We start from the raw sequence: 144179 nt of genomic DNA on the forward strand, positions 1-144179 counted from the left end.
ATCTCCCCACTCGCCTCCCCCGCAACGCCTGCAATCCAGTCCCCCAGGTGAGTCTGGGAGCCGTTGCTTCTGTCAAGCAACATCAGCCATACTGGTGCTTTCTGAATTCTTAAGTATTCTGAAGAATTCTCCCAGAAACCTAATATCTGGCACATGGAAACTCAATTTAGCTCTAATGCATTTAGAACTTTATACACAAAGTTATTGTTTCTTCTTAAATGTACTATCATTTGACAAGGATTTTTGTTGTGATGTCAATGAACCATGGCAAATTCATTTATTTATGACAAAGAAGTTTTTATAGTTTTCAAATGTTTTCTATACTATTAGAAGATATCATGTGCTTGAGGGGACAGATGGAGCAGGGTGTAAATTAAAAAATATACAAATAACAAAAAATATATGAAAAAGACATTATCTTGTGTTATGAAACAACATCTCCCAGTTCCTATTATATGTTCTCTTTCTTTTAATGAAAGTATTTTTTTATTTTTCAAGCAAAAAATGAAAAACCAAGTGCTGGTTTTCACCAAGCCTATGTTTTGAGCTGTACCATTTCAGACTGCAAATGAATCTGTGGCCATTTCCACACGGCTTACCTTGTTCTGGAAAACAGTGAAATCTCGCACGAAATCTTGCGAGAAGACACTGTTATCGTGTCTTCTTGCGCGATAACAGCATCTTCTCATGCGATTTCACGCGATAACAGTGTCTTCTCGTGTGATTTCGTGCGAGATTTCGCTGTTTTCTGGAACAAGGTAAGCCGCGTGGAAACGGCCTCTGTGTATAGGAATCTTTTTCATGAGAAAGGGAAGCTAGGATCCTGTTAACAGCTAGTAGAAAGCGGTGACTGTCCAGAATCTTCCCCATTCTCTCTTCCCCTGAAGCCATTCCCAATCCTGGGAAAGTTTAGTAAAGAGACATATGTGTACTAACCACCACACTGGTCGGGAGCCTGTAGTGGGGAGAGGGAAGGTAACAAGATCACCATTTTTGCCTCTTACTGAAGAGAAGCTCTGCTCAGGGAATAAAAGAATGAATTTATCCCCTTCCCTCTCCTCACTTCAACAGCCTGACCAGTGCAACTATCAGTACATGCAAGTCCTTTGACTCTGGGAATAAATATTCCCAGGATCAGAAATGGATCCAAGAGGGAGGGGAGGATGGAGAACTTCCTGCAGTCTTTGTGTCCACAGAATGCAGCATCCAACCATATTATTACAGCTAAACTCCCACTTGTAGGCAGAAATGGTCCACAGATTTATCACAATGTATGATTTTGCTATAAAGATAATTCCAGGGAAATGATTCACTTTGTTTAAAAAAGTAAAGGGGAAAAGAATTAACTCCTCCTTTCCCAACAGTGCAGTCCCAGTCTAAACCAGACCTCGCCCCATGGATCCAAAGTGAGGAGGTATGGGGTCCTAATCTGTCCTGTTCTAGCTGTTTTACAGCTTATTGGTTTGTTGCTGGCTTAAGGGTGAACTTGCCTTCTTGCCAATATCCCTGCAGATGGCATCTGTATCCATGGCTCCTGTTTGCCACAGGCATGCCTTTCCCCAGAGTGAAACCTGGGGTGGGTGATGGCCAGGTACTTTCTTGGCTCTCCAGCTTTTTTCATCACACCTTCCAGTAGCAGTGATTGAGTTTATTTTCTTGTGGCCTGAGTTGCAAGTGGTCAGTGAGGCAATGTTGACAAATAACTGCTGGGTTATGTGCTGCTATTACAGCAGAAGTCTGAGGCAGTAGAATAGGAATCTGAGGTAATTTCTACTACTCCCCTCCCATAAGATTTACACCATCATCTTTGTTGCACAACAAAAGGAATAATTTTTTAAAACCTTCCAGAGAAGGGCTAAATACTTACTGCATTGGTGGATAAAGCAAGGAGTACAAATTACAATTATTTACAGTAGGGGATAGCAGAACTCTGCTTCTGAACAGTTACAATTTCTCACACACCCCAGCTTTATTGAAATGACAGACTGTTTCTGCCAGAGAGAGAGAGAGCGAGAGCGAGAGCGAGAGCGAGAGAGTGAGATCTCGTCTCTTGGGATATTTCTCTTAGACTCCTCACAAAGCACTAACTCACTATTTCCTAAGGTAACATGAGATACCCACTGATGAAGAATGCTGTGGCTCTCAAAAGCTTATGCTGCAATAAAGTTGGTTAGTCTTAAAGGTGCTACTGGACTCTTATTTTGCTACTACAGACTAACATGGCTAACTCCTCTGGATCTATGGGATACCTACTCTATTCCTGCCTTGCTATCCAGCCCCTGAGCCCTGTGTACCTAGATATCTGAGTTCTTTATTGGGCGAAGCTTAACTATCTAACTAATCTCTTGGTAGTTTCTCCCAATTTTTGTCACTTCCCCAAGCCCTATCTGAGGCAAACCCTCACTTTCCCTCTTCCTCTCTCCCAGAAGTTCCATTATCTTTCATTGACTGATGTTGCTGAGTATTTGCATACCTTCCCTGTAAGCCAGGATTTGCTGTGAGGCCTAGAAGGCAGAAGTTGCTAAGAATGCTTTCAGCGAATGTGCAGTTGTATGTTCTCACTTGGCTGCTTCAAGATCTGCTCCTCCTTTGCCTGTCAAAAGGTTGATGCTCCTTAGCTCCACCCCCCACACCCAATTTCTTCTGTGGGACAGGTCTTGGGTGCTCTGTCAAACTTGTCTCTGCCAAGTGATCTGTGGGAGCATATAGTGCTGTGGCCAGAGTGGCTATGGTTCCTTTCCCATGGCCACACCTAGCAAAAAGGTAGGAAAGGACTGAAATCTGTATCTTCAGAACTCTCTGTCATGAGTTCACTTCTGGGAGCCCAAGTGCTCTTAACACCGTTCTCCTTACAGTGGAGGATGTGCGTGCTGTGTGTTTCCTTTATTCCCTCCCTTATTGTATTTTCTGATTGGATACTACCAGGCTGGCCTTCAGGGTGTCAGCAAACACTGGTGAACTGCTTCTTTTTTGACCAAAAAAAAAAGTTACAACTCTGACAATACAACACAATCCATACAATAATCATTAAACGATCCATTCTTTCTCTATATAACATAACATAGGTTGCCAGAATACATCTTTATAGCTTACATTTTTAGATTGGTGTTAAAGCTGTCAATGTTAACATGTTCATAATATCGCAGTTCAGGGAGAGGGGGTCGATACTGCAAGACATGTATTAGAAGACATAAGTTCTGCTGCAGCTGTGAGTTGCACTGTACAATTTATGTCCACTCAGTAAACTGCTGTGGCAAAATTAATGCTTATTCATATAAGCTGAGAACTGCAGGACAGATAGAGCTTAGCAGATGTATGTCACCTGTGCACTGGGCAGCAATAATAGTGTTGGACAAACAAGATCTATAAGTCATACTTTCTAACCCTTTAATAATTTTGTTGCCATCCTATATATTCAGATCAATTTATCTCTTTTCTTCTTTGGGGATTTTAGGAAACTAGATCTCTGCAGTCTGATTTTCGCTTGACATTTTATACTCAAGTGCAGTGTTGTGCAACGGTGAAGGTCATGTGCATTTACTTACTTTTTCTGGCTGTCTTCCACCTTAATATATGCACAGGTATATCCTTTATACTGGGCGAGTCACATGTACATTTTGCATTTAGATATATCTACCTGAGTACTAAAGGGAAGTGATATTGAACCCTGAAAAAGTCAAGGAACCTTCGCCTCTGCCGATCCAAGTAGCCAAGACGGAGTGTATGATTCTGCACTGTGCATTGGGGTGTATGTGTGTGTGTTGGGCAATGCTGGCCCCCACATTTCTATACCATATCAGTCTCTTGTGAGAATCTTCTTTCAATGCTTTTCCTGGACAGGAAAATGAACTTTTCTCTAATCTTTTGTAAGGCAGATAGTGCAAAAGATTTCTTGCTAGAATTCCTTTCTTGAACAGTTTTGGCTGTTTGCTTATTACTAGCTACTGGACATGCCTGACATATGGGTCGGGGGCTTGAGAGAAACAATTGGCAATCAGAATGTGGTTCGCAGATACAAATCTGAGTTTTTGCAGCTGGCTGTGGGGCTCAAAAGCATATGTTGTTTCCTTTGGGAGGAACTTGTTTTGGCTGACTGGTTCACATAAAAATATTAAGTCTTTTTAGATATTCTTGGTAGCTTTCCTGTGTTTTCTCAAACTTGAAACAGCCCATCTTTCCCACTTTTTTCATGTGGTAGTGAGTGATTCATGACTCAAGAGCAGAGCTTTGACAACTTTTATGAAAGATTCAATGAAATTTAACAGCAGTTGTCATCAGAGGCAGCAGAGAAACTATTCTGAGTTTGGAGACTGCTAAAAACTTTGTTGGGGGGTGGGAGGAAATCAAAGGCTTTTGAGTGGCTATGGGCTATGTAATTCCAATGGTTTGATAATTGCACATTAATTTTGTGTTCCTGAGAACTGATGTTTTTTCTTTGCTCTGTTTCATCGCTTTAACTCTTTGTTTTGGATCCACTCAGGGATTTCTGTGACAGACAGGTGGACTATTGAGTCTCCAGCTCGATCTTGTTAATAAGTTCTAAAGCAGGCTAGAGACTTTTGTTTCATAACAACCTAAACTTCAGATTGGTGTAAGAGGAACTGGAAGAAAATCTTCAACAATGGGTAGTTTAGCACAGAGACTGTTTTGCTTTTCTCTTCCACTGCAGACAGATCCAGGGCTATTGTTTATTTCTCTTAGCAAATGTGTACCTGCTGCAGGGAGCCATAGCTAGTTCTGATTACCTGATATGTGTACCTGCATAATGTGTCTGAGAGTGCTGTTAAAAATTATATTACCAAAATCGAAGAAAGAAGAGAATTTCATCACAGCAAGTCAGGCTGCTGAACATTCATTGTTGCTAAGCTAATTTGCCAGTCTCCAGGTGGGGCTTCAAGTTATCCAAAATGCAGAGATCAGTTTCCCTGGAGAAAGTGGCTGTTTTGGAGGGGGAAGGGGAAGGTGCTCTATGTTATCAGATCTCTGTTGATCTCTCACCTCTCCTCAAACTTCATCTTCTTCATTATCCACCCCCAAATCTTCAGAAATTTCCCAGTCTCAAGTTCTGGGAGATCTACAGTGCCCACTGGGAGATTGGTAACCCTGTGACTCGCTCAGGCGCAGCTGCTTGCTACTGTTCAACAGCAGCTACCCCAGGAAAGCCAATGTGATTTAGTGGCTGGAGTTGCAAACTATGATCTCAGAGACTCAAATCCCCACTTTGCTCTGGAAACTTACTGAGTGACCTTGGGCCAGTCACACATTCTCAGACCAATCTACCTCATAGGGCAGTTATGATGGTAAAATGGAGGAGAGAATTATATAAGCTGCTTTGGATCTGTAGTGTGGAGAAAGGTCGGGTATAAATGAAGCAAATAAATACTAAATACAGCGGAAGATGGGAGGCAGATAAAAAGTAAGTTGGTGGGTGGGAAGGAGAGAGGAAGCAAGGAAAGGTGAAGATGTGGGGGTTGCTCAGGGATGCCCCCCCCCACTGCTCACTTGATTGGTGAGGAGAAACAGAGGGGAGACAGGCTGGAATGCAGGACACCAGTTTTGGACCAATTTTTACTGAATCAGCCTGGCACTACGGATCACTTCCAGGTTACATCAGAAATGATGTAATCACCTGGGGATATAGGTTTGCACACACAGGAGAGTCCCTGAGGCCCCCTTGCCCCCCTCCCTATGCTTTACCATGGGGGGGCAGGCAAACCTGGGGGTGCCAGGAGGAACAAAAGAGGAAATAGTGTGGGGAAGGGTAGTTTAGGTGGATACCCATGTTGGTCTGCAATAGAACTGCAGGATTTTAGTGCAGTGGCACCTTAGAAACCAACCAGATTTCCAGAGTGTTTTTGAGAGTCAGAGCTGGTGTCTGAAGAAGGGAGCTCTGACTAGCTTCCCCAGATATAGGCTTCCGGGGGAGGGAAGGAGGGAAAGCCGGAGACAGGACAGCAGATGGGTAGGTTGGCTGGTAGGTGGGAATGAGAGAAGGAAGCAGAAAAAGGGGAGCGGCTATGGGGGTTGCTAGAGAAGGGAAAGAGGATGTAGTGGGGGAAGGGAAAATGAAATCCCCTGCCCCTGCGGGAAGCTGGGAACCCTAATCCTTATCCCTGATCAAAATCCAGTGGTTCTCTTAAAGAAACTTTCCCAACTGCCTACTCAAAGGATTATATAATATTGTCAAACTTGGTGTTGCTCTCAATTTTCCTCTCTCAAGTCAATTAACAGTGATCTGAAAAATGAGTGAAATGTAATTTATAGAATGAACAGCTTGAAAAACGTGCACATGGTGCTCAGATTTATTTCTGCAGCAATTTTATACTTGACAAATTCTGCACAACCAGAATCTAAAATTAAATGATTCCAGACTCCATCTGCAGTTGTATTCCCTAGACACCTTGGATCTCTTTTATATCAAGTAGACCACAGATGAGGAAATACACCTTGTTGGTCTGTGCCAGATGTCAATGTTAGATTAAAAATTCATTAAAAAAAACATTATTCTCTGAACAGGTTTCTTTTTTATGGAGCACACAGAAACTGAAGAAGTTATTTTCCAGCTTTTTCCATCTTTTACATAAAAGATGTATGCAGCATAAGAAGGAAAATCAATTCGTTTACATTAACGATAGATCAAACTAAGCTGCAGAATCTTTATTGTTGTAAATTCTTTGTAAATATATATGTGAACATTATAAATAGGGGACGAGGAGTCTCTAACAGTATTTATATTACAAGTAAAAAATGTTGAAATGTGGATGGCAGTGGAGTCCTGGTGAGAGACTTTAGGAATGCGTAATACTTGATCACATTCTTTCACTTTCTTCAAGTTTGTTAAGGGAATCCGAGTTTATATATGTATGCAAAAGTGATTTTTACCATCAGTGTAACAATACATTCCTTTAGAACCACATTAATCCACTGTAGGCCAGCAGAACTTGTGACCCAGAAAAATGAACATGGTACAGCATAGGGTTGCCAATCTCCAGATGGGTTCTGGAGCTCTCCTAGAATAACAAGGGATCTTCAGACTACAGAGATCAGTTCCCCTGGAGCAAATGGCTGCTTTAGAGGATGGAAATATATTGTGCTGAGGTCCCTCCCTTCTCCAAACTTTGTCCTCCCCAGGCTCTACCTCCAAATCTCCAGGAACTTCTCAACCTGGAGTTGGCAAGCCTGGGGATCTCCTGGAATTACAATTGAACTTCAGACTATAGGGATCAGTTCTCTTGAAGAAAATGGCTGCTTGAAGGATGGACTCTATTGCATTACATCCCTGCTGAGCCACCCCTCCCCCTCCATCCTGCCCAAGATACATCTCCAAGTCTCCAGGCATTTTCCAAGGTGGAGCTGGCAACCCTAGTCTGCCTGTTGCCTACTAGTGGGCTTTCCTACTAGTTGCTTGACAATCCTCCCCTTTTTTTGCAATCCCAGGTTAGTAGCAGGTTCATCATGCCCTGGTGGGGACTATGTATAGCCAACTGACTGTTTAGCTTCCTTGATAACAAGTTTCACATTGCTCTTCTCTGAATCATTTATTTATTTTTAAAAAATCATTTTAACAATGACAAGGATTTATCTGACTCATCTATTCCATGCAAAGTCTAAAACAGCATAACAAACCATGCAGTTCTTACTTGCTCTTATCTCCCATTCATTGAAGTTGCAGGGACTCCACAGACCAAGGCTGATTTGGGCAAATCAAAGAGAAGCTGTAGACAGAACTTCCATCTGCTTTGGATTTATTTCTCATGTAAGAAGCATGTCCCAGTAAAGATAAATGCAATGAAGTGCAGCAAAACACACCTTCAGTCATCATCCCAAACACACCAAACAATCTGTTATCTACAGCTGAGCTCTGTGCTGAGCCGTATATTTATTTATTTATTTATTTATTTATTTATTTATTTATTTATTTATTTATTTATTTATTTATTTATTTATTTTATTACATTTCTAGATGGCCCTCCCCATCAGATAGGCTCAGGGCGGTGTAACAACAGACAGGCTCAGGGCGGTATATGCTCCAGTCCCTCTGACAGAGATTCACAACTGTGTGATCTACAACAGAGATTTCTGGAATTATAATGCCCACAAGGTGTAATAAGAAAACAGACCAACAAAGCCAGAATGATACCAAGAGATGACCTGCTACAAGAGAAGCCCCCACAAAACAACAACAGAACACCAGCCGTAGTCACAGTTTCCAGCTCAAACCAGTTCAACGCATAATTAATGACCTGCAATCTATGCTGGACAATGATACTACTCTCTCACAGACATTGGGAGGCAACTTTTTTCTTGCCCACAAGCAGCTCCCTCCCAACCTTAAACAATTACTCACTCACTACAATGCACTTTTCAACATGGACATGAAGCCTGGCACCAGGGCCTGCAGTAACCCAAGATGCCAACTCTGTCCCCTTATTTATTCCAAGAAAACAATTACTGGACCTAACAACACCAGCTATACCATTTCAGGCTCAGTCACTTGTCCATCATTCAATGTTACACATGCCATCAATTGTCAGCAATGCCCTTCAGCTCTCTATATTGGAAAAACAGGTCAGTCCCTTTGCAAAAGAATGAATGGACATAAATCTGATATTAAAAAAACTCAACATTCAAAAACCAGTGGGAGAACATTTTAATTTCTCAAGACATTCTGTCTCTGATTTAAGATCAGCAGCTCACAAGTAGAGAAACTGCAAAGGAAAATTAAAATGCAAGATTGCTGAAGTTGAGTTTATTTGCAAATTTGGAACAATGCCCCCCCCCACCCTGGTTTGAATTGGGACATAGAATTTTTCTCACATTACAGATACTAATTTTCTGCATTTTGCACCCCTGCTCTATCAAGCTAATTACATATATTACAGCTAGCTTCCTGACACTCTAATTTACAATACCCCTCCCATTGCCTGGATTATAAAGACTCCTTCCTTTTCCCACTCCTTGTATCTGATGAGGGGAGCTTTGACACTTGAAAACTCATACCTTGGAAATCTAGTTGGTCTTTAAGGTGCTATTGTATCCAAATCTTACTGTTTGTGAAATCAAAAAGAGTCCAGTAGCACCTTTAAGACTAACCAACTTTATAGTAGCATAAGCTTTCGAGAATCATAGTTCTCTTCGTCAGATGCATGGAGGGCAAGAAGAAACTGGTCAGATATATAGGTGGAGAGGGGAGGGAGGAGTAGATGCAAACAGTAGCTTCTGATATGGAGATCAGTTTGCTTCTGTTAAGGAAGTCAGTTACTTCTGATAACTATTCAATCCCAGCTTGACTGAGTCAAATTTACTTATGAATTCCAATTCAGAAGCTTCCCGTTGGATTTTGTTTTTGAAAGGTTTCTGTTGAACTACAGTGACCTTTAAGTCCTTGATGGAATGTCCTGGTAGATTGAAGTGTTTGTGGTGGCTGTTCATTGTGGGTTAGGGCTTCCAACCTGTTCACAGGAACCAAATGACTGGAGTGTAGCCATTACTTTTAAATGGAGCAAGGAAATAATATGAATCCAAATGCATATTGTAAAATAGATTACAATAATAAATATATAGGTCAACTAAGCTTATGCTTACCTTAGTGGGAGTTTTGGGGGATGAAACCGTGACATCACTTCTGGTTGTGTAACTGGTAGTGATGGAATACATTACCAAGATGCTCTAGCAACCCCCCAAATGTCTATAGTGAAATCATCAAAAGTTTGGGGATTACTTGAGTGTCCTGGCAATGCATGACATCACTTGTGGTTGCATGACCAAAAGTGACACAGAATGGCACTCCTTCCCACTTATTTTTTCCTGATCCTGCACCGGGCAGCCGCAGGCATCCAGAGATGGGATGGAGGAGGTCTCCCACGATAGTGGGAAACCTGGTTCCTCTAGTTTACCTACACATAGGGGTAACAAGGCATGGGTGGGATCCTCACCAATGGCTCCTGTTGCCCACAAGCACTCCACTAGCTGGTGGGAGGAAAAAAATTAAAAAATCACTGTTGGGCAATGGTGATATAATTTCCAGGGAAAACCCAGAAGTGACTCTCTATGAATCTTCTCTAGGAATCTCCAAAAACTCTATGGTTTTACCACAGAATTCCCAGTGATTCCTAGAGAGTGTGATGGTACTTTGGGGTTTCCCCCATTATATCATTGCCTAATGGCCCCCCTTCCCCCCATCTCTTGTCAGTTGCCTTGCCATGCCATGCCTACCTCCACATTGTTGCCCCTAGAAGAAACTCAGAGTTCATATTTAAAGGTTTATCGAAAAAAGGTAACCTCTAGAGCTGTCGATCAGGAACTAAGAATGTGTTTTTGTGGTTTGTACATTTGATCTATAAAATAGATTACAATAATAAATATATATCACTTAAAAGGCTGCTCTTGTTTAATTGCAGTTACCATGATGTAGTGATCATGAGGGAGTGAAGAGACCTCGCAAAGAATTAGGTGGTCTCTGTAAACGGTTAAAGTTGTTTGGAGTTTTATATATTAAATCCATCACCTAGGTTTGTACCAAGATGGTAACTGCAAACAAAGGCAGAATGTAGACTACTGGGTAAATGGATTTATAGTGTTACTGGCCAGTCTGGTGGGAGACTTCTGTGGACTCTATCTTCCAAAGATTTTTTTAAGGACAGCTCCACCCTACACAGAAAGCATGACTGTAAAGTCAGGGTTATGATGAAGTTAGAAAGGGATAAACGATAATTTCCTTGCTGAATATAATGATGCTAAGAAGCTAGACCTTCCAACACTTATGAAGTGCTGATGTTAAGAATGGTCTGCATTTCCTACTACTTCTGAATGTAAACATTAAAATATGCTTCTTAAATAGAATAGGGTACAAGGTCTTCTAAATAATCACCATGGCGATTGTGATGGTGGGTAACTTTGAAGTATGGTGCTATTTAATCTTCCCAGATAGATGCAGGCCCAAGCACTGGAGTGGGATAGGGAAACAGATACACTTCAGTGACACACGAATTTCCAGCCTAAAGTACAGGTTTATGAACATAATTGGCTATAGAAATACTTCATGACTCATAAGAATGTATGTATTTAGGGTTGCCGACTCTGGCTTGGGAAATTCCTGGAGACTTGAGGATGATGCACCAGGGAAGTGATTTTACATATGAGTCAAGATCAGCTCCTCCAACTCCTCCCCTTCCTCTGACGTCACTTCCACCTGCCAAAAATCCAAATTTTAAATTTAAATTCCACCTTACATCATTTGTAAGCTTCTGTATGCATGTCTTCTGTATGTCACACTAACTTTTTTATCTTAAATATTTGTGCTGGCAGTTATCCAGATATGTTCCACTCATCCTTTATTTAACCTCTCAAAATCCTCTTCACGTTTTTCTCAGTGTTAAGGAGAAAAATTCACTCTTAAGGAGGATGCCAGCTAACAACACTCCCACCCCTCTCTCAATCCTCAATTGGTATCTGGCCTTTAATGTAACTACAGGTGACAGTCAATTTTTCTTATTCCTTGAATTATACCTACAGCCCCCACCCATTCCTCTTAGATTCTATGGAATATCAATGCAGCCTGCTCATCAAAGCTGCCATTTTCTCCAGGGGACCTGTTTTCTGTAGCCTGAGTATCAGTTGTAATTCCAGAACTGTGAACCTAGGCAGATCATGAGAGTAAGGGCACGAAGGGTTACATCAGTGCTTAGTTCTTGTGGCCCCTTCTTACATGCCCAGGGTAAGGCTGATTGCCACCTTGGGGTCAGGCAACAATTTCCCCCAGGCCAGTTTGGCTAGGGATCCTGATGGTGTTTTGCCATCTTCTGGGCATGGAGCAGGAGTCACTAGGGGTGTGGAGAGGGGAGATAGTTGTGAATTTCCTGCATTGCGCAGGGGGTTGATGACCCTAGAGGTACCTTCAACCCTATGATTCTATGATTCTATGAACTGCAAGGTCCATCTGATATTTGGTAATCATAGTGTTGGATGTGGTGTTGGGATTTTTGCAAGTGTCCTACGTTCAGTCATGAAAGAGTTAAATTGTTATTCTGTTTGTTTAGTCAGATAGCTAGTTAGCATAGGACCACTTAGGCCTTGAGTAAATGTTCTCGCTATAGAAAAGGGAGTCTTTAGTCTTAATGAAGGAATCTAGGATTGTCTATTGGATGAACCAGTTTATTGGGGGCAATTTACTAGAAATACATTTCCCTGATGAGAAATCCTCCACCCTCTTGCTCTAGAAACACATTTCCCTGATGAGAAATCCTCCACCCTCTTGCTCTCAGATTGGTTGGGGGAAAAGATAAATACTTATACTGTGCTTGCATTTTTCCTTACTGGGACTTAAAGCAGCCTGATGGAAAGATGTAGAAATTGAACTGTATATGTACCCAGAACTAAAGCCCTGATCCAGGTCATCCCTCTCCACTGCTTTTTCAGGTCAAATTCCTATCAAGGATGTCTGTAGTCACAGTTATTTGGGCCTGATGGGTTAGATCTAGCCAACTTTTTCATTGAATCTTGTCCAGTTGCTCTCCTTACCACAGCCCCATCTCACATGACTTCTGTCTATGTAGGTCCAATGATCCCCAACATAGTGGTTTTTTGGTGATCAATCCCTCATTCATTCCTTTTACACCAACTGAAAAGCTCTCTGAATCCATCCCTATATCTTTGCAACAAAGATTTGGGTGATGCAATTTTGTTTGATTTCTGCACTAGATGCTGTCCTGTGAACCCAACCTGCAAAAGTTTGCCTCCCAAGAGACTCTAACCTCCCAAGAGAGCATCTCTGCATGGTAACGAGATTAGAAGGAGGGATTGGACTTGTCTTTGAAAAATGGGGATGCTGCTGCAAACCACCTCCAGTTCTCATATCCTCTAAAATTGATGTTGCATCAGATTATTTCAGTCAATATTTATTTTGCACATTTGCTTCTTCTCCCTCTCAGGTAGCGTGTTGTTTTATACTTAAATGAAGCTCTCTAGCCACTTGTTATATAACATTTCAAAATCAGTATTCCAGCCAGGTATTCAGGAACACTGAAATACAATTTTCTGAATTCTGACCGGCTAGGAATTTTCAAGTGCAGAAGTACTATCATAAGCATACAGATTACAGGCCTGTCTATTCCTTTTATCCTGCATCAAATGATACTGAGAAAATGGTGCAGGACTCTCAAAAAGCATATAGCAGAGGGAAAACCATGTCAAAAGGTTGCAATAGAAAGAGCTTGCCATTCTAATTCATTTTAAATGGAATACTGAATGGATTTTGCTTTCATATAGCCCTGCATCTATCCCCCAAAGAAATTCCTTACTCAAAGGCATGGCATACAATGCTTTTTCGTAGCACAGTCATTTTTTTTTTTTGCCAAGTGTGCTTATCTGTCTCAACATCCCTCCCCTGCCTCCCCCCTCTCTTCCTCCCAACTTTCCCCTCTTGCTGTCACCTCTCATGACTTGGGAGGTGGGCTTGACTTAATATTTATAGAAATGCAAAGTTAAAAAAAGATCCTTCACAGGATTTGCCAGTCATCAGCTTGCCTTGTAAAAGAAGCTATTGCTGGCGGGTGAGCAAACATGTAGCGGCACCTGCTCTCCTTTCCTGTCTACATCTCTTGGTCTTTAAAAGCTGGTAAAGGCAGCTGGGAGAAACCCAAAGGTGCTGCTTGCATCCCCAGAAGACTTCATTCTGTCTATGATAGGGTGCTTTTCATTGTGTTGCTCTTGCTTGACCTTTATGGGTTGGTTCAGGCAACAGGAAAATTGCAAAGTCAAATCAGCAGCACATATTAATGTTGCTTCTTGCATTACTGAAGTCTAAAGCCATGTTTACTGTTTCAAGAGGAGTGTAAAATTATGCAAATTGCTGAGCAGTGGGCATAATATACATTATGTCCAGGTTCACTGGCTAGAAGTGGAGCTGCAGTTTTTTAAAGCTGTGTGCAGTTTGAGGGATTCAATTTGCTTTTGTTAGGTTTCAGAAACGGAAGCCTGTAACTCCATCGGAAGCCACTGGCTCTCAACTGGCAATTCTGGAACTGTCTCAGTCACGTAGGTAGAGGGGTGGTGGTGTTCAACTGGAAGAGGAAATTTGTCACGTGGGTGAGGAGAGCCAAATTCTCTCTGTGCCAAATGCTTACCATCCCACAGCCTCTCTCCCCAGTCACGTTTTCCTTTGTGGTGGTCCTCCTGACACCTCATAGCCCAGTGTCGGAGTGCACCTCAAAAGAAGAACCCTCTGGGGAAAACAGTGCAGACAGATCAGGTGTGGATAAGAGGGTTCTGGCCACTTCACCTGTAGGCCCATTTTGCAGCTGAAATCAGATCCCCACCTGTTCTTTCTACATGACTGAGGCAGTTGAGTGTTTAAACAGATAGATCTTCAGCCATCATGATGGGGTTGGAGTGGGTTTACGAGGAAAGTTCCTGGTGGATTACTGCCCAGGATGGCTATGAGTAGCCAGAAGTAAGCTAAACCGAGTTCCAGTTACATTGGTATCATCACAAAGGCCTAAGGTTGACAGGCAGTGCCTGGCAACTGGTGGGAGGGCTATGGGTAGGGACATAAGTGCATTGTTGGTTGTGGCTAGACATGGGCATGATTGGAATCATGATGTGAACCCCCCACCCCGATAATGGCATTTGCGCCATCATGACTCAGCTAATCGGTTCTGTCCATGGTGACCGATCCAGCGTTTGGGGGGGGGGGCTTGATCAGGGGGGCATCGTGATCTAATCAGAGAGCCAGACACTCAGGCACCAATAAGCTATTCCCCTAGCAACAGAGCCAGGGGAATGCCTGAGCTGTGTTTGCCCTCCTTCTGTTACCCTAGAAAACGGAATGGAAGCCCAGCTTTCCTTGATTAGCAGGCTTCCTTCCAACCACGGAGCAGCAACCCAGGGGAGGGAGGGGGAAGGGGGTGTTCTGAAGCCATGGGCACAAAGGTTTTTGCTTTTTAAAAAAACGGGACTTTGTAGGAGGAATGGGTGTTTTTCTGTCACTCTCTGTTTTTAACCTGCGTTTAAAAGACTGTATTTTGTGGGAAAACCTCATTCACGGTTCTGTGTGTATGAAACATGTTGACGGGGTGTCTCTCTCTATTTGGAGAGGCAGGGATAGATCCCCCCCTCTGCTCTAAGTGTGCGTGTGAATCAGGGCTGGATCGATGGGAGGGGCAGGGGGGTAGTCTGCCCCCAGCACCACCAAAGAGGGGGCGCCGGGCACAGTTGCCAGCCCCAGGAGCGTGCCTGGGGAAAGTTGAATGGCGCGGGCGGCCTCCCAGCCCCCCGCGCTGCCTTTTGCCTTTCCCGCAGGACAAGGGGTGGCCGGCTTGCAGAAAAAGCAAAAGGCAGAGCAGGTGGCTGGGAGGCCGCCTGTGCCGTTTGTCTTTCCCCAGGACAAGGGATGTGCGGGCAAGCCAGCCGCCCCTTGTCCTGGGGAAAGGCAAAAGGCAGTGCAGGGGGCTGGGAGGCCGCCCGCGCTGTTTGTCTTTCCCCAGGACAAGGGGCGCGCGGGCAAGCCAGCCGCCCCTTGTCCTGGGGAAAGGCAAAAGGCAGCGCGTGTGGCTGGGAGGCCGCCTGTGCCGTTCATCTTTCCCCAGAACAAGGGGCGCGCGGGCAAGCTGGCCACCCCTTGTCCTAGGGAAAGGCAAAAGGCAGCGCGTGTGGGTGGGAGGCCGCCCGCGCTGTTTGTCTTTCCTCAGGACAAGGGGCGCGCAGGCAAGCCGGCCGCCCCTTGTCCTGGGGAAAGGCAAAAGGCAGCGCGGGAGGCTGGGAGGCTGCCCGTGCCGTTTGCCTTTCCCCAGGACAAGGGGCGTGTGGGCAAGCCGGCCGCCCCTTGTCTTGCGGGGCAGGTGAATGGTGTGGGCAGCCTCCGAGCCACTCACGCTGCCACCAGCTCTGCAGTGCACCGGGACAACTGGCTTGCTGCGTGGGCGGGGGGGCTGACCCAGGAGCGTGCACGCGCAGGAGCCCGACTACGGTTGCCCTGGGCGCTGGTAACCGTAGATCCGGCCCTGGTGTGAATGTCACCTCCCTGAGGGGAGGCGGCTCATTGCCAGGTTAAACTTTCCCCCCTCTGCTCTAAGCGTGTGTGTGAATGTCCCCTCCCTCCGTGAGGGGAGGCGGCTCATCGCCGCCTCCCCGTGCCCGCCGGGCCTGGCGGCCACTGCCACCAACCACCATTCCTATATCGCTGGAAACAGCGAGGCGCCTCCCGCTTTGGCCTCCCCGATTCCCGATTCCAGATCGGAAATGGGACTTGATTGGTTAGAATCGGTGACCTGGGTTTGGTGGCGGCCCGGATCCATGAATGGCTTGATCGGTATTTTTTTTGGATCATGCCCACCTCTAGTTGGGGCATCACATTAGTTCTGGTAAAAGACCCAGAAGTGATCTAGGTAGCTCTAGGAATCACTGGAAACTCTGTGGGATGTGTGAATGGGACCCCTATGAGCCACTTGGCTCAGACTAAGCCAGAGGTAATGATGCTGGATATAGGCCTCCTCATTGCTTCCTCCCATGAAACTGCCAGCTAGGCATATGGTAATAGACTGCAAGGAGCACTCCACTTGTATTTGACCAGTGATGATGTGGGAGGACGTGATGGGTAAACTCATACTTGTTATTGCCACTGGATGGTGCTGCTGAGCTGGGCTACTCTCCTTTCCTTGCTCCTGGATTATTTTAACTTTCCAGTTGGTCATGTCTGGGTTGGCTTTCAACAGTGATAAGCTATGCCAAGCAACTTTCCAGACACAAGGCTTAAAAAAATTTCTTGCATTACATACTCAAGCTTACAGTCTGCTAAACAAGGAGATATTTTATACCATTCATTTAGAATAGGTAGGAGGTTTACCATTGCTGTATCAAGACCAATTTCTCAGGGTAGAAAGAAACTTCATACGTTATGAAGATTTCTACAAGCAATGTAGTATACAGGGAAAATGCTTTTCTTTTAAAATTAAAATCTATCTTAAAAGTTATGGGTAGTTGTTATTATATAAGCATCACACAGATTCTTAACTATTTCAGACCAAGCACTTTTGTGTTTATTCTTCAACTTGAATTTCCAGATATTAAGGAGCAGGGAGTATACAGGAAGAATGGATAGTTCATTCAAATGTTAACAGATTTTACAATGCTAAAATGCATCTCTCTGAACATTTACTACCATGGCTGAAGAAAATCTTCACTACATTTTGAATGATGGTGTTTTAGCAGATTCACTAGTACTGCTATTCTCTGTGGACATGTCATGTTGTTATAGTTCCCAGCTGTCACACACAACTTTTCACTTTTGGCATTGGAGCATGGGACCAGGTGTTAGAACTACAAATCCCAATTGAAACCGACTGAAACTCAAAAGGAAATGCTGTGGCTAAACTTACAGGACTGCCAAAGAAACAGAGAAATAAGCAAGAATGTTGCAAAATATAGGTGTGCAAATCCTAAGCATGGATAGGTAGGCCTGCCCTGAGGGAAACCATAGGCTACCTAGACAGGTGAAACTATTCTCTAACCTAGAATGTTAATATAGTCGTTTAAGCTTCACAGGTCAAGATGCTCCTTGCTTCTAATCCAAGTCGCTCCTGTCACTTTAGGTGGTAGCTATAATATAAAAACAGAGGTCACAGGGAACTAGGGGTGTGCAAGCCAAAAAATTTCGGCTAAAGCCGAAAGCCGAAAGAAGAATCTCTTTCAAATAAGCCGAAAGCCGAAACGGCCAGCCATTTCTTACACAAAAATAACACAACTCAGTTAACATCAGAGAATCACCCCAAAATATTGCTGTCAAAAGCACTTTATTTCCTTAACTGCTTTAGGTTACACAGTAGGAAGGCACAACAGGGCATGAAAGCAGTGTACTACATAAAAATAACACAACTCACTTCACATCAGAGAATCACACAAACACAACTGCTGTCAAAAACGGTGAAGTGGGTTGTATTATTTTGTGTAGTACACTTCTATCATGCCCTTTGGTGCACCCCCCTGCTGTGTATCCTAAAGCTGTTCAAGAAATAAAGTGTTTTTGACAGGAATTGTGCTTTTGTGATTCTCTGATGTTAAGTGAGTTGTGTTATTTTTGTGTAAGATACTGCTGCCATGCCCTTTGGTGTGCCCCCCCCTGCTGTGTAACCTAAAGCTGTTCAAGAAATAAAGTGTTTTTGACAGGAATCGTGTTTTGTGATTCTCTGATGTTAAGTGAGTTGTGTTTTAATTTTTCTGTGTGGGGGACTGCTGGTGTAATGTGTCATAATGCTTTGCCTACTTGTACTTTGAAAGGGAGAAAATAATTTTTAAAAAACTTTATTTTGTGTTGTTCGTGTTTTATTCTTTGTTGTGCAGTTGGTTCCCATCATAGGGAACAATGGGGCTGGCTGGCCAGCCATCTCTGTAGGTGGTGGGGGAATTTGAGGGAGGGTGTCTGTGGTTCAGGTGCTCTTTCACAGGGACCAGCTGGCACTCAGAAGTGTGCCCACCATTGTGGCACCCCTGGGCTGTGCAGAATTGCCCAGGGAAAGAGAGTTTAGAAGTTCCCAGCATAGGGAACAAAGGGAGAGGGCTGGCCTTTGCCAGCCTGTTCCTGGGGTTATGGGTGTGGGGCAGGTGGGGGTGGATTTGGGTCTGTGAGGGGCTAATGTGGGGATTTGGGTCTGTGTGTGGCAGCTGGGGGGGAATTGGGTTTGTGTGGGGCTGTAAGGGGTGGACTTTAGGGGCTGAGAGGACCTACATGGGGAGGCCATGAAATGGCCCCCCCAAGTGGGAGCAGTCTGAGCCTTGGTGGGGGGTGGGAGGAAGGGTGGAAGAAGGGCCCCAGAGGGTTGGGGGGCATTTTGCATGCAAAATGCCACCCCTGGCAAGACAAGCCTCCCCCAGCTGTCAGTGGTAGAGATTAGAGCACCTACTTGGGGAGGCCATGAAATGGCCCCCCCCAAGTGGGAGCAGGCTGAGCCTTGGTGGGGGGTGGGAGGAAGGGTGGGAGAAGGGCCCCTGAGGGTAAGGGGGCATTTTGCATGCAAAATGCCACCCCTGGCAAAGGAAGCCTGCTTCTTCATTTTTCCCCATAGGAAATAATGAAGAAGATGAGCAGCAGCATGCTAACAATATGCTGCTCCTTCGCTTTCTTATGGGAGGATAGGGGGACCTGCTTTGGGGGGCCATAACTTGGCCCCCCAAAGTCCAATCGGTCTGAAACTTGGGGGCTTTTAGAGAGGGGTTAGAGGAAGGTCCCCACCAATTTTGGGCTGATTCGGTGGGAAAATGCCTCCCCCAGACGTCCGGGAAGACGGAGGCATTTTCCCATTGAAAAGCTGAAAGAAAGCCGAAAGAAGCCGAAACGTTTCGGCTTTTTTTCTTTTGGCTAGCCGAAACGTTTCGGCTTTCTCCTAAATGTTTCGGCTAACCCGAAAGAAGCCGAAACACTTTTGTTTCGGCTTTCTTTCGGCATTCAGAAAGCCGAAATGCACATCCCTACAGGGAACTCTAAAGTTAAAGTGCCACTGAAATGCCAGATGTGCGTATCAACTAATTGAATATTGGCTCAGCTTTCAGTCTTGTCGCTCTCCATATGCTTTTAATTTTTTTTCAAAAAGCAAACATTTTTATAAACTGCTTTAGGGACTAGGGAAGGAAAAGTTTCTTCATAACAGCACAGAGGCTATCCAGTCAGCACCGAACAATGCCAAATTATTGAGAATCAAAGTTCTGATTAATGGCAAATAGAGAGGACATTTGCTGGTAGATCTACCTTTATTTTTTTTTAAAAAAAGATTTTATTAATGCAATAATACATTCATAACATGATAAGAACAAGAACAAGGACAACTAAGGTGATGTGCAAAAGCCCTTAACAACCATACATCTAATAACTGTTTTCTCAAGAAAGGGTAGACTAAGAGCCAAAACACACGTTAAGAAATACCTAGGTTCAGCACGTGTTCTCTTACCTCAAGGTTTGCCGGGATCTGTAGGCGTCCTGGAAGCTTAAAGTAGGCGTCCTGGAAGCTTAAAGATCTGTAGGCGTCCTGGAAACTTAAAGTCCTGGAAGCTTAAAGGATCTGTAGGTGTCCTGGAAGCTTAAAGGCGTCCTGGAAGCTTAAAGCTTAAAATACAGGCGCCTGTATTTCCCTTCTCCTTTTTGCTGCTCTGTAAATGCTAAACTTTAAGCTTTCAGGACGCCTACAGATCCCGGCAAACCTTGAGGTAAGAGAACACGTGCTGAACCTAGGTATTTCTTAACGTGTGTTTTGGCTCTAAGGTCCATAAAGTAGGTATTCAAAGTGGTTCCTATGAATTATTTAAATAAATCTTGACCAAGAAGAATTATAAATCCAGATTAATAATCGTTTGGTATGGAAGCTTTGTTAATAACAGGTCATTACTTGACAGAAAGTCCAGAAATGGTTTCCATTTTGCATAGAAATTTGTTGTGCAGTGTGGCTTTTCCCTTTGTTGCAATCTATCGGTTATTTGTAGATCTACCTTTATAACAAGAGGAATCACCATCCATGCCTTTCAATCATGCTTGTGTGTATGTCTGCAATAGAACAAGGTTCACCAATGGGCTGGCTAGCATTGCTAGGTGTCCAATTTTGGCCTGGACAGTCCAGTATTTTGGTCCAGGAAAACAGTCCCCCAAATACTGGACACTTGACCCGAGCCTGGCCCCGCTCCCTTCCCTGTTGGTTGCCCAGGTTGCTTTAAAAGTTCACTCTCTATGGCAAATTTGTAAAATAATTGTGGATAAACTCTTCTTATAGAAGATTGCTGATGAGTGCTAAATGCTGACCTGCAGCAAAAGTATTTATTGTTTTTTGCTTGATGTAAGATACACTGTTTATTCTGCTCCTCTAAACACAACTTAGCACTACCCTGATCCAGGGCTGGCTCCAAAGGGGTCCTGTGGAGGTCTGCCCAATCTGGGCTACCCCTTCCCAATTTTTCGGTATTAATGAAAAAAATCTTGACCCTTTTTGTGAAATCACAGCATCCATATTACTTTCAATATAGCTACACAGAATGTGTATTTGCTATGAGGAACTTGGTACCCAGGAACAGCCCTGTCCTTCACCAATATGTATACAGGTGTAGAGAGTGGGTGTTATTGAAGAACATGATTCATAGTCTGGATCTGTGGACAGGATATTAAAATCCTGAAGGGCTCTGGGGAAAGCAGTGCTCCAAAGGCATGATCTCATTCTCCCTGCATGGGAAATGCAGTGGTTTGAAGCAAGTGGATCTTCCAGCCTCACTCTCTTCCCTGCCACTTCCACCTCTATTGTTATCTGCCTTTGTCTTAGTTAGCAGAATGGCATTTTGAGTAACTTTATTTGAAGTGGATTCCCATGCTGTCAGCAAATAAAGTGTTTGGCCCCTAAATTCAAACAACCCTGCAACTCGTATTTAGGTATGTTGTATTGTCCGGTCTGTAAATTGCCCTAAGGTTACTAGTGTTATCCTCCCAAGTTCCACTCATATTATCACATCAAACAACTGATTTTAGCAGAGCTATTTATCACTTACAAAATAAGTACCTTTGTCAGGGAAATGACATGTGTTTATTGTAGTGTATTGTTGTTTGTGCATTTGTAGCGATCTCATTGTCTGTCTATTTGTTAGTAATGAAGTCTCATTATTGTAATTAAGCACTAATGGTTTGCTATTCCCCAGAACTTTGGAAGGAATAAATCTTCCCTCCTGTCCTTGTCATGGTATTGGTTAGCATACCCACAGGACCCTGGTATATATAGGAAAAAGATTCCGACTTAACCTTAGTGGTACAGGTCTATATTTTGGAAGTGCTCCAAGAGATGTCTCTGGGGCCAGAGTATAAGATGTGTAGCCATCCAGGTAACATTCTGGGGATATATGGAAAAGCATGCTCATGGCAATGCTTTCCTCCGGTCCCAGCAGCCTCCTTTGCACTCTGCAGAAGAGCCTCTTGTGGTGGAGGAAGGCTCCTTGGACTGGAGGAGAATGCTGCCATGGGTGGGGTGGCAGGATGCAGCCCACTGTATTGTGATTAGACATGGGCATGAACAGCATTACGAACAGAAAAAAACCACAAACAGCCTAATCTGCTGTTCTCGAACAAGCTGTTCATGAGGCCCCATCCTAAAGGAACAGGTGGTCATTGCAAGCTTTGTTCATTGCCTTCGGCAGCTGTTCATCAAGCCAGACAGTCTGGCACCTGCTGCAATCAGTCCCCTTGGCAACCGGAGATAGGAAGGGACTGAACTGTCTGAACTCCTTCTGGCTTTCCTTCTGGCTTTAACTCTTCAAAGTACTTCCAGCAGAGAGTCCCGGTTTTGCCACTGTGAAGAGAAAATGACAGCCAACAGGGAGACCTGTGGATCATGCCTTTCCTGGGGTGCAGTCTCTCTGAAACTTGGGGGGTCTTCAGAGGACAGTGAGGACTATGTCCCCTGCAAATTTGGTGGGGATTGGACATTGGGAAGGTCACTTTTGTAACTCCTCAAACTAGCTGCCAGCAGACACTGCTGTTTTTGCCAGGATAGGGCCCTTTAAACTATCAACTGGCAGATGGCAGGGGGGAATCCGCCTGCCAGCTGATAGTTTAAAGGGATCTTTAAAGGGCTAGGTAAGTGGGTTTGAGGGGTGCTAAGGGGGGGGGGTTTGGGGGGGGTTCTGGCCTCCACGAACAATGAACAATGAACATGTCCAGGTACAGTTCATGTTCGTCCATGTTTGTTGTTCGTTGTTCGTGGATGGCAATGAACAATGAACAGGGTTTTTTCCCTGTTCGTGCCCATGTCTAGTTGTGATGTCCCCTGCTTTTCAACAATGACTGTTCATTTTAAAACATAGGTGTATTTGTCTGAAAATTACATCCCAGAGTGTCTAAAGCAAGGTTTATTTTTTATTTAATCAAAGTCAAATAAATAAAATTGCTGCCATTAAAAAAAAGAAGCATGTATTTAGTAGCTCCCAAAGGCCTAAACTTGATCCTTCCAGCATTCTGGCCGAAGAATACAAAGGTAGTGAGAGAATCAACAAGAAGCATGCATTTATCAATTTTAAAATAATTACATTTTGTAAATGTTAAGAAGACAAGATTATCTGGAAAAGTCAATAATGCTAGGAAAATTGGAAGGCAGTAGGAAAAGAGGAAGACCTAAAACAAGATAGCTTGACTCAATAAAAGAAGCCACGTCCTCCAGTTTGCAGGATCTGAGCAAGTCTGTTAATGATAGGACATTTTGGAGGTCTCTCATTCATAAGATTGCCATAGGACGGAGGCAATTTGATGGCACATAACACACACAAAGTACTGTTAAATCATTTTGAACCTATTAGATGACATATTTCCATTCTGTTCTGAAATTATTCCCCACACCCCTTCACTACAGATATCCAGGCAACAAGCCTAGCTGCAGTCCTCTACCCACAAGCCATCTCTCACCAGATTACTTGATTTGCCTGGTAGCACTCTGTAGCCCCCCACCAGATCACACCCCTGCTTCTCAGAAAATGAGCCCCAGGAGGTCTGGCAACTCTTAATACCTCTGGAGGGTACTATGATGTTATAACTGACTTCAGCAAGATTTTTATAGATATGTGCTGGATTATAAAGCATTTCCACAACCCGCTGAGCCGTTATCACACCAATGGTATCAACTTGTTCAGCTTCAACACAGTTATTTCCACTGGTAGACGCAAATAAATAACTCCTTAGAGAGAGTCCCATAGGAGTTGCATAGATTTTTGCCGTGAGACAGAGGAAATATTGCTGTGGGCATGAAGAACACAGAGAGTCACTTCTACCAGAAGTGAAAAAAGTCTAATAAAGTTTTGCAGACTGTGTTACAAGGCAAAAGATACAACAGAGTAATAAACTTTAAATTAAACCATGAGCTGCAGAGGTTACACCCAGAAGCAATTGAAGCTGAAGGGGAGGATGTTGCCCAGCAAATAAAGGTCTTGCACGCAATTCCCTTCCTGAATCTCATTTACTTCTTTAATAAATGTACTTAAATGAGCAAACAGAATGCACTCTTTTATAGTGTGATGTGCCAACTATAGGATGTATCCCCCCCATAACAAACAAAGCTTTACAAGAATGATTCCAGTAAATGACAGAAAGGTGCCATTTGTTTAGTTCCAAATGCATGAAGCAGTTTAATTCTACATTTCATTACTATGTTTTGGTTACTTGCTAAATTTAAAATTTGTTTGCTATCCAACTGTTACTATGTTTCAGAATATATTTGGGTATACATTAGGGTTGGCAGCCTCCAGGTACCAGAGAAGAGGTCTACACCAAGGATGGAGCAAAGAACAAAAAATGAAGGTGCAGTGGAAAAATGTTTTATTCATTTATTTCTTGTTTTATTTATTTATTGGGGCAATATAGCTGAATAAAACAACTCCTTTCCCACTGCACCATTCATTTTTTTTTATTTGCAATGTCCTGTTTGGGCCTGGAGATCTCCAGAAATTATAACTGATTACAGAGATTAGTTCCCTTGGAGAAATGGCTGTATTTGAGGGAGGACCCTGCTGAAGTTATCATAATCTGCTCCTAAATATTCAGAAATTTCCCAAGAAGTGGCAATTCTTCATACACTTGCAATCAAGGGTTGCCAAATGTGGGTTGGGAAATTCTTTGGATTTGGAGGTTAAGCCCAAGGAGGGGAGAGTTTGGGGAGAGGAGGGACCTCAGCAGGGTATAATTCCATAGAATCCATCCTCAAAACCAGATATTTTCTCCAGAGGAATTGATCTCTGTAGTCTAGATATCAATTGTGCTTCTGGGAGATCTCCAGTACTCACTTGGAGGTTAACAGCCCTAATGAATGACTGTCAAAGCTCAAACCTTCATGATCATATTAAGCATACAGTATCAATACTCAACACTAAAAAGCCTACATTAAAAACTAATCTTACAAATGCTCACACATAACCTGTGCAATATGTATCACTAAAGAAGGTGTGACAAGAGTCCACTAAGTTAGAGCAAGAGGGTGTCAGAGCAAGAGCCAGTTTGGTGTAGTGGTTAAGAACGCGGGACTCTAATCTGGAAATCTGGGTTTGATTCCCCATTCCTCCACTTGAAGCCAGCTAGGTGACCTTGGGCTAGTCACAGCTCTCTGAAGGTCTCTCAGCCCCGTCCACCACACAGGGTGTTTGTTGTGGGGATAATGATAATGTACTTTGTAAACTGCTCTGAGTGAGCATTAAGTTGTCCTGAAGGGCGGTATATAAATCAAATGTTGTTGTTGTTATAGGGTGAGATGGGGCAATATCTACCTTCTAAACATCGGGGTAGGCAATAATCCAAAAGGATGTTCCTAAGGAAAGGACATCAGGGGATGAAATAAACAATATTGTTACTATGTTAGCCTCCCTCCCCTCCAGGTTAACCCAATTTCCTGTTGCATTTGCAAGGGAAAAGACATATACTTAGCAAGCAGCTGCTGTATCACAGTGGTTAAGTGGTTTAACTGTGAATCAGAACTCTACTGGTTCGAATCACACTACTGCCGTGCAGGGCAATAGCAAGGATTGCCAGCACCCGGGGGCAGCTCCAGGGCTGTTGCTGCCCCTCTGAGCACCTGGACTGCGCAATGACATCACTGCATGTGTCATCATCACGCAGGGCATGCCGCTGTGAGGCAGCTGCCCCATTGGTGCAGCAGGCAGCCGGGGTGGCGCATGGGTGGCCTCCCAACCCTCCTGCTCAGTTGCCCTGTGTGTCACCCTGGCCGCCTGCTGCACATGGCTTGCAGCAGCTGCATCCGGCTGGGAGCATGTGCTGGTGGTGGTGGCAGCACGGGGCAACTGAGCAGTAAGGCTGGGAGGCTGCCCGCTAAGTTGCCCTGTGCTGCCACCACCAGCGCACATTCCAGGCTGGGCGCAGCCGCTGTGGGCCAGGCGCAGCTGTTGGTGCGACAGGTGGCTGGGGCAGTGTGCGGGCGGCCTCCTAGCCCTCCAGCTCAGCTGCCAGCACTGCCGTAGCCAGCTCTGCGGCGTGCACTCCTGGCTGGCAGCCATGCCCGGCACCCCCTCTTTGTCAGTGCTGGGGGTAGGCAACCCCCCTGCTCCCCTGTAGATTCGGCCCTGCTGCCATGAGCTCAGTAGGTGGCCTTGGGTAAGCCACTCCTCTCATCCCCAGCTCCCCAGCTGTATTGTGGGGATAATAATAACACTAACTTGTTCACTGCTCTGAGTGAGGCACTAATCTGTCTAGAAGAGTGGTATATAAGCGCAGTTGTTGTTGTTGTTGTTATCCAGCTGTCTGTCTTGCTTCTCTTTCAGTGTTTCAGGTGGTTGTCCATCTTTCTTTTTTTAAAGTGCAGCACCCAGAGAGTGGAAGAGAAATGTATTTAAAGAAAGTAAAGCCATTGCCGTAGCAATTATGGACTCTTCTAGAGAAACATTTGACTCTGTGGGGAAAAGTTGTGAATCAATATTTTTCTTTTAGCACATTGAGTATACAGTTTAATTTAAGCATTGACCCCTGTTAAATACAACTTCACACCCTCATTCAACCTAATAAGCCTGGAAATAGAATATAATTGTTTAGAAAGACACAAAAAGTCATGTTCTCCAAACTAATAATTACTAAATGGTAGGTTTGAGATCCTTTAGTGTAATTCATGCCATGGTAACCTTTTGGATAAGCTACATGGGGTTGCCTGTGAGGAAATATTCAGAAATGTAGCAGTCTTCCTGTTGTGGGCATTAATGAAGAATATATAACACCGGTTTTTACCCGGATGTTGTATTTGTCTTTTAGATATCAGGCACAATTAAAAGTGCTAGTAATTGCCTATAAACCTTGACTAGATGGGGCTCAGGATACATTTGGAGTGGTCCATTTCTCAGATAAACCCCTGGCACCTTGCCACTAGACATGTGCACGATCGGAATTATGGACTGAAAATTGCCCCGATTTTGGCGTTTGCGCCATCGGGACCGGGCTGATCGGTTCTGTCCATGGCTCCCGGTTCAGCGCTCGGGTGGGGCGCTCTATCAGGTCTCGATCGGATCGATCCGTTTACGTTCGGGATTGCAGTCTGCAGACAGTCTTGCACCAGCCATCTGTTCCCAAGGGAATGGAGCCCTGTGGAAATGGAGCCTGGGGAATGCTGGAGCTGTTTGCTCTCCTTCTGTCGCCCTGGAAACGCGAATGGAAGCCCAGCTTTCCTTGATCAGGAGGGCTTCCTTCCAACCACAGAGCAGCCAGAAAAGCGCGCGCCCATCTCGTCCATTTGGGAAAAGAGAGGGGAGGGCGGGGGAAGGGGGTGTCCTTCTGTAGCCATGGACACTCGAATCTCATCCCTGCAAAGCCTGAGAGGCAGCTCTTACGGCCAAACACAGCCCTCCTGCGTAGCAGACCCAGGTTTTATAAATAGCTATGTGCTGCGCAACAAAGTTTCACTTTCCGCTCACGGGTGGAGTGGGACAGAGGTGAGCTCTCGCTTGCCGCTTTTGGAGAGAGAAAGCGCAAGAGAGAGAGAGGGGGAGCTTTAGCTTTGGGCTTCAGCGGATAGGGAATTAGTGAATAGGGAGCTATCTCCTCTGGTTCCCCCCCCCGTGACAGTACCAGCACACTCCCATGGGGACAGACCCCCCCGCCCCCTGAGGGGAGGCACCTCGCTGCCGCCTCCACGGGCCTGCTGGGCCCAGCGGCCGCCATCTTCCTCACCCACCATTCCTTTAGCGCTGGAAACCGCGGGGTGCCCTCCCGCGTCGGCCATCCCGATTCCCGATTCCCAATTTTATATCGGAAACGGGACTTGATCGGTGAGGTTCGGGTACCTGGGTTTGGCGCCGCCGCGGAATCACGATCAGCTAAATGGAGATTATTTTTGGGATCATGCCTGTGTCTACTTGCCACAGTAAAATCTGCAGAGGAAAACGGCCTTTCCAAATTCTACAGGCCTTTCACTGTTGTGATGCCACATCTTTGAAATTTTTTCCCCAGGGAAATGTACCTACATATGTCTCCTTCAGTGCTAGGAGGCCTATAAATGTTTCTTTTTTAATGTCATTTTCGGGACCAATAGATTATGACGTTGTTCCTGTTCCAATGGTTTACAGATGTTGTTGGTATGTTTATGATTTTAAGTGCCGCTATTATTATTTGGCTGGTCATAATGGCATATTCTTTTGCATTGTTGTGGATTACTTTGAGTTCTCCTGAGTGGAAGGGCTATGGGAAGCTGTGAAGTAACCAGTTAATGAAAGTAGGTGCTGGTGTCATAAAAGCACAACGTGCTCTCTCAGGTGATTCTGGAGTCAAGGGGAAGAACTGTTAGATGGACTCCATTTTCTTGGTGAGCCTCCACAGATAGAAATATGGAAGCCATTGTGCTGTTGTGGAAGCCACAGGTCTGTTGTGCACCACACATGGCCTGTTGCAAAAAGCCATTATTTTGAACTACCTTGTGGAGGGTAGTGTCCACCAACCTCACAGGGTGTTTTGTTGTGGGGATAATAGTAGCATACTTTGTAAACCGCTCTGAGTGGGTGTTAAGTCATCCTGAAGGGTGGTATATAAATCGAATGTTATTATTATTATTGTTATTATTAAGTTTAGTATAGCAACTCACTCATCAGTCAGGATTATCTTTCATCTTATTGTAATTTTTCATATATCCTCCCATCCTTCATGTCCTTGCATGAAAGATTTTGAGGATGATGTGTCTTTTGGGGGCCAGGCACATTACTACCAAATCCTCAAATCATTGAACCTGTTCCCTCCAGACTGTATGTGAAGAAGACTTTTAATCTGAAAGCATTCTGTATAGCAGCTGCAATAGAAAAATGCAGCTTGAACAGAGAATGTCTTGGTCGTGTATTAAGATGGCAGAGTGATAACTTTGGTAGCTTAAGACGTACCAAAGCTCCTTATTATTTTATCACTCTGAATAATATTAAGACCCAATTCAAGGTTACATCAGCTCTGGAAGTAGGACAGTAGCATTAATGAAAATCCTATAGCTCTCTCTTTCTGTCCTGTCTGATTAAAGGTCTAGTGTTCTGTAACCTCAATGTACTAACCAAATCCTATCTTATGGGAAACAGCGCAGCTACCTTTTCAAAGCCACAGGGATGCAAACATCAGCCTGTTAATCTAATTATCTTGTGGAACCACTTTAGGCAGTGTGGTTAAAAAGAGAGGAACCAGCAGGAGTGGCAGTATGACTGCATTATTAAAACCAAATGCAGAAGGGTTGTCTCTGCTAGATTCATCAGCAACCCATTTTCCCCCCACAGCTCAATTATGAGTCAAATTTAGTGTCATTTCCCTAACTGCAGCATCAAAAGAAAGAAGATTCAGAAAGCATAAGGCATTTTCAACTTATTACAAAATGATTTTTCAGCTATCGCTAACAGGTGGATAATTGAATGACCTGAATCCCGAAATACAAACAACATCTAATTATTTAATAGGTATATACTGTCACTGTTACTCTTTCCCAATTATAACTGTTCCCCCACCCACCCTATCCATCCCATTATCCCTTTCTGGGTAGGCTAACCAAAGATACAAACCTCTAAATTATATTTTAAACTATATTTTTAACATTGAAATGAAATTGCACTTCTAGCTTCTTTCTGGTTTATGTTCTGTATATCTGTGCATTATATTGAAGTACACACCCACTTTTGTGCCATTAATCAAATGACTTAAAACAAAGAGATGCCCAGTGAATGGTAGAGATTATTAACTGCCCTGAGATTAGAAACCAATAGCTATTATGGAGGGCTGCTTTAGTAAAATTAACTGCAACTCTTGACATAGGGCATTAGCAGGGAGGATTTATTCCACAATGTCCTAAAATAAAGCCTGTACTAATAAATTAGAAACTTGCAGTTCCTTCCTAGCTTTTGAAGATATAGTTCTCAGACCTACATACCCACAGGTGTGAACACACACCCCTTCTTAATGAAGAGACGTGAATTGCATGGTGGCTGCTTTTTCTGTCAATTCATACAAAGACAAGAGCTAAAAATATTGCTAAAATCGCTGAAAGTAGGGAATCGGAATGATGCAATTTCATATTTAGGCGGGTTTCCCCCCCTTCAATTCATTATATTTATTTTTGCACTTATGCGTAACCTTTTGCTGATTATTATACCCTTTACAGTGCCATCTTAAGCAAAGTTATACACTTCAAAGTCCTCTGCAATCAATGGTCTTAGAATGATATAATTCTGTTTAGGATCGCAATGTAAGCCTGCAGTGAAATGTATTCGCTTCTCATGTACATGAAGCAGGAGAAGGGGCTTCTGAGTGCTTCTCCTGCAGGTGAAAGATTGCATGCTCCCCCAACCCAGCTGTTATCTTCCCAAGGAGATTACCAGCAAAGACTCTAAGTTTATGTAATTTCCATTAGATGGTTTACTTCTGTTACCCTCAGGTAGGAGAAACTAAAAAAGGAAATCTTTACCAGAATGTTTTATGAGATGCAACAAGGTGCACAAAATAGTAAAAAATGAAGAGAACCAAAAAACAGAATGTGAGAACTAAAAAGAAACAGATAATGAGAACTAAAAAAAAAGAGTGTGAGCAATTATATCAAAAATTAAGCAAGATAAAAGAAAAAAGAATAAAAAGAGCCCTTGTGACTTAGCATAGAAAAGAATATTCAAGATTCAATACGCAGCAGTCTCATAATATAATGACAAAACCCTAAGTCTATAAAAGGAACCAGAGTAGTGGTACTCAGCCCACAGCAAGCCATATTAGCAATTACCATCAACCAAAAGAGCCACATAACTACTGCACACTCTGTATACCACCTCAACAAACACACACGTACAATAATATAAGACATAATTGTTAATATTAAATATAAAACTATAGACTTTTTAGTTACCAGAGTTCCTCTGAGCATGTAAAGTTTTCTCTCCCCACCACTTTCGAACCTGTGCACCTTTTACTTCCCTCTCCATCAGCTTGCTTTCTCCTTGGCATGGAGCTCACAGCTCAAGCGACAGCAAGATGGCCAAGGCTACTCTGCCTCATGCCAAGGGAGAGAGAGAAGAGTGCTTAGGCTTCCAACTGCAGGAACCTGCTCTGAGCCAACCAACGGCATTGTGAAGAATATCTTTGCAAGAAACCTGTGCACCCTTTAGATCCTACTCAAAGAAAATGAAATGATATGGGAGCAGATAGGAGACTAAAGAATAGAACAAAAAGAAGTAGCAGCATGGCTAAAGAATGTGAAATATGATATGAAAAAACTTTGGGAAAAGGGAAGCAAAAACTGGCTGAAGAATGGAAATAGCGGTCTGAAAGAAGAAAAGAAACAGAATCAATATTAGAGACCAAACATAATGAAGAAAATTATGTTTAAAATTCAACCAGTAATATGAATTGGAATGCTCTCTCTCTCTCTCTTTGTGTGTATAAATGCTAAAGAATCTAGGAGAAAAAATGTGAACCACCATGGATATTAATATTACCAACCATAACAGTTGAAATAGAAGAGTGGGGGGGGGGGGTAAGTGAGGTTTTAAGGGAGAAAGGTAATGTGGCCAGAACCAGTTACAAAGGGCAATCTGTCAGCAGCGTTTGATACAGTTGTAGGATCTTTTGACTCACCGCCTCGCCAATGTGGGGATACAAGGGACTGCCTTACAGTGGCTTGTCTCTTTTCTCCATGGTTGGGGACAGAGGGTGGCGCTTGGGGAGAAATTGTCATCTCGCCACCCACTGGTGTGCGGGGTCCTGCAGGGGTCTCCCCATTATTATTCAACGTTTATATGCACCCCCTTGCCCAGCTGGTGTGAAGCTTCGGACTTGGGTGCCATCAGTATGCAGATGACTCCCAGTTATACCTGATGATGGACAGCCGGCCCGACTCAGCCCCAGATGCCCTGGAACATATGTTTGCAGCTGTGACTGGTTGGTTGAGACAGAGTCAGCTGAAGCTGAACCCAACAAAGATGGAGGTCCTGTACTTGAACCGGGGGGACTAGGTTCGGGACTCCAGCTCCCAGCCCTCAATGGGGCACAGCTTGTGCCAGTTCTGAGGGTCAAGAGCCTGGGGGTGATCCTAGATGGAGGTACAGGTCGCAGCAGTTGTTAGGTCCTCTTTTTTCCATCTGCGGCAGACCAAGCAACTTGTCCCTTACCTGTCAACCTGTGACTTAAGTACAGTGATCCAGGTAAGGGTCATCTCGAGGTTGGACTACTGTAACTCGCTCTACGCAGGACTGCCCTTGAGCCTGAGCCGGAGACTACAGCTGGCGCAAAATGCAGCGGCGCATTATTACGAAAATGCCAAGTAAAGTGCATATAACACCGATACTACGCGAGCTGGATTGGTTGCCAGTGGAGTACTGGATCAGATTCAAGGTTCTGGTATTGACCTATAAGGCCCTATGCGGACTGGGGCCAGCATATCTGTGGGACCGTCTCTCCCTATATTTCCCTGGAGGACTCTCTGACTGGGAGAAAAACAGCTATTAGTGGTCCCAGGTCCCAAGGAGGCCTGCCTGACCATGATGAAATCCAGGGCTTTCTCCGTCCTGGCTCCTACCTGGTGGAATGCTCTGTCTACTGAGACCAGGGCCCGGCGGGATTTATTGTCTTTCCGCCGGGCCTGCAAGACAGAGTTGTTCCGCCAGGCTCATGGCTAAGGTTGGGCCTCCACTGGCCTGTGGGGGAGGGGGAGAAAATGTAACCCCCCTGTGAAAAACTGTCCATCACAGTATGCATGCAAAATATTATAAGTCTTCCTGATGTTGCCGCCTCACAATACAAAATGTCACTGTTTTAAATGGTGTTTTAATATTTATACAGATGTAATGTTTTAAATTGTTTTTAAATGTTGTTAGCCACCCTGAGCCCGCTTGCAAGGAGGGTGGGATAGAAATATGAAATAAATAAATAAATAAATAAAAAATAAATTACCGCTGTCTGTAGGTTACAAGGACCAAAAGCATGTATTTCAAAACTAGAAAATAAGTAGGAAAGAGTGAAAAGAAGGGATTTGGAACTGGTAAGAACATGAGAAGAGAACACTCATCTCACCATGATATCCTGCAAGATAAGTGGAGTGGAAAAAGGCCAGGGAAACCGTTTGCTTCAAAAGAGTCAAGTCCCTCAGAAAGATTCCCCATAGGGAATAATGGACTCCAAAAATGATGGAATTCTGGGGAAAAAAACCCTCAACCTGAATACCAACATGGTATCAGGGACCTGAATAACCCAGAATACAAGTATTTGTGCCCTTCCTAATATCCATTTCTTTCCAAGTGCACATCCCTATAGAGGAACATCAGTAAGGGGATGTGGCACAATAAAAAAATCTACTCACTCCTGCTCTGCGCCTGAACAAAGAGGGAAAGAAGTAATACAAGGAGAGGGAATTGTTCTGCAGTTAACAAATCAGCCATTCTACACAGTCTTTCTTTCTCAATCTTTTTTTCTGATTGCTTTCAAGAAATCTGGCATTTCTCCACTTGACACCACTACCACTTCTTCCTTCTGTTTCCTGGCCTTTTCCCATGCCACCCATCTTGCAGGACATCATGGTGAGATGAGTGTTCTCTTCTCATGTTCTTACTGGTTCAAAGTCCCTTCTTTTCATTCAGAATCGCAGCAGAATCACAGGTCAATGTTGCAAGCTCATACAACCAATGTCAAATCAGAGAACCCAACCCAACTAAAGCAAGGGATACTGTTGCAAGTCCAACGCATCAATGTCAAACCAGAAAAACCAAGCCTACCAGCTTACACAAAGGACACTGTTTCAAGACCAAGAGAACCAATTTTAAATCAGAGAATCCAAGTCAAACCAACCTGGCAAGCCAATACCAGGACCTGGCAAGAAAACGTTGACATAGACACACCATGAAATTAAAAAAAAAAGACCTGGGAGCCTTAAAATGCTGGCCCTGAATATTTCCATATATTCCTGAATATTTTCAGAATTTTGGGAGACTCTGAAACATCTTGAATATCATCTGGACACCTAAATATATCCATAAAATACCAATAAAGTATTTTTTAGATAAATAGTTGGACTGGAAATATCTGAACACACATTCCTAGTCTCCTGCCTTTCAGGAACAAGGGAAGTAAGGGCTGCAGTGGGAAGAGGGAAATCAGCAAGTATCCCTCCCACAAACTCTTACCAGTTCATGATGGTTTGGATCCAGCAGTTCTAGAAAAGCAGCAAAGTTTAAAACCATGTTGGCCAATTGAGGCTATTGGTCCATGTGACAGTCACTCTGATTATCAAAGGGCATTCCTCAGTTATGTGTGCCAGTTCTCAGCAGTTTTCACTGGGAGACAGAACCCAGGGGTTAACCTCTGGCAGAGTGTGTTTTTCCACTGAGCTCCAGCTCCACAGAGGCCCTCTTTTGGTACTGGGTTATACAGCTGGGGCAAGGGAAATGGAAGGGAGACAAGTCAGGGGGCTGGCTCCTGGGAAACCTCAAAGGGTCCATTATAGGTCCTCCTGTCTGCTCTGGTAGTTGTATGGTTTTGCTGTAGGCAGGGTTTTTTTTTCTGGGGAAAGAGGTGGTGGAACTGAGGACCGCATAATGATGTCACTTTGGGTCACTTTGGGTCACTTTGGGGGGGAGTTTTTTAAAGTTTAAATCACCCTTGGCAAAAATGGTCACATGGCTGGTGGCCCCACCCCCTGATCTCCAGACGGGGGAGTTTAGATTGCCCTCCATGCTGTGGCGCAGAGGGCAATCTAAACTCCCCTCTGTCTGGAGATCAGGGGGTGGGGCCACCAGCCCTGTGACCATTTTCAAGAGGTTCCGGAACTCCGTTCCACCACGTTCCAGCTGAAAAAAAGCCCTGGCTGTAGGGAACAAAGAGGCCTGTGGTTTCAGATCCTGCTCTCTTTTTCTGTCTGAAGGTACTATTGATAGCAGAAGTCTCAAAAATTAAACTGTGTCTTTTGTACATGATATGCACTTTTCCTTGGGATGGCTCAGTCCCATCTTATGTTTCCCTCTGCACTGCCCTTTCCCACTGAACTACAGCAGAGCCCACACTGCTGCACCCTGTGAGTTTGCTGTTGATGCTTCTGCTCTTCTTTGCACACATAGGCCACACTCCTTCTGCTGCAAAACGTTGGTTCCCCTTCCTGAGATACAAAACTATTGTATATGGTGTGATCAGGAGTTGTTTGCATGGAAACATCACTCTCACAGCAGGACTCGCACCTTTCTCCCAGTACAGCTTGCAGTTCTTTGTGCAGACCTGTGCAAGGAAAGGCACTGTGGTCTTGTTCTGGCTGCCTGGTCCTGTGTTGTGTTTGGAGTGTGCGTCTAGTGGATTAAATGACACCACAGGGTGCCACCATTAATTGCCTGCAGCCTTCTTAGTATGTGAAACTGGGCTTGCAGGAGGAAAACTAAGTTTCTGTGGTTATTGGTTTTATGGTTGCTTTGGGCCGTTTTCACGCTGCTTACCAGCCACGGAACATCACACTGAGCTCCTGAAATGACAGCATCTTGTAGGAATAGGGTGGGTTGCTCAGGATAAGCAGGGTTAATAAGCAAACACCCTGAAGCATCTTAGCAATGGGGAGTATGTATCCAGACCAGGCCATCACATGCCGGGTGGTTGGGTGGTGCTGTGAATGAGTACCCTGGGTGCTGAGTAGTATCTCTTGAGCTTGGTAGGTGCCTTGTGACCTGTCAGGAGAGGCAGATGAAGCTGGGCACCTCTTGGCACAGGAGGCTGGGCAGACTATGATAAACAAGGCAGGCAAGTTTGGAGCCAGGGTGGACTTGCCAGGCGGGCATCCAAGGAGGATGCCTAGTGCAGCCTGCCCTCAAAAGAGTCAGCTTATGGTATGAGCATTGATGGAGATCAGCAGTTAAAGTTGAAGTTTAATAAAGAATCTAGTAGAACCCACATAATCGGTGTGTCTTTATTGCCTTGGGTCATATTTGGGGTGCTGGGGCAAGTGCTGTGCCACTGGTGGAAGGGACACCAGCAGAAGAGCACCTTCGGATCCACCTTTGTAACTGGGGAAAGAAATGTAGCATTGCACCAGCACGCTGGTGCCACTTCCAGGAAAAACTGGAAGTGAACTTAAATTCCACATTTTTATAGCTTTCTTTCCTTGAGGTTCAAGACTTGTAGGGAGATGAAAGAGAGAAAGATGTGCACGTGTGTTTAGATCTGTGAAATGATCTTTTTGCTGTTGAAGTACTGGAATGCAGGAATTATCTCCAAAGCCTCCTTCAGGATAAATAGTCATAGACAGCTGTAAAAGGCATCCTATACACTCACCCACCCATCTTCTCCGAACATTTGTTAGTGTGTTACAGAGTTATGTTTCCTTGTTTTCTTTGCAATGTGCAAATCCATATTATAAAATGTACAGTAGGGGGCAGTTGAGTTTCATGTTTACAGCTAAGCCACATCCCTAAGTATAATAACATTCACTCTGGACTCTCTTTTTCTAGCAGTGACATGCTAAAAGGCCACATTTTGTTTCTCTTCAAACTAGATATCAATAATATTTAAAAAATCACTGATTTTTTTAAAAGCAAGAGTTCAAAGGGGAAATATCTACAGGGCTCAGACTATTGAAAAGCTATATTCAGTTCAGAAAGGAAGCACAGAGCTGCTTTACTTTTTTCTTTATAGAGAGGTGGGCTGGAGCAATTTTTAAAAATGACTCTTCTTTTACATTTGCAAAATCTTGCCATAATTCATGGATAGTTGTGAAATTCTGCTGAATGCTTAAAATCTCTCAATTGTCCAACAAAAAGCCCTGCTGTATATGACATTTTCCCCTAAATGGCTATTGGAAAAAAGTGTAGATCCATCTACACCACCTTGCATGAACGCTGCCTACCCATTTAACCCCCTGTGCATCTGCTGCAAGATCACTATGTACTGCAGCTTCTCAGCATGCATGAATGTGGTAAAATACACACTTGTACAACTTATGCACAAAAGAGCATACATGAGTATGTACTTTTGCTTTCCTTAATTTAAATAAGGAAAATGATAGTGTATGCAGAGGTTCAAAGTTGTGAGATAAGAAAATAACTGAAACCAGGTTCATTCACCAGTAATACCAGTCTTGATGCTGGCAAAGGAAAGAGAGCCCTGAGGGATGTGGACATTATCGAAGGCACTGTATTGTTGGAAGAGGAGGATTCAGCGCTGTCCCTTTTCTCAAGTTTCAGAGGGGGGAAAACCAAAGAGTTAGAAAGATAGAGAGGTCAGGGCACTCTGTTTACTGCTCTGACTGTTCTCTGATATATATATATTGCTATTCTCAGAATTTCCCCCTCCTGATTTCCTCCCTCTCACTTCTTCTCTTCCTGGCATTGTTCCAGGTAGCATCTCTCTCCTTCTTGTCCCTCCATCTTGGCAGCATGCATGCAGGCCTTGTCCTGTCATCCATGACCATCCTTGGACAAAATAGGTGGTTAGATCTATCTCTCCTCATTTCCTATCAGAGTATGGAGTTCCTACAATAAAGAACTCTTATTTCCTTTCTAAATATAAAGCAAGTGTTTTAATTTATCATTTTCTCTCCTGCACACACCAGCCAGCAGAACAAGCCCACAACCACCTATATTCACAGTTCCTATGCCAAATGAAAGACTCTGCTAACAGCCCATACAGGGAATTCTTTAATTAGGTTTTTGGGGCCTATATAATGATTTATTTATCATGTATTCCCTGACTCTCAATGTATGGTGAGAGAGATGTTACTATGGCCCTCCCTTAATAAGCCCTAAAGGCCTCTTGCACTTTCTATTTCTGCTTAGGGGCTAATGTTTCATCCCACTCCTCTTACACTGCAGTCTCCCCCTTTTAGACCATTTGTGGACACATTCCTGGGAGGGTGGCACCCATTAGATAATTTCTTCCAGTCACAGCTGGATCCCATAGTTGTCTAAATGAACATGGGGAAGCAGGAGGTTCTCTCACTTCTGACTTCAAGGACTGCAAATAGGGATGCCAAGCCTCCCATCAGTGCTTCAGGTGCTGATAGGAAGAAATGGAGCATGTGCTGTCACACTGGTGTTCCGGTAAACCTGGGAGTGATGGTGTGGATGCTCTAGAATTTTTAAAAAACTCCATGGTAAAAGTTTTGTAAATTCTTGAGTGTCTAATGATGTCACTTCTGATTTTTACCAGAAGTGATAGCGTTCCAGCATGCCACTGGCACATCAAAACCTCCCCCCCCATTTCCTCCAAGGGGCTGTTGGCTGCAGCCTGGCAACCCTAACTGTGAAGTTCATTCAGATGCTGGTTCTCACTGAGAGGCTGTACAGTACACATGGGGCTAATATTATTGAGTGTATATTCCCTGCACATAGAAAAAATAACATGTCAAAAAGAAAGCTAGGCCCGAGGCCTTTTTGCTGACATATTGTTTTCTTGAGAGTAGGTGACAGCTTTGTGGGAGTATCCATCAGAGCTTTAAGATGGTGTGTGTGTGTGTGTGTGTGTGAGAGAGAGAGAGAGAGAGAGAGAGAGAGAGAAGAAACAGCAGTCAGGATTTAGAACTCCATTTTCTGCTTTCATATTTGTAAATAAAAAATATGAAGACATTACAAGACTCTATGCTATACAAAATCAAAAAGAGTCCAGTAGCACCTTTAAGACTAACCAATTTTATTTTATTGTAGCATAAGCTTTCGAGAATCAAGTTCTCTTCATCAGATGCCTGATCCGAACTGACTCCTGGTCTACCACTGGGGAAACTGGGGGCACACATGATGTCCGCATAGAATATACAATAAAAGTGAATGAATGAATGAATTGAATTTATTTCGGTTCACAACCAGCTTTAAACTAGTAAAGTAAGACATTCCCTTATTTGGTAAATATTATACAAGTTATACAATAAAAGTGACTGCTTTATGAAAGCAGAAGTTAAAGAGCTGCCTCTGAAAACAGCTGGCAAGCCACACTGTTCAACAGGCATTGTCTTGTGAAATGCAAAAAGAACCAGGACAAAAACAAGGAACACGGAGCAGAATGTAACTGAAATGAACAAAGTGAGACAAACCAGTTTTGGACACAGGCATCGAAATTTCAGGGAACTGGATGTTGCACAGAACATGGCCTCCTTTCCCCCAGAAGCCTCAGTTTTTTTATTTGAAATTTTTGCCATGTCAACGGCTTTCTGTCAAGCATTTTAGTGCTGAGGGACTGAAGGAGCTGCATGAAGATTAAAATCTTTGCACCACTAAGAATAGGGCTACCAGATGGGTTTTTTTTTAAAAAAATACTGGATACATGTGATAAAAATTTGTTTACCAGCACACACGCATGATAAAAAAAGAAAAATGCCTTGTGCATAGTTTTGCTGCCTTAAAGTACTTAACAGAAGTAAAGTGCTTGCAGTCAACAGGGGTGCACAAAAGATAAAAATGTAAGGCAGGCACCCTGTTTACATACCATCCTCCAGGGGATTTGCTGCCTCCAAACTCTCCAGACATTTTTCCACCATGACCCCGTAAGATCTCTTTTTCACTTTTCTTTAGAAGATTCAATCCTGCCACCATCTACCCTCACAGTCAGCTGGAACCAGCATGGGAAACCAATTATTAGCTAGGGAAGTTTCTCTCTTTCCAGCTTTCTTCAATCAGTCCAATAGGATTTCTCCAGGAGTGTCCTGCCTGGCTGCTGAGTAGTGTATTTGATTCTTTTGGACCTTTCCGGCTGCTATGGAAAACAAGTAAATGGGGGTGTCACTATTTTGGCAATCCACAGGGGAAAGAAAGTGCATGCATGGAGCTTGGCCAGAGTGGCTGCAAGTTTACTAAATTAGAAAATACTGGACATTTACATGTTCAGTATTTTCTCATTTTTTTTTACTGGACAGAAGGGGAAAATACTGGACTGTCCAGTTCAAAACTGGACACCTGACAATACTAACAGACCCTCTTTAATAGGTCAGCAAGCCAGACCAGGCGCCACCTAACTGCTGGATACAGCCAGCCAACATCCCCATAAACTGGGCCTTTGACTACCGTAATTGTTTTGCTTACAAAACCCTCTGAGGTTGGGCATTATTCATATGTAAGCGGAAGGAAAAAAGAAAAAGGAAAACTGAAGCCTCAAAATGCAAAGCATACAATGAGCACACAATGAAACCACTGAAACAGAAATATATCAAAAGTGTGAATATAATAAATATCAAAAATGGTGTGTACAATTTGACGTTCAATTAGTATATACATAAACTACAACCATACCAATAAATACAGGTCCAATGAACACCAAGGTGCTCACAGGCACCAAAAGGGGTAATACCAGTATAAGGGTGCACGCAGGCACTTCCTCACAAGTAAACCAAAAAATACAATGACAGAAACAGTATCAGGGTGCACGCAGGCACTCACATAAGTAAGAGCCAGTAAGGGTGGTTGGAAGGAAACCACCCCAAAACAGAAGCGGCTATAACGTCCAAAAGTAAGTGCAGTATGAAGAATGCAGAGGATGATGGAAAACAGATGTCCGGCGTGCAGTCAGACTTCATATGCCACGCCTACGGGATTTGCCAGCATATAAGATCTCACCCCATTTCGTGAATACTTCACTTCTTCAACAGGCACATATTTCTTGTATACAATGTTGCAACCAAACCAATCTCAAAAGTCTGCCTCAATGAAAACGCTCATAATGGTTTTAATGCGGACCCTATGCATTCTTCATACTGCGCTTACTTTTGGACGTTATAGCCGCTTCTGTTTTTGGGTGGTTTCCTTCCAACCACCCTTACTGGCTTTTATTTATGTGAGTGCCTGCGTGCACCCTGATACTGTTTCTGTCATTGTATTTTTTGGTTTACTTGTGAGGAAGTGCCTGCGTGCACCCTTATATTGGTATTACCCCTTTTGGTGCCTGTGAGCACCTTGGTGTTCATTTGACCTGTATTTATTGGTATGGTTGTAGTTTATGTATATACAATTTGACGTTCAATTAGTACACACCATTTTTGATATTTATTATATTCACACTTTTGATATATTTCTGTTTCAGTGGTTTCATTGTGTGCTCTTTGTATGCTTTTTATTTTGAGGCTTCGGTTTTCCTTTTTCTTTTTTCCTTCCGCTTGCGTTTGTGCTGGGGCTGCCCCTCCTTTGTTTCCGCATTATTCATATGTAGACAGGGAACAGAAGCTGCGTGGGACAGGCTTGCTCAAGAACATACAGGGCCAAAGCATGTAAGTAAATCCAGGGCCAAAGCATGATTTGAAATAACATCTTTCCACGCTCAGGGGAACCCATTTGTTTCAGAACTGGGTTACAGGAATTTAATGGTATAAATCCCATCTTGTAGATTTTACCAAATATTGCTTTCTCATTTAAGAAGCCAACCCAAATTGCTACATTTTTTTTTCTAATCTGGAGAAAATGCATTTTCTCCACACACCAGCCCCAATCAATCCAAATCGGCCAGAGCAAGAAATCTGTTCTCCAAGTCTTTGGTCTCAACAGGGCAATAAAACATAACTGTACTAACAGCAGAAACAAAATACTTGCTTTTAGCACAGGATGATTTCCTTGGAGTCCTCACCTGGCTGTGCACTGTGTTACTATTATGAGCACGATAACAAGGCCCCTGTGTAATAATGGGCTCTGTGTATGAACTTCCCACGCACTCACTTCCCAAAAGAAATATTGCCAGCAACTGAGGCTTACATTTCACTGGAGGGGAGTCAACCTGTGTCTAAACCGTACCACTTACCAAACACAAATTCCCCAGAGTATTCTGGAATCCAGTAGAATCCATGAAGCTTCATGGGCAGATCATTTTAATCAGGCCTCCTTTACAGTGGGATGTCAGAAGTCAGACGTTCAGTACAAAAGATTAAGCTAATTGTGTGACTTCTTTCAGGAGTTGGGCCCATCACAATCTGACCAAAGCAGTCAAAGTAATTTTAAAATCCTAGGTGGCTCTGGAGAGTTATCCCCTCTACGAATGTTGACGTGCCCCAGAACAATCAATTTAGGTGTCTCCAGTACCATGTCCAAGATCACCTCACCAACTCAGGCAGAAACTGTTGGGGTAACTAGATGGCTAGTAAACAAGCAGTATTTCTAATCTATCCTTAGTCCCCAAAATAAAGGAGCGTACAATCAGTATCAGTAATAGTTTGCATGAAGAGACTGCTGAAGTTGAAGGACTTTTAGAGGATAATAGTCACCCCTCCTTCCTGGCCATGTGTGGAGGGTCGGTTGAGGACTGCATAACCAGATGAAATTAGTTGAGTAAGACACCATGCCATTTCCTTCCAACCACGTGTCAATTTTCTCTTCCATTAATAACCTGGTTAGGAATGCAGGGTTGTGCCTCACCATTCTAGTACTGCAGAATATTAATGACGTGGAGGACATAGGCCCATTCGCCTTCATGGTGGACATTTGAGTAAGAATTTTTCCGACCCTCTCCTATTCATCCTCTTGCTGGAGTTCAAAAATGCGAGCTACTCCCCTTGGGGCCAGACAGAGTTATTTTGCCTCACATATAAGGGAAGTTTTAAAGCAGTTAGTAAGGCGCTTTCCACTTGGCTGGAAAGTTCCCTGACCAAACTGTATGTGTGGTGGTGAGAGAGAGGCCAGTCAGTCAACTGGCTAAAGAGAGAACCTACTAGGGATCATAACAAGGATGGTCTGGGCAGAAGAGGGAAAAAAAGAGAGAACTGAAGACCAAACTGCCTTCTTCAGCCAGGCACATAGCCATGAGGCCCTTCAAAATAGTTGTCATGCCCTGGACTCTTCCGAAACTATTTGGCTTATCACAAAGATAGGGTGCTGTCACATCTTGGCCTCTCTGTAATTTGAACACTGCTTCACGGTTTTATTTAACTTTACCTGAAACTTTAGCATTCATGTTTATCATAACTTAAGGACCGCCCTATCCCATATGAACCTACCAGTCCATTCTGGTCATATTTGGATGCCTTGCTTCTGGCTCCACCCTCCCTCTGAGGCTAGATGGGTGGCAACCTGAGAAAGGGTCTTCTTGTTCATGGTGCCCAAACTTTAGAACTTCCTCTCCAGGGAGATTGTCTCTCTCTCTCTCTCTCTATTGTTGTCCTCTGCCAGCAGGTGAAGACTTTTCTGTTTTGTTTGGCATACTCCCCTATTACAGTTATTGGCTCTCCTATCTGGTTTTGGTGTTGTATGTGTTAGAAAAAGGGACTGGCAATGTCTCTGACGCAGACCTTGAAGACTACAAACAAACAAACAAAAAAAGGAAGACAAGAACCATAGAGTTGGACAGATAGATAGGCTAGTATCAGTCCCTTCCTGCCTACTCTACTATCACTCACTTTCACTCTTCCCTGCATGCATCAGGAGAAGCAGCATGGTATCTCCTCCTGGAACAAAATGAAGCAGATGGCCTGTTACCAATCTGAAGCCATCCTAGTTAGCTAGATTTGACTTTTTCTCTCCACTGTACTTAAGTTAATGTACTTCTATAAATAAATAGACCATTATTGGTTCTTTAACTCAAGGGAGAGGCTCTGTGTGTGCAATCTGCAAGATAGTGTGGTAAATACTAGTTTAGGCCACAGTGCTGCGCTGAAGCTCAGGAGGAGTGCTGTGTTAATAAGGAAGGGCTGTCTGACTGGTCCAGTCATCCTTAACTAAACCCAACAGTATGTTTGTGTGCTTATATATTTTGACTGAATTAATTTATATCTATTTTATTTTGAATGTTGTATATACATTATTTTAAATACAAATATAATTTCTGCAGTACTAATTTTCCCTCCCTGCCATACATGCATGTTGCTGATGCCCTTTAGGTACTATATAAGGGTTTTTACAAATTAAGATAAAAGGGCTTTCCTGACAAATCACAATATGTTTTAAAAATTTTATATACTATTACTATCCCTTTTATGTCACCTCAAGTCTCAAAGAATTCTATTTACACTGGAATTTGTGAAATGAAATGTGAGCAAAAATCTACAGTTTTAAGCCATGCACTCTTTTATGTAGGCTGCCAAATAAATGCACACTAAAATAATGTAATAGAACAAAAGGGAATAAATGTTTCAGTTGTTCCAAGATAACAAGGAACCCAGATTAAACAGCTTTTGTTTTTAATTTTATGTTTGTGAGTTTTGAACAATACTCTCCTTGGTTACCTTAACTTAATGGACGTTTATTAATTAAGAGTTGGAGATATATCAACCACATGCAATTTTAACAGAAGTAGAAAATAAAAAGTTGTGTTTGCACTGCCCTTTTAAAGAAAGTTTATCAGAAAAGAAAGCTGACACTTGAAATGCTAAGTACAGCATTAAAACTAATACAGTTAATACTCCTGTGTTGTGGTTGGTTTTTGTTTTTTTACTATCAAAAGGGAAAAAAGACCTCGGCAAGGACTGGGATACAGCACTGGTTTGACAGCTGCCTGGGCATATTTATTCTCAGAAATCCTGTTATTTTCCTTTCCCACTTTCACCTCCCATAGCTTTTTACCTTCTGTGAGTGCAGTGACAGGAATTTCACCAAAACATTATTTAACATTTTGCTACAGCGGATGCGTCATTACCAGAGTTTTCTGCTTGATAAGAGTTCCGTGTCATTAGAAGGTCAGCAGTATGGTCCTTCACAAGGGAAGTTGTAGTAGAATTATACTGATTACTCCAACTGGGGCAGACCAACAGACACAAGGGATTCCATCACAGGTTCTGCACGGATACAGTACCTGAGTGCACAGTGATCCGCATGAGGACCTGTTCCCTTCCACCTCCATCGCACGTTGCATACCCACAAGCACTTGGCGGGGGGCACATGGGACAGCAGGGTACCTACCTCCTGTACATGTGTGCCCCCATGCTCCTCTGTCATGCCAGAAAATGATGTAATTTTCTGGCATGACATAAGAGTCATGGTGCATGCTGAAGTTGAGCTGTGTGAAAATTGCCATATTGGAGGCAGTTGTCATTGACCTCCGCATCAGCAGACACCACAACTCATCTGTTGCATTGGAGAATGAATGCTATGGAGGAGTCACATTGCACGCTGAAGCTGAGTTCAGTAAAAACTGCCTCCAAAGGGGCAGTTTTCACAGAGCGTGGCTTCAGTGCACCCTCTGGCTTCTCCGTGGCTGGTGTCATGGGAGAATGCAGTAGCATATGCAAGTGCTTACCTCCCCCTCCCCTGCTGGCCAGATAAGTGGGGCTGGGGGTGGCAGATGAAGGTGGGGGGGGGGGGATGGAAAGCCTATGCAACATGCTAGGCTGCTAGAGTAAAGCTTGCCAGTCACCCTGCCCCAGAAGTCTCTGTAACTAATATGAAACAGTTTGTCTATATAATCAAAGCACCAGGGTGTTGCCAGCCAGCCAGAAGGATCAGTGGGGATGCAGTGTTGAAAGATTGACAAGATGCTCCAAAGTCTGACAGTTTCAATAGCCTAGCCAGTTAGCCAAATGACATATATATGGTTTTCTCCACTCCTTTAGATTGGCTCTTGAAACATCACATGACCAGGTGAGGAAACAAGCTCCTCCCAGATTCCTGCTGGAATTAAACCGAGAGTGGGGGTGGGGTGGGCACAAGTTATCAAATAATCTCTAAAAACAGATCCAAACGCTATTATCTTTTGTTCTGACCATTGCTGGAGGAGTGAGGGGGACTGAATCCCATGACTTTTATCATTTTGTCCATAAGATATTTTAGATACCAGATACATTTATGCTTTTATTTCTTTGTCTTTATGCATTTTGTCTAAGTTAGCGGCCATTTTCACACACGCACATAACCCTCAGGAAAATCGCGCAAAATTTACAGCATGAAGCGTCTTCCTAGCGTGATTTCCCAGCACGATCCCCTTTAATGGCATGATGATGTCAGAAAATGCGCCATTAAAGGAGATCATGCTGGGAAATTGTGCTAGGAAGACGCTTCATGCCGTGAGTTTTGCGTGATTTTCCAGAGGGTTAGGACGTGTAAAAATGACCATTGTTGACTTATTCCACCACCTTCATTTAGTATTTTTTGTATCCAAATACACTTCTTTGGTTTTATTTGGTATAAGTTGTTGCTACAGTTTTTACAGAACTCTTTGCACAAGCATTGTAGACATCTCAACTTTGCTACCTCAACGAAGCAAGTTCAGTGGAACTCATATCGATATGAATAAGTAGATAGATGTTGCTGTCTATACCGGTTTGATGCAAAGCATCCCATGACTAATTGCACCAGAAGCCCCTCCCCCACTAGTTTTTGGGAGTTCCCAGTTCCTTTTGCCCTACAACCTGAACTGAGGCCTGCCATTTCCGTAGACAGAGGCAACTCATGGACCCAGAACTCAGGGTTAAAGACCTGAACCAAACCATTTCCCCTCCCCCAGATGCACTTCTCAAGTGTAACAGCTTGGAATGTGAATGTGTGGGCTGTTTATCAATGGCTTGAGATCAGAGCTACCTGTGGGAGTTATGGCCCAGGAACTTTACCACACTTTATGACTCCCTGGCCCAGTATGTCTCCAAGAAACCCAGACAGAAAAGGAAGAATGAAGGGGCCTTAATTTCCTTATCAATAAGTGTCCAAAGTTCCACTATGCACTAAACCTAGTAAGAATCCTAAGAGGCAGATCCTAGCCTCCGGGTGATGCAGGCCAATCTGAAGGAGGAAGGGCAAGAAGCATGGGAAACTGGGCATAAGAGGGTTGCGCTCTTCTCCTGGGACACCCAGCTGAAGCTGATACTTCGCTTACTCCTCTGCACCACGGCATCTGGGATAGCCCTAGCTCATGAATGGGTGTCTGAGTAAAATACAGGCCACTCTCTTGCTTTCTCTCTCTCTTTCTCCCCGCCCCCCATTCTCTCTTGTGTAGTTCATTTTTAAAAATTTATTGACTTTATTACTACCCTGCCTTTCTCACCAATGGGGACTCAAACAGCTTACATCATTCTCCTCTCCTCCATTTTATCCTCACAACTCTGTGAGGTAGGTTAGGCTGAAAGTGTGTAACTGGCCCAAGGTCACCCAGCAAGCTTCCATGGTAGAGCGGGGATTCAAACCTGGGTATCCCAGATCCTAATCTGATACTCTAACCACTACTCAGTGCTGGCTCCCCTTCCAAGTATACTGCAGTAATAATAATAATAACAACAACAAATAACATTTGATTTGTGTACCACCCTTCAGGATGACTTAACACCCACTCAGAGTGGTTTACAAAGTATGTCATTATTATCCCTACAACAAACACCCTGTGAGGTGGGTGGGGCTGAGAGAGCTCTGAGAGAGCTGTGACTGACTCAAGGTCAACGAGGTGGCTTCAAGTGTAGGAGTTGGGAATCAAATCCGGTTCTCCAGATTACAGTCCCACGCTCTTAACCACTACACCAAACTGGTTTTCATGGGTAAGTGTGAGCATGATGATTTTGGAGTTTTGCAACAAACCAGCATCTTTCTGCTGCTCCTAGCTTGAGACCTGATCACCTCCTAACTTGTACAGTAAGCAGAGCAACTTGGGTTAGCTGAGTGGCCCCTTTAGGGTCACCCCAGCTTCCTATATCCTTATGCAGTCCCCCCGCCTCTACTCAGTCAAAAATTCAAACAGTGCTCCTTGATGGAACAGAGTGAGGCAGGATGGATGGGAATATGGGAGGCACTCATGTTCCCAATCTTAGCATGTTGTTTGTCTGAATACTGCCGGGGAGAGGGAAAACATAGTTCTTTCATGCCCTGGGAATCCCACCACATGAGGGTGCTGCCCCTGCAGTGGACTGAACTGAGCCCGTTTTATTCATTTACTTAGAGCTGGCTTATATGTTTGAAATATAATTATCCACATTCCTCCCGAGGCAGCTGCAAGTAACAAGCAAAATTAAAACCAGCAGTTATAAAAAACCCCAATCAAATAAGGAAATGAGAACGGCACAAAAAGGGGACAATAATATCAGCAATCTTAGAAATCAAGCATTTAGAACATTTTAAAAATGCTTTCTAAAAAAATCTTTTAAAAACCCAGTAGCCTTCTACTAAAATAAATTAGGCTACTTACAATTATCAAGAGATTTTAAACAATAATTTCATGAATATAGAACAGATGACCTTGCTTTGTAGCTCGCTTCCAACTCATAACCAATATCTTGTTCCAGATCTCCAGACAGCATGAAATGTAATGCTTCCTGGCCCTGATGATGGAGATTTACCTAATAGTGCCAGGAATCTCATCTCAGGGGCATCACGGGTAAGAAACATATTATTGGATAACAGGTGACCATTCCTTAAAATATCTGAATGAGGAAATACTACTGCTTTTTGCTGTAAGTATTATTGGTCATCTACCTCCTTTTGAGCCATTTAACCCATAACAAAGATGTGGATCTGTCAGGTATTGCCAACTGTTAACCTTGGAGTCATTCTCCTCTTCCATTCCTGCACTGAAAACAAGCTGCAACAAATATTATGAAAGGAAGCAAGCAAGCAAGCAAGCAAGCAAGCAAGCAAAAACCAACCAACCAACCAAACAAGCAAGCAAGCAAACAAACAAACAGAGCATCTAAAGGCCAACTAGACTTGCAGGAAAAAAATATTTCCCATTGTATGGTATTAATCAGGAAAACAAATTATGAATCTATACTAGTAATTGACACTAGCATGTGTCTTACCACACCGTTAAGTATGAAGTCTTCCTCCAGCTTAAATAGGCTTCCGCTAATTTACGTGGCACTTCCTTCAATGGAACAACTGCTTAGATTGGAGGAAGGCTCCTTAGCTTAGAGGAATGTCTGAGTGGGAGTAAGTGGGCAAATACCTTCCTCAGTTTGAATGCACAAAGGATAGGGTATTTACTTTGTTGCTAGATAATAAAGCTGGCTGGGCTACTGTCATTTAAACCAGCCAGTTGGGAAGCATGCATGGAATTTTACTGTCCTCCTGAAAATGGGGTAGGTATCTCCTTCTGCTTCCCTAGGCAAACTGCACCCCTGAAAATTGTAGCACAAAAAGAGAAAAAGATTCTGAAATTGCAGGAGAAATCTGCCTTTTAGATATATTGTAGTTATAAAAATGCCCCATTTATATAATGTCCACCCTTTAAAAAACATGGCAGAAGTAGAAATGAAAATTCCAGTTCTGTCCGGCATGAAAAGGGAAGTAATTGATAGTTATTATCATGACTTTCAGCAAATAACTCACCACTGATCGACTAAAACTATATATTTTGTGATTCATTCCACAATATTGGAGGGTTTTTTTTAAAAAAACAACAAAACAGTGCAGTCTTTGAGGTACCCTTGAAAACCACAGATTGAAGGAGATGGAGAGCTTCTAACTATTTTCCATGGCACTATTTTCCCACCAAAATTCACTACCCTCTGAGCTATTTTAACTCCTGGGGAGAAGATAAAAGTAAGGTGAGTAGTTCTGACCTTAAGAGGGCTGATAAAGGACTCGGTTTCGTTTTCCCGGCCATGTCGGACGCTCCTCTCTGCAGGTCCGGGAGGAAGCGCCCGAGCAGCCTGACCGGGCGGTTGACCTGCGAGGGTTAACCTCCAGGTCTCCCAGTGAGGGGGTCAGGGTCCGGAGTGCGTTGGGAAGAGCCCCCTGAAGTCGATGCAGGGGGTAAATTGCCCGTTTGCTCCTATGGAGGCCGGCAGACTTGCGCAGCACATCGCGTGCTGCCGGGCCATGGAGAATGGCAAAAAGCAGATTTAAGGTGAAAACCTGTAAGTAGCGAATCCCTTCTGTCGTTTCAAGTGTATGCGAAGGATTGGTGGGAGTTGAAGCTAAGAAGGTTTGGATATCTTCCCCTTCATTGAGTCTCGGAACTTAGTTGGCGGATTTCCCCCCCCCCCCCTAAGATGGCGATGAAAAAGCAGAGCCCGGCTCTGGGCAAATCTGTTTCGGCTGCCTTGCAGGGGAAAGGAGAGTCTCTTGAAGAGCTGGTTAAGCGGTCGGTCGTTGAAGCTATAAAGCCCTTTGTTGATAAGCTGAATGAAATCGGTCAGAGGGTTGGTTCAATTGAGAGCGAAGTGAAAACCATTAAGGAAGCAGCCTCGGGGACAGAGCAGTCTGCTCGGGAAAACGCAGAACTCATGAAGGCAACAAATAAAGAAGTAAAGCTTTTGGAGAATCAACTGATAGGGCTACAAGTGGATTGTGCTCAGACGGTATTGCGTCTCCAGAATGTGAAGGAGGAAAAAAGTGAAAATTTAAAGGACTTGGTGTCGGAACTTTTGGTGACATCCGCGAAGGCAATTAAAGAAGAGTTAAAAAGCGACATTTTGGAAGTCCGTTGGACATCTTCAAAATATGCAACGAAGCGTCAGCTGCCTCGCGAGATTATTATCGACTTTTCATCTAAGAAGACTCGGGACACCATCTTATATAATTCATACAATGTGGACTTGGACTTTCTGGGCAACAAGGTTAAGATATTGAAGGACGTTCCATTTTTAGCTCAGAAAAGAAGATTTAAGTATAAAAGGTTTGCAGCTCTTCTGAGGAAGCGTGAAATAAAATACAAATGGTTATTTCCGGAAGGTATCTGGTTTAGTTATAAAGACCAAGCCTACAAGATAACATCAGAAACACAGCTAAGGGACTTTGTGTCTAATCATCAAGAGTTTCAACAAGAAGAGGACTTAGAAGCTGAAGGGGGGGGGAGGAGGGAGCGAGCACAGCTACTGTTGCTGTTCAGAGAGAGCTGCGACCGAGACGCAAGGGGAGGAAGAAGACCTGATCCTGATTGTAGTTTGCATTTTATAAGATCTACCAATCTAATAGCATATTATAAAGTTTTAACTTTAAACAATTGTAGTATGAAGGGAAAGCAATACCTGTAGATGTAGTGTGTGTGTTTTTATATGTTGTTTTTTCCCTTTCCCCCTGTTCCCATCTTTCCCTTTTTGTAGCGTTAGTAATTAAAAAAAAAAAAAGAGGGCTGATAAAGAAGTATTGTTAGGCAGAGTTATCATTGTACTCCTAAGCAGAGTTGTGTGTGTAAAGTGCCATTAAGTCACCACCAACGTATGGAGACCCCTGCTGGGGTTTTCAAGGCAAGAAATGACCAGAGGTGAGTTGCCATTGTCTGCCTCTGTGTAGCGGCCTTGGACTTCCTTGGTGGCCTCCCATCCAAATACTGACCAGGGCTGTCTGGGTTTAGGATTGCACAGAAGAGATAAAAAGAGTCGAAGAATGAAGAACTCTAAAAAAAAAATTGTAGCCAGTTTCTCTGCTTTGAGGAATCTAACAGTTTAATAAACTCTGACCTTTTCGGCTTGTAGGAATTAAGTTTAATATTGCTCCAAATGTTTTTGGAGCTTGTTGAAAACTAGTGACTTTAACTGTACTGGTCTCAGTTGTCTCCTGCGGTGGTAGAAGCATATTGCTCTAAATCAGTGTTCTTTAGGTTGGTTACAGTTAGGCTAGCCAGCCTCCCGGTGGGGCCTGGAGTTCTGCTTTAATTACAACTGGATCTCCAGACTACAGACATTAGTTCCTCTGGTGAAAATGGCACCTTCAGAAAGTGGACTCTAATGGCATTACATCTCTGCTGAGCTCCCCCTTCTTCCCAAAACCTGCCCTCTCTAGGCTCTGTTTCCAATCACCAGGAATTTCCCAACTCACAGCTGGCAACCTTAGTCACAGTGCCCTGCTTGCTGGGTTGCAGCAAGTCCCTGTTGGACACGAAGCTGAAGTTGGTTCCCAGTTCCCAGTTCCTTATTCGCAGTTCCTTATTCGTTATTGGTTATTCGCAAAGCGGCAAAGCCAAAGAAAAATATTGTGGGAAACTGAAAAGCTAAAACTCCAAAATGAAGTTTGCAGGGGCACATATTATACACCTCCATATTACTAAGACTCAGCACTCTAAGGGGACCTATACTGGGTCGACCTACAAAACCAAGATCTTGAGTAAACAGCTTCAAAATAGGATGTCCCCAGAACAATTCAATAAGAAGAAAGGGGCGGCAGCTGCAGCAGAAAAAAACGTTTGATCTCCCCAAATCACACAGATCTGAACTCCAGAGACTGTCCCCTACAAGAGGACATGTGCTGGTGCTGATCCAGTCTCTGGTTCTGGACCTAAGCCTTACTATGTGGCCTGTCTCCAAGCACCCTGTATTAGACATGGCTTTGAATGAGGAAGCGGTGAAAATATAAGCCCTCTGAAACCCAAAACAATCTTTGGATCACCCAAAATCACACATCCCTGAACTCCAGAGACTGTCCCCTACAAGAGGACATGTGCTGGTGCTAATCCAGTCTCTGGTTCTGGACCTAAGTCCTCGAATGTGGCCTCTCTCCAACCACCCTGTATTAGACATGGCTTTGAATAAGGAAGTGGTGAAAATATGAGCCCTCTGAAACCGAAAACAATCTTTGGATCACCCCAAATAACACACTCCCAAACTCCAGAGACTGTCCCCTACAAGAGGACATGTGCTGGTGCTGATCCAGTCTCTGGTTCTGGAACTAAGCCCAACTATGTGACCTGTCTCCAAGCACCCTGTATTAGACATGGCTTTGAATAAGCAAGTGGTGAAAATATAAGCCCTCTGAAACCCAAAACAATCTTTGGATCACCCCAAATCACACACCCCTGAACTCCAGAGACTGTCCCCTACAAGAGGACATATGCTGGTGCTGATCCAGTCTCTGGTTCTGGACCTAAGTCCTCGAATGTGGCCTCTCTCCAACCACCCTGTATTAGACATGGCTTTGAATAAGGAAGTGGTGAGAATATGAGCCCTCTGAAACCGAAAATAATCTTTGGATCACCCCAAATCACACACTCCCAAACTCCGGAGACTGTCCCCTACAAGAGGACATGTGCTGGTGCTGATCCAGTCTCTGGTTCTGGACCTAAGGCCTCGAATGTGGCCTCCCTCCAAGCACCCTGTATTAGACATGGCTTTGAATACAGAAGTGGTGAAAATATAAGCCCTCTGAAACCCAAAACAATCTTTGGATCACCCCAAATCACACACGCCCGAACTGCAGAGACTGTCCCCTACAAGAGGACATGTGCTGGTGCTGATCCAGTCTCTGGTTCTGGACCTAAGTCCTCGAATGTGACCTCCCTCCAAGCACCCTGTATTAGACATGGCTTTGAATAAGGAAGTGGTGAAAATATAAGCCCTCTGAAACCCCAAAAAAACTTTGGATCACCCCAAATCACACACCCCTGAACTGCAGAGACTGTCCCCTACAAGAGGACATGTGCTGGTGCTGATCCAGTCTCTGGTTCTGGACCTAAGTGCTCGAATGTGGCCTCCCTCCAAGCACCCTGTATTAGACATGGCTTTGAATAAGGAAGTGATGAAAATATAAGCCCTCTGAAACCCAAAACAATCTTTGGATCACCCCAAATCACACACCCCTGAACTCCAGAGACTGTCCCCTACAAGAGGACATATGCTGGTGATGATCCAGTCTCTGGTTCTGGACCTCAGTCCTCGAATATGGCCTCTCTCCAACCACCCTGTAGTAGACATGGCTTTGAATAAGGAAGTGGTGAAAATATGAGCCCTCTGAAACCCAAAACAATCTTTGGATCACCCCAAATCACACACTCCCGAACTCCAGAGACTGTCCCCTACAAGAGGACATGTGCTGGTGCTGATCCAGTCTCTGGTTCTGGACCTAAGGCCTCGAATGTGGCCTCCCTGCAAGCACCCTGTATTAGACATGGGTTTGAATAAGGAAGTGGTGAAAATATAAGCCCTCTGAAACCCAAAAGAATCTTTGGATCACCCCAAATCACACACTCCCGAACTCCAGAGACTGTCCCCTACAAGAGGACATGTGCTGGTGATGATCCAGTCTCTGGTTCTGGACCTAAGGCCACGAATGTGGCCTCCCTCCATCACCCTGTATTAGACATGGCTTTGAATACAGAAGTGGTGAAAATATAAGCCCTCTGAAACCCAAAACAATCTTTGGATCACCCCAAATCACACACCCCTGAACTGCAGAGACTGTCCCCTACAAGAGGACATGTGCTGGTGCTGATCCAGTCTCTGGTTCTGGACCTAAGTCCTCGAATGTGGCCTCTCTCCAAGCACCCTGTATTAGACATGGCTTTGAATAAGAAAGTGGTGAAAATATAAGCCCTCTGAAACCCAAAACAATCTTTGGATCACCCCAAATCACACACCCCTGAACTCCAGAGACTGTCCCCTACAAGAGGACATGTGCTGGTGCTGATCCAGTCTCTGGTTCTGGACCTAAGTCCTCGAATGTGGCCTCCCTCCAAGCACCCAGTATTAGACATGGCTTTGAATAAAGAACTGGTGAAAATATAAGCCCTCTGAAACCCAAAACAATCTTTGGATCACCCCAAATCACACACCCCTGAACTGCAGAGACTGTCCCCTACAAGAGGACATGTGCTGGTGCTGATCCAGTCTCTGGTTCTGGTCCTAAGTCCTTGAATGTGGCCTCCCTCCAAGCACCCTGTAATAGACAGGGCTTCGAATACGGAAGTGGTGAAATTATAAGCCTTCTGAAACCCAAAACAATCTTTGGAGCACCCCGAATCAAACAACCCTGAACTCCAGAGACTGTCCCCTACAAGAGGACATATGCTGGTGCTGATCCAGTCTCTGGTTCTGGACCTAAGTCCTCGAATGTGGCCTCTCTCCAACCACCCTGTATTAGACATGGCTTTGAATAAGGAAGTGGTGAAAATATGAGCCCTCTGAAACCGAAAATAATCTTTGGATCACCCCAAATCACACACTCCCAAAATCCAGAGACTGTCCCCTACAAGAGGACATGTGCTGGTGATGATCCAGTCTCTGGTTCTGGACCTAAGGCTTCGAATGTGGCCTCCCTCCAAGCACCCTGTATTAGACATGGCTTTGAATACAGAAGTGGTGAAAATATAAGCCCTCTAAAACCCAAAACAATCTTTGGATCACCCCAAATCACACACCCCTGAACTGCAGAGACTGTCCCCTACAAGAGGACATGTGCTGGTGCTGATCCAGTCTCTGGTTCTGGACCTAAGTCCTCGAATGTGGCCTCCCTCCAAGCACCCTGTATTAGACATGGCTTTGAATAAGGAAGTGGTGAAAATATAAGCCCTCTGAAACCCCAAAAAAACTTTGGATCACCCCAAATCACACACCCCTGAACTCCAGAGACTGTCCCCTACAAGAGGACATGTGCTGGTGCTGATCCAGTCTCTGGTTCTGGACCTAAGTCCTCGAATGTTACCTCCCTCCAAGCACCCTGTATTAGACATGGCTTTGAATAAGGAAGTGATGAAAATATAAGCCCTCTGAAACCCAAAACAATCTTTGGATCACCCCAAATCACACACCCCTGAACTCCAGAGACTGTCCCCTACAAGAGGACATGTGCTGGTGCTGATCCAGTCTCTGGTTCTGGACCTAAGTCCTCGAATATGGCCTCTCTCCAACCACCCTGTAGTAGACATGGCTTTGAATAAGGAAGTGGTGAAAATATGAGCCCTCTGAAACCCAAAACAATCTTTGGATCACCCCAAATCACACACTCCCGAACTCCAGAGACTGTCCCCTACACGAGGACATGTGCTGGTGCTGATCCAGTCTCTGGTTCTGGACCTAAGGCCACGAATGTGGCCTCCCTCCATCACCCTGTATTAGACATGGCTTTGAATACAGAAGTGGTGAAAATATGCCCTCTGAAACCCAAAACAATCTTTGGATCACCCCAAATCACACACCCCTGAACTGCAGAGACTGTCCCCTACAAGAGGACATGTGCTGGTGCTGATCCAGTCTCTGGTTCTGGACCTAAGTCCTCGAATGTGGCCTTTCTCCAAGCACCCTGTATTAGACATGGCTTTGAATAAGGAAGTGGTGAAAATATAAGCCCTCTGAAACCCAAAACAATCTTTGGATCACCCCAAATCACACATCCCTGAACTCCAGAGACTGTCCCCTACAAGAGGACATGTGCTGGTGCTGATCCAATCTCTGGTTCTGGACCTAAGTCCTCGAATGTGGCCTCTCTCCAACCACCCTGTATTAGACATGGCTTTGAATAAGGAAGTGGTGAAAATATGAGACCTCTGAAACCGAAAACAATCTTTGGATCACCCCAAATCACACATCCCTGAACTCCAGAGACTGTCCCCTACAAGAGGACATGTGCTGGTGCTGATCCAATCTCTGGTTCTGGACCTAAGTCCTCGAATGTGGCCTCTCTCCAACCACCCTGTATTAGACATGGCTTTGAATAAGGAAGTGGTGAAAATATGAGACCTCTGAAACCGAAAACAATCTTTGGATCACCCCAAATAACACACTCCCAAACTCCGGAGACTGTCCCCTACAAGAGGACATGTGCTGGTGCTGATCCAGTCTCTGGTTCTGGAACTAAGCCCAACTATTTGACCTGTCTCCAAGCACCCTGTATTAGACATGGCTTTGAATTCAGAAGTGGTGAAAATATGCCCTCTGAAACCCAAAACAATCTTTGGATCACCCCAAATCACACACCCCTGAACTGCAGAGACTGTCCCCTACAAGAGGACATGTGCTGGTGCTGATCCAGTCTCTGGTTCTGGACCTAAGTCCTCGAATGTGGCCTCTCTCCAAGCACCCTGTATTAGACATGGCTTTGAATAAGGAAGTGATGAAAATATAAGCCCTCTGAAACCCAAAACAATCTTTGGATCACCCCAAATCACACACCCCTGAACTCCAGAGACTGTCCCCTACAAGAGGACAGATGCTGGTGATGATCCAGTCTCTGGTTCTGGACCTAAGTCCTCGAATATGGCCTCTCTCCAACCACCCTGTAGTAGACATGGCTTTGAATAAGGAAGTGGTGAAAATATGAGCCCTCTGAAACCCAAAACAATCTTTGGATCACCCCAAATCACACACTCCCGAACTCCAGAGACTGTCCCCGACAAGAGGACATGTGCTGGTGCTGATCCAGTCTCTGGTTCTGGAACTAAGGCCTCGAATGTGGCCTCCCTGCAAGCACCCTGTATTAGACATGGGTTTGAATAAGGAAGTGGTGAAAATATAAGCCCTCTGAAACCCAAAACAATCTTTGGATCACCCCAAATCACACACTCCCGAACTCCAGAGACTGTCCCCTACAAGAGGACATGTGCTGGTGATGATCCAGTCTCTGGTTCTGGACCTAAGGCCACGAATGTGGCCTCCCTCCATCACCCTGTATTAGACATGGCTTTGAATACAGAAGTGGTGAAAATATAAGCCCTCTGAAACCCAAAACAATCTTTGGATCACCCCAACTCACACACCCCTGAACTGCAGAGACTGTCCCCTACAAGAGGACATGTGCTGGTGCTGATCCAGTCTCTGGTTCTGGACCTAAGTCCTCGAATGTGGCCTCTCTCCAAGCACCCTGTATTAGACATGGCTTTGAATAAGGAAGTGGTGAAAATATAAGCCCTCTGAAACCCAAAACAATCTTTGGATCACCCCAAATCACACACCCCTGAACTCCAGAGACTGTCCCCTACAAGAGGACATGTGGTGGTGCTGATCCAGTCTCTGGTTCTGGACCTAAGTCCTCGAATGTGGCCTCCCTCAAAGCACCCAGTATTAGACATGGCTTTGAATAAGGAAGTGGTGAAAATATAAGCCCTCTGAAGCCCAAAACAATCTTTGGATCACCCCAAATCACACACCCCTGAACTCCAGAGACTGTCCCCTACAAGAGGACATATGCTGGTGATGATCCAGTCTCTGGTTCTGGACCTAAGTCCTCGAATATGGCCTCTTTCCAACCACCCTGTAGTAGACATGGCTTTGAATAAGGAAGTGGTGAAAATATGAGCCCTCTGAAACCCAAAACAATCTTTGGATCACCCCAAATCACACACTCCCGAACTCCAGAGACTGTCCCCTACAAGAGGACATGTGCTGGTGCTGATCCAGTCTCTGGTTCTGGACCTAAGGCCTCGAATGTGGCCTCCCTGTAAGCACCCTGTATTAGACATGGGTTTGAATAAGGAAGTGGTGAAAATATAAGCCCTCTGAAACCCAAAACAATCTTTGGATCACCCCAAATCACACACTCCCGAACTCCAGAGACTGTCCCCTACAAGAGGACATGTGCTGGTGATGATCCAGTCTCTGGTTCTGGACCTAAGGCCACGAATGTGGCCTCCCTCCATCACCCTGTATTAGACATGGCTTTGAATACAGAAGTGGTGAAAATATAAGCCCTCTGAAACCCAAAACAATCTTTGGATCACCCCAAATCACACACCCCTGAACTGCAGAGACTGTCCCCTACAAGAGGACATGTGCTGGTGCTGATCCAGTCTCTGGTTCTGGACCTAAGTCCTCGAATGTGGCCTCTCTCCAAGCACCCTGTATTAGACATGGCTTTGAATAAGGAAGTGGTGAAAATATAAGCCCTCTGAAACCCAAAACAATCTTTGGATCACCCCAAATCACACACCCCTGAACTCCAGAGACTGTCCCCTACAAGAGGACATGTGGTGGTGCTGATCCAGTCTCTGGTTCTGGACCTAAGTCCTCGAATGTGGCCTCCCTCCAAGCACCCAGTATTAGACATGGCTTTGAATAAAGAACTGGTGAAAATATAAGCCCTCTGAAACCCAAAACAATCTTTGGATCACCCCAAATCACACACCCCTGAACTGCAGAGACTGTCCCCTACAAGAGGACATGTGCTGGTGCTGATTCAGTCTCTGGTTCTGGTCCTAAGTCCTTGAATGTGGCCTCCCTCCAAGCACCCTGTATTAGACAGGGCTTCGAATACGGAAGTGGTGAAAATATAAGCCTTCTGAAACCCAAAACAATCTTTGGAGCACCCCGAATCAAACAACCCTGAACTCCAGAGACTGTCCCCTACAAGAGGACATATGCTGGTGCTGATCCAGTCTCTGGTTCTGGACCTAAGTCCTCGAATGTGGCCTCTCTCCAATCACCCTGTATTAGACATGGCTTTGAATAAGGAAGTGGTGAAAATATGAGCCCTCTGAAACCGAAAATAATCTTTGGATCACCCCAAATCACACACTCCCAAACTCCAGAGACTGTCCCCTACAAGAGGACATGTGCTGGTGATGATCCAGTCTCTGGTTCTGGACCTAAGGACTCGAATGTGGCCTCCCTCCAAGCACCCTGTATTAGACATGGCTTTGAATACAGAAGTGGTGAAAATATAAGCCCTCTGAAACCCAAAACAATCTTTGGATCACCCCAAATCACACACCCCTGAACTGCAGAGACTGTCCCCTACAAGAGGACATGTGCTGGTGCTGATCCAGTCTCTGGTTCTGGACCTAAGTCCTCGAATGTGGCCTCCCTCCAAGCACCCTGTATTAGACATGGCTTTGAATAAGGAAGTGGTGAAAATATAAGCCCTCTGAAACCCCAAAAAAACTTTGGATCACCCCAAATCACACACCCCTGATCTCCAGAGACTGTCCCCTACAAGAGGACATGTGCTGGTGCTGATCCAGTCTCTGGTTCTGGACCTAAGTCCTCGAATGTTGCCTCCCTCTAAGCACCCTGTATTAGACATGGCTTTGAATAAGGAAGTGATGAAAATATAAGCCCTCTGAAACCCAAAACAATCTTTGGATCACCCCAAATCACACACCCCTGAACTCCAGAGACTGTCCCCTACAAGAGGACATATGCTGGTGCTGATCCAGTCTCTGGTTCTGGACCTAAGTCCTCGAATATGGCCTCTCTCCAACCACCCTGTAGTAGACATGGCTTTGAATAAGGAAGTGGTGAAAATATGAGCCCTCTGAAACCCAAAACAATCTTTGGATCACCCCAAATCACACACTCCCGAACTCCAGAGACTGTCCCCTACAAGAGGACATGTGCTGGTGCTGATCCAGTCTCTGGTTCTGGACCTAAGGCCACGAATGTGGCCACCCTCCATCACCCTGTATTAGACATGGCTTTGAATACAGAAGTGGTGAAATTATGCCCTCTGAAACCCAAAACAATCTTTGGATCACCCCAAATCACACACCCCTGAACGGCAGAGACTGTCCCCTACACGAGGACATGTGCTGGTGCTGATCCAGTCTCTGGTTCTGGACCTAAGTCCTCGAATGTGGCCTCTCTCCAAGCACCCTGTATTAGACATGGCTTTGAATAAGGAAGTGGTGAAAATATAAGCCCTCTGAAACCCAAAACAATCTTTGGATCACCCCAAATCACACACCCCTGAACTCCAGAGACTGTCCCCTACAAGAGGACATGTGGTGGTGCTGATCCAGTCTCTGGTTCTGGACCTAAGTCCTCGAATGTGGCCTCCCTCCAAGCACCCAGTATTAGACATGGCTTTGAATAAAGAACTGGTGAAAATATAAGCCCTCTGAAACCCAAAACAATCTTTGGATCACCCCAAATCACACACCCCTGAACTGCAGAGACTGTCCCCTACAAGAGGACATGTGCTGGTGCTGATCCAGTCTCTGGTTCTGGACCTAAGTCCTTGAATGTGGCCTCCCTCCAAGCACCCTGTATTAGACAGGGCTTTGAATACGGAAGTGTTGAAAATATAAGCCTTCTGAAACCCAAAACAATCTTTGGATCACCCCGAATCACACACCCCTGAACTCCAGAGACTGTCCCCTACAAGAGGACATGTGCTGGTGCTGATCCAGTCTCTGGTTCTGGTCCTAAGCTCTACTATGTGGCCTCCCTCGAAGCACCCTGTATTAGACATGGCTTTGAATACGGAAGTGGTGAAAATATGAGCCCTCTGAAACCCAAAACAATCTTTAGAACACCCCAAATCATACACCCCTGAACTCCAGAGACTGTCCCCTACAAGAGGACATGTGCTGGTGCTGATCCAGTCTCTGGTTCTGGACCTAAGTCCTCGAATGTGGCCTCTCTCCAAGCACCCTGAATTAGACATGGCTTTGAGTAAGGAAGTGGTGAAAATATAAGCCCTCTGAAACCCCAAAAAAACTTTGGATCACCCCAAATCACACACCGCTGAATTCCAGAGACTGTCCCCTACAAGAGGACATGTGCTGGTGATGATCCAGTCTCTGGTTCTGGACCTAAGGCCATGAATGTGGCCTCTCTCCAAGCACCCTGTATTAGACATGGCTTTGAATGAGGAAGCGGTGAAAATATAAGCCCTCTGAAACCCAAAAAAATCTTTGGATCACTCCAAATCACGCACCCCTGAACTGCAGAGACTGTCCCCTACAAGAGGACATGTGCTGGTGATGATCCAGTCTCTGGTTCTGGACCTAAGTTTTCGAATGAGGCCTCTCTCCAAGCACCCAGTATTAGACATGGCTTTGAATAAGGAAGTGGTGGAAATATAAGCCCTCTAAACCCAAAACAACCTTTGGATCACCCCAAATCACACACTCCCGAACTCCAGAGACTGTCCCCTACAAGAGGACATGTGCTGGTGCTGATCCAGTCTCTGGTTCTGGACCTAAGACCTACTATGTGGCCTGTCTCCAAGTACCCTGTATTAGACATGGCTTTGAATAAGCAAGTGGTGAAAATATGAGCCCTCTGAAACCCAAAACAATCTTTAGATCACCCCAAATAACACACTCCCGAACTCCAGAGACTGTCCCCTACACGAGGACATGTGCTGGTGCTGATCCAGTCTCTGGTTCTGGACCTAAGCCCAACTATGTGACCTGTCTCCAAGCACCCTGTATTACACATGGTTTGGAATAAGCAAGTGGTGAAAATATAAGCCCTCTGAAACCCAAAACAATCTTTGGACCACCCCAAATAACACACTCCCGAACTCCAGAGACTGTCCCCTACAAGAGGACATGTGCTGGTGCTGATCCAGTCTCTGGTTCTGGACCTAAGCCCAACTATGTGACCTGTCTCCAAGCACCCTGTATTACACATGGCTTTGAATAAGCAAGTGGTGAAAATATAAGCCCTCTGAAACCCAAAACAATCTTTGGATCACCCCAAATCACACACCCCTGAACTCCAGAGACTGTCCCCTACAAGAGGACATATGCTGGTGCTGATCCAGTCTCTGGTTCTGGACCTAAGTCCTCGAATGTGGCCTCTCTCCAACCACCCTGTAGTAGACATGGCTTTGAATAAGGAAGTGGTGAAAATATGATCCCTCTGAAACCCAAAATAATCTTTGGATCACCCCAAATCACACACTCCCGAACTCCAGAGACTGTCCCCTACACGAGGACATGTGCTGGTGCTGATCCAGTCTCTGGTTTTGGACCTAAGTCCTCGAATGTGGCCTCTCTCCAAGCACCCAGTATTAGACATGGCTTTGAATAAAGAACTGGTGAAAATATAAGCCCTCTGAAACCCAAAACAATCTTTGGATCACCCCAAATCACACACCCCTGAACTGCAGAGACTGTCCCCTACAAGAGGACATGTGCTGGTGCTGATCCAGTCTCTGGTTCTGGTCCTAAGTCCTTGAATGTGGCCTCCCTCCAAGCACCCTGTATTAGACAGGGCTTCGAATACGGAAGTGGTGAAAATATAAGCCTTCTGAAACCCAAAACAATCTTTGGATCACCCCGAATCAAACAACCCTGAACTCCAGAGACTGTCCCCTACAAGAGGACATATGCTGGTGCTGATCCAGTCTCTGGTTCTGGACCTAAGTCCTCGAATGTGGCCTCTCTCCAACCACCCTGTATTAGACATGGCTTTGAATAAGGTAGTGGTGAAAATATGAGCCCTCTGAAACCGAAAATAATCTTTGGATCACCCCAAATCACACACTCCCAAACTCCAGAGACTGTCCCCTACAAGAGGACATGTGCTGGTGATGATCCAGTCTCTGGTTCTGGACCTAAGGCCTCGAATGTGGCCTCCCTCCAAGCACCCTGTATTAGACATGGCTTTGAATACAGAAGTGGTGAAAATATAAGCCCTCTGAAACCCAAAACAATCTTTGGATCACCCCAAATCACACACCCCTGAACTGCAGAGACTGTCCCCTACAAGAGGACATGTGCTGGTGCTGATCCAGTCTCTGGTTCTGGACCTAAGTCCTCGAATGTGGCCTCCCTCCAAGCACCCTGTATTAGACATGGCTTTGAATAAGGAAGTGGTGAAAATATAAGCCCTCTGAAACCCCAAAAAAACTTTGGATCACCCCAAATCACACACCCCTGAACTCCAGAGACTGTCCCCTACAAGAGGACATGTGCTGGTGCTGATCCAGTCTCTGGTTCTGGACCTAAGTCCTCGTATGTGGCCTCCCTCCAAGCACCCTGTATTAGACATGGCTTTGAATAAGGAAGTGATGAAAATATAAGCCCTCTGAAACCCAAAACAATCTTTGGATCACCCTAAATCACACACCCCTGAACTCCAGAGACTGTCCCCTACAAGAGGACATATGCTGGTGCTGATCCAGTCTCTGGTTCTGGACCTAAGGCCTCGAATGTGGCCTCCCTGCAAGCACCCTGTATTAGACATGGGTTTGAATAAGGAAGTGGTGAAAATATAAGCCCTCTGAAACCCAAAACAATCTTTGGATCACCCCAAATCACACACTCCCGAACTCCAGAGACTGTCCCCTACAAGAGGACATGTGCTGGTGATGATCCAGTCTCTGGTTCTGGACCTAAGGCCACGAATGAGGCCTCCCTCCATAACCCTGTATTAGACATGGCTTTGAATACAGAAGTGGTGCAAATATAAGCCCTCTGAAACCCAAAACAATCTTTGGATCACCCTAAATCACACACCCCTGAACTCCAGAGACTGTCCCCTACAAGAGGACATATGCTGGTGCTGATCCAGTCTCTGGTTCTGGACCTAAGGCCTCGAATGTGGCCTCCCTGCAAGCACCCTGTATTAGACATGGGTTTGAATAAGGAAGTGGTGAAAATATAAGCCCTCTGAAACCCAAAACAATCTTTGGATCACCCCAAATCACACACTCCCGAACTCCAGAGACTGTCCCCTACAAGAGGACATGTGCTGGTGATGATCCAGTCTCTGGTTCTGGACCTAAGGCCACGAATGAGGCCTCCCTCCATAACCCTGTATTAGACATGGCTTTGAATACAGAAGTGGTGCAAATATAAGCCCTCTGAAACCCAAAACAATCTTTGGATCACCCCAAATCATACACCCCTGATCTCCAGAGACTGTCCCCTACAAGAGGACATGTGCTGGTGCTGATCCAGTCTCTGGTTCTGGACCTAAGGCCATGAATGTGGCCTCTCTCCAAGCACCCTGCATTAGACATGGCTTTGAATACGGAAGTGGTGAAAATATAAGCCTTCTGAAACCCAAAACAATCTTTGGATCACCCCGAATCACACACGCCTGAACTCCAGAGACTGTCCCCTACAAGAGGACATGTGCTGGTGGTGATCCAGTCTCTGGTTCTGGACCTAAGTCCTCGAATGTGGCCTCTCTCCAAGCACCCTGTATTAGACATGGCTATGAATAAGGAAGTGGTGAAAATATAAGCCCTCTGAAACCCAAAACAATCTTTAGATCACCCCAAATCACACACCCCTGAACTCCTGAGACTGTCCCCTACAAGAGGACATGTGGTGGTGCTAATCCAGTCTCTGGTTCTGGACCTAAGTCCTCGAATGTGGCCTCCCTCCAAGCACCCAGTATTAGACATGGCTTTGAATAAAGAACTGGTGAAAATATAAGCCCTCTGAAACCCAAAACAATCTTTGGATCACCCCAAATCACACACCCCTGAACTGCAGAGACTGTCCCCTACAAGAGGACATGTGCTGGTGCTGATCCAGTATCTGGTTCTGGTCCTAAGTCCTTGAATGTGGCCCCCCTCCAAGCACCCTGTATTAGACAGGGCTTTGAATACGGAAGTGGTGAAAATATAAGCCTTCTGAAACCCAAAACAATCTTTGGAGCACCCCGAATCAAACACCCCTGAACTCCAGAGACTGTCCCCTACAAGAGGACATATGCTGGTGCTGATCCAGTCTCTGGTTCTGGACCTAAGTCCTCGAATGTGGCCTCTCTCCAACCACCCTGTATTAGACATGGCTTTGAATAAGGAAGTGGTGAAAATATGAGCCCTCTGAAACCGAAAATAATCTTTGGATCACCCCAAATCACACACTCCCAAAATCCAGAGACTGTCCCCTACAAGAGGACATGTGCTGTTGATGATCCAGTCTCTGGTTCTGGACCTAAGGCCTCGAATGTGGCCTCCCTCCAAGCACCCTGTATTAGACATGGCTTTGAATACAGAAGTGGTGAAAATATAAGCCCTCTGAAACCCAAAACAATCTTTGGATCACCCCAAATCACACACTCCCGAACTCCAGAGACTGTCCCCTACAAGAGGACATGTGCTGGTGATGATCCAGTCTCTGGTTCTGGACCTAAGGCCACGAATGTGGCCTCCCTCCATCACCCTGTATTAGACATGGCTTTGAATACAGAAGTGGTGAAAATATAAGCCCTCTGAAACCCAAAACAATCTTTGGATCACCCCAAATCACACACCCCTGAACTGCAGAGACTGTCCCCTACAAGAGGACATGTGCTGGTGCTGATCCAGTCTCAGGTTCTGGACCTAAGTCCTCGAATGTGGCCTCCCTCCAAGCACCCTGTATTAGACATGGCTTTGAATAAGGAAGTGGTGAAAATATAAGCCCTCTGAAACCCAAAACAATCTTTGGATCACCCCAAATCACACACCCCTGAACTCCAGAGACTGTCCCCTACAAGAGGACATATGCTGGTGCTGATCCAGTCTCTGGTTCTGGACCAAAGTCCTCGAATATGGCCTCTCTCCAACCACCCTGTAGTAGACATGGCTTTGAATAAGGAAGTGGTGAAAATATGAGCCCTCTGAAACCCAAAACAATCTTTGGATCACCCCAAATCACACACCCCTGAACTCCAGAGACTGTCCCCTACAAGAGGACATGTGCTGGAGCTGACCCTGTCTCTGGTTCTGGTCCTAAGTCCTTGAATGTGGCCTCCCTCCAAGCACCCTGTATTAGACAGGGCTTTGAATACGGAAGTGGTGAAAACATAAGCCTTCTGAAACCCAAAACAATCTTTGGATCACCCCGAATCACACACCCCTGAACTCCAGAGACTGTCCCCTACAAGAGGACATGTGCTGGTGCTGATCCAGTCTCTGGTTCTGGACCTAAGTCCTCGAATGTGGCCTCTCTCCATGCACCCTATATTAGACATGGCTTTGAATAAGGAAGTGGTGAAAATATAAGCCCTCTGAAACCCCAAAAAAACTTTGGATCACCCCAAATCACACACCCCTGAATTCCAGAGACTGTCCCCTACAAGAGGACATGTGCTGGTGATGATCCAGTCTCTGGTTCTGGACCTAAGGCCATGAATGTGGCCTCTCTCCAAGCACCCTGTATTAGACATGGCTTTGAATGAGGAAGCGGTGAAAATATAAGCCCTCTGAAACCCAAAAAAATCTTTGGATCACTCCAAATCACGCACCCCTGAACTGGAGAGACTGTCCCCTACAAGAGGACATGTGCTGGTGCTGATCCAGTCTCTGGTTCTGGACCTAGGTCCTCGAATGTGGCCTCTCTCCAAGCTCCCGGTATTAGACATGGCTTTGAATAAGGAAGTGGTGAAAATATAAGCCCTCTGAAACCCAAAACAATCTTTGGATCACCCCAAATCACACACCCCTGAACTGCAGAGACTGTCCCCTACAAGAGGACATGTGCTGGTGCTGATCCAGTCTATGGTTCTGGTCCTAAGTCCTCGAATGAGGCCTCTCTCCAAGCACCCATTATTAGACATGGCTTTGAATAAGGAAGTGGTGAAAATATAAGCCCTCTGAAACCCAAAACAATCTTTGGATCACCCCAAATCACACACCCCTGAACTCCAGAGACTGTCCCCTACAAGAGGACATGTGCTGGTGCTGATCCAGTCTCTGGTTCTGGACCTAAGTCCTCGAACATGGCCTCCCTCCAAGCACCCTGCATTAGACATGGCTTTGAATATGGAAGTGGTGAAAATATAAGCCTTCTGAAACCCAAAACAATCTTTGGATCACCCCGAATCACACACCCCTGAACTCCAGAGACTGTCCCCTACAAGAGGACATGTGCTGGTGCTGATCCAGTCTCTGGTTCTGGACCTAAGCCCTACTATGTGGCCTCCCTGTATTAGACATGGCTTTGAATAAGGAAGTGGTGAAAATATAAGCACTCTGAAACCCAAAACAATCTTTGGATCACCCCAAATCATACACCCCTGATCTCCAGAGACTGTCCCCTACAAGAGGACATGTGCTGGTGCTGATCCAGTCTCTGGTTCTGGACCTAAGGCCATGAATGTGGCCTCTCTCCAAGCACCCTGTATTAGACATGGCTTTGAATACGGAAGTGGTGAAAATATAAGCCTTCTGAAACCCAAAACAATCTTTGGATCACCCCGAATCACACACGCCTGAACTCCAGAGACTGTCCCCTACAAGAGGACATGTGCTGGTGCTGATCCAGTCTCTGGTTCTGGACCTAAGTCCTCGAATGTGGCCTCCCTCCAAGCACCCTGTATTAGACATGGCTTTGAATAAGGAAGTGGTGAAAATATAAGCCCTCTGAAACCCAAAACAATCTTTGGATCACCCCAAATCACACACCCCTGAACTCCAGAGACTGTCCCCTACAAGAGGACATGTGGTGGTGCTGATCCAGTCTCTGGTTCTGGACCTAAGTCCTCGAATGTGGCCTCCCTCCAAGCACCCAGTATTAGACATGGCTTTGAATAAAGAACTGGTGAAAATATAAGCCCTCTGAAACCCAAAACAATCTTTGGATCACCCCAAATCACACACCCCTGAACTGCAGAGACTGTCCCCTACAAGAGGACATGTGCTGGTGCTGATCCAGTCTCTGGTTCTGGTCCTAAGTCCTTGAATTTGGCCCCCCTCCAAGCACCCTGTATTAGACAGGGCTTTGAATACGGAAGTGGTGAAAATAGAAGCCTTCTGAAACCCAAAACAATCTTTGGAGCACCCCGAATCAAACACCCCTGAACTCCAGAGACTGTCCCCTACAAGAGTACATCTGCTGGTGCTGATCCAGTCTCTGGTTCTGGACCTCAGTCCTCGAATGTGGCCTCTCTCCAACCACCCTGTATTAGACATGGCTTTGAATAAGGAAGTGGTGAAAATATGAGCCCTCTGAAACCGAAAATAATCTTTGGATCACCCCAAATCACACACTCCCAAAATCCAGAGACTGTCCCCTACAAGAAGACATGTGCTGGTGATGATCCAGTCTCTGGTTCTGGACCTAAGGCGTCGAATGTGGCCTCCCTTCAAGCACCCTGTATTAGACATGGCTTTGAATACAGAAGTGGTGAAAATATAAGCCCTCTGAAACCCAAAACAATCTTTGGATCACCCCAAATCACACACCCCTGAACTGCAGAGACTGTCCCCTACAAGAGGACATGTGCTGGTGCTGATCCAGTCTCTGGTTCTGGACCTAAGTCCTCGAATGTGGCCTCCCTCCAAGCACCCTGTATTAGACATGGCTTTGAATAAGGAAGTGGTGAAAATATAAGCCCTCTGAAACCCAAAACAATCTTTGGATCACCCCAAATCACACACCCCTGAACTCCAGAGACTGTCCCCTACAAGAGGACATGTGGTGGTGCTGATCCAGTCTCTGGTTCTGGACCTAAGTCCTCGAATGTGGCCTCCCTCCAAGCACCCAGTATTAGACATGGCTTTGAATACAGAAGTGGTGAAAATATAAGCCCTCTGAAACCCAAAACAATCTTTGGATCACCCCAAATCACACACCCCTGAACTGCAGAGACTGTCCCCTACAAGAGGACATGTGCTGGTGCTGATCCAGTCTCTGGTTCTGGACCTAAGTCCTCGAATGTGGCCTCCCTCCAAGCACCCTGTATTAGACATGGCTTTGAATAAGGAAGTGGTGAAAATATAGGGCCCTCTAAAACCCCCAAAAAAACTTTGGATCACCCCAAATCACACACCCCTGAACTGCAGAGACTGTAACCTACAAGAGGACATGTGCTGGTGCTGATCCAGTCTCTGGTTCTGGACCTAAGTCCTCGAATGTGGCCTCCCTCCAAGCACCCTGTATTAGACATGGCTTTGAATAAGGAAGTGATGAAAATATAAGCCCTCTGAAACCCAAAACAACCTTTGGATCACCCCAAATCACACACCCCTGAACTCCAGAGACTGTCCCCTACAAGAGGACATATGCTGTTGCTGATCCAGTCTCTGGTTCTGGACCTAAGTCCTCGAATATGGCCTCTCTCCAACCACCCTGTAGTAGACATGGCTTTGAATAAGGAAGTGGTGAAAATATGAGCCCTCTGAAACCCAAAACAATCTTTGGATCACCCCAAATCACACACCCCTGAACTCCAGAGACTGTCCCCTACAAGAGGACATGTGGTGGTGCTGATCCAGTCTCTGGTTCTGGACCTAAGTCCTCGAATGTGGCCTCCCTCCAAGCACCCAGTATTAGACATGGCTTTGAATAAAGAACTGGTGAAAATATAAGCCCTCTGAAACCCAAAACAATCTTTAGATCACCCCAAATCACACACCCCTGAACTGCAGAGACTGTCCCCTACAAGAGGACATGTGCTGGTGCTGATCCAGTCTCTGGTTCTGGTCCTAAGTCCTTGAATGTGGCCCCCCTCCAAGCACCCTGTATTAGACAGGGCTTTGAATACGGAAGTGGTGAAAATATAAGCCTTCTGAAACCCAAAACAATCTTTGGAGCACCCCGAATCAAACACCCCTGAACTCCAGAGACTGTCCCCTACAAGAGTACATCTGCTGGTGCTGATCCAGTCTCTGGTTCTGGACCTCAGTCCTCGAATGTGGCCTCTCTCCAACCACCCTGTATTAGACATGGCTTTGAATAAGGAAGTGGTGAAAATATGAGCCCTCTGAAACCGAAAATAATCTTTGGATCACCCCAAATCACACACTCCCAAAATCCAGAGACTGTCCCCTACAAGAGGACATGTGCTGGTGATGATCCAGTCTCTGGTTCTGGACCTAAGGCCTCGAATGTGGCCTCCCTCCAAGCACCCTGTATTAGACATGGCTTTGAATACAGAAGTGGTGAAAATATAAGCCCTCTGAAACCCAAAACAATCTTTGGATCACCCCAAATCACACACCCCTGAACTGCAGAGACTGTCCCCTACAAGAGGACATGTGCTGGTGCTGATCCAGTCTCTGGTTCTGGACCTAAGTCCTCGAATGTGGCCTCCCTCCAAGCACCCTGTATTAGACATGGCTTTGAATAAGGAAGTGGTGAAAATATAAGCCCTCTAAAACCCCCAAAAAAACTTTGGATCACCCCAAATCACACACCCCTGAACTGCAGAGACTGTAACCTACAAGAGGACATGTGCTGGTGCTGATCCAGTCTCTGGTTCTGGACCTAAGTCCTCGAATGTGGCCTCCCTCCAAGCACCCTGTATTAGACATGGCTTTGAATAAGGAAGTGATGAAAATATAAGCCCTCTGAAACCCAAAACAACCTTTGGATCACCCCAAATCACACACCCCTGAACTCCAGAGACTGTCCCCTACAAGAGGACATATGCTGTTGCTGATCCAGTCTCTGGTTCTGGACCTAAGTCCTCGAATATGGCCTCTCTCCAACCACCCTGTAGTAGACATGGCTTTGAATAAGGAAGTGGTGAAAATATGAGCCCTCTGAAACCCAAAACAATCTTTGGATCACCCCAAATCACACACCCCTGAACTCCAGAGACTGTCCCCTACAAGAGGACATGTGGTGGTGCTGATCCAGTCTCTGGTTCTGGACCTAAGTTTTCGAATGAGGCCTCTCTCCATAACCCTGTATTAGACATGGCTTTGAATACAGAAGTGGTGCAAATATAAGCCCTCTGAAACCCAAAACAATCTTTGGATCACCCTAAATCACACACCCCTGAACTCCAGAGACTGTCCCCTACAAGAGGACATATGCTGGTGCTGATCCAGTCTCTGGTTCTGGACCTAAGGCCTCGAATGTGGCCTCCCTGCAAGCACCCTGTATTAGACATGGGTTTGAATAAGGAAGTGGTGAAAATATAAGCCCTCTGAAACCCAAAACAATCTTTGGATCACCCCAAATCACACACTCCCGAACTCCAGAGACTGTCCCCTACAAGAGGACATGTGCTGGTGCTGATCCAGTCTCTGGTTCTGGACCTAAGTCCTCGAACATGGCCTCCCTCCAAGCACCCTGCATTAGACATGGCTTTGAATATGGAAGTGGTGAAAATATAAGCCTTCTGAAACCCAAAACAATCTTTGGATCACCCCGAATCACACACCCCTGAACTCCAGAGACTGTCCCCTACAAGAGGACATGTGCTGGTGCTGATCCAGTCTCTGGTTCTGGACCTAAGCCCTACTATGTGGCCTCCCTGTATTAGACATGGCTTTGAATAAGGAAGTGGTGAAAATATAAGCACTCTGAAACCCAAAACAATCTTTGGATCACCCCAAATCATACACCCCTGATCTCCAGAGACTGTCCCCTACAAGAGGACATGTGCTGGTGCTGATCCAGTCTCTGGTTCTGGACCTAAGGCCATGAATGTGGCCTCTCTCCAAGCACCCTGTATTAGACATGGCTTTGAATACGGAAGTGGTGAAAATATAAGCCTTCTGAAACCCAAAACAATCTTTGGATCACCCCGAATCACACACGCCTGAACTCCAGAGACTGTCCCCTACAAGAGGACATGTGCTGGTGCTGATCCAGTCTCTGGTTCTGGACCTAAGTCCTCGAATGTGGCCTCCCTCCAAGCACCCTGTATTAGACATGGCTTTGAATAAGGAAGTGGTGAAAATATAAGCCCTCTGAAACCCAAAACAATCTTTGGATCACCCCAAATCACACACCCCTGAACTCCAGAGACTGTCCCCTACAAGAGGACATGTGGTGGTGCTGATCCAGTCTCTGGTTCTGGACCTAAGTCCTCGAATGTGGCCTCCCTCCAAGCACCCAGTATTAGACATGGCTTTGAATAAAGAACTGGTGAAAATATAAGCCCTCTGAAACCCAAAACAATCTTTGGATCACCCCAAATCACACACCCCTGAACTGCAGAGACTGTCCCCTACAAGAGGACATGTGCTGGTGCTGATCCAGTCTCTGGTTCTGGTCCTAAGTCCTTGAATGTGGCCCCCCTCCAAGCACCCTGTATTAGACAGGGCTTTGAATACGGAAGTGGTGAAAATATAAGCCCTCTGAAACCCAAAACAATCTTTGGATCACCCTAAATCACACACCCCTGAACTCCAGAGACTGTCCCCTACAAGAGGACATATGCTGGTGCTGATCCAGTCTCTGGTTCTGGACCTAAGGCCTCGAATGTGGCCTCCCTGCAAGCACCCTGTATTAGACATGGGTTTGAATAAGGAAGTGGTGAAAATATAAGCCCTCTGAAACCCAAAACAATCTTTGGATCACCCCAAATCACACACTCCCGAACTCCAGAGACTGTCCCCTACAAGAGGACATGTGCTGGTGCTGATCCAGTCTCTGGTTCTGGACCTAAGTCCTCGAACATGGCCTCCCTCCAAGCACCCTGCATTAGACATGGCTTTGAATATGGAAGTGGTGAAAATATAAGCCTTCTGAAACCCAAAACAATCTTTGGATCACCCCGAATCACACACCCCTGAACTCCAGAGACTGTCCCCTACAAGAGGACATGTGCTGGTGCTGATCCAGTCTCTGGTTCTGGACCTAAGCCCTACTATGTGGCCTCCCTGTATTAGACATGGCTTTGAATAAGGAAGTGGTGAAAATATAAGCACTCTGAAACCCAAAACAATCTTTGGATCACCCCAAATCATACACCCCTGATCTCCAGAGACTGTCCCCTACAAGAGGACATGTGCTGGTGCTGATCCAGTCTCTGGTTCTGGACCTAAGGCCATGAATGTGGCCTCTCTCCAAGCACCCTGTATTAGACATGGCTTTGAATACGGAAGTGGTGAAAATATAAGCCTTCTGAAACCCAAAACAATCTTTGGATCACCCCGAATCACACACGCCTGAACTCCAGAGACTGTCCCCTACAAGAGGACATGTGCTGGTGCTGATCCAGTCTCTGGTTCTGGACCTAAGTCCTCGAATGTGGCCTCCCTCCAAGCACCCTGTATTAGACATGGCTTTGAATAAGGAAGTGGTGAAAATATAAGCCCTCTGAAACCCAAAACAATCTTTGGATCACCCCAAATCACACACCCCTGAACTCCAGAGACTGTCCCCTACAAGAGGACATGTGGTGGTGCTGATCCAGTCTCTGGTTCTGGACCTAAGTCCTCGAATGTGGCCTCCCTCCAAGCACCCAGTATTAGACATGGCTTTGAATAAAGAACTGGTGAAAATATAAGCCCTCTGAAACCCAAAACAATCTTTGGATCACCCCAAATCACACACCCCTGAACTGCAGAGACTGTCCCCTACAAGAGGACATGTGCTGGTGCTGATCCAGTCTCTGGTTCTGGTCCTAAGTCCTTGAATGTGGCCCCCCTCCAAGCACCCTGTATTAGACAGGGCTTTGAATACGGAAGTGGTGAAAATATAAGCCTTCTGAAACCCAAAACAATCTTTGGAGCACCCCGAATCAAACACCCCTGAACTCCAGAGACTGTCCCCTACAAGAGTACATCTGCTGGTGCTGATCCAGTCTCTGGTTCTGGACCTCAGTCCTCGAATGTGGCCTCTCTCCAACCACCCTGTATTAGACATGGCTTTGAATAAGGAAGTGGTGAAAATATGAGCCCTCTGAAACCGAAAATAATCTTTGGATCACCCCAAATCACACACTCCCAAAATCCAGAGACTGTCCCCTACAAGAGGACATGTGCTGGTGATGATCCAGTCTCTGGTTCTGGACCTAAGGCCTCGAATGTGGCCTCCCTCCAAGCACCCTGTATTAGACATGGCTTTGAATACAGAAGTGGTGAAAATATAAGCCCTCTGAAACCCAAAACAATCTTTGGATCACCCCAAATCACACACCCCTGAACTGCAGAGACTGTCCCCTACAAGAGGACATGTGCTGGTGCTGATCCAGTCTCTGGTTCTGGACCTAAGTCCTCGAATGTGGCCTCCCTCCAAGCACCCTGTATTAGACATGGCTTTGAATAAGGAAGTGGTGAAAATATAAGCCCTCTAAAACCCCCAAAAAAACTTTGGATCACCCCAAATCACACACCCCTGAACTGCAGAGACTGTAACCTACAAGAGGACATGTGCTGGTGCTGATCCAGTCTCTGGTTCTGGACCTAAGTCCTCGAATGTGGCCTCCCTCCAAGCACCCTGTATTAGACATGGCTTTGAATAAGGAAGTGATGAAAATATAAGCCCTCTGAAACCCAAAACAATCTTTGGATCACCCCAAATCACACACCCCTGAACTCCAGAGACTGTCCCCTACAAGAGGACATATGCTGTTGCTGATCCAGTCTCTGGTTCTGGACCTAAGTCCTCGAATATGGCCTCTCTCCAACCACCCTGTAGTAGACATGGCTTTGAATAAGGAAGTGGTGAAAATATGAGCCCTCTGAAACCCAAAACAATCTTTGGATCACCCCAAATCACACACCCCTGAACTCCAGAGACTGTCCCCTACAAGAGGACATGTGGTGGTGCTGATCCAGTCTCTGGTTCTGGACCTAAGTTTTCGAATGAGGCCTCTCTCCATAACCCTGTATTAGACATGGCTTTGAATACAGAAGTGGTGCAAATATAAGCCCTCTGAAACCCAAAACAATCTTTGGATCACCCTAAATCACACACCCCTGAACTCCAGAGACTGTCCCCTACAAGAGGACATATGCTGGTGCTGATCCAGTCTCTGGTTCTGGACCTAAGGCCTCGAATGTGGCCTCCCTGCAAGCACCCTGTATTAGACATGGGTTTGAATAAGGAAGTGGTGAAAATATAAGCCCTCTGAAACCCAAAACAATCTTTGGATCACCCCAAATCACACACTCCCGAACTCCAGAGACTGTCCCCTACAAGAGGACATGTGCTGGTGATGATCCAGTCTCTGGTTCTGGACCTAAGGCCACGAATGTGGCCTCCCTCCATAACCCTGTATTAGACATGGCTTTGAATACAGAAGTGGTGCAAATATAAGCCCTCTGAAACCCAAAACAATCTTTGGATCACCCCAAATCATACACCCCTGATCTCCAGAGACTGTCCCCTACAAGAGGACATGTGCTGGTGCTGATCCAGTCTCTGGTTCTGGACCTAAGGCCATGAATGTGGCCTCTCTCCAAGCACCCTGCATTAGACATGGCTTTGAATACGGAAGTGGTGAAAATATAAGCCTTCTGAAACCCAAAACAATCTTTGGATCACCCCGAATCACACACGCCTGAACTCCAGAGACTGTCCCCTACAAGAGGACATGTGCTGGTGGTGATCCAGTCTCTGGTTCTGGACCTAAGTCCTCGAATGTGGCCTCTCTCCAAGCACCCTGTATTAGACATGGCTATGAATAAGGAAGTGGTGAAAATATAAGCCCTCTGAAACCCAAAACAATCTTTAGATCACCCCAAATCACACACCCCTGAACTCCAGAGACTGTCCCCTACAAGAGGACATGTGGTGGTGCTAATCCAGTCTCTGGTTCTGGACCTAAGTCCTCGAATGTGGCCTCCCTCCAAGCACCCAGTATTAGACATGGCTTTGAATAAAGAACTGGTGAAAATATAAGCCCTCTGAAACCCAAAACAATCTTTGGATCACCCCAAATCACACACCCCTGAACTGCAGAGACTGTCCCCTACAAGAGGACATGTGCTGGTGCTGATCCAGTATCTGGTTCTGGTCCTAAGTCCTTGAATGTGGCCCCCCTCCAAGCACCCTGTATTAGACAGGGCTTTGAATACGGAAGTGGTGAAAATATAAGCCTTCTGAAACCCAAAACAATCTTTGGAGCACCCCGAATCAAACACCCCTGAACTCCAGAGACTGTCCCCTACAAGAGGACATATGCTGGTGCTGATCCAGTCTCTGGTTCTGGACCTAAGTCCTCGAATGTGGCCTCTCTCCAACCACCCTGTATTAGACATGGCTTTGAATAAGGAAGTGGTGAAAATATGAGCCCTCTGAAACCCAAAACAATCTTTGGATCACCCCAAATCACACACTCCCAAAATCCAGAGACTGTCCCCTACAAGAGGACATGTGCTGTTGATGATCCAGTCTCTGGTTCTGGACCTAAGGCCTCGAATGTGGCCTCCCTCCAAGCACCCTGTATTAGACATGGCTTTGAATACAGAAGTGGTGAAAATATAAGCCCTCTGAAACCCAAAACAATCTTTGGATCACCCCAAATCACACACTCCCGAACTCCAGAGACAGTCCCCTACAAGAGGACATGTGCTGGTGATGATCCAGTCTCAGGTTCTGGACCTAAGGCCACGAATGTGGCCTCCCTCCATCACCCTGTATTAGACATGGCTTTGAATAAGGAAGTGGTGAAAATATAAGCCCTCTGAAACCCAAAACAATCTTTGGATCACCCCAAATCACACACCCCTGAACTCCAGAGACTGTCCCCTACAAGAGGACATATGCTGGTGCTGATCCAGTCTCTGGTTCTGGACCAAAGTCCTCGAATATGGCCTCTCTCCAACCACCCTGTAGTAGACATGGCTTTGAATAAGGAAGTGGTGAAAATATGAGCCCTCTGAAACCCAAAACAATCTTTGGATCACCCCAAATCACACACCCCTAAACTCCAGAGACTGTCCCCTACAAGAGGACATGTGCTGGAGCTGACCCTGTCTCTGGTTCTGGTCCTAAGTCCTTGAATGTGGCCTCCCTCCAAGCACCCTGTATTAGACAGGGCTTTGAATAAGGAAGTGGTGAAAACATAAGCCTTCTGAAACCCAAAACAATCTTTGGATCACCCCGAATCACACACCCCTGAACTCCAGAGACTGTCCCCTACAAGAGGACATGTGCTGGTGCTGATCCAGTCTCTGGTTCTGGACCTAAGTCCTCGAATGTGGCCTCTCTCCATGCACCCTATATTAGACATGGCTTTGAATAAGGAAGTGGTGAAAATATAAGCCCTCTGAAACCCCAAAAAAACTTTGGATCACACCAAATCACACACCCCTGAATTCCAGAGACTGTCCCCTACAAGAGGACATGTGCTGGTGATGATCCAGTCTCTGGTTCTGGACCTAAGGCCATGAATGTGGCCTCTCTCCAAGCACCCTGTATTAGACATGGCTTTGAATGAGGAAGCGGTGAAAATATAAGCCCTCTGAAACCCAAAAAAATCTTTGGATCACTCCAAATCACGCACCCCTGAACTGCAGAGACTGTCCCCTACAAGAGGACATGTGCTGGTGCTGATCCAGTCTCTGGTTCTGGACCTAGGTCCTCGAATGTGGCCTCTCTCCAAGCACCCGGTATTAGACATGGCTTTGAATAAGGAAGTGGTGAAAATATAAGCCCTCTGAAACCCAAAACAATCTTTGGATCACCCCAAATCACACACCCCTGAACTGCAGAGACTGTCCCCTACAAGAGGACATGTGCTGGTGCTGATCCAGTCTCTGGTTCTGGTCCTAAGTTCTCGAATGAGGCCTCTCTCCAAGCACCCATTATTAGACATGGCTTTGAATAAGGAAGTGGTGAAAATATAAGCCCTCTGAAACCCAAAACAATCTTTGGATCACCCCAAATCACACACCCCTGAACTCCAGAGACTGTCCCCTACAAGAGGACATGTGCTGGTGCTGATCCAGTCTCTGGTTCTGGACCTAAGTCCTCGAACATGGCCTCCCTCCAAGCACCCTGCATTAGACATGGCTTTGAATATGGAAGTGGTGAAAATATAAGCCTTCTGAAACCCAAAACAATCTTTGGATCACCCCGAATCACACACCCCTGAACTCCAGAGACTGTCCCCTACAAGAGGACATGTGCTGGTGCTGATCCAGTCTCTGGTTCTGGACCTAAGCCCTACTATGTGGCCTCCCTGTATTAGACATGGCTTTGAATAAGGAAGTGGTGAAAATATAAGCACTCTGAAACCCAAAACAATCTTTGGATCACCCCAAATCATACACCCCTGATCTCCAGAGACTGTCCCCTACAAGAGGACATGTGCTGGTGCTGATCCAGTCTCTGGTTCTGGACCTAAGGCCATGAATGTGGCCTCTCTCCAAGCACCCTGTATTAGACATGGCTTTGAATACGGAAGTGGTGAAAATATAAGCCTTCTGAAACCCAAAACAATCTTTGGATCACCCCGAATCACACACGCCTGAACTCCAGAGACTGTCCCCTACAAGAGGACATGTGCTGGTGCTGATCCAGTCTCTGGTTCTGGACCTAAGTCCTCGAATGTGGCCTCCCTCCAAGCACCCTGTATTAGACATGGCTTTGAATAAGGAAGTGGTGAAAATATAAGCCCTCTGAAACCCAAAACAATCTTTGGATCACCCCAAATCACACACCCCTGAACTCCAGAGACTGTCCCCTACAAGAGGACATGTGGTGGTGCTGATCCAGTCTCTGGTTCTGGACCTAAGTCCTCGAATGTGGCCTCCCTCCAAGCACCCAGTATTAGACATGGCTTTGAATAAAGAACTGGTGAAAATATAAGCCCTCTGAAACCCAAAACAATCTTTGGATCACCCCAAATCACACACCCCTGAACTGCAGAGACTGTCCCCTACAAGAGGACATGTGCTGGTGCTGATCCAGTCTCTGGTTCTGGTCCTAAGTCCTTGAATGTGGCCCCCCTCCAAGCACCCTGTATTAGACAGGGCTTTGAATACGGAAGTGGTGAAAATATAAGCCTTCTGAAACCCAAAACAATCTTTGGAGCACCCCGAATCAAACACCCCTGAACTCCAGAGACTGTCCCCTACAAGAGTACATCTGCTGGTGCTGATCCAGTCTCTGGTTCTGGACCTCAGTCCTCGAATGTGGCCTCTCTCCAACCACCCTGTATTAGACATGGCTTTGAATAAGGAAGTGGTGAAAATATGAGCCCTCTGAAACCGAAAATAATCTTTGGATCACCCCAAATCACACACTCCCAAAATCCAGAGACTGTCCCCTACAAGAGGACATGTGCTGGTGATGATCCAGTCTCTGGTTCTGGACCTAAGGCGTCGAATGTGGCCTCCCTCCAAGCACCCTGTATTAGACATGGCTTTGAATACAGAAGTGGTGAAAATATAAGCCCTCTGAAACCCAAAACAATCTTTGGATCACCCCAAATCACACACCCCTGAACTGCAGAGACTGTCCCCTACAAGAGGACATGTGCTGGTGCTGATCCAGTCTCTGGTTCTGGACCTAAGTCCTCGAATGTGGCCTCCCTCCAAGCACCCTGTATTAGACATGGCTTTGAATAAGGAAGTGGTGAAAATATAAGCCCTCTGAAACCCAAAACAATCTTTGGATCACCCCAAATCACACACCCCTGAACTCCAGAGACTGTCCCCTACAAGAGGACATGTGGTGGTGCTGATCCAGTCTCTGGTTCTGGACCTAAGTCCTCGAATGTGGCCTCCCTCCAAGCACCCAGTATTAGACATGGCTTTGAATAAAGAACTGGTGAAAATATAAGCCCTCTGAAACCCAAAACAATCTTTGGATCACCCCAAATCACACACCCCTGAACTGCAGAGACTGTCCCCTACAAGAGGACATGTGCTGGTGCTGATCCAGTCTCTGGTTCTGGTCCTAAGTCCTTGAACGTGGCCCCCCTCCAAGCACCCTGTATTAGACAGGGCTTTGAATACGGAAGTGGTGAAAATTTAAGCCTTCTGAAACCCAAAACAATCTTTGGAGCACCCCGAATCAAACACCCCTGAACTCCAGAGACTGTCCCCTACAAGAGTACATCTGCTGGTGCTGATCCAGTCTCTGGTTCTGGACCTTAGTCCTCGAATGTGGCCTCTCTCCAACCACCCTGTATTAGACATGGCTTTGAATAAGGAAGTGGTGAAAATATGAGCCCTCTGAAACCGAAAATAATCTTTGGATCACCCCAAATCACACACTCCCAAAATCCAGAGACTGTCCCCTACAAGAGGACATGTGCTGGTGATGATCCAGTCTCTGGTTCTTGACCTAAGGCCTCGAATGTGGCCTCCCTCCAAGCACCCTGTATTAGACATGGCTTTGAATACAGAAGTGGTGAAAATATAAGCCCTCTGAAACCCAAAACAATCTTTGGATCACCCCAAATCACACACCCCTGAACTGCAGAGACTGTCCCCTACAAGAGGACATGTGCTGGTGCTGATCCAGTCTCTGGTTCTGGACCTAAGTCCTCGAATGTGGCCTCCCTCCAAGCACCCTGTATTAGACATGGCTTTGAATAAGGAAGTGGTGAAAATATAAGCCCTCTAAAACCCCCAAAAAAACTTTGGATCACCCCAAATCACACACCCCTGAACTGCAGAGACTGTAACCTACAAGAGGACATGTGCTGGTGCTGATCCAGTCTCTGGTTCTGGACCTAAGTCCTCGAATGTGGCCTCCCTCCAAGCACCCTGTATTAGACATGGCTTTGAATAAGGAAGTGATGAAAATATAAGCCCTCTGAAACCCAAAACAATCTTTGGATCACCCCAAATCACACACCCCTGAACTGCAGAGACTGTCCCCTACAAGAGGACATATGCTGTTGCTGATCCAGTCTCTGGTTCTGGACCTAAGTCCTCGAATATGGCCTCTCTCCAACCACCCTGTAGTAGACATGGCTTTGAATAAGGAAGTGGTGAAAATATGAGCCCTCTGAAACCCAAAACAATCTTTGGATCACCCCAAATCACACACTCCCGAACTCCAGAGACTGGCCCCTACACGAGGACATGTGCTGGTGCTGATCCAGTCTCTGGTTCTGGACCTAAGGCCACGAATGTGGCCTCCCTCCATCACCCTGTATTAGACATGGCTTTGAATACAGAAGTGGTGAAAATATGCCCTCTGAAACCCAAAACAATCTTTGGATCACCCCAAATCACACACCCCTGAACTGCAGAGACTGTCCCCTACAAGAGGACATGTGCTGGTGCTGATCCAGTCTCTGGTTCTGGACCTAAGTCCACGAATGTGGCCTCTCTCCAAGCACCCTGTATTAGACATGGCTTTGAATAAGGAAGCGGTGAAAATATAAGCCCTCTGAAACCCAAAACAATCTTTGGATCACCCCAAATCACACACCCCTGAAATGCAGAGACTGTCCCCTACAAGAGGACATGTGCTGGTGCTGATCCAGTCTCTGGTTCTGGACCTAAGTCCTCGAATGTGGCCTCCCTCCAAGCACCCTGTATTAGACATGGCTTTGAATAAGGAAGTGGTGAAAATATAAGCCCTCTAAAACCCCCAAAAAAACTTTGGATCACCCCAAATCACACACCCCTGAACTGCAGAGACTGTCCCCTACAAGAGGACATGTGCTGGTGCTGATCCAGTCTCTGGTTCTGGACCTAAGTCCTCGAACATGGCCTCCCTCCAAGCACCCTGCATTAGACATGGCTTTGAATATGGAAGTGGTGAAAATATAAGCCTTCTGAAACCCAAAACAATCTTTGGATCACCCCGAATCACACACCCCTGAACTCCAGAGACTGTCCCCTACAAGAGGACATGTGCTCGTGCTGATCCAGTCTCTGGTTCTGGACCTAAGCCCTACTATGTGGCCTCCCTGTATTAGACATGGCTTTGAATAAGGAAGTGGTGAAAATATAAGCACTCTGAAACCCAAAACAATCTTTGGATCACCCCAAATCATACACCCCTGATCTCCAGAGACTGTCCCCTACAAGAGGACATGTGCTGGTGCTGATCCAGTCTCTGGTTCTGGACCTAAGGCCATGAATGTGGCCTCTCTCCAAGCACCCTGTATTAGACATGGCTTTGAATACGGAAGTGGTGAAAATATAAGCCTTCTGAAACCCAAAACAATCTTTGGATCACCCCGAATCACACACGCCTGAACTCCAGAGACTGTCCCCTACAAGAGGACATGTGCTGGTGCTGATCCAGTCTCTGGTTCTGGACCTAAGTCCTCGAATGTGGCCTCCCTCCAAGCACCCTGTATTAGACATGGCTTTGAATAAGGAAGTGGTGAAAATATAAGCCCTCTGAAACCCAAAACAATCTTTGGATCACCCCAAATCACACACCCCTGAACTCCAGAGACTGTCCCCTACAAGAGGACATGTGGTGGTGCTGATCCAGTCTCTGGTTCTGGACCTAAGTCCTCGAATGTGGCCTCCCTCCAAGCACCCAGTATTAGACATGGCTTTGAATAAAGAACTGGTGAAAATATAAGCCCTCTGAAACCCAAAACAATCTTTGGATCACCCCAAATCACACACCCCTGAACTGCAGAGACTGTCCCCTACAAGAGGACATGTGCTGGTGCTGATCCAGTCTCTGGTTCTGGTCCTAAGTCCTTGAATGTGGCCCCCCTCCAAGCACCCTGTATTAGACAGGGCTTTGAATACGGAAGTGGTGAAAATATAAGCCTTCTGAAACCCAAAACAATCTTTGGAGCACCCCGAATCAAACACCCCTGAACTCCAGAGACTGTCCCCTACAAGAGTACATCTGCTGGTGCTGATCCAGTCTCTGGTTCTGGACCTCAGTCCTCGAATGTGGCCTCTCTCCAACCACCCTGTATTAGACATGGCTTTGAATAAGGAAGTGGTGAAAATATGAGCCCTCTGAAACCGAAAATAATCTTTGGATCACCTCAAATCACACACTCCCAAAATCCAGAGACTGTCCCCTACAAGAGGACATGTGCTGGTGATGATCCAGTCTCTGGTTCTGGACCTAAGGCGTCGAATGTGGCCTCCCTCCAAGCACCCTGTATTAGACATGGCTTTGAATACAGAAGTGGTGAAAATATAAGCCCTCTGAAACCCAAAACAATCTTTGGATCACCCCAAATCACACACCCCTGAACTGCAGAGACTGTCCCCTACAAGAGGACATGTGCTGGTGCTGATCCAGTCTCTGGTTCTGGACCTAAGTCCTCGAATGTGGCCTCCCTCCAAGCACCCTGTATTAGACATGGCTTTGAATAAGTAAGTGGTGAAAATATAAGCCCTCTAAAACCCCCAAAAAAACTTTGGATCACCCCAAATCAAACACCCCTGAACTGCAGAGACTGTCCCCTACAAGAGGACATGTGCTGGTGCTGATCCAGTCTCTGGTTCTGAACCTAAGTCCTCGAATGTGGCCTCCCTTCAAGCACCCTGTATTAGACATGGCTTTGAATAAGGAAGTGATGAAAATATAAGCCCTCTGAAACCCAAAACAATCTTTGGATCACCCCAAATCACACACCCCTGAACTCCAGAGACTGTCCCCTACAAGAGGACATATGCTGTTGCTGATCCAGTCTCTGGTTCTGGACCTAAGTCCTCGAATATGGCCTCTCTCCAACCACCCTGTAGTAGACATGGCTTTGAATAAGGAAGTGGTGAAAATATGAGCCCTCTGAAACCCAAAACAATCTTTGGATCACCCCAAATCACACACTCCCGAACTCCAGAGACTGTCCCCTACACGAGGACATGTGCTGGTGCTGATCCAGTCTCTGGTTCTGGACCTAAGGCCACGAATGTGGCCTCCCTCCATCACCCTGTATTAGACATGGCTTTGAATACAGAAGTGGTGAAAATATGCCCTCTGAAACCCAAAACAATCTTTGGATCACCCCAAATCACACACCCCTGAACTGCAGAGACTGTCCCCTACAAGAGGACATGTGCTGGTGCTGATCCAGTCTCTGGTTCTGGACCTAAGTCCTCGAATGTGGCCTCTCTCCAAGCACCCTTTATTAGACATGGCTTTGAATAAGGAAGCGGTGAAAATATAAGCCCTCTGAAACCCAAAACAATCTTTGGATCACCCCAAATCACACACCCCTGAAATGCAGAGACTGTCCCCTACAAGAGGACATGTGCTGGTGCTGATCCAGTCTCTGGTTCTGGACCTAAGTCTTCGAATGAGGCCTCTCTCCAAGTACCCAGTATTAGACATGGCTTTGAATACGGAAGTGGTGAAAATATAAGCCTTCTGAAACCCAAAACAATCTTTGGATCACCCCGAATCACACACGCCTGAACTCCAGAGACTGTCCCCTACAAGAGGACATGTGCTGGTGCTGATCCAGTCTCTGGTTCTGGACCTAAGTCCTCGAATGTGGTCTCTCTCCAAGCACCCTGTATTAGACATGGCTTTGAATAAGGAAGTGGTGAAAATATAAGCCCTCTGAAACCCAAAACAATCTTTGGATCACCCCAAATCACACACCCCTGAACTCCAGAGACTGTCCCCTACAAGAGGACATGTGGTGGTGCTGATCCAGTCTCTGGTTCTGGACCTAAGTCCTCGAATGTGGCCTCCCTCCAAGCACCCAGTATTAGACATGGCTTTGAATAAAGAACTGGTGAAAATATAAGCCCTCTGAAACCGAAAACAATCTTTGGATCACCCCAAATCACACACCCCTGAACTGCAGAGACTGTCCCCTACAAGAGGACATGTGCTGGTGCTGATCCAGTCTCTGGTTCTGGACCTAAGGCCTCGAATGTGGCCTCCCTCCAAGCACCCTGTATTAGACATGGCTTTGAATACAGGTGAAAATATAAGCCCTCTGAAACCCAAAACAATCTTTGGATCACCCCAAATCACACACCCCTGAACTGCAGAGACTGTCCCCTACAAGAGGACATGTGCTGGTGCTGATCCAGTCTCTGGTTCTGGACCTAAGTCCTCGAATGTGGCCTCCCTCCAAGCACCCTGTATTAGACATGGCTTTGAATAAGGAAGTGGTGAAAATATAAGCCCTCTAAAACCCCAAAAAAAACTTTGGATCACCCCAAATCACACACCCCTGAACTGCAGAGACTGTCCCCTACAAGAGGACATGTGCTGGTGCTGATCCAGTCTCTGGTTCTGGACCTAAGTCCTCGAATGTGGCCTCCCTCCAAGCACCCTGTATTAGACATGGCTTTGAATAAGGAAGTGATGAAAATATAAGCCCTCTGAAACCCAAAACAATCTTTGGATCACCCCAAATCACACACCCCTGAACTCCAGAGACTGTCCCCTACAAGAGGACATATGCTGGTGCTGATCCAGTCTCTGGTTCTGGACCTAAGTCCTCGAATATGGCCTCTCTCCAACCACCCTGTAGTAGACATGGCTTTGAATAAGGAAGTGGTGAAAATATGAGCCCTCTGAAACCCAAAACAATCTTTGGATCACCCCAAATCACACACTCCCGAACTCCAGAGACTGTCCCCTACACGAGGACATGTGCTGGTGCTGATCCAGTCTCTGGTTCTGGACCTAAGGCCACGAATGTGGCCTCCCTCCATCACCCTGTATTAGACATGGCTTTGAATAAGGAAGTGGTGAAAATATAAGCCCTCTGAAACCCAAAACAATCTTTGGATCACCCCAAATCACACACCCCTGAACTCCAGAGACTGTCCCCTACAAGAGGACATGTGGTGGTGCTGATCCAGTCTCTGGTTCTGGACCTAAGTCCTCGAATGTGGCCTCCCTCCAAGCACCCAGTATTAGACATGGCTTTGAATAAAGAACTGGTGAAAATATAAGCCCTCTGAAACCGAAAACAATCTTTGGATCACCCCAAATCACACACCCCTGAACTGCAGAGACTGTCCCCTACAAGAGGACATGTGCTGGTGCTGATCCAGTCTCTGGTTCTGGTCCTAAGTCCTTGAATGTGGCCTCCCTCCAAGCACCCTGTATTAGACAGGGCTTTGAATACGGAAGTGGTGAAAATATAAGCCTTCTGAAACCCAAAACAATCTTTGGAGCACCCCGAATCAAACACCCCTGAACTCCAGAGACTGTCCCCTACAGGAGGACATATGCTGGTGCTGATCCAGTCTCTGGTTCTGGACCTAAGTCCTCGAATGTGGCCTCTCTCCAACCACCCTGTATTAGACATGGCTTTGAATACGGAAGTGGTGAAAATATGAGCCCTCTGAAACCGAAAATAATCTTTGGATCACCCCAAATCACACACTCCCAAAATCCAGAGACTGTCCCCTACAAGAGGACATGTGCTGGTGATGATCCAGTCTCTGGTTCTGGACCTAAGGCCTCGAATGTGGCCTCCCTCCAAGCACCCTGTATTAGACATGGCTTTGAATACAGAAGTGGTGAAAATATAAGCCCTCTGAAACCCAAAACAATCTTTGGATCACCCCAAATCACACACCCCTGAACTGCAGAGACTGTCCCCTACAAGAGGACATGTGCTGGTGCTGATCCAGTCTCTGGTTCTGGACCTAAGTCCTCGAATGTGGCCTCCCTCCAAGCACCCTGTATTAGACATGGCTTTGAATAAGGAAGTGGTGAAAATATAAGCCCTCTAAAACCCCAAAAAAAACTTTGGATCACCCCAAATCACACACCCCTGAACTGCAGAGACTGTCCCCTACAAGAGGACATGTGCTGGTGCTGATCCAGTCTCTGGTTCTGGACCTAAGTCCTCGAATGTGGCCTCCCTCCAAGCACCCTGTATTAGACATGGCTTTGAATAAGGAAGTGATGAAAATATAAGCCCTCTGAAACCCAAAACAATCTTTGGATCACCCCAAATCACACACCCCTGAACTCCAGAGACTGTCCCCTACAAGAGGACATATGCTGGTGCTGATCCAGTCTCTGGTTCTGGACCTAAGTCCTCGAATATGGCCTCTCTCCAACCACCCTGTAGTAGACATGGCTTTGAATAAGGAAGTGGTGAAAATATGAGCCCTCTGAAACCCAAAACAATCTTTGGATCACCCCAAATCACACACTCCCGAACTCCAGAGACTGTCCCCTACACGAGGACATGTGCTGGTGCTGATCCAGTCTCTGGTTCTGGACCTAAGGCCACGAATGTGGCCTCCCTCCATCACCCTGTATTAGACATGGCTTTGAATACAGAAGTGGTGAAAATATGCCCTCTGAAACCCAAAACAATCTTTGGATCACCCCAAATCACACACCCCTGAACTGCAGAGACTGTCCCCTACAAGAGGACATGTGCTGGTGCTGATCCAGTCTCTGGTTCTGGACCTAAGTCCTCGAATGTGGCCTCTCTCCAAGCACCCTGTATTAGACATGGCTTTGAATAAGGAAGCGGTGAAAATATAAGCCCTCTGAAACCCAAAACAATCTTTGGATCACCCCAAATCACACACCCCTGAACTGCAGAGACTGTCCCCTACAAGAGGACATGTGCTGGTGCTGATCCAGTCTCTGGTTCTGGACCTAAGTCCTCGAATGAGGCCTCTCTCCAAGTACCCCGTATTAGACATGGCTTTGAATACGGAAGTGGTGAAAATATAAGCCTTCTGAAACCCAAAACAATCTTTGGATCACCCCGAATCATACACGCCTGAACTCCAGAGACTGTCCCCTACAAGAGGACATGTGCTGGTGCTGATCCAGTCTCTGGTTCTGGACCTAAGTCCTCGAATGTGGTCTCTCTCCAAGCACCCTGTATTAGACATGGCTTTGAATAAGGAAGTGGTGAAAATATAAGCCCTCTGAAACCCAAAACAATCTTTGGATCACCCCAAATCACACACCCCTGAACTGCAGAGACTGTCCCCTACAAGAGGACATGTGGTGGTGCTGATCCAGTCTCTGGTTCTGGACCTAAGTCCTCGAATGTGGCCTCCCTCCAGGCACCCAGTATTAGACATGGCTTTGAATAAAGAACCGGTGAAAATATAAGCCCTCTGAAACCGAAAACAATCTTTGGATCACCCCAAATCACACATCCCTGAACTGCAGAGACTGTCCCCTACAAGAGGACATGTGCTGGTGCTGATCCAGTCTCTGGTTCTGGTCCTAAGTCCTTGAATGTGGCCCCCCTCCAAGCACCCTGTATTAGACAGGGCTTTGAATACGGAAGTGGTGAAAATATAAGCCTTCTGAAACCCAAAACAATCTTTGGAGCACCCCGAATCAAACACCCCTGAACTCCAGAGACTGTCCCCTACAAGAGGACATATGCTGGTGCTGATCCAGTCTCTGGTTCTGGACCTAAGTCCTCGAATGTGGCCTCTCTCCAACCACCCTGTATTAGACATGGCTTTGAATAAGGAAGTGGTGAAAATATGAGCCCTCTGAAACCGAAAATAATCTTTGGATCACCCCAAATCACACACTCCCAAAATCCAGAGACTGTCCCCTACAAGAGGACATGTGCTGGTGATGATCCAGTCTCTGGTTCTGGACCTAAGGCCTCGAATGTGGCCTCCCTCCAAGCACCCTGTATTAGACATGGCTTTGAATACAGAAGTGGTGAAAATATAAGCCCTCTGAAACCCAAAACAATCTTTGGATCACCCCAAATCACAGACCCCTGAACTCCAGAGACTGTCCCCTACAAGAGGACATGTGGTGGTGCTGATCCAGTCTCTGGTTCTGGACCTAAGTCCTCGAATGTGGCCTCCCTCCAAGCACCCAGTATTAGACATGGCTTTGAATAAAGAACTGGTGAAAATATAAGCCCTCTGAAACCCAAAACAATCTTTGGATCACCCCAAATCACACACCCCTGAACTCCAGAGACTGTCCCCTACAACAGGACATGTGCTGGTGCTGATCCAGTCTCTGGTTCTGGAACTAAGCCCAACTATGTGACCTGTCTCCAAGCACCCTGTATTAGACATGGCTTTGAATACAGAAGTGGTGAAAATATGCCCTCTGAAACCCAAAACAATCTTTGGATCACCCCAAATCACACACCCCTGAACTGCAGAGACTGTCCCCTACAAGAGGACATGTGCTGGTGCTGATCCAGTCTCTGGTTCTGGACCTAAGTCCTCGAATGTGGCCTCTCTCCAACCACCCTGTATTAGACATGGCTTTGAATAAGGAAGTGGTGAAAATATGAGCCCTCTGAAACCGAAAATAATCTTTGGATCACCCCAAATCACACACTCCCAAAATCCAGACACTGTCCCCTACAAGAGGACATGTGCTGGTGATGATCCAGTCTCTGGTTCTGGACCTAAGGCCTCGAATGTGGCCTCCCTCCAAGCACCCTGTATTAGACATGGCTTTGAATACAGAAGTGGTGAAAATATAAGCCCTCTGAAACCCAAAACAATCTTTGGATCACCCCAAATCACAGACCCCTGAACTCCAGAGACTGTCCCCTACAAGAGGACATGTGGTGGTGCTGATCCAGTCTCTGGTTCTGGACCTAAGTCCTCGAATGTGGCCTCCCTCCAAGCACCCAGTATTAGACATGGCTTTGAATAAAGAACTGGTGAAAATATAAGCCCTCTGAAACCCAAAACAATCTTTGGATCACCCCAAATCACACACCCCTGAACTCCAGAGACTGTCCCCTACAACAGGACATGTGCTGGTGCTGATCCAGTCTCTGGTTCTGGAACTAAGCCCAACTATGTGACCTGTCTCCAAGCACCCTGTATTAGACATGGCTTTGAATACAGAAGTGGTGAAAATATGCCCTCTGAAACCCAAAACAATCTTTGGATCACCCCAAATCACACACCCCTGAACTGCAGAGACTGTCCCCTACAAGAGGACATGTGCTGGTGCTGATCCAGTCTCTGGTTCTGGACCTAAGTCCTCGAATGTGGCCTCTCTCCAACCACCCTGTATTAGACATGGCTTTGAATAAGGAAGTGGTGAAAATATGAGCCCTCTGAAACCGAAAATAATCTTTGGATCACCCCAAATCACACACTCCCAAAATCCAGAGACTGTCCCCTACAAGAGGACATGTGCTGGTGATGATCCAGTCTCTGGTTCTGGACCTAAGGCCTCGAATGTGGCCTCCCTCCAAGCACCCTGTATTAGACATGGCTTTGAATACAGAAGTGGTGAAAATATAAGCCCTCTGAAACCCAAAACAATCTTTGGATCACCCCAAATCACAGACCCCTGAACTCCAGAGACTGTCCCCTACAAGAGGACATGTGGTGGTGCTGATCCAGTCTCTGGTTCTGGACCTAAGTCCTCGAATGTGGCCTCCCTCCAAGCACCCAGTATTAGACATGGCTTTGAATAAAGAACTGGTGAAAATATAAGCCCTCTGAAACCCAAAACAATCTTTGGATCACCCCAAATCACACACCCCTGAACTCCAGAGACTGTCCCCTACAAGAGGACATGTGCTGGTGCTGATCCAGTCTCTGGTTCTGGTCCTAAGTCCTTGAATGTGGCCCCCCTCCAAGCACTCTGTATTAGACAGGGCTTTGAATACGGAAGTGGTGAAAATATAAGCCTTCTGAAACCCAAATACGGAAGTGGTGAAAATATGTGGAATGTGAAAATATAAGCCTTCTGAAACCCAAAACAATCTTTGGAGCACCCCGAATCAAACACCCCTGAACTCCAGAGACTGTCCCCTACAAGAGGACATATGCTGGTGCTGATCCAGTCTGTGGTTCTGGACCTAAGTCCTCGAATGTGGCCTCTCTCCAACCACCCTGTATTAGACATGGCTTTGAATACGGAAGTGGTGAAAATATGAGCCCTCTGAAACCGAAAATAATCTTTGGATCACCCCAAATCACACAGTCCCAAAATCCAGAGACTGTCCCCTACAAGAGGACATGTGCTGGTGATGATCCAGTCTCTGGTTCTGGACCTAAGGCCTCGAATGTGGCCTCCCTCCAAGTACCCAGTATTAGACATGGCTTTGAATACGGAAGTGGTGAAAATATAAGCCTTCTGAAACCCAAAACAATCTTTGGATCACCCCGAATCACACACGCCTGAACTCCAGAGACTGTCCCCTACAAGAGGACATGTGCTGGTGCTGATCCAGTCTCTGGTTCTGGACCTACGTCCTCGAATGTGGTCTCTCTCCAAGCACCCTGTATTAGACATGGCTTTGAATAAGGAAGTGGTGAAAATATAAGCCCTCTGAAACCCAAAACAATCTTTGGATCACCCCAAATCACACACCCCTGAACTCCAGAGACTGTCCCCTACAAGAGGACATGTGGTGGTGCTGATCCAGTCTCTGGTTCTGGACCTAAGTCCTCGAATGTGGCCTCCCTCCAAGCACCCAGTATTAGACATGGCTTTGAATAAAGAACTGGTGAAAATATAAGCCCTCTGAAACCCAAAACAATCTTTGGATCACCCCAAATCACACACCCCTGAACTGCAGAGACTGTCCCCTACAAGAGGACATATGCTGGTGCTGATCCAGTCTCTGGTTCTGGACCTAAGTCCTCGAATGTGGCCTCTCTCCAACCACCCTGTATTAGACATGGCTTTGAATAAGGAAGTGGTGAAAATATGAGCCCTCTGAAACCGAAAATAATCTTTGGATCACCCCAAATCACACACTCCCAAAATCCAGAGACTGTCCCCTACAAGAGGACATATGCTGGTGCTGATCCAGTCTGTGGTTCTGGACCTAAGTCCTCGAATGTGGCCTCTCTCCAAAAACCCTGTATTAGACATGGCTTTGAATACGGAAGTGGTGAAAATATGAGCCCTCTGAAACCGAAAATAATCTTTGGATCACCCCAAATCACACAGTCCCAAAATCCAGAGACTGTCCCCTACAAGAGGACATGTGCTGGTGATGATCCAGTCTCTGGTTCTGGACCTAAGGCCTCGAATGTGGCCTCCCTCCAAGTACCCAGTATTAGACATGGCTTTGAATACGGAAGTGGTGAAAATATAAGCCTTCTGAAACCCAAAACAATCTTTGGATCACCCCGAATCACACACGCCTGAACTCCAGAGACTGTCCCCTACAAGAGGACATGTGCTGGTGCTGATCCAGTCTCTGGTTCTGGACCTACGTCCTCGAATGTGGTCTCTCTCCAAGCACCCTGTATTAGACATGGCTTTGAATAAGGAAGTGGTGAAAATATAAGCCCTCTGAAACCCAAAACAATCTTTGGATCACCCCAAATCACACACCCCTGAACTCCAGAGACTGTCCCCTACAAGAGGACATGTGGTGGTGCTGATCCAGTCTCTGGTTCTGGACCTAAGTCCTCGAATGTGGCCTCCCTCCAAGCACCCAGTATTAGACATGGCTTTGAATAAAGAACTGGTGAAAATATAAGCCCTCTGAAACCCAAAACAATCTTTGGATCACCCCAAATCACACACCCCTGAACTGCAGAGACTGTCCCCTACAAGAGGACATATGCTGGTGCTGATCCAGTCTCTGGTTCTGGACCTAAGTCCTCGAATGTGGCCTCTCTCCAACCACCCTGTATTAGACATGGCTTTGAATAAGGAAGTGGTGAAAATATGAGCCCTCTGAAACCGAAAATAATCTTTGGATCACCCCAAATCACACACTCCCAAAATCCAGAGACTGTCCCCTACAAGAGGACATGTGCTGGTGATGATCCAGTCTCTGGTTCTGGACCTAAGGCCTCGAATGTGGCCTCCCTCCAAGCACCCTGTATTAGACATGGCTTTGAATACGGAAGTGGTGAAAATATAAGCCTTCTGAAACCCAAAACAATCTTTGGATCACCCCGAATCACACACGCCTGAACTCCAGAGACTGTCCCCTACAAGAGGACATGTGCTGGTGCTGATCCAGTCTCTGGTTCTGGACCTACGTCCTCGAATGTGGTCTCTCTCCAAGCACCCTGTATTAGACATGGCTTTGAATAAGGAAGTGGTGAAAATATAAGCCCTCTGAAACCCAAAACAATCTTTGGATCACCCCAAATCACACACCCCTGAACTCCAGAGACTGTCCCCTACAAGAGGACATGTGGTGGTGCTGATCCAGTCTCTGGTTCTGGACCTAAGTCCTCGAATGTGGCCTCCCTCCAAGCACCCAGTATTAGACATGGCTTTGAATAAAGAACTGGTGAAAATATAAGCCCTCTGAAACCCAAAACAATCTTTGGATCACCCCAAATCACACACCCCTGAACTGCAGAGACTGTCCCCTACAAGAGGACATATGCTGGTGCTGATCCAGTCTCTGGTTCTGGACCTAAGTCCTCGAATGTGGCCTCTCTCCAACCACCCTGTATTAGACATGGCTTTGAATAAGGAAGTGGTGAAAATATGAGCCCTCTGAAACCGAAAATAATCTTTGGATCACCCCAAATCACACACTCCCAAAATCCAGAGACTGTCCCCTACAAGAGGACATATGCTGGTGCTGATCCAGTCTGTGGTTCTGGACCTAAGTCCTCGAATGTGGCCTCTCTCCAACCACCCTGTATTAGACATGGCTTTGAATACGGAAGTGGTGAAAATATGAGCCCTCTGAAACCGAAAATAATCTTTGGATCACCCCAAATCACACAGTCCCAAAATCCAGAGACTGTCCCCTACAAGAGGACATGTGCTGGTGATGATCCAGTCTCTGGTTCTGGACCTAAGGCCTCGAATGTGGCCTCCCTCCAAGTACCCAGTATTAGACATGGCTTTGAATACGGAAGTGGTGAAAATATAAGCCTTCTGAAACCCAAAACAATCTTTGGATCACCCCGAATCACACACGCCTGAACTCCAGAGACTGTCCCCTACAAGAGGACATGTGCTGGTGCTGATCCAGTCTCTGGTTCTGGACCTACGTCCTCGAATGTGGTCTCTCTCCAAGCACCCTGTATTAGACATGGCTTTGAATAAGGAAGTGGTGAAAATATAAGCCCTCTGAAACCCAAAACAATCTTTGGATCACCCCAAATCACACACCCCTGAACTCCAGAGACTGTCCCCTACAAGAGGACATGTGGTGGTGCTGATCCAGTCTCTGGTTCTGGACCTAAGTCCTCGAATGTGGCCTCCCTCCAAGCACCCAGTATTAGACATGGCTTTGAATAAAGAACTGGTGAAAATATAAGCCCTCTGAAACCCAAAACAATCTTTGGATCACCCCAAATCACACACCCCTGAACTGCAGAGACTGTCCCCTACAAGAGGACATATGCTGGTGCTGATCCAGTCTCTGGTTCTGGACCTAAGTCCTCGAATGTGGCCTCTCTCCAACCACCCTGTATTAGACATGGCTTTGAATAAGGAAGTGGTGAAAATATGAGCCCTCTGAAACCGAAAATAATCTTTGGATCACCCCAAATCACACACTCCCAAAATCCAGAGACTGTCCCCTACAAGAGGACATGTGCTGGTGATGATCCAGTCTCTGGTTCTGGACCTAAGGCCTCGAATGTGGCCTCCCTCCAAGCACCCTGTATTAGACATGGCTTTGAATACAGAAGTGGTGAAAATATAAGCTCTCTGAAACCCAAAACAATCTTTGGATCACCCCAAATCACACACTCCCGAACTCCAGAGACTGTCCCCTACAAGAGGACATGTGCTGGTGATGATCCAGTCTCTGGTTCTGGACCTAAGGCCATGAATGTGGCCTCCCTCCATCACCCTGTATTAGACATGGCTTTGAATACAGAAGTGGTGAAAATATAAGCCCTCTGAAACCCAAAACAATCTTTGGATCACCCCAAATCACACACCCCTGAACTGCAGAGACTGTCCCCTACAAGAGGACATGTGCTGGTGATGATCCAGTCTCTGGTTCTGGACCTAAGTCCTCGAATGTGGCCTCTCTCCAAGCACCCTGTATTAGACATGGCTTTAAATAAGGAAGTGGTGAAAATATAAGCCCTCTGAAACCCAAAACAATCTTTGGATCACCCCAAATCACACACCCCTGAACTCCAGAGACTGTCCCCTACAAGAGGACATGTGGTGGTGCTGATCCAGTCTCTGGTTCTGGACCTAAGTCCTCGAATGTGGCCTCCCTCCAAGCACCCAATATTAGACATGGCTTTGAATAAGGAAGTGGTGAAAATATAAGTCCTCTGAAACCCAAAACAATCTTTGGATCACCCCAAATCACACACCCCTGAACTGCAGAGACTGTCCCCTACAAGAGGACATGTGCTGGTGCTGATCCAGTCTCTGGTTCTGGTCCTAAGTCCTTGAATGTGGCCTCCCTCCAAGCACCCTGTATTAGACAGGGCTTCGAATACGGAAGTGGTGAAAATATAAGCCTTCTGAAACCCAAAACAATCTTTGGAGCACCCCGAATCAAACAACCCTGAACTCCAGAGACTGTCCCCTACAAGAGGACATATGCTGGTGCTGATCCAGTCTCTGGTTCTGGACCTAAGTCCTCGAATGTGGCCTCTCTCCAACCACCCTGTATTAGACATGGCTTTGAATAAGGAAGTGGTGAAAATATGAGCCCTCTGAAACCGAAAATAATCTTTGGATCACCCCAAATCACACACCCCTGAACTCCAGAGACTGTCCCCTACAAGAGGACATGTGCTGGTGCTGATCCAGTCTCTGGTTCTGGACCTAAGTCCTCGAATGTGGCCTCCCTCCAAGCACCCAGTATTAGACATGGCTTTGAATAAGGAAGTGGTGAAAATATAAGCCCTCTGAAACCCAAAACAATCTTTGGATCACCCCAAATCACACACCCCTGAACTGCAGAGACTGTCCCCTACAAGAGGACATATGCTGGTGCTGATCCAGTCTCTGGTTCTGGTCCTAAGTCCTTGAATGTGGCTTCCCTCCAAGCACCCTGTAATATACAGGGCTTCGAATACGGAAGTGGTGAAAATATAAGCCTTCTGAAACCCAAAACAATCTTTGGAGCACCCCGAATCAAACAACCCTGAACTCCAGAGACTGTCCCCTACAAGAGGACATATGCTGGTGCTGGTTCTGGACCTAAGTCCTCGAATGTGGCCTCTCTCCAACCACCCTGTATTAGACATGGCTTTGAATAAGGAAGTGGTGAAAATATGAGCCCTCTGAAACCGAAAATAATCTTTGGATCACCCCAAATCACACACTCCCAAACTCCAGAGACTGTCCCCTACAAGAGGACATGTGCTGGTGATGATCCAGTCTCTGGTTCTGGACCTAAGGCCTCGAATGTGGCCTCCCTCCAAGCACCCTGTATTAGACATGGCTTTGAATACAGAAGTGGTGAAAATATAAGCCCTCTGAAACCCAAAACAATCTTTGGATCACCCCAAATCACACACCCCTGAACTGCAGAGACTGTCCCCTACAAGAGGACATGTGCTGGTGCTGATCCAGTCTCTGGTTCTGGACCTAAGTCCTCGAATGTGGCCTCCCTCCAAGCACCCTGTATTAGACATGGCTTTGAATAAGGAAGTGGTGAAAATATAAGCCCTCTGAAACCCCAAAAAAACTTTGGATCACCCCAAATCACACACCCCTGAACTCCAGAGACTGTCCCCTACAAGAGGACATGTGCTGGTGCTGATCCAGTCTCTGGTTCTGGACCTAAGTCCTCGAATGTTACCTCCCTCCAACCACCCTGTAGTAGACATGGCTTTGAATAAGGAAGTGGTGAAAATATGAGCCCTCTGAAACCCAAAACAATCTTTGGATCACCCCAAATCACACACTCCCGAACTCCAGAGACTGTCCCCTACACGAGGACATGTGCTGGTGCTGATCCAGTCTCTGGTTCTGGACCTAAGGCCACGAATGTGGCCTCCCTCCATCACCCTGTATTAGACATGGCTTTGAATACAGAAGTGGTGAAAATATGCCCTCTGAAACCCAAAAGAATCTTTGGATCACCCCAAATCACACACCCCTGAACTGCAGAGACTGTCCCCTACAAGAGGACATGTGCTGGTGCTGATCCAGTCTCTGGTTCTGGACCTAAGTCCTCGAATGTGGCCTTTCTCCAAGCACCCTGTATTAGACATGGCTTTGAATAAGGAAGTGGTGAAAATATAAGTCCTCTGAAACCCAAAACAATCTTTGGATCACCCCAAATCACACGCCCCTGAACTCCAGAGACTGTCCCCTACAAGTGGACATGTGGTGGTGCTGATCCAGTCTCTGGTTCTGGACCTAAGTCCTCGAATGTGGCCTCCCTCCAAGCACCCAGTATTAGACATGGCTTTGAATAAGAACATAAGAACATAAGCAAAGCCATGTTGGATCAGGCCAGTGGCCCATCCAGTCCAACATTCTGTCACACACAGTGGCTAGAAATCCAGTGCCATCTAAAGGACTGTCAGTGAGGCCAGGATACCAGAAGCCCTCCCACTGCCTTCCTTCCAGCACCAAGACAACAGAGCACCACCTCCCCACAAAGAGAATACCATCTATCTCCTGTGGCTAATAGCCACTGATGGACCTCTGCTCCATATATTTGTCCAGTCCCCTCTTGAAGCTGGCAATGCTTGTAGCTGCCACCACCTCCTGTGGCAACGAATTCCATGTGTTTATCACCCTTTGTGTAAAGTAGTATTTTCTTCTATCTGTTCTAACCCGACTGCTCAATAATTTCATAGAGTGCCCACGAGTTCTTGTATTGTGAGAAAGGGAGAAAAACACATCTTTCTCTACCTTCTCTAACCCGTGCATTATCTTGTAAACCTCTATCATGTCTCCCCTCAGTCGTCTTTTCTCCAGGCTAAAGAGCCCCAAGCGCCTCAATCTTTCCTCATAGGGAAAGTGTTCCAACCCTTTAATCATTTTAGTTGCCCTTCTCTGTACTTTTTCCAGTGCTATGATATCTTTTTTAAGGTGTGGCGACCAGAACTGTACACAGTACTCCAAATGAGGCCTCACCATCGATTTATACAGAGGCATTATGATACCGGCTGATTTGTTTTCAATCCCTTTCCTAATAACCCCTAGCATAGCATTAGCTTTTTTTATGGCAGTCTCACACTGTGCTGACGTTTTTAGTGAGTTATCTATCATGACTCCAAGATCTCTCTCTTGGTCAGTCTCCGCCAGTTCAGACCCCATCAACTTGTATTTATATTTTGGATTTTTGGTTCCAATGTGCATTACTTTGCACTTGGCTACATTGAACCTCATTTGCCACATGGATGCCCACTCTTCTAGCCTCGACAGATCCCTTTGGAGTGCCTCACAATCCTCTCTGGCTTTCACCACCCTGAACAATTTCGTGTCATCTACAAATTTAGCCACTTCACTGCTTAATCCCAATTCCAAATCATTAATAAACAAGTTAAAAAGCATTGGACCCAATACCGACCCCTGTGGCACCCCACTGCTCACCACCCTCCACTGTGAGAAGTGCCGGTTTATACTCACTCTAAAGAACTGGTGAAAATATAAGCCCTCTAAAACCCAAAACAATCTTTGGATCACCCCAAATCACACATCCCTGAACTCCAGAGACTGTCCCCTACAAGAGGACATGTGCTGGTGCTGATCCAATCTCTGGTTCTGGACCTAAGTCCTCGAATGTGGCCTCTCTCCAACCACCCTGTATTAGACATGGCTTTGAATAAGGAAGTGGTGAAAATATGAGACCTCTGAAACCGAAAACAATCTTTGGATCACCCCAAATAACACACTCCCAAACTCCAGAGACTGTCCCCTACAAGAGGACATGTGCTGGTGCTGATCCAGTCTCTGGTTCTGGAACTAAGCCCAACTATGTGACCTGTCTCCAAGCACCCTGTATTAGACATGGCTTTGAATACAGAAGTGGTGAAAATATGCCCTCTGAAACCCAAAACAATCTTTGGATCACCCCAAATCACACACCCCTGAACTGCAGAGACTGTCCCCTACAAGAGGACATGTGCTGGTGCTGATCCAGTCTCTGGTTCTGGACCTAAGTCCTCGAATGTGGCCTCTCTCCAACCACCCTGTATTAGACATGGCTTTGAATAAGGAAGTGGTGAAAATATGAGCCCTCTGAAACCGAAAATAATCTTTGGATCACCCCAAATCACACACTCCCAAACTCCGGAGACTGTCCCCTACAAGAGGACATGTGATGGTGATGATCCAGTCTCTGGTTCTGGACCTAAGTCCTCGAATGTGGCCTCCCTCCAAGCACCCTATATTAGACATGGCTTTGAATACAGAAGTGGTGAAAATATAAGCCCTCTGAAACCCGAAACAATCTTTGGATCACCCCAAATCACACACCCCTGAACTGCAGAGACTGTCCCCTACAAGAGGACATGTGCTGGTGCTGATCCAGTCTCTGGTTCTGGACCTAAGTCCTCGAATGTGGCCTCCCTCCAAGCACCCTGTATTAGACATGGCTTTGAATAAGGAAGTGGTGAAAATATAAGCCCTCTGAAACCCCAAAAAGACTTTGGATCACCCCAAATCACACACCCCTGAACTCTAGAGACTGTCCCCTACAAGAGGACATGTGCTGGTGCTGATCCAGTCTCTGGTTCTGGACCTAAGTCCTCGAATGTGGCCTCCCTCCAAGCACCCTGTATTAGACATGGCTTTGAATAAGGAAGTGATGAAAATATAAGCCCTCTGAAACCCAAAACAATCTTTGGATCACCCCAAATCACACACCCCTGAACTCCAGAGACTGTCCCCTACAAGAGGACATATGCTGGTGCTGATCCAGTCTCTGGTTCTGGACCTAAGTCCTCGAATATGGCCTCTCTCCAACCACCCTGTAGTAGACATGGCTTTGAATAAGGAAGTGGTGAAAATATGAGCCCTCTGAAACCCAAAACAATCTTTGGATCACCCCAAATCACACACTCCCGAACTCCAGAGACTGTCCCCTACAAGAGGACATGTGCTGGTGCTGATCCAGTCTCTGGTTCTGGACCTAAGGCCTCGAATGTGGCCTCCCTGCAAGCACCCTGTATTAGATATGGGTTTGAATAAGGAAGTGGTGAAAATATAAGCCCTCTGAAACCCAAAACAATCTTTGGATCACCCCAAATCACACACTCCCGAACTCCAGAGACTGTCCCCTACAAGAGGACATGTGCTGGTGATGATCCAGTCTCTGGTTCTGGACCTAAGGCCACGAATGTGGCCTCCCTCCATCACCCTGTATTAGACATGGCTTTGAATACAGAAGTGGTGAAAATATAAGCCCTCTGAAACCCAAAACAATCTTTGGATCACCCCAAATCACACACCCCTGAACTGCAGAGACTGTCCCCTACAAGAGGACATGTGCTGGTGCTGATCCAGTCTCTGGTTCTGGACCTAAGTCCTCGAATGTGGCCTCTCTCCAAGCACCCTGTATTAGACATGGCTTTGAATAAGGAAGTGGTGAAAATATAAGCCCTCTGAAACCCAAAACAATCTTTGGATCACCCCAAATCACACACCCCTGAACTCCAGAGACTGTCCCCTACAAGAGGACATGTGGTGGTGCTGATCCAGTCTCTGGTTCTGGACCTAAGTCCTCGAATGTGGCCTCCCTCCAAGCACCCAGTATTAGACATGGCTTTGAATAAAGAACTGGTGAAAATATAAGCCCTCTGAAACCCAAAACAATCTTTGGATCACCCCAAATCACACACCCCTGAACTGCAGAGACTGTCCCCTACAAGAGGACATGTGCTGGTGCTGATCCAGTCTCTGGTTCTGGTCCTAAGTCCTTGAATGTGGCCTCCCTCCAAGCACCCTGTATTAGACAGGGCTTCGAATACGGAAGTGGTGAAAATATAAGCCTTCTGAAACCCAAAACAATCTTTGGAGCACCCCGAATCAAACAACCCTGAACTCCAGAGACTGTCCCCTACAAGAGGACATATGCTGGTGCTGATCCAGTCTCTGGTTCTGGACCTAAGTCCTCGAATGTGGCCTCTCTCCAACCACCCTGTATTAGACATGGCTTTGAATAAGGAAGTGGTGGAAATATGAGCCCTCTGAAACCGAAAATAATCTTTGGATCACCCCAAATCACACACCCCTGAACTCCAGAGACTGTCCCCTACAAGAGGACATGTGCTGGTGATGATCCAGTCTCTGGTTCTGGACCTAAGGACTCGAATGTGGCCTCCCTCCAAGCACCCTGTATTAGACATGGCTTTGAATACAGAAGTGGTGAAAATATAAGCCCTCTGAAACCCAAAACAATCTTTGGATCACCCCAAATCACACACCCCTGAACTGCAGAGACTGTCCCCTACAAGAGGTCATGTGCTGGTGCTGATCCAGTCTCTGGTTCTGGACCTAAGTCCTCGAATGTGGCCTCCCTCCAAGCACCCTGTATTAGACATGGCTTTGAATAAGGAAGTGGTGAAAATATAAGCCCTCTGAAACCCCAAAAAAACTTTGGATCACCCCAAATCACACACCCCTGAACTCCAGAGACTGTCCCCTACAAGAGGACATGTGCTGGTGCTGATCCAGTCTCTGGTTCTGGACCTAAGTCCTCGAATGTTGCCTCCCTCTAAGCACCCTGTATTAGACATGGCTTTGAATAAGGAAGTGATGAAAATATAAGCCCTCTGAAACCCAAAACAATCTTTGGATCACCCCAAATCACACACCCCTGAACTCCAGAGACTGTCCCCTACAAGAGGACATATGCTGGTGCTGATCCAGTCTCTGGTTCTGGACCTAAGTCCTCGAATATGGCCTCTCTCCAACCACCCTGTAGTAGACATGGCTTTGAATAAGGAAGTGGTGAAAATATGAGCCCTCTGAAACCCAAAACAATCTTTGGATCACCCCAAATCACACACTCCCGAACTCCAGAGACTGTCCCCTACACGAGGACATGTGCTGGTGCTGATCCAGTCTCTGGTTCTGGACCTAAGGCCACGAATGTGGCCTCCCTCCATCACCCTGTATTAGACATGGCTTTGAATACAGAAGTGGTGAAAATATGCCCTCTGAAACCCAAAACAATCTTTGGATCACCCCAAATCACACACCCCTGAACTGCAGAGACTGTCCCCTACACGAGGACATGTGCTGGTGCTGATCCAGTCTCTGGTTCTGGACCTAAGTCCTCGAATGTGGCCTCTCTCCAAGCACCCTGTATTAGACATGGCTTTGAATAAGGAAGTGGTGAAAATATAAGCCCTCTGAAACCCAAAACAATCTTTGGATCACCCCAAATCACACACCCCTGAACTCCAGAGACTGTCCCCTACAAGAGGACATGTGGTGGTGCTGATCCAGTCTCTGGTTCTGGACCTAAGTCCTCGAATGTGGCCTCCCTCCAAGCACCCAGTATTAGACATGGCTTTGAATAAAGAACTGGTGAAAATATAAGCCCTCTGAAACCCAAAACAATCTTTGGATCACCCCAAATCACACACCCCTGAACTGCAGAGACTGTCCCCTACAAGAGGACATGTGCTGGTGCTGATCCAGTCTCTGGTTCTGGACCTAAGCTCTACTATGTGGCCTCCCTCCAAGCACCCTGTATTAGACAGGGCTTTGAATACGGAAGTGGTGAAAATATGAGCCCTCTGAAACCCAAAACAATCTTTAGATCACCCCAAATCATACACCCCTGAACTCCAGAGACTGTCCCCTACAAGAGGACATGTGCTGGTGCTGATCCAGTCTCTGGTTCTGGACCTAAGTCCTCGAATGTGGCCTCTCTCCAAGCACCCTGAATTAGACATGGCTTTGAGTAAGGAAGTGGTGAAAATATAAGCCCTCTGAAACCCCAAAAAAACTTTGGATCACCCCAAATCACACACCGCTGAATTCCAGAGACTGTCCCCTACAAGAGGACATGTGCTGGTGATGATCCAGTCTCTGGTTCTGGACCTAAGGCCATGAATGTGGCCTCTCTCCAAGCACCCTGTATTAGACATGGCTTTGAATGAGGAAGCGGTGAAAATATAAGCCCTCTGAAACCCAAACAAATCTTTGGATCACTCCAAATCATGCACCCCTGAACTGCAGAGACTGTCCCCTACAAGAGGACATGTGCTGGTGCTGATCCAGTCTCTGGTTCTGGACCTAAGTTTTCGAATGAGGCCTCTCTCCAAGCACCCAGTATTAGACATGGCTTTGAATAAGGAAGTGGTGGAAATATAAGCCCTCTGAAACCCAAAACAACCTTTGGATCACCCCAAATCACACACTCCCGAACTCCAGAGACTGTCCCCTACAAGAGGACATGTGCTGGTGCTGATCCAGTCTCTGGTTCTGGACCTAAGACCTACTATGTGGCCTGTCTCCAAGTACCCTGTATTAGACATGGCTTTGAATAAGCAAGTGGTGAAAATATGAGCCCTCTGAAACCCAAAACAATCTTTAGATCACCCCAAATAACACACTCCCGAACTCCAGAGACTGTCCCCTACACGAGGACATGTGCTGGTGCTGATCCAGTCTCTGGTTCTGGACCTAAGCCCAACTATGTGACCTGTCTCCAAGCACCCTGTATTACACATGGTTTGGAATAAGCAAGTGGTGAAAATATAAGCCCTCTGAAACCCAAAACAATCTTTGGACCACCCCAAATCACACACTCCCGAACTCCAGAGACTGTCCCCTACAAGAGGACATGTGCTGGTGCTGATCCAGTCTCTGGTTCTGGACCTAAGCCCAACTATGTGACCTGTCTCCAAGCACCCTGTATTACACATGGCTTTGAATAAGCAAGTGGTGAAAATATAAGCCCTCTGAAACCCAAAACAATCTTTGGATCACCCCAAATCACACACCCCTGAACTCCAGAGACTGTCCCCTACACGAGGACATGTGCTGGTGCTGATCCAGTCTCTGGTTCTGGACCTAAGTCCTCGAATGTGGCCTCTCTCCAACCACCCTGTATTAGACATGGCTTTGAATAAGGAAGTGGTGAAAATATGAGCCCTCTGAAACCGAAAATAATCTTTGGATCACCCCAAATCACACACTCCCAAAATCCAGAGACTGTCCCCTACAAGAGGACATGTGCTGGTGATGATCCAGTCTCTGGTTCTGGACCTAAGGCCTCGAATGTGGCCTCCCTCCAAGCACCCTGTATTAGACATGGCTTTGAATACAGAAGTGGTGAAAATATAAGCCCTCTGAAACCCAAAACAATCTTTGGATCACCCCAAATCATACACCCCTGAACTGCAGAGACTGTCCCCTACAAGAGGACATGTGCTGGTGCTGATCCAGTCTCTGGTTCTGGACCTAAGTCCTCGAATGTGGCCTCCCTCCAAGCACCCTGTATTAGACATGGCTTTGAATAAGGAAGTGGTGAAAATATAAGCCCTCTGAAACCCCCAAAAAACTTTGGATCACCCCAAATCACACACCCCTGAACTCCAGAGACTGTCCCCTACAAGAGGACATGTGCTGGTGCTGATCCAGTCTCTGGTTCTGGACCTAAGTCCTTGAATGTGGCCTCCCTCCAAGCACCCTGTATTAGACATGGCTTTGAATAAGGAAGTGATGAAAATATAAGCCCTCTGAAACCCAAAACAATCTTTGGATCACCCCAAATCACACACTCCCGAACTCCAGAGACTGTCCCCTACACGAGGACATGTGCTGGTGCTGATCCAGTCTCTGGTTCTGGACCTAAGGCCACGAATGTGGCTTCTCTCCAAGTACCCAGTATTAGACATGGCTTTGAATACAGAAGTGGTGAAAATATGCCCTCTGAAACCCAAAACAATCTTTGGATCACCCCGAATCACACACCCCTGAACTCCAGAGACTGTCCCCTACACGAGGACATGTGCTGGTGCTGATCCAGTCTCTGGTTCTGGACCAAAGGCCTCGAATGTGGCCTCCCTGCAAGCACCCTGTATTAGACATGGGTTTGAATAAGGAAGTGGTGAAAATATAAGCCCTCTGAAACCCAAAACAATCTTTGGATCACCCCAAATCACACACTCCCGAACTCCAGAGACTGTCCCCTACAAGAGGACATGTGCTGGTGATGATCCAGTCTCTGGTTCTGGACCTAAGGCCACGAATGAGGCCTCCCTCCATCACCCTGTATTAGACATGGCTTTGAATACAGAAGTGGTGAAAATATAAGCCCTCTGAAACCCAAAACAATCTTTGGATCACCCGAAATCACACACCCCTGAACTCCAGAGACTGTCCCCTACAAGAGGACATGTGGTGGTGCTGAGTTTTCCCTCACTTTCTTTCTCCATTGTGAATTGTATGTTCAGGTGGATGTTGTTGAGATGATTCAAACTATATGGACTCCCCAAAATACATAAAGATTCAGTCCCACTCTGACCCATTGTGAGTGCCATTGGTTCACCGACATATGAATTAGCTAGACATCTGGCAGATCTCCTGCAGGACCACATCGGGAAAACCTCGTCTTACATCAAAGATTCAGCAGATTTCATCAACAAAATCAGTTCTCTGAAACTCAATCCACAAGACATACTTGTCAGTTTTGATGTTGTATCCCTGTTTACCAAGGTTCCAGTAAAAGACACTATTGCACTGATTAATCAGATTTTCCCAGAGGATGTAACAGCCTTATTCCATCATTGTCTGACAACCAGTTACTTCCAATGGGACAACGAATTCTATGAACAGATCGATGGGGTGGCCATGGGGAGCCCACTCAGCCCAGTTATAGCAAACTTCTACATGGAACATTTTGAAAAAACAGCTCTAGAATCAGCACCCCACAAACCCAGTGTATGGTTCCGGTTTGTGGATGATACATTCATCATTTGGAGCCATGGGGAGGAAGAATTGATGGAGTTTTTGAATCATCTCAACAACATCCACCTGAACATACAATTCACAATGGAGAAAGAAAGTGAGGGAAAACTCTCATTCCTGGATACCTTGGTCATCCGCAAAGCAAACTCTCAGTTAGGTCACAAGGTCTACAGGAAACCAACTCACACTGATCGGTACTTACACAAAAACTCCAATCACCACCCCCGACAGAAAAGAGGCATAATGAAAACATTAGTGGATCGTGCAAGACGGATATGTGAGCCGCGCTTTCTCAATGAGGAAATTAATCATCTAAACCACGCACTTCAGGCAAATGGCTACTCCAGAAATGAAATCCGAAGAGCAATCAAACCCAGGATGAATCAAACAACCAAGGAAAAACAGTCGCCTACAGGAAAAGTGTTTTTGCCATATATCAAAGGAATTACTGATCAGATGGGAAAGCTTATGAAAAAGCATAACCTTCAAGCAGTATTCAGACCCACCCGAAAAATACAACAGATGCTACGATCAGCAAAAGACAGCAGAGACCCCCTCACCTCTGCAGGAGTATACCGTATACCCTGCAGCTGTGGACAAGTTTACATCGGGACCACAAAGCGTAGCATCCAGACAAGAATAAAAGAACATGAAAGACACTGCAGACTTGGACAGCCTGAAAAATCAGCAGTGGCTGAACATAGCCTAACTCAAACAGGGCACAGTATCTTATTCCAGGACACCAAAATACTGGACAACACTTCCAACTACTTTGTCAGACTGCACAGGGAAGCCATTGAAATTCACAAGCATAAGCAAAACTTCAACAGGAAAGAAGAAACCTTAAGAATGAACAGAGCATGGGCTCCAGTTCTGAAAAACACCAGGCCAACAAAACACTCCACACCCGACAATAGCCCTGCAGAGAAGATTAGCACATCAAGCACCAATCCATATGCAAAAGAACCTCCTCAGGATACAGTGAAGCCTCCCGCCATTAGCATTCCACACCCTGGGAAACTCTTACAGAATGACTCAGTGAAGCCTCCCGCCATTAGCATTCCACACCCTGGGAAACTCTTACAGAATGACTCAGCTCAACCCCACCCCTCCTGAGTAGATACAAATGACCTACATCTTTTCCACACTGTGACACTGAGAGATCTCTGTCTTTTGGTGCTACACCTCTGAAGATGCCAGCCACAGCTGCTGGCGAAACGTCAGGAACTACAATGCCAAGACCACGGCAATACAGCCCGGAAAACCCCCAACAACCATATCATGGTTTATTTATTTTCAATTAAAGAATCTAGCCTCTTCTATAAACTTAAAGGATATTATGAAACAACCAAAGACTGCATTTGAACAAATTATAGATAGGAAAGGCCTTTCAAATAAAGGAGTAATCTCCAAAATTTATAATATTTTGCTACAAAACCTTAAACTTAAAACCTTAACATATCAGTCAAAATGGCACCAAGACTGTGACAAAATATTATCAAAAGAACAATGGGAAATATTATGGTCCTCTAAAATATTTAATTCATCAACAATTAATATTAAACTAAAGTCGTATAAGATATTAACAAGATGGTATCTTACACCCAAAAAATTAGCAGCTATTTACTCTCACAGTTCATCTTTATGTTGGAAAGGATGTGGGGATACAGGATCATATATACATTGCTGGTGGAAATGTCATTACATAGAAGAATTCTGGAATACAATTTTGCACCAAATCTTTTTGTTAACTGGCTATAAAATACCAAAGAAACCTGAGCTGATATTTCTGAATCAATGGGATGATATAGAGATCCCACCAATTCGACGAGACCTCATCAATGTCTTCTTAATGGCAGCAAAAAATTTAATTGCTTTAAAATGGAAATCACATACCGTACCAACAATTACCAGTTGGTATTCTAAAATATGGGACCATTTTTTATTTGAAAAAATCAATGATGGAATCTATCAAGCTGAAAATTTCCCCCAAACAACACATTTTATGGAAAAATGGTTCCCTTTTTTTGAATACATTTCTAAAGAAAATCTATATCCTCCCAATAAAATATACTAAACAATCCTGAATCTATAATCCAAAATATATCAGATCATTCAACTTGAATTTGTCTTTCCATGTTTTACCCTTCTCTGTTATGTAGTTTTTAACAATTTACTCATGTTGTATTTCATATTGTAAACAGTTTTGTTAATAATTGAAATAAAAATATATATATTAAAAAAAAAAAGAATAAGGAAGTGGTGAAAATATAACCCCCCCCGTAACCCCAAGTTGGCAACTACTGTAAGGAGGTGCTTCAGACACTCCAGTTGCCAATACCCAATACCATCATTGTCTCCAATTTAGGTAAAATAGGACATATGAAGTTCAGCTGAAATGGAGGGAGATGTCAAGGTACGGCAATCATAATATGGAGGGTCCTCAGTGGGGTATAATTCCACAGAAGCCACACTCCAAAGCCACCATTCTGTTTGAGATAATTTAAACTTGGCATTTGAAAGTCATTTGTAACTCTCAGAGTTCTCTAGGTTGGTTGACATCAATTGTCAGGTAGTACCTATGTGGGGTATAATTCCACATAGGCCAGCCTAAGAAGCCTCCATGTCTTGGAGAATGTTAAAATCTGTCATTTGGAGATCAGTTGTAATTTGTGGGGATCGCCAGGAGGGTTGGCAACCACAGTGTCATCAAGACAGGTGGCCTTAGCATGGACCTGCCTGCTGCCAGACCTGCCACTGTCTCCCAAAGAACCCCAGGAGCAGCGAAGGCTGAGGGTAAGGGCAGAGGCATGGACCAAGCACAGGAGCGCATGCCTGGCAGCCCACGGCCTTCCCCCTGCTGAGGAAATGTCAGGAGAGTCAGTACAGGATCTGATCTACTCCTCCTGAGTAGCAGAGATGAGCCAGCTTGGAGAAAGAAGCTTAATGAACCCAGCCTCACCTGTAGGAGAAACTCCCTTTATAAGGCCGCAGCTAGCATGGGATTAGCTAGTCACAATTGTGGTATTCTGCACTTGGCTGTTGGTGAGCTCTTAGGTTCTGGGTGCCTGAGCTTTGGTGGGTCACAGTCTTTGATTTTGGAATCTGTTACTTGACCATGGAGTTTGACCTGAGAATCTTTGTTGTTGGCCCTGTTGTTGTCAGAACTTGCCTCCAACCTAGTGAGCAGGATACTTTTAATCCATATTTGTTGCTCTCCATTATACTCTTAGATTATGTTGCTGCTGTTTCTGTGGGTTTGTCATGAAAATATGGTTTAGAGCACATTATACTAAGTGACACGTGTATTCTAATGAACTTTGTTTTAGAATTTCATTAGGCTGTCTTGGCTTGGGGCATAAATTTAGCCAAATGTGTAAGTTTGGTTTTCTGTAGTGCCTTTAATAAATATGAATCTGCATTTCGGATCTCTTAGTGTATCTTTACGTTGGAAGGGTAAATATTTTTATTTTGCCCTTCCAACATAAATCTTAAATTTCAGGCATGGGAGAGACGGAGCTCTTTCAATGTGCTATCATTCTCTTCAACACCGACACCACACCCTCCGCTTTTCTCCATTTCTCAGCTTCTTCTGGTGGTAGCTAGGATAATTCACCCCATGAAGTAGGTTCAGGTATTTCTGCTGTTCTTAGTGCAGAGGTAATCAAATCAAGTGTATTATTACAGTCTGTGACCAGTACATATAAAACCATTTGCAAATCAGTTTAAAAACAGTCAAGACTGGATGCAGGGGAAGAACGATGAATAAATATAAGAGTAAAAAAATAAGATCATCATAAATTAGTTGTTTAAAAGGTTAAAATACATTCAGTCTGCCTTATGCGATTTACGTTGCTTGTAGACCTGGCCACAGCATCTTGCTACTAGATGTGTTGTCTGGTGATTCCGATCAGACAAAAGATAATCAAGTTTGATTTTATTTGAACTTCCAGGGCATCTTTCTACTAATGGACTGATGGTTTCCGCTCTAATTTTACTATGACTTGGGCAGTTAAAGAAGATGTGCTCCATTGAGTCAATTTCTCTTAGGGGATAGGAGCAAAGCCTAAGAGAGTAATGGACAGCTTTAAACTTTCCTTCCAGAATGGCAGAGGGTAGAGTTGAACTTCTAGCCCTTCTGAAGTTACTGGATTCAAGAAAGTAAAAGTAGGCTGCAGGAGCGGCAATATATTTAGTAGTATCTGAAGAAATAAAACCTGGTGCTCTAAGTAAATCTGTTTGTCTTTCAATGTCTGTCGCTCTCTGCTTAATGAGTGATTTTGCTCGGTCTAACCCCATGACTAGCAAACTTTGAGGGGAAAGACCCAATTTTCCCAGGGATTTCAGAGTCGCCTTTTGCCAATTAGATTGAAATTTGTCTTGGAATAACAGAGGGAGCAGACCTTGCGAGTTTAGACATCCTGACAGCCATTTGAAAATTGAAAGGATGGTGATTCTGGCCTCTACCCTTAACATTCCCGTTTCCAGTCTAACCCATGAGTTAGGCTTGCATTTGGGCACTTGTAATAGGGCTCTAAGGAATTTGGACTGCACTCTCTCAAGTTGAGAGAAAGAGGAGGATGGCAGCCCTAAGAATGATCCGTATACTAATTGGGCCAATGGTTTGGCTTTAAACAATCTGAGCGCAGCTGGTACATACTGCCCCCCTTGTGATCGATAGAATTTCAGTATACTGTGTGCTGTTTTTTCTCCCACATCAGCAATGAAGCTGCTATGTGTTATTTTGGTACCTGAGGCTTGCAAAACTACACCCAAATATTTGAAGCTGGTAACTTGTTCTAACTGATGCCTCTGAAGCTCCCATCGTCTGATCTTTGGATTTTTATCGAAAGCCAGGATCTTAGTTTTTTGGTAATTAGTTAGAAGGTGTTCAGTATCAGAGAATTGGGAGAATTTTTTTAGGGCTCGTTTCAGCCCTATGGGGGTCCTAGAAAGTAATACAGCATCATCTGCATAGAGCAGTACGTGAATGTGCCTATTTGATAATTTGGGAGGGTGCAATCCAGGGTCATTCAAAAGGTTTACCAAATTGTTGATGTAGAAGATAAACAGAAAGGGGGCTAGAAGGCACACCTGCCTGTAAGTTTGAATGGGGTCAGTCAAATACCCAATTCGGCTGCACCTTACTCAGGGCAGTTTGCTTGTGCATAGCCCCAAAAAGGAACAGCAGTCGCCTATCAATAGAGGAGGCCTGCAGTTTCCTCCAAAGTCTATTTCTAGAGACTGTGTCAAAAGCTGCTTTTAAATCAACAAATGCCCGGTAAAGTGATGCTTGGTCTCCTGTAGCGTATTTCTCTACAAGGTGTTGCATTACTAGGCAGTGATCTATTGTTGACCTGCCAGCTCTAAACCCAGTTTGCTCATCAGCAATTATATCCTCCTGTTCTAGCCAGTCTGAAAATTTCTCCAGCAGATGTTTTGTAGACAATTTGCTTACAATGCTTAGTAAGCTGATGGGCCTCTAATTGGATGGATCCTCCTTCTTTCCCTTCTTATGGAAGGGGACTACTATAGCCATTCCCCAATCATTGGGGATGTAGCCGGTTTCATCAATATAAGTAAATAGGGAGGCTAGGAAAGTTGCCCACCAGTCCTTATTTGTTTTTAGTAATTCTGAAGATATTCCATCAAGCCCAGGGGCTTTTACATTCTTTAACTGGCTAATATAAGCTTTTACCTCTTCGGCATGAACTGGGGGGCATTTGACCAGATTTTCTATTGTTAGGGCAGGAGGGGGTTGAATAGGATCATCATACATTTTTTGGAAAAAAGAAGTCCATTTATCTGGGGGGATACAGGAAGCCAAGGAGGAGGAGGCTGTGGAGGCGCGGTTTGACACTAGTTTCCAGAACACCACTGAGTTTTTTCTTGTAGCTGCTTCAATTATGTTGGCCCACAGTTTTCTGGTATGTTCTTTCTTACAGCGGGCAACCAGTGATTTATATTTCTTTTTTAAAAATGAAAGAGAACGATATGCATCCTGTCTGGTTTTTTCATCAGCTCTCAGTGCTAGCTTATAGGCATAGATTAAAGCATTTTTAGCACAAATACAGCTTTGATCAAACCAAGGTTTAGATGACAAATTGGTCTTGACCAGTTTTCCCTCTCGAGCACCTACCGAAAGTGGCCTTAAGGATTGGACGAGGTCATCATAACTCTTTAAAAGATTTTCAGATTTTGAGGAAACCTTAAAAGCTTGACTATATAGTTGTAGGTTCTAGTGCAGAGGTATTTTTCCCTGCACTTGTTCCTCTGCAGCAAGTATGCTCTGCGCATCGCTACAGTAGAATTTCCCTACTTTCCTCCCTTTTATTGCAGCCATGAAGCTGACTTTCTGCCCATTTCTTTCCAGACACAGCAGAATAGCTGTGAAGATTTAGTGTTTTCCACTCTGCTCCTTCTCTTGGTGTTGCTGGGATACAGTTTGCTCTATGAAGTGGGTTTTTTTCTTAGCTCTGGAGGCAGTTTCCCACCTTTTCCCTTTTGTTTTCCTTCTCACTTCTTGCTTAGCTTCCTCAAGTTGCTGAAAAGTTTCTTTTTGTAGCATTGGAAGCTATTTCCCCACCTTTTTCCTGGCTGGCACAACAGAGTGTCTTCTACTCCCACCCCCTTCTCATGTTTGCTGTGAGACAATGAGAGAGAGAATTATGTTGTACTTGAAAAGGAGATACTTTTGTCTGCAATTACTTTGTTTGTTTGCTTTCTTCTTTTTAGCTGGCTCTCTGGAGAGCTAAAAAGGAGTAGTTTCAGTAAGGATCGTTCCTCTCAAGTTGACTGAGACTTCTGAGATAACTTTGAGTCTCCTAGACTATTTTGAGATGCAGCAATGACTGGCAGTATTATCTGAAAGCAGGATGATATAACTCATAAGGTTTGCCTTTTTTGAGAGGTAATGATCTCGTATTGCCTATCCAAAGCCATACCATACTGCTGTTATTCAAAGAACAATATACACGAATCGCTAGCATCTTTTTCACCTTAATAATTACTTCAACTGGTCCACTTGGTTGGGGAAAAAGGTTAAAAAATAGCTTTTCTTCAGAGGTGCAATGGATCTTGAATCAATAGAGAGTCAGCACATGAGTTTAGCTTTTAAAATCATTTACTTCTAAAGGAAAAAGGTTAACAGGATTGCCTACAAAATAACAAATGCCTGGAGCTACATTCTCACTACTGGTTACAAACAAAGAGCTGGGATAACTGAATGGAGAATCTTCTTATTCCTCTGTCTTCTTGACCCTGAAAGAAAATCACCTGACCTGTTGACCAATAACAGTTTACAAACACCCTCAAGTTTTCCGGGCTTGCAGATTATTGGCTTTGAGCCAGGTTCCCCTTCCAGGTCAATCTAAACGATAGCATGGTAGGTAAACACATTAACCCCATAATGACTGAATCTCAGACCTTGCAACACACATATATTCCAACACATTTATGGTACAGGTTTCTCATATTTCTTTTACATGTTGGGAAATGTCTTGTTGGGGTAGTGGTGCTCATTCGAGAGTCTTTCTCCATCAGGCTGCTCCCCTTGCCAAAGATTGCTGGCATTGATTGTGTGGGCCTGGTGTGGGATGCCAAGGAGAGTATAGCCATCTGTCTGGCGTACCGATCGCCCAGCGCACCAGCAGATGCTGTGCCAGGCCTGTTAGAGGCAGTGGCTGGCTGGGCCTTGGAGTACCCCAGGCTTCTGGTCTTAGGGGACATCAGTGTCTATGCTGATGATGCTACCTTCTCACAGGCCATGGACATGATAGCCTCCATGGCAGCATTAGGACTCTCCCAGTTTGTATCAATGCCCACACATCGAGCAGGACACACACTGGATTTGATCTTTGGGTTCGGGATACAGGTGGATCTGGATGAAGCTATAGCAGTGCCATGGTCAGACCATCTCATCCTGAGGGCTTGTCTGGGCACCATGACCCCCTCCTGCTTGGGCAACGAGCTGATTTATGCTCGCCCGTGGAGTCAAATGGAGCCAATTGAATTGCAGAACGCTCTGCAGGATCCGATGCCCCCTGGTGGCTCATTGGATGAGCTGATAGAGGACTGGAATGCCCGTTTCTCTGAAGCTATTGATGAGATCGCTCCCCGTCGCTCTCTCTGCCCCCGAACTAGAGTAGCTCCTTGGTATACTGATGAGGTACAACAAATCAAATGGGAGCTGAGACGGCTAGAGCGAGTGTGGCGGCAACTTCATGATGAAATGACAAGAACATTTTATGAAGGCCTATGAGATGGCACTGAAAGCTGCAAAGAGAGACTACTATGCAGCTTCAACTGCGTCCACTAGTTCTCGCCCAGCACAACTTTCCAGAGTGATTTGGTCTTTAACGTCCCTCACGCATGGGACAAATAAAAATGTAAATTCGGTAATAAGCTGTGAGGCTTTTGGAGACTATTTTGCGGATAAGATCTTGTCACTCCGCCGGGATCTGTCCACCACAGTTGATGCAGTATATGTACTGGAGGCCCCTTGGTTGTCCTCAGGGTTGATATTAGATCAATTCAGGCCACTCTCCCAGGAGGAGGTGGGCAGGGTCCTGCATGCTGTGATACCTACCACGTGCCCACTGGACCCATGCCCATCATGGCTGGTGAAAAGTGGTGGTGATGGGATTTGGGCACCATTAGCTGACATCATTAATCTTTCTCTGAGTTCTAGGTTTTTTCCAGACTCACTGAAAGAGGCAGTGGTGCAGTCCTTATTAAAGAACCCATCACTGGATCCTGCTGATCCAGCCAATTATCACCCAGTTTCGAATATTCCATTCCTGGGTAAGGTAATTGAGAGGGCGGTAGCGGAACAGCTGCAGGTATACCTGGGTGATGCCTCTATCCTGGATCCATTCCAGTCCAGCTTCAGGCCTGGCCATGGTACAGAGACGGCTCTGGTTGCCCTCACAGATGATCTGCGGCGACACCTGGACCGGAGTGGGTCAGCACTGCTGATACTTTTAGATCTTACAGCAGCATTTGACATGGTCAATCATAATCTTCTGCCCCACTGCCTTGCCGATGTGGGGATTCGTGGAACAGCCCTGCAATGGCTGAACTCCTTCCTTCACAATCTAGGACAGAGGGTGGCACTCGGGAAACAGATGTCTGCTTACCATTCTTTGGTATGTGGCATCCCTCAGGGGGCGATTCTTTCCCTGATGCTATTTAACATCTATATGTGCCCCCTTGCCTGGTTAGCCCGCAGCTTTGGGCTAGGTTGCCACCGGTATGCGTATGACACTCAGCTCTATCTGCTGATGGATGATGTTATGACTTTTACTTTCTTTAGGGTAGATTTTTCTTTTAATCTATCCCTTAACCCTCTGGGTAGTCTGCTGCCACCAGGAATATTTTATTCCAAGATATTTTATTTAAATTTTCCCTTTGGTAACGTTCCTAAGCGTCAGGCTCCTTCGTGGTTCTATGTGGCCCTGAAGATAGGAATGGGATATAGCAATAACAGCTACACTGGGATATAACAAAACAAAAATAAACTTTTATTTAGTCAAGAAGCGTATCGGTTTCATAAACGTAGTTCTCGGTTCTTAAAGTTACTTCATTTACTCTCATTCACATAGCTGGCCTCTCTTTCCCTGACTGAGTGTCCTTTCACAAACATGCTCAGTTCAGGTTCCACACAGGTTATATTTCTCTCATAAACACTTCAACATATTCAGGCAGCACACAGCTAGCCTGCTTTCTTCTGACTAAAAATTTTCTCTCTACTCTCAGTCTCAAACTGTATTTACTCCGCCCACCCTCTCAGTCCTCAACCAATCATATCACTCACTTATCCATCTCCTTCACCCCCCACTCTTCACCTATCTCATCAAGCATTTAAAGATACATTTACTTGGAATCATTACAGATGGCTAGTCCGATTTTGCTTTGGATTCCTTGGTCAAGGGTCTTGAGGCTGTGACGGTATGGTTACATCAGAGTCACCTGAAATTGAATCCCCAGAATACAGAGGTTCTGTGTCTGGATCATGGGGCAATCAAGCTGGGAACCGGCTCCCAGCCCTCAATGGGGTAGAATTGAAACCTTCACTGATGGTGAGGAGTCTGGGTGTGACCTTGGATGCCACACTTTCAATGGAGGCCCAGGTCATGACTGTTGCCAGGTCTGCCTTTTTTCATCTTTGACAGGGCAGGCAACTGGCGCCCTATGTTTCACCCCAGGACCTGGCCACAGTAATTCATGCAATGGTCACCTCCAGACTAGACTACTGCAACTCACTCTATCCTGGACCGCCCTTGGGCCTGACCCGGAAGTTACAGCTGATCCAGAATGCAGCGGCACGCATTCTTACCGGAACGCCCATCCAAGTGCACATTCATCATGTGCTGTGCCAGCTGCACTGGCTTCCAGTGGAGTTCCAGATCCAGTTCAAGGTGTTAACCTTGGTATTTAAAGCCCTTCATGGACTGGGACCTCCATACCTGCGGGACCGCCTCCTCCATTACGTCCCCTGCAGGGTGTTGTGCTCTGCAGACAAGCAACTCCTGGTGGTCGCTGGCCCAAAGGACATCCATCTGGCCTCAACCAGGGCGAGGGCTTTTTCTGCCCTGGCCCTGGCCTGGTGGAATGCTCTCCCGCTGGAGATCTGGGCCCTGTGGGACCTGTTACAGTTTTGCAGGGCTTGTAAAACGGAGATGTTCTGCTGGGCCTTTGGCTGAGTGCCAGCGAGTGTCCTTCTTCTTCCATCTAAGACCACCATTTCTTCCAGAGCTGCCCTCAGCCATCTGCCATGCTTGTATAAGGACTCCCAATATTTGTTTAAATAGCCTGCTCCTGGACTATTTTAATCATTTAAAAAAAATTATTGATTTTATGTTTCTGTGATTTTAATGTATTTTTTAATGTTAGCCACCCTTAGGCCATCTGTGGGGAGGGGAGGGTATAAAATAAATAAATAAATAAATAAATAAATAAATAAAAATGTTACCGTGAGCTTTTGAGCTGCTTGATGTCTGTGGATAGTGTCAGGTCCAGTGTGTATTTAAACTGTACTGACTCCATTTTCTAATGTTTCTAGTGTCTAAGTGCTTTCCCCGCAGGTGCACCAGTTCCCAGGCAGCTTTCCCACCGGAGGAGACTGTTTTGTCTAACACCGTTCCACCAGGCATTGGCCTTGAAGGAGAGCAGCTTCCCAAGACTGAAAGATGTTGTTTTGAGAACTGTGGGGGGAGGCTGATGCAGATGGGAACTGTTACTCTGTACCTCATGCTTTGCCCTTCATTGGTAACAATGACTGTGTACCATCCTGAGTCTCCTATTCAGGACAGTGGACTATAATGGACCTTTTCTGCAGTAAAGTTTCCTTATTCAATCAATGGACTCTTGTTTGCTTTTGAAAGGGAACCTGTAGGAAGAGCCTTATCTAGCCACAAGCTGACATTTTTGTTACCAATCATGCCTGAGTCGGGCCCAGCAGAATCCAAGGTAGTCCCGGACAGGGATCCTTTGTTTGATCCGTATGCGTCCCCCGACAGTCAAACTACGCAACCCCAAGAATCTCAGGTGCCAGCCGGGGCCGGAGCCTCGACTTCTACACCGCCTCTCATCGACCTCGGCAGTGAGGGGACAAGGCCGACGGCTGCCGCTCTCCCCTTGATCTCGCTACCCACCCCGTCGGAGTGGGGAGCCAGACCCCGAGAAACGCGAGAGCGCCGGGCCGGAGGGCTACATCCAAGAATTTCGATGGACGGACGCCGAAGCCTAGAGACTGTCCCTGAGCTGGATAGCAGCCAACCGTGGCTGTTTTGGAACAGGACGGCAGAACAGACGGACAGGAACACATCCCGCCGCGGCGCCCTGAGTTGGGATTATTCGGAACTTGCCCCGTGGAAAGAGCCAACGGAAGTTCCTGAACAAAGTTGGGTGCAAATGCAAAGTCGCACCCATGCTGTAGATTCCGGCATTTCGGCAGTGACGGGCCTAGCCAAAGGAATTCTAGCAGCGAGATCGCGAGTCGATCAAGGAGATCCTCCGCCTTGGGGGCCGTTTTCCCCGGTGAGTACAACCGAGGGAGGTTCCGTGATGGGGCAACCGGGGTCCTAGCCGAATGCAACAGTTGGAAGCTAGGCTGATCGATATGGAGGAAAGTTTGGCTCATGCCATTCACCTAATCTCAGCGATGGGGGCAGGAGAGAGAATCTCACCTGAAGAAATGGCGGTACAAATCGCCACCCTCCAAAGTGTTATGTCCTATCCAGTGGAGGACGCCCCGCAGCAGCCGCTGCCTTCGGGAGAGGGGGAATCCTACCCTGGAGAACTGGGAGAATCGCCCGCGGAACTCCCTAGAATAGACGAAACTCCGCCAAGCGGGGATACTCCAGCTGAGGTACCTGGAGAGACTCCGACGGAACCCCCTAAATCGGACGGGGATCCATCTCCCGAGGAGACTCCAGCAGAGGAGCCTAGAGAAGGGGAAGAAGGGCCAGCCCGTCCAACCGAGACGACGGTGATACCCCCTCCCACTTCTCCAATAACAGTTCGGCCGGATCAGACGGAAGAACCTCCGGCCCCTGCTGGGGAAGAATTACCGCAACGACCGCTAGAAGTGGTTCCCATTCAGCAAACCCCGAGGGACGGTCTACCGGCGCCACAAGACCAGCCTTTGCGTCCCAGAGACACGACGCCGGGAGGGGCAAGCCCGCGCGGCCCACCACCCATCAGGCCTTCGCCGCTGCGGCCCCTTCCGCTTCGACCGCAACTAACCCCTTTGCAGCAGCCGATACGGTTGCCACTTGAGCAGCCCGTAATACCACCTCCGAACCAACCGGTGGGGCCTACACCACTACGACCCCACCAACCCGCCCCTCAGCGTCCTGTCATTACTCACCCGCACCGGCCACCTCCACCTCAACCGCTACTGCCAACACCTCCGGTATTGCCACCACCAGCCCGTCCAAGGTTGCAGCCGCCTGCCCGACCACGGCTGCAGCCACCGGCCCAGCCGAGGGCACCACCGCCAGCCCAGCCGAGAGCGCCACCGCCAGCCCAGCCAAGGCCGCCACCCCCGGCTCAGCCGGTGATGCCGCCGCCAGCGCAACCAGCGCCGCTACCACTACTGGGTCCCCCCGTACCTCAAGTGCCATTGATGCTTCCGACGGACTTCTACCCAGCACCGGCTCCGAGGCAAGACCTCCCGATGGGCTGGGTGAAACTGGAAGCTACTTTTGATGGGGATCCCTCCAAACTGGGATTTTTCCTAGTGCAAGTCGTACAATTCTTCAACCGGTGGGGACACCTCTTCGGCAGCGAGGCCAGTCAAATCGAACATCTCGGCTCCCGCTTACAAGGCAAAGCAGCGGACTGGTATGTAGGACTATACAATATCGGGGCCCCGGAACTCAATACTCTCCAGGGGTTGGTGGATGCTATCCGAGCGCAATATGAAGACCCCTTAGAGGAAACCAGGGCCCGAACAGAATTGCAAGCCATTAAACAGGGCAGCATGTCGGCGAGAGACTATATCACAAAATTCCGACAATTGGCTGCCAAATGCCCCAGGTGTGAGGAGTCCACCAAAATCATCCTGTTCAAACAAGGGCTAAACCCGAGACTTCTGGACAGAGCCCTTATGCAGGACAATCCCCCTACGTTGTTAGGTTGGATCCAACTTGCATGCGAAGTTGAAAATCGTATCTTGGAAGTCCGTTTGGTTGAACAACAACAACAAACGGGACAAAGAAGACCCTTGACTTTACAGAAGGGAGGACGGGGAGTTGGGTATGCCACCCGCGGAGCGAGAGATGCTAGATGGCAACAAGGGCTGTGTTTGCAATGCGGACAAGCCGGTCACTTTGCAGCACAATGCCCCTACCGGCCTGTGCAAAGACCTCCGCTTCAACTACGGCGTCCACCCCTTGCTCCATTTCCTACTCTCCAACGCCCGATTCCCGCGCCACGCGCGAACAGAGGCCGCGGCGCTTCCCAAAGGCCCGCCTCAGAGAGGGGACTAGAAGCGGAAGAAGTTATGGAATACGACCCCGCTTCCCCAAACGCAGAGGTAAATCCAGAAAGCCCCCAGTCGGGAAACGAGATGGATCTGTCGTAAAAGGGCCCAAACGACAGATCCGCCCCAAGCCCGTCCCTGCACGGCCACCTGGGTCCATCTTATTCATGCCAGTGACTTTACTTAACCCGGAGAGGAAAATGCACATCCGAGTGCAAGCCCTCATCGACTCGGGTTGCTCGAGAGACATTATCGCCCCAGCCCTAGTCAACGGACTAGTGCTACCAACTCGTGAATTGCAAAACCCAGTGATTTTTGAACAAATGGATGGCACCAATATGAACCCTGTTACCACTGAAACCATCCGAATAATCACCGGCATGGGCCAACACTGGGAGAAAAGGTCTTTTGTCATCAGCTCCACTGCCAAATACCCGTTAATTTTAGGCAGTAAGTGGCTATGTGATCACAATCCCTACATAAATTGGGCAGAGGGGTGCATCACCTTCACTCACTCCAACTGTAAAAACCATCGCTGGAACCAAAACTGGGGCAGTGATCCAACTCACACCGAGAAGGCTCTTCTCACCCGAGAAGAAATAAACCAAATTCCCGAACCGTACTGGCCCTTTCTGAATGCCTTCTCCGAAGAAGAAGCTGATACTCTACCCCCGCACCGACGAACTGACTGTGCTGTGGAAATTGTACCTGGAGCCTCATTGCCCAAAGGACGACTCTATCCCATGAGTCTCCATGAACGAGAGGAGCTCCGAAAATTCATCGACACCAATCTTCAAAGAGGGTTCATCCGCCCAGCCAATAGCCCCCATGCCGCTCCGGTACTCTTCGTGAAGAAAAAAGATGGGGGACTTCGACTGTGCACGGACTTTAGAGGACTTAATGCTGTGTCTACCAACAACGCCTATCCCATCCCACTCATCCGAGATCTTCTCAACGTCGTGGCCCAAGGTAAGATCTTTACAAAATTAGACTTGAAAGATGCTTACTTCCACGTCCGTATCAGGGCAGGGGATGAGTGGAAAACCGCATTTAATACACCCCTCGGACAGTATGAGTATTTAGTTATGCCCTTTGGATTGACGGGAGCCCTGTCTGTATTCATGTCCATGATAAATGAAGTTCTACACGAATTCCTCTATAAAGGTGTAGTGGTGTACCTTGATGATGTATTAATTTATTCAGACTCGGAGGAGGAACACGTTCAAATGGTGCAAAAGGTCCTATCCACTTTGATGAACAATAAACTCCCCATTAAGCTGTCCAAATGTGAATTCCACAAGACTGAACTCACTTACCTTGGGTACTGTATCTCCCAAGAGGGGTTAAAAATGGATCCAGCCAAAATACGAGCGATCCAAGAATGGCAAACTCCCACCACCCGCAAAGAAGTGCAGTCCTTCCTGGGCTTTGCCAACTTCTATAGAGACTTTATAGCAAACTTCGCTCAAATCACGCTCCCCTTAACCGAATTGTTAAGGACGAAAAATAAAGGGGACCAGGCTAGAAAACCCTCCTCCAAAATACAGTGGACATCCGATTGCCAAACTGCTTTCGAATGCCTAAAAGAACAATTTGTAACAGAACCCATCCTCTGCCACCCCAACGAAAATTACCCTTTCGTAGTGCAAGTCGACGCCAGCGATGCGGCGATAGGAGGGGTATTATTGCAGAAGGGGGAGGATGGGAAACTACGGCCTTGTGCATTCCTGTCAAGGAAATTTTCAGAAGCAGAAAGGAATTGGAATGTGTGGGAGAAGGAAGCTTTTGCGGTGAAAGCGGCCCTCACTAACTGGAGACATTGGCTGGAGGGGGCACGATATCCCTTCGAGGTCTGGACAGATCATAAAAATCTAGAGGCCCTTCGCAGCCCTCGCAGACTGAATGCCAAGCAATTGCGATGGGCAGAATTCTTTTCCAAATTCAACTTCACTTTAAATTACCTCCCGGGCAAAACTAACTTTCTTGCGGACGCCCTATCGCGCATGCCCCAACACAAGAGCAAACGGGAGGAGACTGTAGACACGGTCTTCTCCCCTACGCAATTAGGAGGCGTGGTAACTACTCGCAGCCGCGCAAGACAGCCCCTCCCGCACAACCAGGAATGGAAATCGAAACTTAAAGCTGAGGTGGAAAAGGAGGGGGGTAAAGCGCCTAAAAGCAAACTGACTCAATCCCCGCAGGGGGACTGGCTAGCTGGAAGCAAATTTTATGTCCCAGACAGCCTCCGACGGGAGATATTACAAAGATGTCACGATGCCCCCACTGCTGGTCATTATGGGTATTTGAAAACGTTGCATCTAATACAACGGCAATTCTGGTGGCCGGGCATGCGCAAAGACATTTCCCAATACGTTAGCTCCTGCCCCATTTGCCTCAGCGCCAAAACCCGGAAAGGGAAACCTCCAGGCCTCCTACAACCACTGGAGACGCCTGACAGACCGTGGGAAATAATATCTATGGACTTTATCACTGATTTACCCCTTTCGAAAGGACATAATTGCATTTTAGTCGTGGTAGATCTGTTCTCCAAACAAGCTCATTTTATTCCATGTACTGCTATACCCACTGCTCGAAAACTGGCAGATTTATTCTTAAAACACATCGTAAAATTACATTCTTTTCCGTCCAAGGTGATTTCGGATCGCGGCGGACAGTTCGTTGCCAACTTCTGGCGGGAGCTTTTGCGAATGTTGAATATTGAGCAAGGAATCAGTTCAAGCCACCACCCACAAACCGACGGACAATCCGAAAAAACTAATCAGATTTTAGAACAGTTCCTTCGTTGTTACATTAATTTCCAACAAGGTAATTGGGTGGACCTTCTTCCTTTAGCCGAATTCTCATACAACAACAGTGTGCATGCTTCCACTGGGGAAGCCCCTTTCAAGATTGTATATGGAACTCACTTCAATCCCTTCCCGTTGGACACTCCCCCCCTCCATCCCTCTAATTCACCTGATGTATCTTCCTGGTGGGGGGAGGCCAAGCAGCAATGGACTCTTATTAAAAAACACCTCGAGAAAGCCAAACTGGATTACAAAAAGTACGCAGATCGCCATCGTGTGGCCGAATGGGATTTACAACCTGGAGATCATGTTTATATTTCCACCAAGAACCTGAAATTAGCTCAGACAAGCCGCAAACTAGCATTAAAGTTCCTTGGACCTTTCCCTGTGCGCAAAGTAATCAATAAAGTGACTGTTGCTATAAATTTACCCAAGAACTTACGCCATGTACATGATACGTTTCATGTCAGTCTCCTTAAAAGAGCTCCCACAGACGACAAGTGGCACATCAAAGCTCCACCCATTCCAACTTTGATAGACGACCAAATACACTACGAAGTGCAACAAATTTTGGATTCTAAGATCAAACGGAATCAGCTTTTTTACCTCATTAGGTGGAAGGACTTTGATTCTGGATACGATGAATGGGTGAATTCTGTACATGTACATGCTCCTAGATTAACCAAAGCTTTTCATACTCGTTACCCATATAAGCCAGGGGGGGATCTATTTTAAGGGGGGCAGAATGTCAGGTCCAGTGTGTATTTAAACTGTACTGACTCCATTTTCTAATGTTTCTAGTGTCTAAGTGCTTTCCCCGCAGGTGCACCAGTTCCCAGGCAGCTTTCCCACCGGAGGAGACTGTTTTGTCTAACACCGTTCCACCAGGCATTGGCCTTGAAGGAGAGCAGCTTCCCAAGACTGAAAGATGTTGTTTTGAGAACTGTGGGGGGAGGCTGATGCAGATGGGAACTGTTACTCTGTACCTCATGCTTTGCCCTTCATTGGTAACAATGACTGTGTACCATCCTGAGTCTCCTATTCAGGACAGTGGACTATAATGGACCTTTTCTGCAGTAAAGTTTCCTTATTCAATCAATGGACTCTTGTTTGCTTTTGAAAGGGAACCTGTAGGAAGAGCCTTATCTAGCCACAAGCTGACAGATAGGACCATTTAGGGGGTGCTCAATAGGTTTTCTCAGTTGCATTTTTTTCAAGAAAGTAATTTGTATAAAACTATGCCCCTCTTGAGGTCTGTGCCCAAGGCGGCTGCCTAGTTGGTCTAATGGTAGCACCGGCCCTGTCTATAGTTATGGCAAAAAGAAATGGGGAAAGGGGACAGCGATGGTTGTTGTGGGTTTTCTGGGCTGTATTGCCGTGGTCTTGGCATTGTAGTTCCTGATGTTTCACCAGCAGCTGTGGCTGGCGTCTTCAGAGGTGTAGCACCAAAAGATAGAGATCTCTCAGTGTCACCACTCATCTCTATCCTTTGGTGCCACACCTCTGAAGATGCCAGCCACAGCTGCTGGCGAAATGTCAGGAACTACAATGCCAAGACCATGGCAATACAGCCCGGAAAACCCACAACAACCATCATTCTCCGGCCGTGAAAGCCTTCGACAATACAAAGGGGACAGCCTTGTCTAGTTCCCCTTGCTATATGGATATCTATCAAATGTACATTGCTGGTCCTAACTGTAGCTTTTGTAGAAAGATAAAGAGCATTAATGGCATTTTAGAATTGGTCGCCAAAACCCATTTTTGAAGTAAAAGTTTTAGATATGGTATTTCCACTTAATTGAATGCCTTCTCTATATCAAAGGCCAGAAGTAATGCAAGGATTTTTTTTTTTTTTGAAAAATTTTTTTATTGGGTTAGAACATTATTTTTACATTTACATTCAATTTTCCCCAATTTTTTCATCTCTAACCCCCTCCCTTTCCCCCCCTTTTTGTTGACTTCCAACAGCTTTCCCACCCTTTGTCCCCTTTCCCTTACTTTTATTAGCTTCCTCTATCTAAAACAAATATATATTCTCCATTATTCTAAGCAGTACATCCTTAACTATTTTTAACATTATATGCCCAAACTGTAAGCCTTTGTTTCCATCTTAGATAAACAATTTATCCCATTTTTCAATTTCAAATATTTCTATATATCATAAACCATATAGATCATACATTCATTTATATCAAACAATTTGACTTATTCTCTATATATTACTCATTCTATCTTTTTATAATAATTCTATATATCTCTCATCACGTAGTCAATCAATTTGACCCATCTATATCTTCAGACATTCAGTTTGGTACAAAACTTACCAAAAAGAAAGAAAATATTGTTAGTTAATCCTTATATTTAAACCTTATAGTTAATTATTTTCTCTATGTTCTGTTTATTAACCTATATATATCTATATATATATCAATCTATTAATCTGACTGCTTATTAATTCACATTTATCTCTTCTCCCCCCGGTAAAGTCTCCCCCCTCTACTTCAGTGCTTCAGTAGTTCTCAAACTGCCACAGTTTTCCTCCCACCTCCCATTTCTTCTCCAGGTATTGTTTCAGCTTCTCCCAGTCTGTGTTGAACTGCCCTGAGTCCAGATCTCTCAGTTTTCTTGTCATCTTATCCATTTCAGCCATATACAGCAATTTGTAAATCCAATCTTCAATAGTTGGCACTTCTTGTACTTTCCATTTTTGCGCATACAGAAGTCTAGCTGCTGCTGTCATATAAAATATCAACGTCCTGTATTGGGCTGGAATTCCCTCCATTCCCAAGTTCAGTAGCAGGAGTTCTGGGTTTTTATTAATTTGAAATTGTAAAATTTCACTCATTTCTCTTATTATTTCCCCCCAGTACTGCCTAGCTACCTCACACGACCACCACATATGATAGAGGGAGCCCTCATGCTTCTTACATTTCCAGCATTTATTAGAAGTATTCAAATTCCCTAGCGCAATCTTCTTTGGTGTCATGTACCAACGATAGATCATTTTGTAAATGTTCTCTTTGATATTAGTACATGTCGTTGTCTTCATTGTAGTTTTCCACAAGTATTCCCATGCCTCCATTGTTATTTCTTTATTAAAGTTTATAGCCCATTTCACCATTTGCATTTTAACTATCTCATCCTCGGTATACCATTTCAACAGTACTTGGTATACCTTGGATATTCTTTTCTTATCTTCTTTAAGAAGGGTCTGCTCTAGTTCCGAATTCTCTGTTCGTATACCTCCCTTTACAGAGTCCGAATTATATAAGTCTCTGATCTGTCTATACTGGAACCAGTCGTAGTTAGGTGATAGTTCCTCTTGTGTCTTTATTCTGAGTTTGGATGCTTCAGTTTTAGTTATTTCTTTGTACGTTAAACATTGTTGTTCATTATCAACAGCTCTCGGGTCTATCACCTCATACGGAACCACCCACAAAGGAGTTCCTTCTTGTAAATAAATTCTGTACTTCTTCCAGATTATATATAGACTTCTCCGAACAAAGTGATGCAGGAACATCGAGTTGACCTTTACTTTGTCATGCCATAAATATGCGTGCCATCCAAATATTTTTTTATATCCCTCTAGGGCTAGTAGTTTCTTGTTCTTTAATGTCATCCATTCTTTCAACCAAACTAGGCAGATTGCATCATGATAAAGTCTCAGATTGGGCAGTTGCATTCCGCCTCTTTCCTTTGCATCTTGTAAAACTTTCACTTTCACTTGAGGCTTCTTGCCTGCCCAAACAAAATCTGATATTTTCCTCTGCCATTTTTCAAATTGTTTAGAGTCTCTGATGATTGGTATTGTCTGTAGCAAAAACATTACTCTTGGTAACACATTCATCTTAACTGCTGCAATCCTGCCCAACCATGACAAATTCAGTCTATTCCATTTAATCAAGTCTCTCTCTATCTGAGTCCATAGTTTTTCATAATTGTTTTTAAATAGATCTATGTTCTTTGCAGTTAATTCGATTCCCAAATATTTCACTTTACTTGTTACTTCACAATCCGTTGTTTCCATTAACAATTGTTGTTTCTGCTTAGTCATGTTTTTGCATAGTATCTTTGACTTCTTTTTGTTAATGAAGAAACCTGCCAAGTCTCCAAACTCCTTGATCTTATCTATCACTCTTGGCATGTTCTCCAATGGGTCCTCTACAATTAACATTATGTCATCCGCAAATGCTCTGACCTTATATGAATAGTCCTTTATTTTTATTCCACAAATTTCCTCATCTTGACGTATTTGTATCATCAGAATCTCCAATACTAGAATGAACAACAATGGAGATAACGGGCAACCTTGTCTTGTTCCTTTACTTATCGTCAATTTCTTGGTCAATTCATCATTCACCACGATTGCTGCAGTCTGGTCTCTGTAAATTTCCTTAATTGCTCTGATGAATCTTTCTCCCAATTGTAGCTTTTCCATAGTGGCAAACATAAAGTCCCAGTTTAAATTATCAAACGCTTTTTCAGCGTCTACAAAGAAGAAACCAACCTCTTTGTCACAACGCTTGTCATAATATTCAATAGCATTGATCACTGTCCTTAAATTGTCTCTTATTTGTCTGTCTGGCAAAAAGCCTGCTTGTTCCTCCTCTATAACTTCCGAGAGCCACCCCTTCAATCTCTCCGCCAATATCTTCGCAAAAATTTTATAGTCATTATTGAGTAACGATATAGGTCTATAATTTTTCACATTAGTCAGGTCTTGGCCCTCTTTTGGGATCAATGATATGTTCGCTTCACTCCAAGTGTCTGGAATCCTTTGATCCCTTAAAACCCCATTCATCACCTCTTTTAGGAATGGTGCCAGTTCATTAGCCATTGTCTTATAAAATTTAGCCGTAAGTCCATCTGGCCCTGGCGCCTTTCCTAGATTTGCAGATTGTATTGCCTTACTTATTTCCTCGTCAGTTACTTCACTGTTCAACTTATTTCTCCAAGCTTCCGAGATCTCTGGAAGTTTGGTTTTCTCCAAATATGACGCTATTGATTCTTTGTTTACTTCTTTTTTATTATACAGCTTAGCGTAGAATTTATAAAAGGCTCTACTAATGGTAGTCTGCTCCAAATACGTTTTGTTGTCTTCACAAATTTTATTTATTATTTTCTTTTCCCTTTTCTTCTTCAATTGCCATGCCAGGTACTTTCCAGGTTTATTAGCACCCTCAAACACTTTTTGATTCAGTCTTTTAAGATTCCACTCCAATTCTTTATTGCTCATTGCTGTTAACTGTTCTTGAAGTATTTTAATTTCCTGGTATACCTTCTTTTTCCCTGGTCTCTTTTTTAGCTGTATTTCTTTGGCTTTTATTTTCTCCTCAATCTCTTGTCTTTTCTCCTCTTTCTTCTTTCTTGCTCTACCATTTAAGTCCATTAGTATGCCCCTTACAACCGCCTTGTAAGCATCCCAAACTTTATTGGTTGGTACTTCTTTATTCACGTTGTATTGTATAAAAAACTTTGTCTCTCTTCTCAATGTTTCCATATTCTCTCTTTCCTGTAACAAGTCCTCATTTATTCTCCATGCTTTCCTTTTTCTCCTTTTTCCAAATTTCCACATAATTGGGTTATGATCTGAGCCTACCATCGGCATTATTTCTACCTCCTTAGTCCATAGCGCTAAGTCTTTTGAGGCCCAGATCATATCAATTCTTGATAATGTAGAATGCCTTGCAGAATAGAAAGTAAACTGTCTACTTTTAGGGTATTCTCTCCTCCATACATCTTCGAGAGTCTCTTGTTGAATCAACTCAAAAAAAAGCTTTGGCAATAGTCCTCTTTTCTTTTGTGCCGTTGTAGTCTTTTTGTCTAGTTCCAAGTCTGTCACTCCATTGAAGTCTCCAGCAAGAATTATCTGGTCATATGCAAGATCGTCTAGATGCTTCCTTAAATCCTCAAAGAAGCTTTCTTTTGCACCGTTAGGTGCGTAAAGTCCGACTACCAACACTCTCTTTAAATTCCAAATGCATTCCACTGCTACAAATCTAGCTTCCACATCTCTCATAACAAGTTTTGGCTGTAGCTCCTCTTTTATGTACAACACCACTCCTCTTTTTTTCTTGTTGGAGGCCGCTGCAAATTCTTTGCCCAATTTTCCAGATTTTAAATATTTTACATCCTGTTTTCTAATATGGGTCTCTTGCAAACAAACAATATCACATTTTTGTTTTAGTAGCCAGTGAAAAATATTTTTCCTCTTATTCGGTGAGTTTAGTCCATTTACATTCCAAGATAATACTTTACACTCCATATTCATAGTCTTGATGGTAAGTCTTTTTCATTGTCCTTAATAAATCGCTCCATCTCTCGCTCAGATCTGATGCGTTTTTTTGCCCCTCCAAACTCAAAGGACACTCCTTCCGGTAACTCCCATCTGTACCTGATTTTCATGTCCTTCAAAATCTGAATTAGCACTTTATATTTTTTCCGGTCCAATAACACTGATCTGGGCAATTCTTTCATTATAATAATCGTCTTGCCATCAATCTCCAATGGATCTTGAAACTGTTTTGTCACAATCCTCTCTTTCATATTTCGTGTTGTAAACTGCACAATCACATCTCTGGATAATTTCCTCTGGGTTGCAATTCTCGAATTCACACGGTATGCCACGTCTAGGATAGCCACAACTTCCTCCTCCTCCTTCCCCAGGTATTCAGCCAACACCTCAGTCATCTGTTCTTGCGCTGACTTTCCTTCCACTTCTGGCAAGCCGCGAAAACGTAGCTGCTTCTCCATGTGTTTAGTTTCTGCAACTGACATTCTCCCCTTCACCAATCTCATCTCTGTTTGTTGCGTGTCTGCTAAATTCTCCATCGCGTCTTCTACTGTTTTAACTCTCTGCTGCGTTCCTTGTAATTCACTTCGTATTGTTTCCATGCCTTTTTTCACTTCTGACAGCTCCGATTTTACTGTCTGTGTAACCTCTTTGACCTCTTTTATCAGCTCCAATTTCGTGTCCTTAAGTTCTTTAATCATATCTAAAAGTTTTTTATCCAAATTTTTATCCAGGTTTTCTATTGCCGATTGCCACTCTTTTTTTGACATCGTGGGGCTTGCTTTAGCTCGCTCCCACGAATCCGCTCTCTTCCTTAACTCCGTGGCGTAAAATTTAACGTTTTTCTGTTTTAAATGTCCCAATCTTCTTTTAAAAATTAAATTTTAAAGAGTCCAAAATGTCGGGCGTCTTTTCTCTATGGTTTCTCTATGATTTTGTAATCCAAGATGGCCTACTTCCTCTTCCGCTGAAGCCGCGACCCTTCCCCTTTCAAAAATGGCGATTCCCTACTTCCTGCCCTCCAGCAAGGGCCGCTTCTCTCCAGCCACTCTATTGTTATTACGCACTTCCTGTCTCCCGTCTTCCCACAGCAGATCTCGCGATGGTATCTTTTTCTCACAGCTCCGAAGCCACAGGTATTCAAAACAATAGTCCGATTTCTTTAATAACTTCTTTAAGCTTAGTCTCTTTTCAAATACAATTCCTGCCGAGTCTTCCCCTCCTTTTCACTAGTCTGTTGCAGTTTAAAAATCTACTTTTTTCCTTCTCTGTTTTTATCAATCTGTCCCGTATCGGAAGATAATGATCTTTACCTTCTCTTCACTTTTCTCGGGTTGTAATCGCTGTTTCGATTTTGAGTTCTCCTCTCAGCTTCTTCCCCCAATCGAAGCTTGGGTATGTAGGTCTTATGCCAGCCGAATTGGCCCCAAAACTGCCGCAGAGATTATAGCCGACCCGTCGCAAGGTGGGACCTCAAGGATCGGGAGGGGACCCGTTGTGTAGAGCCCCCCCTCGTCCGAGATCTAGCTCACCCTAGGGTCTTGAGCGTTCTTTGCCTGCTCCCCGCCTGAGAGCAGTCGGCCGCCGGCTATTTTCACCCCACCGGCCGGTTAAAACGGCAGTCCGGTCAGCTCCGCAAGTGGAGCTGCGTTAGACCTCCATGAATCCCAAACCGGAAGTCAGTAATGCAAGGATTTTGTATGCTTCACAGAAATTAATTATAGTTAAAGTGTTACGTGTATTGTCAATAAGATTCCTTATTGGCATAAAGCCAGTCTGGTCAAGGTGAATGTAGTTGGTTATTTAAATTTAGACAATCTTTTGGCAAATATGCTGGTAAAGATCTTTTGGTCTTGATTCAGTAAGGGTATTGGTTGCGAAGATTTACTATTTGTAATATCGTTGTCCTTTTTTGGAGTAACTACTATTTCAGCCTCTGACCCAGATAGAGGGATGCTACCTCCTATCATAACAGAGTTGCATGTGGCAGTTAGTGGAGTTGAAAGTAGGTGAATGTATTTTTTTGTAAAAATTTGGCAGGGAATCCATCCCTGTCTGAAGCTTTGTTATTTTTTTCAAGGATTTGATAGTGACTGTAACATCTTCTGTTGTGATTGGTTGGTCAAGGTATTGTTTATGTTCTTGTGAGTTTTTTTGCAAATAATTTCCTGTGACGATAAATAATTTAAGATATGATTAGTGTCAGGATTGTCTGATGTACAAATGGTTTGGTAGTATTTACAGAATTAGTTTGAGTTTTTCCTGGGTGCCTTTAATAGCTTGTATAGAATGTGAGGAGGTTTTTTCCTTTAATTTTCAAGCAAGTAAGTTTATAGATTGGGTGGCCTTTTTTGTGTTCATCTTCTAGTTTTCTTATTCTAGATATCATTTCATTTCTAATGTTTTCTTTTTGCTCTTCATGACAGGAGGCAATGGAGATTAATTTCCCTCTAAGTACCACTTCCATAGCATCCTACACGTGGATTTGAGGAATGCCACATAGTTTGTTTCTATTGTTTAATTTCTAAAGAGACTTCAGAAGAAATTTATTCGTTAAATAAAAGTGATTTATTTAGTTTTTAATTTGTTTGATGGCATTTATTCTCAGTGTACATTCTGTCCAAGTCTGTCCATAGTCTGTCCATAGTCTGTCCACAACTTGTCACCAATCCTTGATGTAAGAGTTTGACTAATTAATTTAGGAGATAAGAATATGTCATTTAAATATGTAATTTAGAAGATAAGAATATGTAATTAATCCTTGTGTATATATTGTGGATAGAAGAGAAGTATGTATAGTCTGTTACCAGTGGGTTTTGAAGATGTCACTAGATCAATAGATAAAGCCTAAGAGCCATTAATTGATCTTAGCAGCTTAGTAACTGTATTGTTAATTTTAATTGCTTTGACACAATAGGAAGTAAAATTTAAAAGTTCATTCAGAGAGGAGTGATACAAATGTTTACTGCTGCTGACACATTGATTTACCCGTGCTGAACGAAAGCAGAATTGAAAGCCAAGAGAATCGTGCACTCTGCATGAAGACAGCTCGCCAGGTTGTTTTGATCTACAAGCAGCTCTCCACACTGAAAGCAGTGAAAGCAGCTTTCTCAGTAATCATGCTTTGCGGTATTATCCAATAAAATTTTTAAAGTTTGTATATGTACACTCACACATTATGCAATGCATTTATATTTTGTATCACTTTCATATTTATCAAAATACTTAATTTTACAGGTCAAGGGATGGCGTCATGGAAATATAAATAATAATAATAACTGTGCTTATATACCGCTCTTCTACACATATTAGTGCCTCACCCAGAGCAGTGAACAAGTTAGTGTTATTCTTATCCCCACAATGGAGCTGGGGCTGAGAGGAGTGGCTGACCCAAGGCCACCTACTGAGCTCATGTCAGTAGTGGGATTCAAACCAGTAGACTGCTGATTATGGTTTAGAACACATACTTAGTGAAACATATGCATTCTAAATAACGCTGTATGAACTTCACTGTAGTTCTTTTTCTAGTACGGTGTATAACTGGTGCTTCTTTATCTTTGACAGCCAATTAAAAATAGTGAACAGTATCAGATAAATGTTCTGTAATTGTTAGCAGAGACCAAGGATGACCTGGTCATGTAACTTTTCCTGTCATTTTTACTATCCATATCTCTTACCTTGCAGCTGGGCATAGTGGTACTTTTGGCTAGGTAGAATGTCACATGATTGGAAATAGTAAAAAAGAATTAAATTATGATTGGTTTGATATTTATCTATGTTATCATATGAAAAGATCTTAGATTTCCGCATAAGATAATATATAAAAATGGTAATCCAAATAGCAGATCAGGGTTTTGGCCAAAAGAAATCTCATGAAGATCTAGGCAGGAAACTTACCCTTGTAATATGTGCTACGGTAACTTGAATGCATTTCATCGTTAATCTGACTGAGTTAGATTTCATTAAAAAATGTTAGGAATTCTTGTGTTCATCTGTTCTATTTTTCTATATTTTATTTAAATAATCATTTATATTTTGATACCTCACTTAATGAAAAAGACTAGCGTTTGTTAATGAAAGAAGCCATTAAACTCTTAGGAGAAGTCTGTCTCCTGGTTGGGAGAGTGCAACAAAACATCCATCCTGTTTATTTTGTACTGACAAATAGTTTCTCTAAAACAGAGAAACGTGTTTTCAGTTCTCACTTGAAGGTTTCAAGCTGCTCAAGATTTAAGATAAAACTACCGAGTATTTAATACTTTTTATTTAATGATTAAAAGTTATGTTTAATATTTATGCCTAATATGATTATAGAAGCAATACTGTTTGAATTATATATATACTTATTTGAGTTGGATTGTTAGTAAAATTACAATTTTATGAAATTTTTACGTTTTTATAACATTACAACATTGTACCACAAAAGTTTTAAGTTTTGCATGAAGAGGTTGCCAAAAATAAACATCCCCATCCCCATCCCCATCCCCATCCCCATCCCCATCCCCATCCCCATCCCCATCCCGGTGGGCGGTGGGCGGTGGGCGGTGGGCGGTGGGCGGTGGGCGGTGGGCGAAGACCAAGACGAAGACCAAGACGAAGACCAAGACGAAGACGAAGACGAAGACCAAGACAAAGACAGCCAGGCCCCCGGGGGTCGCGGCTGCGCCGCTCCCCCCGACGCCCCCCGCCCCGCCTGCTGTTTTCTCAAGATCTGGGTTTTGTAGGATGACCCAGCATAGGTCCACTTAGAATGCTGAGTCTTGTGAATATGAAGGTGTATAATATGTGCCCCTGCAAACTTCATTTTGGAGTGTAGAGCTTTTTAGTTTTCCCACAATATTTTTCTTTGGCTTTGCGAATAACGAATAAGGAATAAGGAAGTGCAAATAAGGAACTGGGAATAAGTAACCAACTTCAGCCTGTTAGCCTTTTATCTATGTTGGGCAAATTATATGTGTCCTGGCTGCTCCAGAGACTCAAAAGAGTGGGCTTATGGAAGTAGCATAAGTGGACCAGAGCAACCTGGATTCATGAATGAGAGGTCTACAGCAGGCCATTGTATAGCTCTTTACTATCTAGATAAGAAATATACGTCTGTCACTAAGGGTCATTTGGACATTGCTTTTATGGACTTGCAGGTGGCTTTTGATTCAATTCCATGTAACCATCTTTGGTATAAATTGAATAAATTAGCCAGGAACCCTAAAGGGGAGGTGGCACGCCACTGCCTCCCCCAGCCCACCAGGCCTGAAGGCCACTAACATCACCTTCCAGCCTATGACAGAAATATTAAGTTCTCTGAGGCCTGGTGGGTGGGCACATGGAGGGTGCCGCTGGCTAGCAGCCACCCCTGCCCCCTAGAGGGGAAGTGGCACGCCACCACCTCCCCCAGCCCGCCAGGCCCGGCAGATGCAAACATAGCAGATGCCCTTTCTCGCTTTCAGGAAGACAGGTTTCAGGAGATGGGGCCAGACACAGAACAACACCCAGACCCCTTCCCGGAACTTGGGAACATCGGATCCTTCAGGGAGTCTTGAATTTGCTGGCACCAATGACCAGGCGGGCATACAGGACTGCTGTCACCGCATTCACAGCATTCCTCTTCAAGTGACTTGGCTGGATGGAAGGGGATGTGCCAGAAGAGGCTCTATTGGAATATCTGGCACGGATGGATGAAGTGGGATACACACCTAAGACCATTAGGATGCATGTAGTGGCCATCTTGTTCTTCTGCAAGGCAACAGGGCAGGCAGACCCAATGGGCAGCTTCCTGGCCCGCTGGGCCATGGCGAGCTGGGCCCATCGGGAGCCTCCTCGCCGGGACTCCTGGCAGCCCATCACGGCCAACATCTTGCAAGTTATTCTGGGGAATTTGGGTGTGATATGCCACTCATCCTTTGAGGTCACATTGTTCAGGGCAGCTTTCAGCCTCACATTCTACGGGGCCTTTTGCGTGAGTGAGCTGGCGGCCATGTCGGCTGGGGACCAGACCAGCAGGGCGTTGGCACTGGCAGACATCTCACTCAGGGGTGGCGGGTTGCTTATTAAGGTCCTGGACAGTCAAGGAATACCTGGACAGGTGACAGACCACACCCAGCCAACTCCTGGTGCATGCCAACAGCGGACTGCTCACCAGGTACCAGTTCACCGCTGTCCTCAGGTCCAGTCTGAGAGCAGCAGGCCTCCCACCGGCTGAATACGGGTCCCACTCATTCCGCATCGGGGAAGCTACCACAGCAGCCGAGGTGGGTTTGTCCGCCGACCAGATAAAAACCATTGGCAGGCGGGCTTCCAGAGCATATGTGGGTTATGTCAGGAGTGAACATACTAATGTTGTGTGATCTAGTTATAGGCACGGCATCCCCCAAGGAGGGACGGTGCAGCTGGCAACAATATGATGAGATTGACAACTGGAACAGCTCAGGCAGGGGGATGTGAATGGGCCCCCTGGGGGCCCTGGCAGAGATCTCCAGGGCCGTTTGTGCTGGTCACCTTTGGGGGCCAGGGAGGAATTTTTCCCACAAGGGGCCAGATTGGCCGAGGTCTCTTGGGGTTTTTGGCCTCCCTCTGGGCATTAAAGTCGGGGACCCTGGGGGTGGGGGTGGGTGAGTCCATCTTTCTTTCTTGCAACAGCTGGAGCATTGGCGGGAGTTGGGCCTGCGGCCTTCCTCCTATGTGGCAGTTTTTGAGGCATTGGGCCGGATACCAGTAGAGTAAGTGGGCCTTCAGGACTGCTCACCCCGACAGAGCTGGAAGTAAGGGTCACCAGGCAGGGCTGGCGACAGAACAACGTGTGCCAAGGTGCTAGCGGGAGGCTGGCGGGTGATGCATCAGTTGGTAGCCAGGCCTACGATGCCGACAGGGATCCGTGCCCAGATGCCAGGCCAATACTCCATCCAGCTGTAATCAATAAAGCTGTGGCCATTTCTAACCCAAGCAAGTGTCTGGTGTGATTCTTAGCCTCTACGCAGTGTGACATAGCACATAGATGACAAAAGTGGTCATATCAATACATTTTAAAATTTACATTTACATTTTAAATTTACAATTTAAATTTAAAGTTTATATTTTAAAATAGATTTTAAAAATGTAATTAAAAACTACAAAGGCCAAGTGAGTGATGCATAATTTTAAAAACTCCAACAAACCACTGTAATAAACATGCTGAGAAAACTCTACTTCTTTTTGGAAGATAGATAGAAAAATCTCACACATATCAGTTTAGATATCCCCTAAGGAAGAAGCCATATTGTATTGAATTTTTCACAGTTCTCTATTATTATATCAAGGTTCCCTGACAGTAGAGGACAAACTGTCTTTCACATGATATAAAGTAATATGCCAGCAGTTCAAGAAACGAGTAAGATTAAACGAGACTGTCTGGTGGATTTATCTATACCAAATATAAGTCCTCAAGAAACTTTCAAGTGGCACACTGTTTAATAGAACCAGCACAGCCTCAGCTTTGAAAGATTATACTAAAGTACAATGAATTTACCTCCAAGCTAAATGTAATAACATGAAAAAGCCCCTCAAAGCATGCCATGCATCAGCTTCCAAATTTGTATTGACCTTTTCAACACAGCACATCTAGACTTTGTGTTGCCTTTTCTACCAGTTTTACATTTGAGGGAGGCAGGCAGTAACACCTGGGTCACCACCACCATTCCAGGCAGCCACAGCAATACAGGAAATGTGCAGCCGAAAGATATATGGCTCAATTGCTTTGACAGAATATTCTTGACAATGAACCATTAGAATGTTAGTATTTCAGCAAAGACAGACAAAGCTGCAACATGAAGGAAAACTGTCTTCTGTGTTCCCTGAGGCTGGAAACACCGAAGAGTAATTCAATGCAATTTACAAATGGTAGAGAATAATTAATAAATATCCTTATTTTGTACTTAATGTTGTACTAAAAATCCTTTTAACATTTGCAAGGACCCCTTAAATTCCCTTCGGCCTCTTGCCACATATGCCTACAAACACCCAATAACTGTCCTGTGTTTGTCAATCAGCTTCACTAATAGGACTTACAGCTGTTATACATTTTTTGGCAGGACAGAAACCTCAAGTATTCAAAAAAAGAAAGATTTATGGCAGATGATCAATTGCCAGGTGTTGCACGCCCTCCCTTACATGAAAAGCAGGAGACGGGGGGAGTAGCTCTCATGGGGCCCAATCCACCTTCCTCACACATGCAGAGTGCATATTTTCACTGTGTTTGGTGCTGATTTGACCCTGCCAATAATTAAAAATTAATAATTAATAATAGTAGAGTTATATGCTGCCCTTCAGGATGACTTAAAGCCCACTCAGAGCAGTTTACAAAGTATGTTGTTATTATCCCCAAAACAACAAACACCCTGTGAGGTGGGTGGGGCTGAGAGAGCTCCTAGAAGCTGTGACTGACCCAAGGTCACCCAGCTGGCTTCAAGTGGAGGAGTGGGGAATCAAACCTGGTTCTCCAGCGCTCTTAACCACTACAACATACTGGCTCACCAAACTGTGGAGACCCTGTAGTTTTCAACTGGAAGTGCATCACCAGGGCCTCTGGAGCACACATGCCATTTTGCTGTGTGCTCTGGTGGCTCCCAGCCTGCCTCCCCCCTCCATCCCCCCACCATCCAGGTGAGTGAGTACAGGGAGCAAAAGGTGGGGGAGGAGGATCTCCCACCTCCACCAGGGGGCTGGCATTCTGACTTCCTCAGCTTTTTTTGATACTTTAAAATTCTGCAGGGCAAACTCACCCATTTATTTGTTTGTTTGTTTATTTGTTTGAAACTTTTTATGCCACCTTTCTACTCAAATAAGTCTTCAATGCAGCAAAATTTAAAAAATTTGAAACATTTTAAACAATTTAAAATTAAACATTTAAAATAGTATAACAATAATTCAATAAAAGCACACATACACAAACAAACACATAACATCAAGAATAGGGAGGAGGGCCAGTAACAGTTATTGGGAACATGCCAAATGAAATAAAAAAATCTTCACCAACTGGCAGAAGACAGCAATAGAGGGGGACAGACAAATCTCCCTGGGAAGGGAGTTCCAAAGTTTTGGTGCCATGACTGAGAAGGCCTTTCTTGGGTTGCCAGCCATCTAATCTCAGTGGGGGCACCCAAAGCAAGGCATCTGAAGATGACTGGAGTAGGTAGGCAAGTTCATATGGGAGAAGGCACTCCTTAAGATACGCTGGTCCCAAGCCATATAGATCAATACGCGCAACTTGAATTGAGCCTAGAAGCAAATTGGGAGCCAATGTAGATGGGACAAGACTGGAATGATATGGAGTGATTCCGCACATGTTGGATAATGCACTTCCAAACCTCTTTATAGATCATTTGGAATGGATTTTTGTGTGTGCGGAACAAAAAATCCACCTCAAATGATTGATAAAGTGCATTGAAAGTGCATTATCCAACATGTGTGGAATCAGCCATGGTCTCTCCAGTCAGCATTCTGGCCACAGCATTCTGTACCAACAGTAGCTTCTGGACAATCTTCAAAGTCAGCTGCATGTAGAACTCATTGAAGTTATGTAATGTTACCAGAGCATGAGGCATTTGGCATGCTCATCTCAGCAAGAAGCAGTTCTGTACTCCTAAGGCCAACTTCAGGATGTAAATTGTCTCTGTAAAGGCTGGGATTTATTGATCAGTCAAGTGACTCTAATGCACACTGAATGTAACTGGAGCCTAACCAAAGCAGGCAAGAGGGCCTAGAGAACTCTTATCAGTAGAATCCTAAATAAAGTTACATCCTTCTAAGCTCATTGACTTCAATGGACTCTGAAGGGTGTAACTCTGTTTAGGATTGCATGGTGTATCTTCTGTTCCCTTTACCACTTGTACCACCTACTGCCTGAGCATCTGTCCTTGGTATTCAGGACCTTAATGGAATCTGCCCATAAATAGCTAGAACTACTCTTTAAAGTCTCCTAGAACACCCTTGCAAAAACTGTCCTTAATCACATCTGCCTGTGAAGGTGTCCAACCCCTGGTGGCTCAAGGGTCCCTCTCCTTTTCAACACCCAGCACTTCCCTAGACATGTCAGGAGTGACCTGCAGTTAGGGTACTTAAGGCACATATGATATAGACTGAAGTGATAACAAAACCAACAATTGTGCAAAAGAACAAATTATAGCTTCTTAAAGATTTTTTTCTTTGGCATGTAGTGATCACCAGACTATTTAGGCCAAACTATTGCATCTTAATTCAGTGACAGCTGGCATAAGCACAGCCTAGAAGCTAACTAAGGCAAATCTTTCACAAAGCACTGTTTGCAGGTTGTTTATTACCCGCTATGGGCAAGTGTGTTGACAGATGCTAATGACAAGTGTATGAGTATGTGAGAGAGATTTACTGTGAGATCCTTGCCTTCTGTCCTCCCTTTTTTCAACCCCAAGGGTGGCCAAGAACCAAAGTGTGTTCACAGAATTTGGCAATACTTCACTTCATTACAATGATGGATTCGATAGTACAGATGACCAAAATGGTCATAACAAAATCATTTCCAGAAGAATGAAAGTGAAACTAAGCAAGCATAGGAGTGAATGCCTAGATAGCAAAGCCCTTGAGACGGACACACTAGCAATTCCGTTTTTTGTAGACTGGTTAGAGTTGCCAATCCTCAGGGGCCTGGGGATCACCTGGGATTTCAACTGATCTCCAAACTGCAGTCCTGCTGGATCAGACCAACTGTCTCCCGAGGTCAGCATGTTCCAACAGCTGCTGACTTAAAGTTGCCAACTCCAGATTGGGAAATTCCTGGAGATTTGGGGGTGAAGCCTAGGAAGGGGAGAGGAAGGACCACAGCCAGGTATAGTGGCATAGAGTCCACCCTCTAAAAGCATTCATTTCCTCCAGGGGATCTTCTTTCTGGAGAGCTCCAGCCTGACCTGGAAGTTGGCAGCTCTAGGCCAATCTGATGGCAACAACCGCCCCCCCCCAAAAAAAACAGCAGGAGCACAAAGACTAAAGCTTCTCCATGCTACACCTGGAATCCAAAGGTATACTTCCTCCAAACATGAAAATCCCAATCAGCCATATTAGCTATTGATGGATCTATCGTCCATGCATTTGTCTAATCTACTTTTAAAGATAGAAGATAGAACTTCAGATTGTTTTATTGCATCTTCTTAAGGCACTCAGCATTAGGGATCCCATTCCCCCAATGGGAGTGGGAGATCCCCTGCTCCCAGCCTTCACCCCCGCCACCTCTCACCTGGCAAGGGGAATGGGCTCAGGAGCCCCACAGTGAGCTCTAATGTGCTTTGGAGCACTTCTTTATCATACCAGGAATGATGTCATTGCTAGCGCAACAAGGAAGTGTGGAGTCGATTGGATAAAAATCACCCCCCAATCTAGTGATGGGGACTGATTTTTATCAAGTCAGCCACATGCAGGGGCCTTCACTTCCTTGTTGCACTGGGAATTAGGCCATTCCCGATGTGGCAAGGAAGTGTTCTGGAGCAAGTACACATGTGCGTGCACTAGTTAAGTCTTCTGGATGCGTGTACCTCCCCAACCCCTCCCATCCCCTGGACTGGGCTCGGAGGGACCTGGCAATCCTGCTCAACATGGTTTTATATGTATCTTAAATATATCAAATTTACTTTTCCTTCTCTATATATTATTTATACCAACCATTGTCATGTAATCTGCATGAAACATCATGGTATCATGGGCTGAGATTACAGGCCACTGTAAAGAACCTTCTCTTAGTTCCAGGGTTTTGGGTTGTTTTTGGAACTCTGATAATATCCTGATGATCCATGCTCGTTACTGCATGGATCATCATGTACCTAAGGAAAAAGAGCAGATTTAGCACATTCAAGGGACATATAGGTCTACTCTCTATATACCAGTCACCCTGTTCTTATTGCTACACTTGAAAAAAGGTGTTTCACTTAGATATGAAGATATGAAGAAGTCTGCTTCTTTTTTGTTTGTGGGGAAAGTTTTAGCTTTTCCACATTACTTCCTCCACATATGAATGTTCAAATATGCCTTTTTAGAGTGGCTTAAAAGTGATCATCTTTTTAAGATGTAGATGATCAGACAAATATCTATTTAGTTCAATGTTTTTCATTTATTTTTTATTTTAACACATGTTGGGAGCCTGTGAGAAATCTACTGTGAGTAAACAGTTATGAAATACCCCCATCTAATAGCATAATATTGTGACATGGCTCTGCTTTAGGATTGCCAGATATGGCCGAGCAACCAGTGGGTCATTGGAAGAGCAAAACCATGCAAGAAGCCATTGATGATGGTGTGATGTAACTTTTGGGACAACCCATAAGGTTTCTGGTGGTTTCTAGAGAGGACTGACATCAATGGTGTAATGTCACTTTTGGGTTTTCCCTAAAAGTGACATCACTCCATTGGCCTGACAGCCATTAAAAAAACATCCTGTTACCACTTGAAGCAGGGAACAGGAACTAGGGTGGGCAGGAAACCTGCTGTGCTCTTGGACTAAATGAATGGCTTCCCCAAGCCCTGAACCTGTACAGTCTAGTACTATAGTACATTTGCTCAGAAGCTGAGATTCAGGACTAGCAGTGCAATCCTAAGCAGAGTCCACTGACTTCAATGGACTTAGAAGGATGTAAATCTGTTTAGGATTGTACTGTGAGAAGAAGACCTAATTTCAATGTTCTGCTGAAAGGCATTTGACCATGACATTTGGTATCAGAGGGAACGATGATTGATTTTGGAGCCTTTAAACTGAGGGAAAATATTCCTTGTTTCCAAACACTGAACTTAAAAGATTACAATTTAGAAACAAACAAATATGGCACCAATAATAAGAAGATATAAAAAGTCTCTGTATACTATATAATTAGTAATTCAAGAAGGACTTCACCCTGATCCAGCAGAGAATAAGATTGTTTCACAGGATTGTATGGCAAATGTGATAGCAGCGTGTCCAGTGTGGAAAATTCTGTACCTTTGGATGGGGAGATGTGTATCTGCAAACATGGAGTGTACATATACCTGGGAGTCCTGACCAGCTGCAGTTCATGAGTTCAATTAGTGTCCCCATGTGGATGTCACTTTCACTCATGAGCATAGTTGCCAAGAAATAGATGGCGGATGCACTAGAACCCCATCTGCTGAATGAAGTATGAAGTGATCCTCAAACTAAAAGGTAAATATCCCAAACTGAGCACCCAGCCAGTTCAACAAGACTCAGATGAGCATCACAATGCATCCAGAAGAATGACGCACAAGGGTTCGTCTTGATGCATCGGAATGACAGTCAGTTCTAATTTTAGATACAAACAGATGAAACTTGCAATAAACTAGAAACTTGTAAATGATTCTAAGCTTTTGTACTGATGGAGGAGAGGAAGAGGAAAAAGTCTATTTAAACTAATGAAAATTTAGTAGATGTCATTAGGGGTAATTATACTAATATCTACAGAGAAAACAGAATCTCTGGCTTGCTTGATTAGAAACTTAATAGAACAGTTGATTTGTTAACGAACAAAGGTCCTATAGTACATTCAGCTACATTAACTGAATACTTGAAAACGTCTTGAGGTTAAGAGCCAATCTATTCATGAAGCCTTTCATCTGTGGAAATCTTTAATTTCATACATATAAAAGCCCGCTGATTTTTCCCCATAGTTGAGCACATGCTCTTAAAAGCTAATCTTTATGACCAGTAACTATTCTGTTTCAGTGGCAGCAAGTATCAAACACCAATGAATAGTAAATAAAGTATCCTATATAAGCCATGGTTCCTGTGCAGCTTTGGTAGGCAAAAAGTAAGGGCAAAGCCACAGGTATACTTCTGGGGTCCTTTTTAGCCGCCTAATGCTCTCTACAGTATAGGCAGATGCAGGTACAAAGGCGGTTAGATACAAACTTAGGTCCTGTAAAATATCTCTGGCTACAATGCCAGCAGCCTCCGGAACTAGGCAGGTTGAACTTATTTGTGGGACAAGGAGCATGAACACACAAATAAAAAATAAGCTCAAGAAACATGGAACAACCTGGCTATTGATTGACTCTGGAATCCCTTGAATTAGCTTGGCTGCTATTTGTTGTGGCATACCGGAGAGCAGTATATTGCTTGTTAGCTCATAATACTCACTGCCATTTGGCTGCTCTCAGCAGATGAGACAGAATGCCTGGCAGAGGGTGTTAGGGCCTTGATTGCTTTTGGTAAGGATGCTCCAGCTTTTGCCACATTGGCTTCAGTGAGAAAAGTGGATTCGGAGCCAGCCTGTGTTTCCAGCTGTTTCACACTCTGAGATTACATTTCTCTTGCTTGAATTTGTTCTTACAGTTATTATTTATTTATTTATTTATTTATTCAATTTATATACCGCCCATCCCAGGGGCTCTGGGCGGTGAACAGTTAAAATTGATAAAAACAAAAACTAAAATCAATATACAAATAATAAAACAAATTAACAAGGTGCAGTGGTGGGGAGAACCTTCCCCACCCCAAAGGTGGGAGGCTGACATGGCACCGCCCCCTTCAATCACCAAACGCCTGGCGGAACAGCTCTGTCTTACAGGCCCGGCGGAACGATAATATGTCCCGCTGGGCCCGGGTTTCCATTGACAGAGCGTTCCACCAGGCTGGGGCCAGGACTGAAAAAGCCCTGGCCCTGGTTGAAGCGAGGCGGGCTTCCTTAGGGCCGGGGACCACAAGTAAATATTTATTCGCTGATCGGAGCGATCTCCGGGGAACGTACAGGGAGAGGCGGTCCCGAAGATATGCCGGTCCCAACCCACTCAGGGCTTTAAAGGTAAGAACCAACACTTTGAACCTGATTCGGAATTCAACTGGAAGCCAGTGCAGCTGGCGCAGGACAGGTGTGATGTGTGACTGGTAAGGTATACCAGTCAGGACCCGTGCCGCCGCATTCTGGACCAGTTGTAGTTTCCGGATCAGGCCCAGGGGTAGCCCAGCGTAGAGTGAGTTACAGTAATCTAGCCTGGAGGTGACCATTGCATGGATCACTGTAGCCAGGTCCTGGGGCGTCAGGTAGGGGGCAAGTTGCCTGATCTGACGAAGATGGAAAAATGCAGACTTGGCAACCGCCGTGACCTGGGCCTCCATCGATAGGGAGGCATCCAGGAACACACCCAGACTCTTTACCACTGGCAAAGTTGCCAGTGGTGTCCCATCCAGGGCAGGGAGCTGGATCCCAACATCTGGCAGCCCCCGTCCCAGCTGCAGGACCTCCGTCTTCACTGGGTTCAATTTCAGTCTGCTCTGTTTCAACCATGCCGTCACAGCCTCCAAAGCTCTGGCCAGATTGTCTGGGGCCGTGTCTGGCCGGCCGTCCATCAACAGAAAAAGTTGGGTGTCATCCGCGTATTGATGACAACCCAGCCCAAACCTCCGCACCAACTGGGCGAGGGGGCGCATATAGATGTTAAATAACATTGGGGAGAGTATCGCCCCTTGGGGAACCCCGCACACCAAAGGGTGACGGGCCGATAGATCTCCCCCGAGCGCCACCCTCTGTCCCCGACCCTGGAGAAAGGAGACCAGCCACTGTAAGACTGTCCCCCTAATCCCCACGTCGGCAAGGCGGCTGGCCAACAAATCATAGTCAACCGTGTCAAACGCTGCTGTGAGATCAAGTAACACAAGCAGCGCTGACCCGCCTCGATCCAGATGCCTGCGAAGGTCGTCTGTGAGGGCAACCAAGGCTGTCTCCGTCCCATGGCCAGGACGGAAGCCAGACTGGAATGGGTCCAGGACTAGAGCATCATTCAGGAATTCCTGCAGTTGTACCGCCACCG

This window comes from Eublepharis macularius, chromosome 4 (assembly GCF_028583425.1).
Source record: "Eublepharis macularius isolate TG4126 chromosome 4, MPM_Emac_v1.0, whole genome shotgun sequence".
Classification (NCBI taxonomy): domain Eukaryota; kingdom Metazoa; phylum Chordata; class Lepidosauria; order Squamata; family Eublepharidae; genus Eublepharis; species Eublepharis macularius.